A 109,163-nucleotide genomic window follows, 5' to 3' on the forward strand; every position below is an offset into this window, starting at 1 on the left:
CTTGTGGTGAAATATCCGGAGATTAAAGGTAGGCTGATTTAATCTAGTGTCATTTTTAACCTGAACTTTAAATGCTGTTGACTCCGTGAGGTTAAAAAAATCTTTTTTATCAGACTCGAAGATCAGAATAATGTTCACTGATATCCAGCTTCAGGACACCGACACTTTCAGGAAAGCCAAGCTCGAGCACCTCTCCACCGTGGCTGTGTTCATCCAGTTGCCCGGAGGAGGAGCTGCACACACAGCTGGATGAAGACGGGGAGTCCGGGCCAGCTGCGCTCCAAACCCAGACTTAAGAAATGCAGAGACTTTTAATCATCTCGGTCCTGTCCTCTCTGTGGACCTGTTGCTTTCAGATGATCGTGTTCTAAATTTTGATGACGTTCAGATTTCTAATTCTTGTTTTATTATACAACATATATAATGTAATACTCAACAAGATTCTTCTTCTTCTATTATTATTATTATTATTATTATTATTATTATATAAAGAAGTGCTTTACAGAGCGATTGAATAAAAAGGACAAACAACTAACAGGATAAAAGTGTGTGTGTGTGTGTGTGTGTGTGTGTGTGTGATGTTAGTGCAGTCGGAAAGGCAGGAAAGCAGCAGGACTGGGCTGGCTTTAGCTCTGGAATAAATGATTTCCAGGAAACCAGAGCTGTGACTTTAAACGAAAGTAAAACTGATTTGTCGCTACGTGGTTTGCGTGCCTGTTTATTTCAAAGGAAACATTCGGGGGCAAGTGTACTGGATACTAACTCAGGGGTGTAACAAGGAATTTCAATAGTCGTTTGTAAAACAACACAAAGCAAAACAAAACCCAGAGGAAATGGTTAGGGAAAGGTAAGGAAGTGGTTTTTTTTTACGCTTCTCATGAATGTAGAACAAGCGGCTAGAGATAATGAGATGAGATGAGATGAATCACATACAGAATATAATGCATAAATGTATACAGTACCACTCAAATGTTTGGACGCACCTTTTAATTAAATGCTTTTCTTTATTTTTATTAATTAAAAGTCATTTCATGTCAAAGTAATGATGGATGTCGTTTCTCTGAGTGGTTCTTGACATAATATGGATTACTACAGTTGTGGAATAGGGCTGTTTACTGTATTATTTATTATTTACTGTTTGACCTCAAACACATTAAGGAGGCAAGAAATTGCACTCATTCACTTTTGACGAGGCACCTCATTGAAAAGCATTCCAGGTGACTCCCTCATGAAGCTGGTTAAGATAATGCCAATAGTGTACAAAGCGTCATCAAGGTAAACAGTGGCTACTCTGAAGAATCTAAAATATGAAACATATGTTGCTTTTTTAACACTTTCTTGTTCACCACATAATTCCATATATGTTCCCTATGCTATTTCATAGTTTTGATGTCTTCAGTATTTGACTTTAGAAAATAGTCAAAATACAGAAAAACCTATGAATGAGTAGGGGTGTCCAAACTTCTGACTGGTGTATGATGTAACACAATAAGCATATCTATCTATCTATCTATCTATCTATCTATCTATCTATCTATCTATCTATCTATCTATAAACAAATAAATGAATTTCAATACATGCCAAATTTGGGGTTTGCATGGTTCAGGGTTTGGGTGTCCATTTAGTCTAATTCATATAAAGCCAAGAAGTTAACTTAACAAGTGTAAAAAATTAATTTATGTTGAAGTAACATGTTTCATTTGAGTGGAAGCGATGTACAGTGGTGCTTGAAAGTTTGTGAACTCTGTAGAATTTTCTATATTTATGCATAAATATAACCTAAAACATCATCAGATTTTCACACAAGTCCTAAAAGTAGATAAAGAGAGCCCAGTTAAACAAATGAGACAAAAATATTATACTTGATCATTTATTTATTGAGGAAAATGATCCAATATTACATATCTGTGAGTGGCAAAAGTATGTGAACCTTTAGGATTAACAGTTAATTTGAAGGTGAAATTCGAGTCAGGTGTTTTCAATCAATGGGATGACAATCAGGTGTGAGTGAGCACCCTGTTTTATTTAAAGAACAGGGATCTATCAAAATCTGATCTTAACAACACATGTTTGTGGAAGTGTATCATGGCATGAACAAAGGAGATTTCTGAGGACCTCAGAAAAAGCGTTGTTGATGCTCATCAGGCTGGAAAAGGTTACAAAACCATCTCTAAAGAGTTTGGACTCCACCAATCCACAGTCAGACAGATTGTGTACAAATGGAGGAAATTCAAGACCATTGTTACCCTCCCCAAGAGTGGTCGACCAACAAAGATCACTCCAAGAGCAAGGCGTGTAATCGTCAGCGAGGTCACAAAGGACCTCAGGGTAACTTCTAAGCAACTGAAGGCCTCTCTCACATTGGCTAATGTTAATGTTCATGAGTCCTGCATCAAGAGAACACTGAACAACAATAGTGTGCAAGGCAGGGTTTCAAGGAGAAAACCACTGCTCTCCAAAAAGAACATTGCTGCTCGTCTGCAGTTTGCTAAAGATCATGTGGACAAGCCACAAGGCTATTGGAAAAAAGTTTTGTGGATGAATGAGACCAAAATAGAACTTTTTGGTTTAAATGAGAAGCGCTATGTTTGGAGAAAGGAAAACACTGCATTTCAGCATAAGAACCTTATCCCATCTGTGAAACATGGTGGTGGTAGTATCATGGTTTGAGCCTGTTTTGCTGCATCTGGGCCAGGACGGCTTGCCATCATTGATGGAGCAATGAATTCTGAATTATACTTGCGAATTCTAAAGGAAAATGTCAGGACATCTGTCCATGAACTGAATCTCAAGAGAAGGTGGGTCGTGCAGAAAGACCCTAAGCACACAAGTTGTTCTACCAAAAAATGGTTAAAGAAGAATAAAGTTAATGTTTTGGAATCGCCAAGTCAAAGTCCTGACCTTAATCCAATCAAAATGTTGTGGAAGGACATGAAGCGAGCAGTTCATGTGAGGAAACCCACCAACATCCCAGAGCTGAAGGTGTTCTGTACAGAGGAATGGGTTAAAATTCCTCCAAGCCGGTGTGCAGGACTGATCAACAGTTACCGGAAATGTTTAGTTACAGTTATTGCTGCACAAGGGGGTCACACCAGATACTGAAAGCAAAGGTTCACATACTTTTGCCATTCACAGATATGTAATATTGGATCATATTCCTCAATAAATAAATGACCAAGTATAATATTTTTGCCTCATTTGTTTAACCAGGTTCTCTTTATCTACTTTTAAGACTTGTGTGAAAATCTGATGATGTTTTAGGTCATATTTATGCAGAAATATAGAAAATTCTAAAGGGTTCACAAACTTTCAAGCACCACTGTAGGCTGCACATTTCAATCCAGTAGCCGAAACTGAATTGAGTTTTGTCATGTCTGCACCTACTTACAGTACACTCAAGACTCCACTTCTCAGAATTCACAGCGGCTTTCAAATATGGCTGCCATGGACTACAACACCCATCCTGCACCTCAGCGCTCACAGTCTCCTGAGTTCTAATCATATGCACCTATTCATAATCACAGCACAACAGAACTCATAGTTCACACCCTCATTGCGAAGTATGCACTCAGTTCCTTGAATCTGACTTTACCAAACCTTGTGATTTATTGCTCTGCTTTGACTTGTTTTGTACTTTGGATTTTGCTCTTTCGTTATTATCTCCTGTCAAGCAAAGTTTGGTGGGAGATATAGAAATAGGTTCTGGCTGTCTGTCTATCAAGTCACGTTTTTGTTTCTGGACTATATCTTTAAAACTACTGAAGATATTTTCATGAAACTTTGTATACATATCAGGCAACATGTAGACTGGTGCCTTTTGCTATTTTGTATTTTTGGAAAAAAAAAGGATTTTTCAGATTTTTACATAAATTGATTTTGACTTAGTTTCTAAGAGCAATGTTCATTTCTGGAGCATATATCCAAAATGATATGAATTTGAAACTTGGTATACATGTTCACAAGGTACTGTAGATGTGCCTTTTCATACTAAGAAATTTGAGAAATTTAAATTTTTCATGTTTCCATGGAAACAATTTCAGATTTAATCTCTCAGGTTAGTCTTAGGGGTAGGTTTTGTTTCCAGAGCAGAACTTGAAAACTGAGTGGTATGGTCTTGAAAGTTGGTATATGTGTTGATTAAGTGATGTATATGTGCCTTTTGATACTAAGGAATGTGATAAATTTTAATTTTTAGCTCACCTGGACCAAAGGTCTGGTGGGCTTATGCCATGGGCTGCTGAGGTCAGTGTAAAGAGGTAGGGTTGGTTCAAGCAGAACTTGAAAACTGAGTGGTATGGTCTTGAAAGTTGGTATATGTGTTGATTAAGTGATGTATATGTGCCTTTTGATACTAAGGAATGTGATAAATTTTAATTTTTAGCTCACCTGGACCAAAGGTCTGGTGGGCTTATGCCATGGGCTGCTGAGGTCAGTGTAAAGAGGTAGGGTTGGTTTCCTGCAGCAGAACTTGAAAAATGTGACAATATCTTGAAACTTGGTATATAGTTGGTATATAGGGTGGGGAATATAGATGACTGTCTACTTGCTGCCTCTGATATATTGTTTGTGACTCATCTGACCATTGCCTGTTTTGTGATTCTGCCTGTTGCCTTATAATTTGGATTTTTCTGCTCGTTTATCTAAATAAACTCTCTTCCAACTTTTGCATTATGGTGTAAACGGAGTCCAACACCAAACAAAAAAATACTTTAAAAAACCTAACTTGACACAAGGAGTTGCAGGCATTTTATTTCATGAATGTAACATGCAGCTGAGCTAATCTGTAGAGAAGCTGGCTTTTCAATCTTAAATGTTCCTTATATACTTTCAACCAAATACAGAAACACCCTTTATGTAAATTGCCAACACTTTTGGCTGTCTCCTACTATTATCTGTATTCCCCAGGCTCAGACTAAAGATGTGGTATACATTCACATACATTCACCACCATTATTTCCAGATCTTCAGGGTGTAAATTAAAAATAAAAAAGTTTAATATATTTATTTTGTACCGTTCAGTGTTCATTAGATTTTTTTCTTTTCAAAGTGTGCTTTTGTGTTTCGTAAATCACAGCAGTGTACAGTAACATATAATTTCACATCGTGTTTTTCACTCAGATATGCATGAGGTAATACTGGTTACATACTCAAGTGCTCGTAGTACTTCAGGTGACATTAATCATACAGTTTAAGCACTATAACAGCCGGCTGTTGCCTGCATTCCTGACAAGTTTTGGTGTAGTTTTTGCTTGTTGTTCTGTATTTGAATGTAGGCTACTCCTCACATAAAACATAATTAATAAAACTAACAATTATTAATAATAAATCATTATCAGTCTATAATCCTATCAATTGGTGGCGCGGTGTTAGCACTGTCGCCTCACAGCAAGAAGGTTCTGGGTTTGAGCCCAGTGGACAACAGGAGCCTTTCTGTGTGGAGTTTTCGACCAAATACAGAATGTAAGTTACGAAGGTAACTATGGATCTGTGAGACCGAGGCGAGGGATGACCGTCACTATGGTCTAAAAAAGGAATGATCACCTTCATTCTGCCTATCACCGAGACCATATGTCAACAAAGTCATGTCCATGACCTCCGGAAGCAGAATGACTCGCGTTATAAATAGCAGAGATTGCTCCCAGTTCAGTCTCCTACCTTGAGTGCCTCAGGATGGTCCGAGCGACAAGGATAGTGACGGTCATCCCTCGGTCTCACAGATCCATAGTTACCTTCATACTGTAACTTACGATCTGTTTCGACCTCGCTCTGACCGTCACTACGGTCTAAAAAAGGGATGACACATACCAAAAGAGTCGCAAGGAACCCAGAATTAATCATTAGAACTTCGCTCGGTCACGGACATGAGGGCGGCGGCGCCGACCGGAGCTGGGCGAGTTACATCCACCCTGTAAAATCTGGTAAAAGTGCATGGCGTAGCCCATGAAGCCGCTGCACAGATATCGTCTGCTGCCACAGCCCTAAGGGCAGCCCAGGACGTAGCTACACTTCTGGTAGAGTGAGCCCTCATACCCGAAGGGACCGGTATCCCCTGAGCCCTGTAAGCGTGGGAGATAACCTCCACCAGCCAATGAGACAGCATCTGTTTGGAAAGCGGCAGCCTGCGCTTCACCGCCCCATAACAGACAAAAAGTTGAGAGTGCGTTCTCCTCAAGGACTGTGTATGGGCCAGATAAGCCCTCAAGGCCCTGACTGGGCATGAAGTGAGTAACTTGTCCTGATCTGCCTGTGAGGCAGAGGAAGGCTGGAATTGGGACACCTCCAGAACCTGCTTGATGGACTGCTGATTAAGAACCTTTGGCAGAAAAGCTGGATTTGGCCAAAGCGACATGCCAGTGCCTCCTGCCTGCCACCTTAGACAGTCGTCGCTAATGGAGAGAGCACACAGCTCTCCAACCCGCTTTGCTGAACAGAGTGCCAAGAGAAAAGCAGTCTTAAGGGACAAAGATCGCAAATCTGCGTCTGAAATAGACTCATATGGACCTTCAGTGAGCGATGTTAAGACTGTGGGCAGATCCCAGCTCGGCGCCCACAAGGTGCGACCTGGACACAACCGGCGGGCTCCCTTCAAGAACTGGCCAATCAAAGGATACCTACCCAGGGGTCTGTTGTCTGCGCCCTGGTGAAAGGCTGAAATGGCCGAAGCATAGACTTTATTGTACTGACTGCCTTGATCCAAATGGGACTGCAAGAAGCGTAAAACATGTGGCACAGGGCAAACTGCTGGCTCAAGACCCATGCCGGCACACCAATCTGAAAAGATTCTCCATCTGAGTGCATAGCAAGCTCTAGTAGATGGAGCCCTGGCATTATCAAGTGTCTCTTGAACAGACTCGTTTAGCCGCTCAGTGATGGACTCTGCAGGGGCCAAACCCATAGACGTAGGGCACCTGGGTTCGGATACCAGATCCGCCTGTCCGCCTGTGACAGAAGATCTGCTCTGCATGGTAACTGCCATGACTGACCCTGGAGCAGCTGGAGCAGGTCCAGGAACCAAGGCCTCAATGGCCACTGTGGGGCAACCAGCAGGACTGAGTGTTGGCCCTCTCCGATCCTCCGGAGGACCTGAGCTATGAGAGGGAGTGGAGGAAAAGCATATAACAAGCTTGTTGGCCACTCTTGTGACAGAGCATCCAGGCCCAGACTTCCCCCTGCCCTGTGAGGGAGTACCATTCCGGGCAGTGTGTTGTCTCTGCCGATGCAAAGAGATCCACTTGTGCAACACCATACCGCACCCAGATCTGGCTGATGGCATCCGTGTTCAGTCTCCATTCTCCCGGGAGTGGCCCCGTCCTGGAGAGAATGTCAGCCGCTCTGTTCTCCACACTCGGGATGTGCACTGCCCTCAGTGAAGAGAGTCGTGGCCATGCCCATGTCAGCAACTCCTCCGCCACCTGGAGGCACCGCCAGGACCTCGTGCCCCCTTGGTGATTCACATGATACACCTCTGAGGTGCTGTCTGTTCTCACAAGAACATGTTGGTATTGCAACACCGGCAGGAATCTTCGAAGAGCGAGATGGATGGCCTTCAGTTTGAGGATGTTTATGTGCTCCAACATCCACGGGGGTTGCCACATGCCCCTCACCGACCGTCCTTCCCAGACAGCTCCCCAGCATGTCAGGGACGCATCCATCGAGATGACCTGTCTCCTGTGGGGAAGGCCCCCCAGTGGGACACCTCAGAGAAGGAACTCCTGGTTCCTCCAAGGACATAGAGCTTGGATGCAAGCCCGAGACACACGCAGCCTCACCTGCCTGTCGTCTTTCAGATGGAGATGGAAAGCGTTGAACCAGCACTGCAGGGGGCGTGCCCTCAGCAGGCCAAGAGGAATTACTGCTGCTGCCACGGCCATCAAACCCAGCAACTTCTGGACTCTGTGAGCCGTAATAAGACTGCCCAAGCGGAAATACTTCAGCATTTCGATCAAACTGTCCACTCTCCGTGGAGTGAGAGACGCCGTCATGCCGACTGAGTCAAGGAAGATGGCAGGAATTCCACCTGTTGGCAGGGTTGCAGGTTGCTCTTCTTGTGGTTGACAGTGAAGCCCAAGGATTGGATGTGGGCCAGAACTGTGTCTGTGTCGCACACTACCTGCTCTCGGGAGGGTGCGCAGATGAGCCAATCGTCCAGGTAGGGTAGGATTTTCAGACCTCGAGCCTGGAGGGGGGACAGCGTGGCTGACACCACGCGAGTAAAAACCCTTGGGGCCAGGGAAAGGCCAAAAGGAAGGACCTGGAACTGGAACACCCTGCCCTGGAAGGCAAAGCACAGGAAGGGCCTGTGTTCTGGGCAGATTGGGACGTGGAAATACACGTCCTTTAGGTCCAGAGATGTGAACCACTCCCCCTGCCAGATGGACTGCATCACCACTCTTGTGTGGACCATCTTGAAAGGCAGCACCTTGAGATATCGATTCAAGGGTCTGAGGTCGAGAACAGGCTGATGACCGCCGTCTTTTTTGGGAACAATAAAATACTTGGAGTAGAACCCAGTGACCTGTGCGCTGGGCAGTACTTCTGAGACGGCCCCTTTTAGAAGTAACTCTTGAACCTCCTTGATGAGTACGGACATCAAAGCCGGGTCTTTTACGGATGTTGCCCTGACCCCTGAAAACGTAGGGAGTCACCGTCGAAATTGCCCGGAGGCTGGGTGGGCTGCCACAGCCTATACCTACCCATAGGCGCCCGGCTGGCAGTTGAAGCCGACTTATGGCACACATGCTGGACAGCTTCCCTAGATGCCGCAGTGCACTCAGCGCGATCAAGCACCTCCTGGGATCCTGGGTGAAAGACGTGCCCAGGCACCACGGGGAGGCTCAGCAGCTCCTGCTTGATGGCTTCCAGCAGGGAGGTTTGTGCCAGCCAAACCTGTCTGCGGCACAGCACCACAGAGGCCATAGCGTCCTCCTTGTCTTGTGTCAGCTGGGAGTGGGAAGAAAGAGCTGCGTCCACCAGGGCCCTGGCATCCTGATCGTCTGGGTTCAGTGTCTTCTGTAGAGCCGCCAGGGTGATGGCTAGTGCATTACCCATTCGGGCCGCTCGTGCCGATACATTAAAAGAGCGAGTGGCCAGGCGGTCCATCTTGGCGCACTCCTTACGAGGGCAACGTGGATTGGGGGATACGCAGGCAAGGCCCAGGGACGTCAATGCGGCCATTGATGGCTCAACTGGTCGCATGTCCCCCAGTCCAGTCTCAACTGGGTAACCAGCTGTTGCCAGCTGGTGGCAGCCTTCATGAAACCTGGGGCGTTGCGACGACTTACCCCATGTTGACTTGAGCATTGCTGCGTAATCATCTGCCACAGGTATAGGAGGTGGTGGGGTAGTGCGAGAGACGCCATCCCAAACTCCTCCCAAAGGAGCCGGGGCAGGTGCAGACGCCTGAAGGCCCAGGACCTTGGCAGCGCTCAGCACCCGTGACAGCAGGGAGCTGACAGGGGCCTCTTCCGTCCCCGTGGAGCCGTCTGCCGGCTCTGCAGAGCCAGAATGCAGGTCTCCCCCAAGGCCGTCCCTACCTGTTGTGTTGTCCGTTGCTGTGTGGGGAGCGTAGAGGGATAGCACATACACATCGCCCCGCCCATCCTCCTCACCATAGCTCTCAGGCCTGGATGAGAGGGTACCCCCCTGGCCCGGGGGCAGGGAAGTAGATGACAAGCCCTGGTGACCTTCCAGCCTGTCCATCCTCTGTGACAGAGCCTGGAGAACCGAAAGGATCTGGAGCGACTCCATGTTACCACTCTCCATCACCGTAACTGAGGCAGGATGCTTAGCAGGTCTGGGCACCTCTCCTTGGGCAGGCCTGTAGGGGCACTCCCGCTGTCGGTCATGTGAATGCTTGCATTTGTGCTTACTGGAGAGGGATGGCTGGTCGGGGGAGCATCGCCTCTCTCTCCAGCTCTCGCGCACATGGCCACCCACCTGGCTGGCCCGGCACTGTCTTTGCCCCCTGGAGAGGTTGCAGGCCCCGCTGCAGGGATTGTCCACGTCCTCCAGCACGTGGGCAGCTCCAAGGCACATTGGACACTCCCTGTGCCCATCTCTGGAACTCATTGAGGCCCTGCAAATCCTGCAGTAGTGGGAAGCCATCGTAGCCACACAGAGGCCTAGGCAGTCTGAAGTCTGGAGTCCTCCTCGAGTAGTCCACCAAGGTATTATGGTGGCCCGCACCAGCACGGGAATGCACTTAGCGGGTGCACACTAGCCCCACCGGCTACGAACAGCAGTATAGGGTATGCCACTGGATCATGATGGTGGCCCGCACCAGCGCATGAATGCACTTAGCGGGCGCACACTAGCCCCACCAGCTGCGAACAGGGGTATAGGGCATGGCAGAGGAGGGCGTTGCAGAGGAGCACCGTCGCAGCCTGCACCTGAATGCACCTGATGAAAATAGGAAAAGCACAGCCCATAGTATTATGATGGCCCACACCAGCACACGAATGCACTTAGCGGGTGCACACTAGCCCCACCAGCTGTGAACAGCGGTATAGGGTATGCCATAGGGTCACGGTGGTGGCCCGCACCAGCGCACGTATGTACTTAGCGGGCGCACACTAGTCCCACCAGCTGCGAATAGGGGTATAGGGCGTGGCAAAGAAGGGCGTCGCCGAGGAGCACTGTCGTGGCCTGCACCTGGATGCACCTGATGGAAACAGGAAAACACAGCACACAGTATTATGATGGCCCGCACCAGCGCACGAATGCACTTAGCGGGTGCACACTAGCCCCACCAGCTGCAGACAGGGGTATAGGGTGTGGCACGGGAACACTGCCGAGGCCTGCACAGCATGCAAACGCACCTAGCAGGCTACACCAGTGAACAACAACAACAAAAAAAGGCACAACACAATAGCAGGTGCACACCAAAACACAGTATGAAACTCAAATAACAAATCCACTTACCATGGCGATATAGGATAATTCAAACAAATAGAGCGCTTGGTGGCCTGTTACAGCAGTCTGACAGGCTCACACAATTTCCGGCTGCGACAACAGCAGTAAAAAGCACAGAACATAGGTATTACGACGGCCCACACCAGCACGCGAACGCACTTGGTGGGCTCGCACTAAGCCCACGGCTGCGAACAGCGGTATAGGCACACAGTGGTAACAAACTCAGATTACCCGGAAATCTAGCACATATAACGTCAAACAAAAAGGATACCTGAAAAAACAAGCTTACAGCCTCCCGGCAAATTAAGCTGAGCACATAGCTCAGAAATACACAAACCACAACAATCCTCGGGTAGGGATCGACCGATGTTTTTTTCAGGGCCGATACCGATACCGATTATTATGGAATTGGGATGCCGATAACCGATATGTGCAACCAATAAATGTAAACATTATAATTCACATGAAATTAAACATAGCACACACTGACACAGACCTTCATATCCATGAAATGTATGTTTAATTGTAAAATTGAACATGAAATTTTGTGCAGGGAGATGCCAGCAGCATTTGTACAATAAAGTCAAACATTAGTTAGAATAAAATGAGAAATAAAATAATAATAAAATAAATATTCACCAATAAAAAAATAAATCACTCCCTACTATATTACAGCTCACCATTTTCAGTGGAAAATAAATGAAAATACACTCTGGATTCTTCTACACTAAGAACTAAGTAAGACTTACCAACTTCAAGTAGTTTTTAAATAACAAAATCAAGTGTAGGGAGCTGCCTGCAGCATTTTTTAAAAAGTAAAATCAAACAAAGTAGGCTATCACTCCCTATTATGTAACAACAAGTAACCATCTACAGTACATTCTAATGCTTTTAATGCCCTCCCTACAGTATTACATAGCCTACTAGCACCATATCACACCTGGCTTGTTTAAATGTTCAAATAGCGCTTTATAAAGTTACCTAACATATACAAGTGCAATGCGCTTTTTGAGCACGAGTCACATTATGAAGTTTACTCATCACCATAACAAATAGCCAGTAGGCTTGCGCTAGCCTACAGAACACAAACACTACGTTTTATTTCGTCTTCCCTTGACCACCTCTCTGCATGGCTGTCATTCTACTGTTCGAGTAGAACTACTGACACATTCACAACGTTTCCAGACGGGGATTTAAAAATGACTGCAGCCTATGTTATGCTGGGGACTGCTTACTATGGACAACATTACATGTAGTTTCAGCGAGACTAGTTGGTTGTAGGCTAATTCAAGTGCTTCCTTCCGTAAGCTAAGTTTGCCTGGCTACACAGATGCAAATGGACAATTTTAACGAGTAGTAGATGAAGAATGTAAACATATAATGATGTTGTGCTTTTGCAACTTGTGTGTTTGTGACTTATTGCGTCAAAAGCAGCGTGTCCTTACCTTGAAGTGGGATCTGCTTCTGCCCGAGTGCCCATACGGCCGCCTTGAAACAGTTCACAGCGTTTAGCTACGCGTGTTGATTGGCTGTATCCCTTGTGCCGCTTCTGCCCGAGTGCCCGTACGGCCGCCTTGAAACAGTTCACAGCGTTTAGCTACACTTGTCGATTGGCTAGATCTCTTGTGCCAAACAAATCAGATGTTGTGGTGGGCAGGACCGTGTTCTTGAACTCAGAGAGGCAAGTGCAGGAAAGGATGTGCAGTGACAGTCACGTTAGGAATGAAATGGCTGCAAAAAGGCATGTTATCGGCATATCGGTGGAAATTATGGCCGATACCGATAACCCTAAAAATGCAGAATATCGGCCTGATATATTGGCCAGGCTGATTATCGGTCGACCCCTATCCTCAGGGACACAAGGCACCCATACCATGCAGGTAACGAATTAGTGGAATGTGAAGCAAAGAAATCAGGATTTCTTACCTTACGGGTCTCTTACTTACGGTCTCATACGAGGTGATCAAGGTGAGAGACTGAACCGGGAGCAATCTCTGCTATTTATAACGCGAGTTGTTCTGCTTCCAGAGGTCATGGATATGACTTTGTTGACATATGGTCTCGGTGATAAGCAGAACGAAGGTGAGCATTCCTTTTTTAGACCGTAGTGACGGTCAGAGCGAGGTTGAAACAGATACACCCTTTATGTAAATCGCCAACACCAAATCCTGTGTCTGTGTGGGTTTCCTCCAAGCGTTCCAGTTTCCCCCACAGTCCAAAGACTTGCGGTTAGGTTAACTGGCTATTTAAATTGCCCATAGGAGTGAATTTGTGTGAATGGTTGAAAAGAGAAAACCTCTATCAGTCATCCAGTAGAAAGCAATAGGAAGCCACTACAGTAATTCTTCCCTACTCAGACCTGCCATCAGGCAGAACTCTAGAAGAGGAGTCCTATCAATTATATTATAACTTTAACAATTAAGCTGAAATAGTGAGAACTCAAATACAATTCTACATGAAAAAAGAGATGATTGTTTCATCTGTGGACAAATGGTTTACTGTATGATCATTTATTAATTTGTTTGTTTAACAGTTATTCCACGAAATGAAGTTGTACATGAGCTAGTAGCCGACAAGGTGTGTAGCGCCAAGTTGGCTGTAAGCTATGTATGATGAGATTGAGTGGAATTATTGTTTTATTCTATCCACATTCACTGGATTTTGAGAAACAGGGCATTTTCTTAATTTCCCTGAGGGAACCCTCTCAAAGGGATCAATAAAGTTTAATCTAATCTAATCTAATCTAATCTAATCTAATCTAATCTAATCTAATCTAATCTAAATTTTTATTGTTTGCAAATTCAATCAATAAAAACTTTTTAAAAAAGTCTAACAAAACCATTTCCGCTTAACAGCTATGTGACAAATTGCGTACATGCGTAGTAAAATATTCAAATTTGACAAGATTTACAATCAACAATTGATCAATGAAAACACATTTTATTGAAAAATTAAGCTTCAAACTTTGAGTAGATTTTTTATTTCATCTTTGGTTGGTTCAGCAAAACACTGTCATTTTGTTTTTCTCGAGTCATGGTATATTAGCTGATTGCCTAGTAGTAGAATAGCCAATCAGAGTATATGATTGCTCATATCCAGTGAGTGTGGACATAATGTGTGTGTGTGTGTGTGTGTGTGTGTGTGTGTGTGTGTGTGTGTGTATAAAAAGTGTACACACCCCATTAAAATGACAGGTTTTTCTGATGTAAAAAAAAATGAGACCAGGATAAATAATTTAAAAACTTTTCCCACCTTTAATGTGACCTATAACCCATACAATTCAATTGAAAAACAAGCAAATTTGTAAGAGGGAAAACATAAAAGATAAAAAAACGTACAATAAGCTGGTTGTATAAGTGTGCACACCCTTAAACTAATACTTTGTTGAAGCACCTTTTGATTTAATTACAGCATTCAGTCTTTTTGGGTCACAGTCTATCAGCCTGCCACATCTAGACTTGGCAATATTTGCCCACTCTTCCTTGCAAAAGCGCTCCAAATCTGTCAAATTGCGAGGGCATCTCTTGACCGCTTCAGGTCACCCCACAGATTTTCAATTGGATTTAGGTCTGGGCTCTGGCTGGGCCATTCCAAAACTTTTTGGGGGTCATTGTCGTGCTGAAAGATGAAATTCCTCTTCATCTTCAGCTTTCTAGCAGACACCTGAAGGTTTTGGGCCAAAATTGACTGGTATTTAGAACTGTTCATAATTTCCTCCACCTTGACTAAAGCCCCTGTTCCAGCTGAAGAAAAACAACCCCAAAACATGATGCTGCCACCACCATGCTTCACCGTTGGAATGGTGTTCTTTTGGGGATGTGCAGTGTTGTTTTTGCGCCAAACAAACCTTTTGGAATTGTGGGCAAAAAGTTCAACCTTGGTTTCATCAGACCATAACACATTTTCCCACATGCTTTTGGGAGAATTTAGCCAGGCCTGGATGTTTTTCTCTGTAAGAAAAGCCTTCCGTCTTGTGACCCTACCCCATAGTCCAGAAATATGGAGAATACAGGAGATTGTTATCACATGTAGTACACAACCAGTACTTGCCAGAAATTCCTGCAGCTCCTTCAGTGTTGCTGTAGGCCTCTTGGCAGCCTCCCTGACCATTTTTGTTTGGTCTTGTCTTTTCATCAATTTTGGAGGGACATCCAGTTCTCGGTAGTGTCACTGTTGTCCTATATTTCTCCACTTCTTGATGACTGTCTTCACTGTGCTCCATGGTATATCTGATGCCATGGAGATTTTTTTGTCCCCTTCTCCTGACTGATACCTTTCAACACTGAGATCCCTTTGATGCTTTGTAAGCTCTCTGTGAACCCTGGCTTTTGCTGGAGGATGCAACTGAGTAAATGTCAGGAAAATCGTACTAGGACAGCTGAACTTTATTTGGGGTTAATCAGAGTCATTTTAATTGATGGCAGGTGTGAACCCAAAAAGACTGAATGCTGTAATTAAATCAAAATGTGCTTCAAAAAAAGTATTAGTTTAAGGGTGTCACACTTATACAACGAACTTATTGTATGTTTTTTTTTTTTTAATGTTTTTCCCCCAAATAGATTTGTTTGTTTTTCAATTGAATTGTACAGGTTATAGGTCACATTAAAGATGGGAAAAGTTTTGAAATTATTTATCGTGATCTTATTTTTGTACATCAGAAAAACCTAGCATTTTAATGGGGTGTGTACACTTTTTATATCCACTGTGTATATATACAGTAAGGGCGGCGCGGTGGTGTAGTGGTTAGCACTGTCACCTCACATCAAGAAAGTTCTGGGTTCGAGCCCAGTTACTGATGGGGCCTTTCTGTGTGGAGTTTGCATGTTCTCCCCGTGTCTGCATGAGTTTCCAAAGACATGCAGGTTAGGCTAATTGGTGGCTCTAAATTGACCGTAGGTGTGAAACGTGAGTGTGAATGCTTGTTTGTCTCTGTGTCAGCCCTGTGATAACATGGCGACTTGTCCAGGGTGTACCCCACCTCTCGCCCATAGTCAGCTGGGATAGGCTCCAGCTTTCCAGCGACCCTGTAGAACAGGATAAGCGGCGACAGATAATGAATGGATATATATATATATATATATATATATATATATATATATATATATATATATATATATATGTGTGTGTGTGTGTGTGCGCACATTTCTATCCATCCATTAACCACTTAGCCTGTGCAGGGTCACAGACAAGCTGGGGCCTATCCCAGCTTATGCTTTTATATATATATATATATATATATATATATATATATATATATATATATATATATATATATATATATATTTATATATATGCTGGGTGCGATTTGCTGGGGGGGATGGTGGGGATCATCCCCCCCTCTGGTTTTTATCTCTGCTGAAAAAAAATCCTCGGGGACAACCCCGTCAATAAAACAAACAAACCAAAAAAAAAAAAAAAGTTGACATGACAGGCATGTTGTGACACAGTTTTCTATGGTCTACATTGCACTCACTTTCAAAATGACCCGAAGTGGCAGCTTTGATGTTCACGAACGTCCCCAGCAAATAGATACATTGTAGATAATAACAATATCCAGAGTGTGAACGTGGATTTAGCGCCATGAATCGCATCCTTACTGATGAGCGCAACAGAATGAATGTATCCACACTGACAGCCTTCTTTTCCTCGCTGTCAGTGGGCCAGACATGCGTTCCTTCCCTGCTGAGAAATTTGCAGAAATGTGGATTAAAGAAGGGCGAAACGCGGCGGATAGCGCACCGACGGGAAAGCAGAAAAGGCCACATGAACTGCGCCATCAGAGCAAACTGTTCATTTAGTATTCATGTATTTTAGTGATTTTCGAGTCACTGTCCATTTAATCCGGAGGGAGAGAAACATCACAGCAACGCGACAAGCAATGCGAACTTTGTTGTGTTAGTGTTCGTGTATTTAGTCAGAGAGATAGGAAGATGAATTTACTATCTCTGGTTTAGTGTTCGTTTTCATTTAGTGTTATTCATTTGATGTCATCGGATGTTATTGAGCTGTTAGCCTATTGTTACCTTAATTTTGTGACGTTTCATGATTTAAAAAAAAAAAACCATCCCGCCTTCTGTTTTTTTGACAAATCGCACCCTATATATAAAGCTGGTGTAGGACTGTGGGGGAAACCGGAGCACCCAGAGGAAACCCACCCAGACATGGGGAGAACACGCAAACTCCACATAGAAAGGCCCCCATCAGTCACTGGGCTTGAACCCAGAACTTTCTTGCTGTGAGGCGACAGCGCTAACCACTACACCACCGTGCCACCCACCGACCAACCATAAGAAAAAAAATCTGGTGCCATACCTACACACACGCATATATGATTATCATGAAAAGCTAAATTAACTGTAAGTGTTCAAGTTGTGGGAGCTTTTGTGGTAACAGAAGCACTACATTTTTTATATGCATACCAAACTACTATGTATTGCTCCTCTGCACATGTGCAGTGCAGAAGTCATTCAGTTTACTTGGGTTTAAATTGTGTGGTTTACTCAGGTGTGTTAAGTATTGGATCTCTTTAATATAAAATGTGTACATTACTAAAATGATATGAGTTAAAACACTAGGTCAGCGTGAAATAAGTATACTAATGTTATTTAAGTAAGTAGTGGTGTTACCTTTTACAGTGCATAATAATGGAAAATATAATGGTTTTAACTGTGAGTGGGAATGGGATAGGAAAGAGATGACACAACTGCATACTTTTATATTTTTCACATTTCCCCTCTGATTTTACTCATTTCTAATTTACCCTTGTAGTAGGGTACTGTACAAAGTTAGAGGTGCACTATTTAATAGACTCCCCTGTTCCCTCTACCTCGGGCATCCGGTGTGAAGACCTGAGGTCAGCCTACCCTGCCCTTTCCCCATCTCATACTTGTGAGTGGGAGAGCTTCCCAGGTAGTAGCCTGCCTAACTCACAAACTAGAATTAGGTTTGACCCACATGGTGACATTACTGACGTGATGTGCAAATGAATGATAGAAAACTGATCATGCAGATTCCATGAGGTGAGCGAACTCAGATAAGCCAGGCTTATTACTGTCAATTTCAAGGTCCAGAAATGAAGCTAATCATAAGCATGTGTAAGTTACTTCGCAAAATTTATTTTTGGACAACCCTGTTATTTCAGGTTCACTGAATGTACAGTTGTGGTCAGAAGTTTACATACACTCATCATGGGCATGAATGATATGGTAATTTTGGGCTGTTAATGATTTCTTTGAACTTTTCTTTTTCCAGGGTGGAATGATTGTACAGCATACATCTTTAATGACTTCAAAAAACAAGAATTTGGTGCACAAGTTTGAATTTATTTTGGATTTTCTCTAATCCACAGGGTCAAAATTATACATATAGGCTCAAATATATACATACATTCACTAAAATCTGTTCATAAGTGCTGCTGAAGGTATTTTTCAATGTCTTTTTAAAAAAAGACATTGAAAAATAGGTCACATGAAGATGAAGAGACATGATAAGCGTGTGTGAGAGGAAGAGAATATGTGCAGTGGGCTAAGTCAATAACCCACTACACATATCCTCTTCCTCTCACACATGCTTATCATGTCTCTTCATCTTCATGTGACCTATTTTTTCCACATCCTGGATATACTGTACAGCATGGACTCCAACAAATCATGCACATACCCCATAAATATGTCCACTCTTCAAATTTGTATATTTCATATTCTTCTATTTCTTATTATATGTATAGCTACTTTTTGTCTTTGCTAAATTCTTCTATCTTAACTGTTCAAGCAACAATTACCAAAGCAAATTCCTTGTATGTGAGAATGTACTTGGCAGTAATATGTGTAGTGGGCTAAGTCAATAACTAATCCAGCCACTGGGGATGCATAAGTGTACTCTTGGTGCCGGTCCCAAGCCCGGATAAATTGGAGAGGGTTGCATCAGGAAGGGCATCTGGTGTAAAACTGTGCCAAATCTAACATGCGGAATGAAAAAAGAAATACCATACCGGATCGGTCGGGGCCCGGGTTAACAACGACCGCCTCTGGTACTGTTGGTCAACAGGGTGCCGGTGGAAAGTGTGCTACTGTTGCGCCAAAACGGAGCAGGAGAAAGAGAGGGGGAGGCGTGTTAGGAGAGAGTGTGAAAGATGGAAGGGAAGGAGTTTAGAATTGAGGGTAGGAACACTGAATGTGGGAACATTGACTGGCAGAGCGAGAGAGTTAGCAGGTATGATGGAAAGAAGGAAGTTGGACATTTTGTGTGTGCAGGAGATGGGGTGGAAAGGAAGCAAGGTCAAGAACATTGGAGATGGATGCAAGTTGTTTTATTATGGAGTCGATGGAAAGAGAAATGGTGTTGGTACTGTTTTGAGGGGAGAGTTGGTCAACAGTGTGATTGATGTGAAGAGGGTGTCAGATAGGGCAGCACGGTGGTGTAGTGGTTAGCACGGTCGCCTCACAGCAAGAAGGTTCCGGGTTCGAACCCAGCGGCTGGCCAGGGCCTTTCTGTGTGGAGTTTGCATGTTCTCCCCGTGTCTGCATGGGTTTCCTCCGGGTGCTCCGGTTTCCCCCACAATCCAAAGACATGCAGTTAGGTTGACATGGGGCGGCCTTGGGCTGAGGTGCCCTTGAGCAAGGTACCTGACCCCTGACTGCTCCCCGGGCGCTCTGGTGTGGCTGCCCACTGCTCTGAGTGTGTGTGTGTGTGTGTGTGTGTGTGTGTGTTCACTGCTTCAGATGGGTTAAATGCAGAGGATGAATTTCACTGTGCTTGAAGTGTGCATGTGATGAATAAAGGTTTCTTCTCTCTTATAGAGTGATAGGCATGAAGTTGGAGATTCAAGGAGTGGTAATCAGTGTTGTATGTGCGTATGCCCCACAGGTTGGATGCAAGAATGAAGAGAAAGAGTCTTTCTGGGAAAAGATGGATGAAGTGGTAGAAAGTATACCGAGGGAGGAGCATGTGCTGATAGGAGCAGATTTCAACGGACATGTTGGCGAGGGAAACAGAGGAGATGAGGACATGATGGGCAGATATGGTGTAAAAGAGAGAAATGTGGAAGGGCAAATGGTGGTTGATTTTTCAAAGAGGGTGAATTTGGCAATAGTCAATACATACTTCGAGAAGAAAGAGCAGCACAGGGTGACATTTAAGAGTGGTGGAAGATCTACACAGGTGGACTACATACTCTGCAGAAGGGGTAACCTGAAGGAGATTGGAGACTGTAAAGTGATGGCAGGGGAGAGTGTAGCTAGACAACATCAAGTGGTCGTGTGCAGGATGAGCTTGAAAGTGAAAAAGAGGAAGCGTGAAATAGTAGAGCCGAAGATTAAGTGGTGGAAACTAAAAGAGGTTGAACATCAGAAGGAGTTTAAGGAAGGAATGAGACAAGCATTGAGTGGTCATGGAAGTCTGCCAGAAGATTGGAATACTACTGCTGTACTAGTAAGAGAGGCAGCAAGGAAGGTGCTAGGGTGGTCATCGGGAAGGAGGAAGGAAGACAAGGAGACATGGTGGTGGAACAAAGAAGTGCAGGAAATTATAAAAGAGAAGAGGCTAGCAAAGAAGAATTGGGATGATCAGAGAGACGAGGAAAGCAGGCGGTTATACAGAGAGACGAGACAGAAGGCAAAAAGAGCAGTAGCAAAGGCGAAAGCAGATGCATACCAGGAGTTGTATGAAAGACTGGAGACCAAAGAAGGAGAGGAAGACCTGTACAGACTAGCTAGGCAGAGAAACAGGGAAGTGAGGGATGTACAGCAGGTAAGAGTGATGAAAGATGTAAATGGAAATGTGCTGGCAAATAAAGAGTGTGTATTAAGAAGGTGGAAAGAGTACTTTGAGGATTTATTAAATGAGGAGAATCCAAGACAGAAAAGGTCAGATTCATTGGAGACAGCAAATCAGGAAGCAGAGTTGGTTAGTAAGGATGAGGTGAGGGCAGCCATGAAAAGAATGAAGACTGGGAAAGCAGTCGGACCGGATGGTATCCCGATTGAGGCTTGGAGATGTTTGGGTGAGACGGCTGTGGAGTTCCTAACGAGATTGTTTAATAAGATCCTAGAGAATGAGAAGATGCCAAATGAATGGAGAAAGAGTGTGCTAGTCCCAATATACAAGAATAAGGGAGATGTACAGAGCTGCAGTAATTACAGAGGAATAAAACTGATGAGCCACACCAAGAAGCTATGGAAAAGGGTATTGGAGGTTAGACTGAGAAGAGAGGTAGCAATCTGTGAACAGCAGTACAGGTTTATGCCAAGGAAGAGTACATCGGATGCAATTTTTGCTTAAAGAATGTTAATGGAGAAGTACAGAAAAGGCCAGAGAAAGCTACATTGTGTGTTTGTAGACCTAGAGAAGGCATACGATAGAATGCCGAGAGAAGAGTTATGGTATTGTATGAGAAAGAGTGGAGTGAATGAGAAGTATATTAGAGTGGTGCAAGACATGTATGAGAACAGTGAAACAGCAGTGAGGTGTGCAGTTGGAACAACTGAATGGTTCAAGGTGAAGGTGGGACTTCATCAAGGATCTTCTTTGAGTCCTTTTTTGTTTGCCATAGTGATGGATAGCTTGACGGACGAAGTGAGGCAAGAGTCACCATGGAACATGATGTTTGTGGATGATATTGTGATATGTGGTGAAAGCAGAAAGGAGGTTGAGTTGGGTTTGGAGAGATGGAGGTATGCATTGGAATGAAGAGGAATGAAGGTGAGCCATAGCAAAACAGAATACATGTGCATCAATGAGAATGGGGATGAGAGTGTAGTGAAGATACAAGGAGTAGACATAAAGAAAGTTGGTGAATTCAAGTACCTGGGGTCAACTGTGCAGGAAAATGGGGTCTGCGATAGTGAGGTGAGAAAGAGAGTGCAGGCAGGGTGGAGCAGTTGGAGAAGGATTTCAGGAGTCATTTGTGATAGCAAAGTCCCTGCAAAAGTGAAAAGTAAGATGTATAAGACTGTAGTGAGACCAGCTGTGATGTACGGATTGGAGACCGTACCCTTAACAAAGAGACAGGAGGCAAAGTTGGAGGTGGCGGGGTTGAGGATGTTAAGGTTTGCGATGGGAGTGACAAGGTTGGAGAGGATAAGGAACGAGAACATCAGAGGGACAGCACATGTGGAGAGCTTGGGAATTAAGCTAAGAGAGATGAGACTGAGATGGTATGGGCACATCCTGAGAAGAGATGCAGTGCATGTGGGAAGGAGAATGTTGAGGATGGAGCTGCCAGGCAAACAAAAATGAGGAAGGCCAAAGAGGAGATACATGGATGTGGTGAGAGAGGACATGAAAGTGGCAGGTGTGGTAGAGAAGGATGCGGAAGACAGGGAGCAATGGAGACAAAAGATCCGCTGTGGCGACCCCTAATCAGAAGCAGCCAAAAGAAGAAGAAAGAGGGCTAAGTCAATAACCAAGCTGGGGTGGGTTTCCCAAAAGCCTCTTAACATGAAGAGCATCTTATCTAGGAGAGAGAATGTTCATTGTGCTGCTCACTCAACCATGATCTTTGTGCTATGATGGTTTTGGGGAAACTCTGCACTGTACAGTGTGAGTTGGAATGTGCAATAAAGGTTTACAGAACGGAGGTGTATGACATGACCTTGAAATGTGCAACATTGCAGTTCAGAGACAAAGGGTAATGTCACAGATTGGAAGTGTGAGGTTAGAGTCAGTGGGGGTGAAGCTGGGGAAACACGTCTGGGTAATGGTGACTTATTGGTAACTCAATGGTGAGTCTGTGTTTGTCACGTGAAATGTCTTTACAATGATAACAGTCTGTGGTGAAGAACTGAAGATAATTACACACAGGATCCTCTGAATAATTAAACTTATAAATTGTTCCTAGGCTCAGCTTCTTGGAGCTTCGTGTCAGAATACCTCCTAAGTATATTATCATAAGTTCATGCTAAATAATACAACATAATTTCACCATGATCTAAGAAAAATAATTGTCACAAACTAATGCAGTTGTGTGTATCAGGCCCATAAACTATTGAAATGAGAGAGTACTGTCTTTCTAGCTAACAAAGGTACATTCCACAGTCTGACCTACTGATCCTTGTAAATATAACTGTGGCTAGAAAACAGAAATCCTAACACATTCTGATGCTCTAAACAGCAAGTTTAAGATATAAACTGATCTTACACCCTCAGCAGGGAGTTCTTTGCAGTTTTTCTGACATGTTGCTCATTTTGAGTTCTAAGCTAGTTTGTAGTACTGACATAACTAGCAAGCAAACCAGCATGAGTGAAAAAAGTGATGGCAAAAACCAAGGCAGCTAATTTTCATAATAATTTATTGAGTGTATTACCTTAGATAGCACTCAGAATACCTTGGCAATGTTAGTCAGTCACTTCTCTTTAAGTAAATTGCACTGACAGGAGAAGTGAAGAATAAAAGAGCACTTAAATTACTGCAGGTGTCAGCCATAGTCAAAGCTGTGAGAATGGCAGTAATGTATTATATGTATTTTATTTTATTAATGTTTGTTTTATAAAAAAAACTGTACTGTATGTCTACATTCACTCCTATTTATTTTTGTCATTCATTCATTCATTCATTCATTCACCATTTCATCTATCTATCTATCTATCTATCTATCTATCTATCTATCTATCTATCTATCTATCTATCTATCTATCTATCTATCTGTCTGTCTGTCTGTCTGTCTGTCTGTCTGTCTGTCTGTCTGTCCATATAACAATGATACAATTGATATATCTGAACATCTTTAATTATTCAGATCTGCTGGATTGCGATACAATGGGTTGAAAAATCAGGGTGCAACCTGTTACCTGAACTCTGTACTGCAGTGTCTCTACATGACTGAAGATTTCCGCAGAGAAGTAGAAAAGTATTACTGTATTTTTACCCTCCTGTACTTTTTTCAGTGCATTCTCCTGACTTTATTTCTACTTTTTTAAAAATAAAATTTACACTGGCAATCTTTTTGAATTTTTTTTCAGAACAAAGTTAAATTATATTAATGGTAATAGATATTCATGCTGGCATGAGAGACTATCAGTTTTTGTCTGCTATTTGCTTGTTAGCTTTAGAAGAGATCCACTAAACCCTGATGAAGAAAGTGCTGATTTGATGCAAGAATTGCAAAAACTCTTTAAAAGCCTAAAAGAAGGTGCTGGGACAACTGAAGGGATAACTCGATGTTTGCGCATCAGTAATGGTGAGTTATTCCATCTATTTCGGGAAAAAATTTATTTTTTGTGCATCAGGAATAGCGAGTTAATATTTTTGGCTCCATGTTTGTTTTCTGTCTTGTTTATGTTGTCATATTTTCAGTCCGTGAACAGCAGGATGCAGTGGAATACTATCAGAAAACTCTAAAAGCAATTGGACCAGAAGTGTCCAAGGTGGGATTATTTTCTTCAAAGGTTACATCAGTTTTCATTCTTTTTTTCATGCCTTTATACTTTATATTTACATACTTTTTCATAGTATTCATGCTCAATCACATGCAATACAACACAATCATGGTTACAGATATTTAAAGGGGAAATGAGCAACAAAACTAGATGTCAAAATAACCACACATTTCAAGAGAAGTGTCCCTTTTTCCTGATCCCTTTATCCATAGAAGTTGAACCCAGTGAGCTGTTCAGTGTGGTATGTGTTTTTTGTTTTGTTTTTTATTTGTGGCATCTCCAGTTAATATTATTTTGTGTGAAATGAAAAACATCAGTTAGAAACTTTTTTAATTTTACAGAATAAGGGATTAGAGAACTTTTTTAAAAAGGTCAAGTTTGATGAAGACAACTTGGTGTACTGTGACCACTGTGACCAAAAAGCTGAAGCTGAGACCGTAAGTAGGCTACTTTACTGAATATCTTGTAAGACACATGTAACATACCTTGATCATTGGATTTACATAATTGATTGGGTGCTTTGTAGATTTTTTAAAAAATGCACTGATCATGTTACTTGTATTGGGCTGAGACTGAGTGTAGCAATGACGAACAGTGTATAATTATAGGTACATCTAGTCTACCACAGTATATTGGAATTCAAATTAAATATTGAAAATGAGTTCAAAGTGCAGATGTGCAGCTTTAATTTCAGGGTAATTATATCCAAATCAGTGAATGGTGTAGGAATTACAGCACTTTTTCCTTGGCTAGGTGTGGTTCTTCCCTCATTATTTCACATACAAGCAGTTAAAAGGTCTAGCATTAATTTCAAGTGGGGCATTTGCAATAGAAATCTGTTCCTGTTGATTCAGTATGAAATCCAAATAGCTGACATGACCAGTGAAGCAAGTGTCATTAAACTAAAATCAAAACAAACCCATCAGAGAGATTCTTTGCACAATTAGTATGTTGTGTTTACGTTAGTATATTATGTTTACATTTCCAACATTTTATTAATATATTGTTACATCTTTTGCATAACCTGCTACATCTGGCACATTATTCATAGAACTGTGACCTTGTTGGCACTGCACTGTCTTTTGCTGTGACTATCCTTGACTTGCAAGTGATGTCAAAGCAAAATAGAAACCCGGATGTCGGCCGTGTTCGTGAAAATACTAAACATAGTCCCACGTGCACAACTCACTTTGTTTTTCCACTACTTTAAGTGTTCTTTTAGCTATGCCATATCTTTGTGCTGGATATGGTTGTGGTCACAACATTACTCGTAACAGTGGCACGTTCCGATTTTTTAGAATTCCATCCATGAGTCGGAAAGAGGGCAAGGAATCTCTGAGGCTTAGTACCGAGAGGAGATGAGGGGATCAGGATACTTCATCCAATGACCATTTCATTCAATGGCATTTTGTCCAATAGTTAAGACAAATTGTCCAAAGTCTCTTTCATACGCACTATCAATTATTTTATATTTCAGGTATTCCTGTGTTCGCGAATGAAAGACCCCGAGAGCACTGCTCTGCGCCTAAAGATTTAATATGATCCAGCCGGCTTTAAAAATTAATAACTCGGCCAACGGAGCTTGCAGTGAAGCCAAATTTTACAGGCACCTCCCTCTAAGCCTCCCCCTTCGAATGAGCACAGTCTTGGGTCAGTAGGGCCATGCTTCAGCCCAGTGTTCGCGAACAAAGCCCCCACAAAAGCACTGCTCTGCGCCTGAAGATTTAATATGATCCAGCCAGAAACCTAGACATGCAGGCAAGCAGCCTGCAATGACAAGAGAGTTAACTCATCTCAGGGTCAGCAAGTGGCATGGGCCTACGTGGTTACCTCCCTCAGTATGCTCTTTAGTGTGGAAGTGCACATACTATGGCACTCGTTTGCTTTACAAAAATATGTTTTGCTTCGGTTAAATTCCATTGAGAATTCCTCCTTTTTTCAAACAAATACCTTAAATATAAAATAATTGATAATGTGTATGAAAAAGGCCTTGGATGAAATGTCTTAACTATTGGACAAAAAGGCATTGGACAAAATTACCTGTATTTGTACCTGATGGTCGGTAGAAGTGTCTTATCTTCAGAAAAGTCTGACTTTTTTAAATAGATTGGGTCAAAACCACACATATCTATCTTCTCTTTGTATCGAATCTTTGCTCGACCATTCAAATTGTGGTAATACTGAGAAAATTTAGCATTATTTACAGATACGCTTTCAGCAGCTGTCATCCTAGTTGCTTTGTATATCCACCATCATGGCGGATGCTCATGACTCAAAGATTCAAAGATTGAAAATGTTTATTTGTCATATACACAATAACAAACACAGCGGTTTATTATTGGGTAATGAAATTCTTATTTTGCAACTGCCCGACGAAACTATGCTTACCAATATAAAAAGAAATATATATATATATATATATATATATATATATATATATATATATATATATATATATATATAATATATAAAATATGAAATATAAAATATAAAGTGCATATGGAATGCAAAATATAAAAGTAGAATGAAAAACGAAGATAATATTTAAAAAAAAAAGAGGCAAACAAAATGTGCAAACATAGAGGTAGATATACTGTGCAATGTCTTGTGCAAAATTGCTAATATAGAGGTAGATGGTGATTATAATCCATGGTTCAAAAGCCTGATGGAAATATAGAGGTAGATGGTGATTATAATCTGTGGTTCAAAAGCCTGATGTCCTGGGGGTAAAAACTGTTTGTCAGTCTAGTAGTCCTCGCTTTCACACTCCTGTAGCATCTGCCAGATGGTAGGAGTGTGAATAGTCTGTGTTGTAGGTGTGTTTGGTCCCTGATGATGCTCTGTGCCCTTTTTGTGACCCGGGTGTTGTAAATGTCCTGTAGTGGGGGGAGGACAGCTCCACAGATGAACTGTGCCATTTTAATGACACGCTGGAGAGCCTTTCTGTCCTGAGTTGTGCAGTTCCCGTACCACACAGTGATGGAATTTGTCAGGACACTCTCCACTGTGCACCTGTAGAAGTTGCTGAGGAGTTTGATGGACAGTCCAAATTTCCTCAGCTTCCTCAGGAAGAAGAGTCTCTGTTGAGCCTTCTTGATGGTCTGCTGTGTGTTGTGTGTCCAGGTGAGATCCTCACTGATGTGAGTTCCAAGGAATTTAAATGTTTTCACCCTCTCCACCTGTGTCCCGTTGATGTGCAGCGAGGCGTGCTGGTCTCTCCTCCTCTTCCTCGGGTCAATAATCATCTCCTTGGTCTTCTCAGCATTCAAGGAGAGGTTATTTTCCCGGTACCAGGAGACCAGCTGAGCCACCTCCTCCCTGTAGGCTCTCTCATCTCCGCCCAATCAGCCCAATGACAATGGTGTCGTCAGCGAACTTGATAATGGAAGTGTTACTCTGGGTGGGGGTGCAGTCATAGGTGAAGAGGGTGTACAGGAGTGGACTGAGCACACAGCCTTGGGGGGTCCCTGTGCTCACTGTCTTGGTGCTGGATGTTCTGGTACCGACTATGACAGCCTGGGGTCTGTTTGTGAGAAAGTCCAGGACCCAGCAGCAGATGGAGGATGTCAGTCCAAGGGTGGAGAGCTTCTCAGTCAGTCTGCTGGGGATGACGGTGTTGAAGGCTGAACTGTAGTCCACAAACAGCATTCGAACATAGGTGTCCCTGTGTTCCAGGTGTGACAAGGCTGTGTGGATGGCTGCATTGATGGCATCATCAGTTGAACGGTTCTGATGATATGCAAATTGAAGGGGGTCTATTGTGTCTGGGATGTCCTTTTTGATGTATGACATGACTATCCTCTCAAAACACTTCATTACAACTGAAGTGAGTGCAATTGGGTGATAGTCATTCAGGCATGTTATATTGTTTTTCTTTGGGAGGGGCACTATGGTGGTGGTCTTGAAGCATGTGGGCACAGAAGACATGGGGAGGGACAGGTTGAAAATGTCTGTGAAGACCTCTGCTAACTGTGTGGAGCAGGCCCTCAAAGCACGGCTGGGGATGTTGTCAGGGCCGGCTGCCTTTTGGGGGTTAGTCCTCCTGAAGACCTTGCTCACCTCGGTTATGGTCACAGTAGGTGAAGAGCTCTGTGCTGCTTCTGTTGGTAGAATCCCTCTGTGTTGGTTGGTGTTGAGGGTGTCGAAGCAAGCATAGAACTCATTCAGCTCATCTGGCGATGTGTTGTGGTTGGCTGTGACCCTGCTGTTCTTCTGCTGGAAATTGGTGATGTGTTGCAGGCCCTGCCACATGCATCTGGAGTCTGAGATGTTGTAATATCCTTCCAGCTTCAGTCTGTACTGCCTCTTGGCTTCCCTAATGGATCTGCGTAGGTCATATCTGGCCTTTTTATATCCATCTGCGTCACCAGAGGCAAAAGCGGTGGAGCGTGCATGTAGCATGGAGCGTACTTCATTGTTAATCCAAGGTTTTTGGTTAGGCTATATTTTGCAGTGCTTGGTGGGGACAATGTCATTAATACATGTACTGATGTAGCTGGTGACCACAGATGCATATTCCTCTAAATCCACAGAACAGTCTTCTCTCAAAGCAGCAATCTTAAACACATCCCAGTTTGTAGAACTGAAGCAGTCCTGGAGCACCAGATCAGTCTCTTCATTCCAAACTTTAACAGTTTGACTCAGTGGGCAGGCTTGTTTGAGAAGGGCCTTGTAGGCTGGGTAGAGGAACACAGAGATGTGGTCAGACTGTCCAAAGTGGGGGCGGGGCACAGCCTTGTAGCCATTTCTCACATTGCTGTAAACATGGTCCAGGATGTTGTTGTCCCTTGTCGGAAAGCTCACGTGTTGATGGTACTTCGGTAGCACAGTCCTGAGGTTGCAATGATTAAAATCCCCGGCCACGATGAACACGGCATCTGGGTGTGTGGTCTCGTGTTTGCCGATGATGTCATGTAGTAGTCATAGCGCTGTAGTGCGGTCGGCCCGCGGCGGGATGTAAACAGCCAGCATAAACATAGCACTGAACTCCCTCGGTAGATAAAAGGGTCTGCACTTCACCATCAGCACTTCAATGTCTGCACAACAGTGTTTTTCAACCACCTGTACGTCTGTACACCATCTGTTGTTAACATAAATGCACACACCGCCACCTTTGTTTTTACCGGAAGCAGATGTGCGGTCTCCGCGGTGCATGGAGTGGGTCTGTAGTTCAATGGCCGGGTCTGGCAGGCTTGCAGTAGTCCAGGTTTCCGTAAAAATCAGGGTACAACACTCTCTGATCTCACGTTGAGGTTTATTTATTTATTTTTAAATTTCAGCCTCATTCTAATTTGCCCTCCTCAGACAAACTTTTTGTAGCCCCACACAGGATGACATTTTATGCCTTTTGTACAGCACTTTGGCTCAACACCTGTTGTTTTAAATTTGACTTGATTGGATATCAAATATGATTTGATTTTGACTTGATTTTGATATTTGGTATCAACCATGTGATCAAAATGACGTAGCACATTTTGATCACATGGTTCTAAGTCATCTATTGTCCTGTCTTTCTTGCACTTTCTTGCAATGTTTGCACCTGCGCTCTTTATGTTGTCCTGTCTAGGTCTGTGTAGTCTCATATCAAATCAAGTCAAATTTAAAACAACAGGTGTTGAGCCAAAGTGCTGTACAAAAGGCATAAAATGTCATCCTGTGTGGGGCTACAAAAAGTTTGTCTGAGGAGGGCAAATTAGAATGAGGCTGAAATTTAAAAATAAATAAATAACAAAAAATAAAATAAAATAAAATAAAATAAAAGCACAGATGGGAGTGGCCAGTTCTGCAGGTGATCTATGAACAATGCACAAATGAATGAACACAGACAGTTTATTTTAATAAAGACCAACACAATCTACCAAGAGCAGCAAAAATTTGTCAGGTCACAAACAGGTACAGAATAACATGCAGTGGCAGTCGATATATTCTGATAAGGTCTTCGTCTGGCATTCAAAAATAAATGAACATGAGTGGAGGAAAGTCTCTTCCTTCTGCCACGCGTGCTCTTTTTGTGCCTCATTCCTGAGTGTGCACTGGGACTTCATGTAAGTGTGATGCACATGACCCCAGGCTTCTAGTCACAACTTTTATTTCACACACAGTGGACTGAAATTGAGGAGATTCCTAATATCCTGACTCTGAACCTGAAGAGGTTTCATTTTGACTACTATCAGATGAAGCTTGTAAAGAATCACTGTCCCATTGTCATTCCCATGCAACTGCTGCTAAAGGTATGGTTGTGCCTTTTTCACCCTACATTTGAATTTATATATTCATGCAATAAAATCATTTTCAGTAAGAACTCAAGCCTTACTTGACGCAAACTTATGTGTACCACCTTATTCTTAGGGTTTTTTTTAAATGTCCACACTTATGTTTGCAGAATTATGAATATGAGCTTTATGCAGTTATTAACCACATAGGGGAACAAACTGGAGGGCACTACAATGCTGTCATCAGATCCTTTGATGACAATGAGTGGTACTGTTTTGATGACTCTTTTGTCCAGAAGGTACTAAAATGATATTATTATCTTGCTTTCTTTTTTTCTCTGCTGTGCAGTATTTTGATGTGGGCCAAATTTATGTTCTAACATTTACAGGTTTCAGAGAAGCCTATCCACCAGTAAGTACACTATAACCATGATCTCATGTCTTATTAAAATTATATTTAAAAATGTACTGAATACATCCTTCCATGTTGTTTTGTTATTTTCCTTAAATGACATTTGAGCTGTTTTTAATTTGCTCCACAGAATCAAGTCAGATCTGGCCTTTTTACTCATGTACAAAAAAAGTACGTATTTTCTTAGTCTTGCTCACCAGACAGCAAAAACTGTTCATTTATGAAATCAAATAACTTCTTAATAAATATCATAAATGGGTAGTGAGTTTACCCATTTATGTAGTTTATTTATGAGTTTACCCATTTATGAGTATACCAATGTAGTGAGTTTACCCATTTAGGTTTTTTCTTCAGATTATTCAGTTCATGTTTATCCATTTTCATCCCTCCATTATCCATCCATTATCTATATCATAAGGGTTGTGGGGTAGCTGGAGCCAATCCCAGCTAACTTCGGGTAAAAGGCTGGGGACACCCTGGATGGCTCATAAATCTTTCACAGGGGTAACACAGAGACAAACAACCATTCACGCTCGCATTCACACCTCTCATCTCATCTCATTATCTCTAGCCGCTTTATCCTTCTACAGGGTCGCAGGCAAGCTGGAGCCTATCCCAGCTGACTATGGGCGAAAGGCGGGGTACACCCTGGACAAGTCGCCAGGTCATCACAGGGCTGACACATAGACACAGACAACCATTCACACTCACATTCACACCTACGGTCAATTTAGAGTCACCAGTTAACCTAACCTGCATGTCTTTGGACTGTGGGGGAAACCGGAGCACCCGGAGGAAACCCACGCGGACACGGGGAGAACATGCAAACTCCACACAGAAAGGCCCTCGCCGGCCCCGGGGCTCGAACCCAGGACCTTCTTGCTGTGAGGCGACAGCACTAATCACTACACCACCGTGCCGCCCGCATTCACACCTATGGGCAATTTTAGAGTAGACAGTTGAGCTAATCCACATATCTTTGGACTCTGGGAGGAAACCAGAGCACTAGGAGGAAACCCACGCAGGCACAAGGAGAACATGCAAACTCCACACAGAAGTCAGTCTGTCGGTCTGAAACACTGAGAACGCCTAGTTAAAACCCTGATCTATCTATCTATCTATCTATCTATCTATCTATCTATCTATCTATCTATCTATCTATCTATCTATCTATCTATCTATCTATCTATCAGGGTTTTAACTAGGGAAAATAATTATTTGATCCCCTGCTGATTTCGTAAGTTTGCCCGGTTACAAAGAAATGAGCAGTCTATAATTTTTATGGTGCTTTTATTTTAGCAGATAGAGACAGAATATCAACAAAAAAGTCCAGAAAAAACACATAAAGGTTATAAATTAATTTGCGTTTGATCAAACAAAATAAGTACTTGATCCCCGACAAACCAGCAAGAATTCTGGCTCCCACTGACTGGTTACTGTCAGTGGGAGCCAGAATTCAGAGTCTGTCACTTTAAGAAAGTACTCCCTGCCCAAATGAAGTTTGGTGGGGGATATAGAAACAGGTTCCGTCTGGCTGTCCATCCAGTCATGTTTTCGTTTCCGGGCCATATCTTTAAAACTACTGAAGATATCTTCATGAAACTTTGTATACATATCAAGCAACATGTGAACTGGTGCCTTTTGCTATTTTGGATTTTTGAGAAAAAAAAAGGGGCGGCACGGTGGTGTAGTGGTTAGCACTGTCGCCTCACAGCAAGAAGGTCCAGGTTTGAGCCCCGTGGCCCGCGAGGGCCTTTCTGTGCGGAGTTTGCATGTTCTCCCCGTGTCCGCGTGGGTTTCCTCCGGGTGCTCCGGTATCCCCCACAGTCCAAAGACATGCAGGTTAGGTTAACTGGTGACTCTAAATTGACCATAGGTGTGAATGTGAGTGTGAATGATTGTCTGTGTCTATGTGTCAGCCCTGTGATGACCTGGCGACTTGTCCAGGGTGTACCCCGCCTTTTGCCCATAGTCAGCTGGGATAGGCTCCAGCTTGCCTGTGACCCTGTAGAACAGGATAAAGCGGCTAGAGATAATGAGATGAGATGAGATGAAAAAAAGGGGCGGCACGGTGGCGTAGTGGTTAGCGCTGTCACTTCACAGCAAGAAGGTCCGGGTTTGAGCCCTGTGGCCGGTGAGGGCCTTTCTGTGCGGAGTTTGCATGTTCTCCCCGTGTCCGCGTGGGTTTCCTCCGGGTGCTCCGGTTTCCCCCACAGTCCAAAGACATGCAGGTTAGGTTAACTGGTGACTCTAAATTGACTGTAGGTGTGAATGGTTGTCTGTGTCTATGTGTCAGCCCTGTGATGACTTGGCGACTTGTCCAGGGTGTACCCCGCCTTTCGCCCATAGTCAGCTGGGATTTTTCAGATTTTTACATAAATTTATTTTGACTTAGTTTCGAAGAGCAATGTTCATTTCTGGGGCATATATCCGAAACTATTCATCTCATTCATCTCATCTCATTATCTCCAGCCGCTTTATCCTGTTCTACAGGGTCGCAGGCAAGCTGGAGCCTATCCCAGCTGACTACGGGCGAAAGGCGGGGTACACCCTGGACAAGTCGCCAGGTCATCACAGGGCTGACACATAGACACAGACAACCATTCACACTCACATTCACACCTACGGTCAATTTAGAGTCACCAGGTAACCTAACCTGCATGTCTTTGGACTGTGGGGGAAACCGGAGCACCCGGAGGAAACCCACGCGGACACGGGGAGAACATGCAAACTCCGCACAGAAAGGCCCTCGCCAGCCACGGGGAATGAACCCAGACCTTCTTGCTGTGAGGTGACAGCACTAACCACTACACCACCGTGCCGCCCCCCGAAACTATTCATGATACAGATTTGAAACTTGGTATACATGTTAACAAGGTGATGTAGATGTGCCTTTTCATACTAAGAAATTTGAGAAATTTAAATTTTTCATGTTTCCATGGAAACAATTTCAGACTTAGTCTCTCAGTTTAGTCTTAGGGGTAGGTTTTGTTTCCAGAGCAGAACTTGAAAACTATGAGTGGTATGGTCTTGAAAGTTGGTATATGTGTTGATTAAGTAATGTATATGTGCCTTTTGATACTAAGAAATGTGAGGAATTTTAATTTTTAGCTCACCTGGACCAAATGTCTGGTGGGCTTATGCCATGGGCTGCTGAGGTCAGTGTAAAGAGGTAGGGTTGGTTTCCTGCAGCAGAACTTGAAAAATGTGACAAATAATATCTTGAAACTTGATATATAGTTCATTGTAGTAATCCCTGATGTGGGTGGAGCACAGAAGCACGGCAGGCGAGAGTTCATGTTCACACACACGCACTTTATCAAGCTTTTCAGCTTTCTTTCTTTCACTCATTCATTCATTCACGCACGCACACGTGTTGTGGTCGGGGAGCGAAATCCTCTTCTCTCCTCTCCCCCTCCCTTTACACACACACACACACACACACACACACACACACAAATTGACATCAGGTGTAATGACCTAGCCACTTACCTTCCCTGACCCCGCCCTCCATTCACAGACTGCTGCTTGGCCACGCCCCCGCTGCCACATACCCCCACCGCCCGACTCAGGCCAGGGAGCCATCCGGCCTGAAGCTGACTCCCCCCCCAACGGGACAGGAAGTCTGCCACCACCATCTGCGCCCCCGGCCTGTGGATCACCTCGAACTTAAATGGCTGGAGAGCAAGATACCAACGGGTGATCCGCGCATTGGCATCCTTCATGCGGTGGAGCCATTGGAGGGGCGCGTGGTCCGAACAGAGAGTGAAAGGCCGTCCCAGCAGGTAGTATCGGAGGGCAAGGACCACCCTTGATGGCGAGACACTCCTTTTCAATTGTGCTGTACTTGCTTTCGTGCACCGACAGCTTTCGGCTGATGTACAGCACCGGGCGCTCCTCACCCTCCACCTCCTGGGACAGAATGGCCCCCAGCCCCCTGTCTGATGCATCAGTCTGCAAAATAAAGGGGAGAGAGAAGTCAGGGGAGTGTAAAAGTGGCCCCCCACACAGTGCAGCTTTTACCTCAGAGAAGGCCTGTTGGCATTGCTCCATCCACTGGACCGGATCTGGAGCCCCCTTTTTAGTGAGGTCGGTTAGCGGGCTGGTGACGTCCGAATAGTTAGGTATAAACCTACGATAATAGCCAGCCAGCCCCAAGAACCGCCTCACCTCCTTTTTGGTCTTGGGCCTCGGGCAGGCCGCAATCGCTGCAGTCTTGTTAATTTGGGGACGCACCTGCCCATGACCCAAGTGGAACCCCAGATACCGTACTTCCACCCACCCAATTGCACACTTTTTCGGGTTAGCTGTGAGGCCCGCTCGCCTCAGCGACTTTAGAACAGCCCTCAGGTGTTCCAAGTGCCATGGCCAATCATGACTGTAGATTATTATGTCATCTAGATAGGCGGCCGCGTAGGCAGCATGAGGGCGGAGCACCCTGTCCGTAAGCCACTGGAACGTAGCGGGCGCCCCAAATAACCCAAAGGGGAGCGTGACAAATTGGTGCAAACCAAACGGTGTGGAAAAGGCCGTTTTCTCTTGGGATAGAGGAGTCAAGGGGATCTGCCAATATCCCTTGGTTAGATCCAATGTTGAATAAAAGCGAGCAGCGCCTAACTGATCAAGCAACTCATCAATGCAAGGCATTGGGTACACATCAAATTTAGACACCACGTTGACCTTTCTATAGTCCACACAGAACCGGACCGACCCATCAGTCTTGGGAACCAGGACCACTGGGCTGCTCCAGTCACTGTGGGACTCCTCAATTATGCCCATTTCAAGCATGGCCTTGAGTTCATCCCAAACCACCTTTTTCTTGTGTTCGGGCAAGCGGTAAGGGCGGCTACGCACTACCACCCCCAGGGGCATTTCGATGTGGTGTTCTATGAGGTGGGTACGACCCGGAAGGGGTGAGAACAAGTCGGAAAATTCCTTCTGCAACTTGGCTACCTCCGTGAGTTGGGTTGGCGAGAGGTGGTCTCCACAAGGGACCGGAGTGGCCTGAGATGTTATCTTTTTTACCTCCAGCCCCAGCTCCGCCTTCTCTGGGACTACCGACGCCAACGCCACGGGGACCCCCTCATTCCAGCGTTTTAAAAGGTTGAGGTGGTAGACTTGCAGTGCCCCGCCCCTATCCGTTTGCTTTACCTCATAGTCAACGTCCCCGACTCGCCGTGTGACCTCGAAGGGCCCTTGCCACTTGGCGACTAATTTAGAACTCGACGTGGGCAATAATACGAGTACTTTGTCTCCCGGCGTGAATTCTCTAAGGCACTTGCCCCTGTCATACAGCCGGCTTTGACGTTCTTGTGCCTGCCGTAAATTCTCCTGGGTTAATTGCGTGAGGGTGTGGAGTTTTGCGTGCAGGTCAAGAATGTACTGGATTTCATTTTTACTCGATGAAGGTCCCTCCTCCCAGTTTTCCCGCAGCACATCCAGAATGCCACGCGGCTTACACCCATATAATAATTCAAAGGGAGAAAACCCTGTGGAGGCTTGCAGGACCTCTCATACTGCGAACAACAGGGGTCCGAGCCACTTATCCCAATTATGCACATCTTCACTCACGAATTTCCGGATTATGTTTTTGAGTGTCTGGTTGAATCGCTCTACTAATCCATCCGTTTGTGGGTGATAGACACTGGTGCAGATAGACTTAATCCCCAGTAACCCATACAGCTCGCGCAGTGTGCGTGACATAAATAAGGTGCCTTGGTCTGTCAGGATTTCTTTCGGAATCCCGACCCGGGAGATAATGCGGAAGATCACTTCCGCAATACTGCGTGCTGAGATATTGCGGAGAGGCACTGCCCCCGGATATCGCGTTGCATAGTCCACTAGAACTAAAATAAAGCGATATCCCTGTGCTGACCGATCTAATGGCCCGACAAGGTCCATCCCAATTCGCTCAAACGGGGTCTCGATTAGAGGAAGAGGGCGCAACGGCACTTTTGGAGTGGCCACGGGATTTACTAATTGGCATTCGTGGCATGCCGCACACCACCGACAGACATCCCCGCGAATCCCTGGCCAATAGAACCGGGCCATTATTCGGGCTAGTGTTTTGTCTTGCCCCAAGTGTCCGGCCATGGGATTAAAGTGAGCCCCATGGAATACGAGTTCCCTACAGCTCTTTGGGATTAACAACTGGGTTACTCGTTCCTTAGTTTGAGTGTCCTGCGTCACTCAGTACAATCTATCTTTAATAATGGCAAAATAGGCGAAGGTTGGTGCCACGCTTGGCTGAAGAGTTTGACCATCGATTACTCTCACTTGGTCAAACGCATGCCGCAGAGTCTCGTCTCATGACTGCTCTAACGGGAAATCCCCAAGGGACTCCCCAAGAGAGGGAGGAGGAGCGGGGTGCTCCTCACTCTGATGCGGTGTTGACACAGACGGCTCTGTGACAGCTTCTCCAGCCAATGCCACACCAGGATCTTCCCGTGACCTACTAGGGCAGGACCCACTACGTGTTAAATACTCCATTAATTCTTTAAATCCCAGCCAATCAGTACCCAAGATCAACGAGTGGGTAAGGCAAGGATTAACCGCCGCCTTCATTTTATGCGTTTGGCCCCGGAATAGAATCTGGACCGACACTAGAGGGTAATGGTGAACATCCCCGTGCACACACAACACCTTCACCACTTGTGCTCTCCCCAATGCCTCACCTTGCACCAGGCGTTGGTGAATTGAGGTCTGATTGCAACCGGAATCCACCAAAGCGTGATATGTAGCCCCCTGAATACTCACCGGTACGCGATACGTTCCGGCCCAATTGGGGGTGGTTTCTGGTGCGTCGGGAATCCGGATGACAGCCCCCACCTCCCTTGCAGGGCTCTGACTCTGGAGACGCTCCAATTCCCCGCTGCGCCAGCACACCGGCCCAGGCTTTCCCTCTGCACTGGTGTTATGGGTGTCACTCACCTGAGGGGGAGACAACACAGACACAGAAGAGGGAGACAGGAGGACACCACGGGTGCAACAGGCTGGCTGGGGAGGAGCCAGCCGCCACCTCCGTGGCAGGGGAACAGGGTGGGGAGGCGGACAAGAGACGGGGGGAAGAGAGAGAAGACAATTGAGGGGAGCCGCCTCGTCTGCCTGCCGTTGGAGCCGCCTCCAGATGGTCCTCCGCCAGCTCGATGGCTCGTTCCAGCTACGCCAGGCGGTGACACTGGACCCATTCCACCGTTCCTTCCGGAAGTTGAGAGATGAACTGCTCCAGTGCCACCAGATCGATGATCTCCTCGGCATCGTGGTCTTCCACCCTCAGCCACCGCCGGCAGGCGTCCTGGAGTTGCTGGCCGAATGCAAACGGCCGGCCGACCTCCTCCAGTGTCAGCGTCCGGAAGTGCTGACGGTGTTGCTCTGGGGACCGGCCGAGCCGCTGCAGGATGGCTTTCCTCAGGTCCGCATAGACCAGCCGGCTGTCAGCAGGGAGCTGCTGTGCTGCGCTGCGACCTGCGCCTCGCCAGTCAGGAGCGGGCCACCCTCACGCCTCGGCTGCTTGCTCAAAGAGAGCGAGGAATGCTTCCGGATCGTCCTGCGGTCCCATCTTCGTGAGGGTGGCGGCTGCGGTGGCCGGTGGCCCTGCTGACGTGAGCCAGTGCCGGAAAGCCTGGCGATCTTCCTGCTGGGCCAGCATCAAGGCTTCGAAGCGCTGCTGCTGCTCCTCCTTCCGGAGGGTGATCAGCTCTTGATGCTGGTTCTGCTGGGCGGTAGCGAGGGCAAGGATGAGCTCTTTGAACGGGGAGGACTCCATGGGGTGGTTCCCTTCTGTGCGTCCCGGGTTTCAGCACCACTGTAGTAATCCCCGATGTGGGTGGAGCATAGAAGCACGGCAGGCGAGAGTTCGTGTTCACACACACGCACTTTATTGAGCATTTCAGCTTTCTTTCTTTCACTCATTCATTCATTCATGCACGCACACGTGTTGTGGTCGGGGAGCGAAATCCTCTTCTCTCCTCTCCCCCTCCCTTTATACTCCATCCCTGCAACAAACACACACACACGCGCACACACACACACAAATTGACATCAGGTGTAATGACCTAGCCACTTACCTTCCCTGACCCCGCCCTCCATTCACAGACTGCTGCTTGGCCACGCCCCCGCTGCCACATTCATATATAGGGTGGGGGATATAGATGACTCTGTCTTCTTGTTTCTACTTTTTATGGTTATAAAAGACACCTGTCAACAGAATCAACCTCTTCCAACCTCTCCACCACCATGGGCAAGACCAAAGAATTTTCAAAGGACATCAGGGACAATATTGTAGACCTGCACAAGGCTGGAATGGGCTACATGACTATCAGCAAGAACCTTGGTGAGAAGGAGACAACTGTTGGTACAATTATTAGAAAATGGAAGAAATACAAAATTACCATCAATCGCTCTTGGTCTGGAGCTCCATGCAAGCTCTTGCCTCATGGGGTAAGGATGATCATGAGAAGGGTGAGGGATCAGCCCAGAACTACACGGGAGGAGCTTGTTAATGATCTCAAGGCAGCGGGGACCATAGTTACCAAGAAAACCATTGGTAACATACTACACCGTATCAGATTGAAATCCTGCAGTGCAAGGTTCCCCTGTTCAAGAAGGCACATGTACAGGCCCATCTGAAGTTTGCCAGTGAGCACCTAAATGATTCAAAGAAGGCTTGGGAGAAGGTGATGTGGTCAGATGAGACCAAAATTTAACTCTTTGCCATCAACTCAACTTGTCATGTTTGGAGGGAGAGAAATGCTGAATATAATCCCAAGAACACCATCGCCACCATCAAGCACGAAGGTGGAAACATTATGCTTTGGGGCTGTTTCTCTGCTAAGGGTACAGGACGACTTCACTGCATTGCGGGGCTGATGGATGGGGCCATGTACTAAAAGATCTTGGAAGATCTTGATCAAGATCTTGGAAAGATCTTGGGGGTTGCCTCCTTCCCTCAGTCAGAGCACTGAAGATGGGTCGTGGATGGGTCTTCCAGCATAACAACAACCCAAAGCATACAGTCAAGACAACAAAGGAGTGGCTCAAGAAGAAGCACATTAAGGTCATGGAGTGGCCTAGCCAGTCTCCAAAGCTTAATCCTATCGAAAATTTGTGGAGGGAGCTGGAACTTTGAGTTGCCAAGCAACAGCCTCAAAACTTTCAGAATTTAGAGAATCTATTTGTTAAAATAAAAGTACTTTCAGAATTTAGAGAATCTCTGTTTGTTAAAATAAAAGTACCATAAAAATTATAGACCGCTCATTTCTTTGTAAGGGCCCTGTCACACTATAGCGTTTTGTTCGACGTTTGGTTGCGTTTTTAAAAATTTGAGAAACGCCGGGGAACGTCGACGTTCTTCAAATTAAGTTTCTAGGTCAACGATGTTGTAACGTTCTTGTAACGCTTGGGTAACGCTCAGCCAACGTTCCCTCAGTGTCAGGCGACGTTTGTGGTCCAAAATAGCAGCAAAACCTAGCGTTCTCATAGCGTCCACAGCGCTTTGATAGCGTTATCATAGCATTTGGGTAGCGTCTGCCTTGCGTCCAGGTAATGTTCTGGACGTTACACAGACGCTGGAAAAATTCAGAACGCTGACAGACGTTAGAAAGATGTTGAAAGAGCGTTACATGAGCGTTAAGAACGCTCGGCGAACGCTGACGAACGCTGAAAAACGTTGGCGACACGCTGGACAGACGTTCGATGGACGTTACACAGGCGTTAGGCAAGCGTTACCCAAGCGCTAGGCACGCGCTGGACACTCGACCCTGATGGGCCGGCGTCCGCCTAGCGTCCAGGGAACGTCCTGACTTTCGAGTAACGTTCGAGTAACGCCCGCAAACTTTTGTGTAACGTTCCTCTAACGTGTAAGTAGCGTTTTGATAGAACGTCCTGAATTTTTGTGCACACCCAAAACTATTTTTCACCCTCAGCGTTCGCCGACGTCCCTCGACGTTCCCCAACGTTTGCCGACGCTCGTCTAACTTTCTTGTAACTTTTTTCTAACGTTCTCGACGTTCCTCTGCGTTTCGCAACACGTTACTCGAACGCTGGTGAGAACGTCGTAGTGTGACAGGGCCCTAACTGGGCAAACTTACAAAATCAGCAGGGAATCAAATAATTATTTTCCCCACTCTCTCTCTCTCTCTCTCTCTCTCTCTCTCTGAAATTGAGTCATACATAGCCGACGAGGCGCATAGCACACAGTTGGCTATAAGACATGGACTATGAGATTGTGGACAGAATAAAACAATTATTCTGCTCATTCACTGGATTTTGAGAAACAGAGCATTTTTATTTTTACAAATTCGATAAATATAAACTCTGTACAAAACGTCTGACAAAATCATTTCTGCTTAGAATGTAAATAAACCGGCAAAATGACTGTAGCAATTTGTGAAATTCTGTAATAGTAATTCTTGAAAAATAAAAAGATATTTTCTCAGCATCAAATATTTTCATTCCATATTTTGTTGCTTTTTTTAATTGGGGGGGGGGGTTGTTTTCGAGTCGAGTTTTTATTTTGTTCTTGGTTAGTTCAGTAAAACGCTCCACCATTTTGTTTCCCTCTACTCACAGTATATGAGCCTAGTAGTAGCGCAGTCAGTCAGAGCATGCGATTGCACATATCCAGTGAATGTGGAATGAATGAATGAATATTCCAACACACTTTTTAAGACTACAATCTGAATATTTGAATTTAAATGTTACAATGAAGTGTACAAAGATCCATGTGCAGTTTAATCATGATTTATATTTGATATTTGTGATTATTTTACACTCTAGTGTTTAATTAATTCAGGGTGTTGTTTTTATTTCTTCTTGATTCATAGAAGTGGATGTGCCTCATGCTAATGAGTCTACCAAATCTACTAATGTGAGTCTCTTTTAAGTCCAGAAAGATCAAATTATTCCTCATTTAGTTGTAATCAAATAAGCAAAAATCATAAAGTCAGAATGATTGAGTTCACAAACATGCTCTGTCCATTTGCTTGGCCCAAATCACACATGTAAGGAATAAAACATGATGGGGCATGTTGCTATTGGACAATAATGAACAAAAAGGGGTGCTCTGATGCAATACCTCCCCAGGTATTATTTTTTAATTATAGCATACTTCAAAGTGTTTTATTCCACTTATACCACAGCAGTGTGCCAGTGGTCACATTTTCATTATCAATTAATACAATTTACACAGCGTCCCAACATTTTTGGAATTGGGGTTGTACGTCATTAAGGGCTGGGATGTGGTCAAATCACTTTCGCACTATTAAATTAAGTGTGCGCAATGCAAACAGCATGTCTCGCAAGCAGTGCCTTGGCAAATATTTGCAAATATTTTGTGCGGCATCAGTGATGAGGCACTTCACCTTTGTGTCCCACTCCTCCATTAGTTTTGCTTTTGCTAGAGCCATATTTTCTGCTTTGTGACTATTTGGAAAATGTTCTGCTCCAAGCAAAATTGTTCCAATATTGTTAGGGTTTTTTTTTTCTTTTTTATCAGACATCTAATTTTTTAGGTTTGTTTACCTGACATGTTTCGACGTACGACTGTCGTCTTCCTCAGAGTGTCACCGGATGTCATTGGTGACGCATCTTTTATCAGCTGATGTTTCCGAAGGCGTGGCCTTCCTGTCTGGATTGACAGGTCGGTCACGCCTTCTACTGTCAGTTCGTCCCCTGCAAGATGGCACTCCAGGTATGGGAGAGCATGTATGCTCCCTCATCTCAGTTGATGGTCCTCGGGCTTCGCTTACGGATCTCTATGGCCTCCCTGATCCAGCGCTGATGTTTATTATCTTCTGTGCGGATGACTCTGGCATTCCCCCAGTCCATAACATGATTTTCCCTTTTGCAATGATCTGTTATGGCTGACTTATAATTTTCCTGTTGTGCCTTTTCTTTTATTGTTCGGGTTTGTCTTGTAGCTGTCTCCTTTTCGCACTCTTTCTTATGTTCATTTTTTCTTGTGTTGAAACTCCTTCCTGTCTCCCCGATGTAAGTTTTATTGCATAATTGGCATGGAATCTCATATATGGTGTTGCATCTGTTGTCCGGATGTATTCTGTCTTTGGGATGAACCAGGATCTGACGGAGAGTTGTGTGTGGTTTGACAGGTGTGTTAATGTTGTATTTCCTCATTGCTCTTTGAATGCGTTCCGTTATTCCTCTGATGTATGGTAATGTCACTACTCCCCTGTGTTCTTGTTTGTTGGTTTGTTTTTTCTCTTTCTTCTGTGTTTTATTGTTTTTGACCTGTTCCTCCCCTTTGGATATTGCCCATTGTGGATATTGACATGCCTTCAGTGCGTGTTGTATATGTTGTTCTTCCTGTTCTTTGTCCTGTGCATCTGTAATTATTGCTGCGCGTTCATGCAATGTTCTAACTACTGATATTTTGTGCATTATGGGGTGTTCGGAAGTCCAGTTTAAATATTGGTCGGTGTGTGTGGGTTTCCTGTGTACTTTTATTTTGATATCCCCCTCTTCTGTGTGATGTATTTTTAAGTCCAAAAATGCTATTGACTGCTCCGTTTCCTCTTCATGTGTAAATTTTATATTGCCGGTATTGTCTATAGTATTGAGATGGTCGGTGAGTTGTTGAGTGTGTCCCCTCTTTACTTTTTCCAATATGTCGTCCACATACCGTTTCCAGAGTGTTGGCCTGTATTCCACTGGTATTGTAGTAAGTGCTTTCTGCTCCAGGTCTTCCATGAAAAAGCCACACATGATGGCTGATAGTGGGTCTTCCATGGCAAACCCTTCCTTTTGTCTGTAAATTGTGTTCCTGAACTGAAAGTATGTGGATGTGGCGATGAATTGAAGGAGCTGAGTGATGTCTTGTACAGTGAGGTTTGTGCGTTTCTTGAGCGTCCTATCTGTTTTTAATTTGTCTTGTACTATCTGTATGGTGGCTTCCGTGGGTGTTCTGGTGAAAAGAGATATGACATCATGTGAAATGAAAACTTCATCTTGTTGCATTTTTATGTTTTTTAGTTCTTCTGCCAGTTGTTTTGAGTTTTTGCAGTGTTGGTCTGTGAGTCCTAGTAATGGTTTAATTATTTCGGTGAGTGCTTTTGATAAGTTGTATGTAACTGAACCAATGCTATCTACTATGGGGCGTAATGGTGTTCCTGGTTTGTGTATTTTTGGTGTGCCGTAAATCCTGGGGATGACATTGGCTGTGGGTACTAAATGATTATATGCCTGTTTATCTATTTTATTTTCATCGAGTAGTGGTTTGAGTAATGCTTTTAGTTTCTTTTTCTTGTCTTCTGTTGGGTCTTTTCTTAATATCTCGAAGGCATTGTCACTGAGTAATTCCCTCATTTTGTATTCATATTCTTCGGTGTCCATGATAACTACTGTTCTGCCTTTATCTGCTGGGAGGATTGTGATGTCTTTATTTTTTGCTAACGTTTTCATGGCTTTGGCTTCCTGTTTGGTGATGTTACTGGGTGGTGGTTTGGCTGTTTTCAATATACCAGCTATTACGTTTCTTAGTGCTGCTTTTTGTCCCTGATCCTGTATTTTCTCACATGCTAATTCAGTTGCCAGAATGAATTCGTCGTGTGGTATGTTGTTCGGTGTGACAGCGTAGTTGAGTCCTTTTGCTAACATACTGCGTTCTGCTTGTGAGAGTTTGTACCTTGATATGTTGTGAATCCATTTTTCGTTGATGTGTGCGTGCTCCGGTTCTGCCTTCTTTTCCTGTGCAATGAGTCTGTCCAGTTTTCGGATTTGTCAGGTTTTTGTCTCTGTGAATTCCTGCTCGTGTATGTCTACCAAATGTCCGTGTATTGCTATTTCCATTTCCTTGTTTTGGGGAAACCGGCGTTTGAAAGTTTCCGTCTCCCTATGTAGTTCTCTATTGATATTCTTGAGTTTGTCAGTTGTGCACCGTATCCGTTCTTTTACCAGAGTCATCCGCACTTTCCTGATCACCTTTTCTGCGTTTCTGGTTGGAATCGGGTTCTTGATGTTCAGGCTGGCCGGTACGACTTCCTCATCCCGGCAGCGCAGATTGAACCTCAGGTGATTCCTGTAGCGTGCCCGTTTCCGTGTCAAACTTTCAAGGCGGCGAAACTCCCTGATGCTTTCATCTCCATAACTTATTCTTAATCTTTCGATTACGTTCATTATGTCTTATATTGAATATTGTTAGGTTTTTTTTTCTTTTTTTTTTCTTTTTTATCAGACATCTAATTTTTTAGGTTTGTTTACCTGACATGTTTCGACGTACGACTGTCGTCTTCCTCAGAGTGTCACCGGATGTTATTGGTGACGCATCTTTTATCAGCTGATGTTTCCGAAGGCGTGGCCTTCCTGTCTGGATTGACAGGTCGGTCACGCCTTCTACTTTTTCATGGAAGACCTGGAGCAGAAAGCACTCACTACAATACCAGTGGAATACAGGCCAACACTCTGGAAACGGTATGTGGACGACATATTGGAAAAAGTAAAGAGGGGACACACTCAACAACTCACCGACCATCTCAATACTATAGACAATACCGGCAATATAAAATTTACACATGAAGAGGAAACGGAGCAGTCAATAGCATTTTTGGACTTAAAAATACATCACACAGAAGAGGGGGATATCAAAATAAAAGTACACAGGAAACCCACACACACCGACCAATATTTAAACTGGACTTCCGAACACCCCATAATGCACAAAATATCAGTAGTTAGAACATTGCATGAACGCGCAGCAATAATTACAGATGCACAGGACAAAGAACAGGAAGAACAACATATACAACACGCACTGAAGGCATGTCAATATCCACAATGGGCAATATCCAAAGGGGAGGAACAGGTCAAAAACAATAAAACACAGAAGAAAGAGAAAAAACAAACCAACAAACAAGAACACAGGGGAGTAGTGACATTACCATACATCAGAGGAATAACGGAACGCATTCAAAGAGCAATGAGGAAATACAACATTAACACACCTGTCAAACCACACACAACTCTCCGTCAGATCCTGGTTCATCCCAAAGACAGAATACATCCGGACAACAAATGCAACACCATATATGAGATTCCATGCCAATTATGCAATAAAACTTACATCGGGGAGACAGGAAGGAGTTTCAACACAAGAAAAAATGAACATAAGGAAGAGTGCGAAAAGGAGACAGCTACAAGACAAACCCGAACAATAAAAGAAAAGGTACAACAGGAAAATTATAAGTCAGCCATAACAGATCATTGCAAAAGGGAAAATCATGTTATGGACTGGGGGAATGCCAGAGTCATCCGCACAGAAGATAATAAACATCAGCGCTGGATCAGGGAGGCCATAGAGATCCATAAGCGAAGCCCGAGGACCATCAACCGAGATGAGGGAGCATACATGCTCTCCCATACCTGGAGTGCCATCTTGCAGGGGACGAACTGACAGTAGAAGGCGTGACCAACCTGTCAATCCAGACAGGAAGGCCACGCCTTCGGAAACATCAGCTGATAAAAGATGCGTCACCAATAACATCCGGTGACACTCTGAGGAAGACGACAGTCGTACGTCGAAACATGTCAGGTAAACAAACCTAAAAAATTAGATGTCTGATAAAAAAGAAAAAAAACCTAACAATATTCAATATAAGACATAATGAACGTAATCGAAAAATTGTTCCAAGTTTGCCATTGTCATCAGTGAATAAAGTGGTAGGTTACTACAAGGTAAGCCTCCATATTCATGGAGGTCCACATATCCAAGGTGAGGCTTACTGCCACTACATTCTGCAGTGTTGCTCAGGCTTCTTGACATTTCTCATCTACCATGGCCTTTAATGCCTAATGATGTGGAAATAAATTGTTAAATATTTATATTGATTACTTTTTGCAAATTAATTAACTACTTTACTAAAAACACACCTTTCCTAGTAGGGAGAACATATGGGTTAAAATATGTGCATGAGCTCCCGATAGCCTACAGCCCCGATTCCAAAAAAGTTGGGACAAAGAACAAACTGTAAATAAAAACGGAATGCAATAATTTACAAATCTCAAACTGATATTGTATTCACAATAGAACATAGACAACATATCAAATGTCGAAAGTGAGACATTTTGAAATTTCATGCCAAATATTGGCTCATTTGAAATTTCATGACAGCAACACATCTCAAAAAAGTTGGGACAGGGGCAATAAGAGGCTGGAAAAGTTAAAGGTACAAAAAAGGAACAGCTGGAGGACCAAATTGCAACTCATTAGGTCAATTGGCAATAGGTCATTAACATGACTGGGTATAAAAAGAGCATCTTGGAGTGGCAGCGGCTCTCAGAAGTAAAGGTGGGAAGAGGATCACCAATCCCCCTAATTCTGCGCCAACAAATAGTGGAGCAATATCAGAAAGGAGTTCGACAGTGTAAAATTGCAAAGAGTTTGAACATATCATCATCTACAGTGCATAATATCATCAAAAGATTCAGAGAATCTGGAAGAATCTCTGTGCGTAAGGGTCAAGGCCGGAAAACCATACTAGGTGCCCGTGATCTTCGGGCCCTTAGATGACACTGCATCACATACAGGCATGCTTCTGTATTGGAAATCACAAAATGGGCTCAGGAATATTTCCAGAGAACATTATCTGTGAACACAATTCACCGTGCCATCCACCATTGCCAGCTAAAACTCTATATAGTTCAAAGAAGAAGCCGTATGTAAACACGATCCAGAAGCGCAGACGTCTTCTCTGGGCCAAGGCTCATTTAAAATGGACTGTGGCAAAGTGGAAAACTGTTCTGTGGTCAGACAAATCAGAATTTGAAGTTCTTTATGGAAATCGGGGACGCCGTGTCATTCGGACTAAAGAGGAGAAGGACGACCCAAGTTGTTATCAGCGCTCAGTTCAGAAGCCTGCATCTCTGATAGTATGGGGTTGCATTAGTGTGTGTGGCATGGGCAGTTTACACATCTGGAAAGACACCATCAATGCTGAAAGGTATATCCAGGTTCTAGAGCAACATATGCTCCCATCCAGACGACGTCTCTTTCAGGGAAGACCTTGCATTTTCCAACATGACAATGCCAAACCACATACTGCATCAATTACAGCATCATGGCTGCATAGAAGAAGGGTCCGCGTACTGAACTGGCCAGCCTGCAGTCCAGATCTTTCACCCATAGAAAACATTTGGCGCATCATAAAACGGAAGATACGACAAAAAAGACCCAAGACAGTTGAGCAACTAGAATCCTACATTAGACAAGAATGGGTTAACATTCCTATCTCTAAACTTGAGCAACTTGTCTCCTCAGTCCCCAGACGTTTACAGACTGTTGTAAAGAGAAAAGGGGATGTCTCACAGTGGTAAACATGGCCTTGTCCCAACTTTTTTGAGATGTGTTGTTGTCATGAAATTTAAAATCACCTAATTTTTCTCTTTAAATTATACATTTTCTCAGTTTAAACATTTGATATGTCATCTATGTTCTATTCTGAATAAAATATGGAATTTTGAAACTTCCACATCATTGCATTCCGTTTTTATTGACAATTTGTACTTTGTCCCAACTTTTTTGGAATCAGGGTTGTACGGTACATCTTCCACAATTGACAATGGCTGGGTGTCTTTTAATAATCATGTTAAACAAGGCCTCATCTGTCATTGTTTTTCTGGAATCTATAAAACAAAGATGATGTCTTTTAGGTACTGTTTGATTTTGATGACACAATTAAAACAGAAAAAAAAATTCTTATTCTTATTTCTTATTTTCGCTTGTGCCTGGTCTGAAGGCAGGCTGTGCATTCTCATGAAAAGCTCTGTAATGCCTAAGCATTGATGTATTCTTGTTATACACTAGTTCCTTCTGGCACAGCAAGCACTTTACCTTAAACTATAAATATCTCATTCATTCTCATTATCTCTAGCCGCTTTATCCTTCTACAGGGTCGCAGGCAAGCTGGAGCCTATCCCAGCTGACTACGGGCGAAAGGCGGGGTACACCCTGGACAAGTCGCCAGGTCATCACAGGGCTGACACATAGACACAGACAACCATTCACACTCACATTCACACCTACGGTCAATTTAGAGTCACCAGTTAACCTAACCTGCATGTCTTTGGACTGTGGGGGAAACCGGAGCACCCGGAGGAAACCCACGCGGACACGGGGAGAACATGCAAACTCCACACAGAAAGGTCCTCGCCGGCCCCGGGGCTCGAACCCAGGACCTTCTTGCTGTGAGGCGACAGCGCTAACCACTACACCACCGTGCCGCCCTAAACTATAAATATGCAATATGAATATAATTATGCATGATGATGATGATGATAAAAACTTGTTCTAGTAAAATATGACAAAAATAACTTCCAGCTACAAACCTTATTGAAAGGAACCATTTCAAAATGTTCCAACATAGGTGAATATTTCCTCTTGTGCGCAGGCTCCATTTTGGAATAAAGACAAGAAAAAGGGAAAAAAAAGTGTGTGCGTGCGTGCGGGGTATTACCACTACTACAATCAGTACACAAATATTATTTGATAACACAATCACTATGACTTAATAATACAAATTGCAAATGTTGGAATGATATATAACTTTAATAAAAAAAACTATTTTTGTTTGTGTGTACCTCATAAACGCTAATGGTGTTTATGAGGTAAAGGAGTAGATCTGGAGGGTCCTCAGACATAGAGTGTTTTGGTAAACTGGGATGTATGGATGTTGTCAGTCCCCCACTCGCTTGCTCACTCGAGTTTGTTGACGGTGTAGTGGCTGCTACTTTATGTCCCGGGGCTCCCTCATGCCTGTGTTACCTTCTGGTGCTTTTTAGTTATGCTGTCATAGTTAGTTTTGCCGGAGTCCCTGCTTATAATCAGTGCAATATGTATACTGTACCTACTTATTCAGGTGACATTGGGCATACCTAACAACCTGTGTTTTCTTTCTCCCCCCCTAATCTGTCCCTCTGAGTTACATGTCTGTCTTGGGATCGAGATGCTGACCTCTTCTGCTCCTTGGACCTGCCTGATCCATCCTGGTGCCCTGTGTCTGGTTGGAGTCTCATCACATCGCTCCTGTGGAGGACGGCCCCATATGGACAGTTGAAAGTCACACCTGGAGGACGCTCTGGACTCTTACAGTAACGCTTTTATGGCTGAGGACTACAGTTGACTTGCTAACTTTAGGACTGCAGTTGTCATGAACAGTTTTGCACTCAAGTTTCCATCAATGAAGAGTTTATAACATCAACAAAACTGACTTCATGTTAAAACTGTTAATGTCATCGTCATGTTGTCTGTTGTTGCCCAAATGAGGATGGGTTCCCTTTTGAGTCTGGGTCCTCTCAAGGTTTCTTCCTCATGTTGTCTGAGGGAGTTTTTCCTTGCCACCGTCACCACAGGCTTGCTCATTGGGGATAGATTAAGAATAAAATTAGCTCATGTTTTAAGTCATTCAAATTCTGTAAAGCTGCTTTGCGACAATGTTTATTGTTAAAAGCGCTATACAAATAAACTTGATTTGGCTATTTTTAAAAAATGAAAAGAGATATTCTCTCTAACCAAACAACCCACAAAGTGCCAGCTGTTTTGCCCACTTTTATCCAGAAAACAACTTTTATCCAGAAAACAATCCAGAAAACTCAGGATGAAACGCTGATGCGTATGAAACAAACCGAGGCCTCATTTATGATCGATCACATGTTTTTTTGCTAAACGATACAACTGCCACACCCCCCCTTATACTCAATGCGTGCTTCCTAGCCTTGGCTTCAGACAGCCCATCACTACCCACTTGCTTTTGCCCCCTCATTGCTGCTTGCAGCTATATTTTTTTAAAATATCCTTTCTTTACATATTAATTATTTAAAACTGTTGTTTGCACTACTTGCTATACATGGTGCTGTTACTATTTTTGCACATCTACATTTTCCAAAGTCCATTCTAATAAATAAAATAAAACTGAAAAATAAAACAATGGAGGTAACTTGTTTTATGCACTAACCTCACTTGTTTTATGCACTAACTTGCATGATCCTAACCAGTTGAATTCATCTGCCCTTGCATTAAAGGATGAGCCCCTTCAAGGCTCTGAGCTACAGGAGCCAGAGTCACTTGTAGAGCATCAATCTGAGAAGTCTGACACTGCACAACAAGAGATAAAGACCAAGGAACTTGCATCCCAAGATGCTGTGGTAACCCTTGATGAGGTGGGTGGTAAAGATGGAGATTTTAATGAGGAAGAGCTTCTGAAATGCCAGGCTGGTAAGGATCCTGAAGCACTATTAACTGTCGATCAGGTGGGAAGTAATGAAGTGAAAGCTGTGGAGGAACAGCTGGAGAAAGCACATCAGGGCCTGAACACTCTTGATGAAATTGTTGAGAAGGAAGATGAGGATGATGTAGGCTCTATTAACCCTAAGGTCAGTATTTATATCTTGCTCAGACTCTTGTTTTAGTTGGTTTGGAATCATCAGTGTGACATGATTAAATGCTGATAGTGAGAGATTCGTTTGCTTTCTACAGACTCTTGCTATAACAGTGAATGAAGTGGGTGAGGAAGAGGAGGAAAAGAAAGAGCAGTTGCTAGAACAGAAGGTGGAGGAGGAGAAACCCGTCACCAGGAGGGGTGGAAGGGCTAAGAGGAGATCTCGGCGGGCAACAGGTCAGTGCTTACTCGACATCTAAAGTCTATTTATTGGTTTTCAAAACATTACAATATTGGGCAGCTTAATTAGTTGATGAAAAGAGACATTTCTATTGCTTTTATTATGTTGGTATATGCATGAGGTGGTAATTAATCTCTCAGTATTCTCTCTGATTTTGTCTGTAGTGAGGAAGTCTACTCGAGGGAAGAAGGGGAAGTCTAGTAACCAGGGAGCGCAGGTGGCCAAGTGGTTAGAGTGCTTGACCGCTAAGCGAATGGTCCCTGGTTCGAGCCTCGGCTCGACGGGGATCTGGGGCTCGCTCCCTGTCCACCCAGCAGTGAATGGGGACCTGGTGGAAACACTGGGGAAGTTAAAGGTGGCGAGGAAAGGAAATGGCCACCCTACCTCACTATGCCGATGGCCCAGGACAAATGCGCTCTCTAACAGGCACTCCCCCAATGTACGAATCGTATATGGGACCCCCCTTTGCTTTGCTAGTAACCAGGTAGAAGAACTCCCTGAGAACACCCCAGGGGAAGAACCAACTTCTGCTGAAAATATGCCACCCTCAGTCACAAATCCAGTAGACATAACCATCAAACCAGAAGAAGAAAATTTGAAAGCAGAGGTAACTTCAGCCTCACCAATCACCGAGATTGCTAGAACGGAGGAAGAGAAGCCTAATATCAAACAGGAAGATGAAGTCACAGTCAAGGAGAGTACTGCTGCTGGAGCTACAGCTGAAAAAAGAGCAGCAATAAAGGGTATTTAAGATGCATTTCCTTTTGCTTAATCTTTGTGTTTAAAGTTGGTGCAAGATTTTAATTATAATACCAGTCTTTCCCACCTTTTTTCTACACACACACATTTTGTCGATTTCAGAATCTAAACGGAGGCATGAGGATGAGCTAAATCATGAGACAGAAACTAATAAGCCTTGTCCAGAGCCCTCCACAACTGACACTCTTCCTCCCTTTAGCCCAAATAACCCTATTGGTAAGATACTGCAAACACAATTTGTGCAGATGATGTGTATTCTGAGAAGTCTTGACAGGGAATTGTATAGGAAATACAACCCCGATTCCAAAAAAGTTGGGACAAAGTACAAATTGTAAATAAAAACGGAATGCAATAATTTACAAATCTCAAAAACTGATATTGTATTCACAATAGAACATAGACAACATATAAAATGTCAAAAGTGAGACATTTTGAAATTTCATGCCAAATATTGGCTCATTTGAAATTTCATGACAGCAACACATCTCAAAAAAGTTGGGGCAGGGGCAATAAGAGGCTGGAAAAGTTAAAGGTACAAAAAAGGAACAGCTGGAGGGCCAAATTGCAACTCATTAGGTCAATTGGCAATAGGTCATTAACATGACTGGGTATAAAAAGAGCATCTTGGAGTGGCAGCGGCTCTCAGAAGTAAAGATGGGAAGAGGATCACCAATCCCCCTAATTCTGCGCCGACAAATAGTGGAGCAATATCAGAAAGGAGTTCAACAGTGTAAAATTGCAAAGAGTTTGAACATATCATCTACAGTGCATAATATCATCAAAAGATTCAGAGAATCTGGAAGAATCTCTGTGCTTGAGGGTCAAGGCCGGAAAACCATACTGGGTGCCCGTGATCTTCGGGCCCTTAGACGCACGGGCAATTGCTCTAAGACAACGAGGGAGGCTCAGCCTCCTCTAAAAATGACGAACATCGTGTAGGATGAATTGCGCTAGGCTTATGTTATAGCCGACCTTATAACATTGCTATTTCAGATCCAGAATCATAGAAATATATGTGCTCAACCCAACTACAGTGCGAAATCATTCCATTATAACTTTCCCCAGTTCGCCTAATGTGTGCGTGAGTTTTTCCCCCTTGTGACAGCACGATGCAGCCCAGCCTCAGTGGACTTCAATGGCATTTGGGAGCTATGCGCTTTTCAGTCTCAAAATGCAAGACGATTATTGGACAAATACTGCGAAAACGCCCGCCCACAGAGTCCCACAGACTCCCAGCCTCAGTGGACTTCAATGGCATTTGGGAGCTATGCGCTTGTCAATCTAAAAATGCAAGACGGTTACTGGACAAATACTGCGAAAACGCCTGCCCCACAGACTCCCAGCCTCACAGTGGGAGGGACATGGCAGTTTCCTCGAGGAGACTGGTGATTGGTGAAAGCGGCCGGGTATTTTCTTTGATTGACAGCTCGTTTCAAATATAGACAGGCAGCGGTGAATTTCAGTTCAGTCCCATGCGGATTCGCAAGTGGTGTGGTGTATTGTAAGAGATCAGCTTACATTTCGATTTCATTCATTACATACGGTTTCTACCAGCTTTTTTAGTTTGTATATATTTTCATTGTAAATAAAGTGTAAATATAGTGTTGTCAAGTTTGCTATCTTAGTTCCAGAAATTTCGTTTATTTGAGTGATTGAATTTGAACTTGAGGGGGCTAGTCAGCTAGCAAGAAAGCTGCGCACGGATGCCAAGCATTGCTGATTTAATTTTGGTGAAGCCATTTGCCAGTCTTCCTTTCGAGGAAAAAATTAAAATTAAAGAGCAGGGTAGACCAATGCCTCAAATTGACTTGGTGAAAAAGGTAGGGAATAATACTCGTTCCTTTCAGCTCTCCTGGTACGAGAAAGTGAATTGGCTAACAGCAAGTGACCCACAGCAACAACAGCAAATAGGCTACTTTAGTAATATGTCATGGATGGACCAAAAATATAGAATCTATTTAAAATGTTTATGCTGAGTATATTATATTGGAATATATATTTTTCTGGATATGAATTAAACACAGCTACAATTTGGAAAACATTTTTAAACAAAAACACAGCCGAGAACATTTCACACTACAGACCTGGATTAAAAGTGAAGCGTTATCAAAATTGTCAGTAAAACATTTCTCAGTCAAAATAAGTAAAATATAGGGAAAGTGTCATTCAATGAAATGTGTGGCACCCAGCTCTATGTTTGGCTCCCCAAGGTCAGTGCTTGTTCCTATTCCAGAACACTCTGCTGTTACTGCTGAGGTTCCTGACAAAGAGCTGCTTTCAATAATGATCAATTTTTAAACAACATGCCACATGCCACAATTTTAAAATATAAAATGTTAAAATATACCCCCCCAACACCACCATCATGTATATTGGACAGTAGGCCACAGGCTTGAGAAATGTATCACAGGCTTGCTCATTGGGGATAGATTAGGGATAAAATTAGCTCATGTTTTAAGTCGTTCAAATTCTGTAAAGCTGCTTTGCGACAATGTTTATTGTTAAAAGCGCTGTACAAATAAACTTGATTTGAAACTTGATTTAGGCTAATGGGCCAAAAGAACCTGTTATTTCACAGTTTGTGACCCTGCCAACAATCAGCCAGATCAGAGGCAAGAGTATGGGCAAAATTGATGTGTTTTTTCTTTTAAAATCTGGAAATATCGTAACCGACCAGCCTCCCCTGTTTGAAAGACTACCAGCCGCCACTGCTTAGACGGCACTGCATCACATACAGGCATGCTTCTGTATTGGAAATCACAAAATGGGCTCAGGAATATTTCCAGAGAACATTATCTGTGAACACAATTCACCGTGCCATCCGCCGTTGCCAGCTAAAACTCTATAGTTCAAAGAAGAAGCCGTATCTAAACATGATCCAGAAGCGCAGACGTCTTCTCTGGGCCAAGGCTCATTTAAAATGGACTGTGGCAAAGTGGAAAACTGTTCTGTGGTCAGACGAATCAGAATTTGAAGTTCTTTATGGAAATCAGGGACGCCGTGTCATTCAGACTAAAGAGGAGAAGGACGACCCAAGTTGTTATCAGCGCTCAGTTCAGAAGCCTGCATCTCTGATGGTATGGGGTTGCATTAGTGCATGTGGCATGGGCAGCTTACACATCTGGAAAGACACCATCGATGCTGAAAGGTATATCCAGGTTCTAGAGCAACATATGCTCCCATCCAGACGATGTCTCTTTCAGGGAAGACCTTGCATTTTCCAACATGACAATGCCAAACCAATTACAGCATCAATTACAGCATCATGGCTGCGTCAAAGAAGGGTCCGGGTACTGAACTGGCCAGCCTGCAGTCCAGATCTTTCACCCATAGAAAACATTTGGCGCATCATAAAACGGAAGATACGACAAAAAAGACCTAAGACAGTTGAACAACTAGAATCCTACATTAGACAAGAATGGGTTAACATTCCTATCCCTAAACTTGAGCAACTTGTCTCCTCAGTCCCCAGACGTTTACAGACTGTTGTAAAGAGAAAAGGGGATGTCTCACAGTGGTAAACATGGCCTTGTCCCAACTTTTTTGAGATGTGTTGTTGTCATGAAATTTAAAATCACCTAATTTTTCTCTTTAAATGATACATTTTCTCAGTTTAAACATTTGATATGTCATCTATGTTCTATTCTGAATAAAATATGAAATTTTGAAACTTCCACATCATTGCATTCCATTTTTATTTACAATTTGTACTTTGTCCCAACTTTTTTGGAATCAGGGTTGTATGTAATTAAGCATTAAGGTAGGTAAAATAAACAATAGAGCACAGCATTCATATGGGATATTCGCACTACAATGGGACAATTTTTTGTTTGTTTGTTTGTTTTCTTAACACAGTATGCCTTGGAAACAGGCTGAACTTGCTCTTGTTTCATATCTCTAAATAAGAAGGCTAACAAAATATAGCTCATGCTCAAAAGACAAACATTGAGATGCACAAACCATTTCTTGAAATTTATTTATCAAGGAATAAACCCTGACTGGTTGATGCAGGAACCCTACATGAAGTCTTTTTTAGGACTGGGACTGTTTTGGCCTCTAGAGGCCGCTGTTATTTCCTTTTCTTATCATGTTTGTTTTGGCCTCTAGAGGCTGCCACTGTTCCTGTGTTTTGTGTTGATTACCTGTTTGTCTTCATTATCGTCACCTGTGTTCAATTTATTTTGTGTATAAATACTCCTCTGTTTGTTCCCTAGTCACGGAGTCTTTATGCTATGCTGTCTAGTGCTAGTTTCCTCTGTCCCATGTACCTTGCCTGTGCCCTTGTGTTTTTGATATTTTTTGCTTTCTTTGAACTTTGTACTTTTGGATCTTCTGAGCATTTTGCATTTTTGCCTTTTCCTTTTTTTTTGGACTTTGAATTGCTGGAGTTTTTATTTTTCCCTTTGTCTTCTCAGCGTTGGATTATACTTTTTGTTTTTTTGCCCTGGATTGTATATAGTGTCTCATCTCATCTCATTATCTCTAGCCGCTTTATCCTTCTACAGGGTCGCAAGCAAGCTGGAGCCTATCCCAGCTGACTACGGGCGAAAGGTGGGGTACACCCTGGACAAGTCGCCAGGTCATCACAGGGCTGTATATAGTGTATATAGTGTAAATAAACTGTTTTTTTTTGATACTCTACTTTCGCCTCACGCCTCTGCACTTGAGTCATTCCCCTGGTGGCCTAGTGGGGGTTTGCTGGATCACTACACCAGCGACCCGGGTTTGATTCCCAGCAAAACCCTAACAGTCTTGAATCACCCTGAAGGGGTTTATTTCATAGTAATGATCAGTTTGCTGTACACTTTTCAGACTTATTACATAGCTGCTTGCCAAAGAAACAAAAAAATTGACAATGTTGAGTACAAATTATTTTATTGACTTAAAAATATTCATTTCTCCCTGTAATGATGTGGTCCATAAGGACAGTCTATTATATGTAGCAACTGTCTCTTGTTCACAATTAACACACCATAGGATGCCATAATTGGCCAATCAGAATCAAGTATTCAACCAAGCCATGTAATAACAGCTTATAAATGTAGTACTGCATTTAACATTGAGATTAAAGGAGTGTATATATGGGTCCCTTCATTAATGCATAGAATTCATAGAATATGGATTATAAGTTGGCTCTTACATTGACCAAACATTGACTTTGGTACATTATGTAAAGGCCAGGCTTTCAGCCATTTGCTGATTGTCGAGTTCAAAGGGAATTCAGAAGAATTTTAAGCTTTGGCAAGCAGAAATCACCAAATAGTGAATAAATTTAAATAAAGTTCTTGCCACAGTCATCCTCAACAAAGATATTACTCCTGTTTGGACACTGAAATAGTGGGAGTTAAAATGCTTAGTACTTACATTGATTTAATTTGGGTTTTGTCTTACACTTCAGAAAGTGAAAGAAATATTGCCTGTCCTTACTGAATAAACACTTGATAACACCGCCCTGCATCAGTTTTACTGACTAAAAGGTGAAGGGTGTTTTACACTAATTTTTGGGTGCTGATTTCAGGAACAATGTCAGTTTGTTTCTAGCACGTCACATCCATCCATCCATTATCTGTAGCTGCTTATCCTGTGCAGGGTCACAGGTAAGCTGGAGCCGATCCCAGCTGACTATGGATGAGAGGCGGGGTACACCCTGGACAAGTCGCCAGGTTATTGCAGGGCTGACACATAGAGACAAACAACCATTCACACTCACACCTACGGTCAATTTAGAGCCACCAATTAGCCTAACCTGTATGTCTTTGGACTGTGGGGGAAACCGGAGCACCCGGAGGAAACCCACACAGACACAGGGAGAACATGCAAACTCCACACAGAAAGGCATTCGTCGGCCGCTGGGCTCGAATGCAGGAACTTCTTGCTGTGAGGCGACAGTGCTAACCACTACACCACCGTAGCACATTACATTTAGTGACAAAATGTGTTATCTATGTGACTGATTTAAAGGCATTTTTAGTGAGCAAGGTGACAGTCACAATAAAGAAAGATCTATGAGAAAGTCTTAATCTGTCATAGTTTAGCCAAGCCTTGTGCATATAAGGGTAGGGTTAGGGTTAACCCTAACCCTGATTATAATCATCTATTGTAGCTCAAGACCTGCAGAGAGACTATCCCAGTGCAACCCACTCACAGAAGTCCAAGAAGAGGAAATTCACCTCTTAATTGTTTAATGTCACTGATGTGAAGATCATGGTGCCATAATATTTAATGAAATATATGTATTGTACATGTATCAGATTTGTGTTTCATATTGCATATATTTTTGTATGTAATATCCCATTTAACTATTTACTATGCTATTATACCTAAGTTCTGCCTTATTTTAATCAATATTTCATATTCTGTATGAATAATTAAATAAATATTATTTTAGAAGGGAATATCTGTAATTTTCTGTATGTTGTAGAAAGCTGACATTTAGAAATACAGCTTATACGGTATATATATATATATATATATATATATATATATATATATATATACAGTTGAACTCAAAATTATTAGCCCCCCTTAAATTTTGGAACATTTTCCCAAATATCCTCCAAATGTTTAAAGCATTGATAAAAATTGATATACACAAACAATCACCAGTACTATTCAGATGTTTGTGGTGCATTTTGGAATATGAAATTAGTTTTAGGCTGTCTTTATATGAAATATGGTAAAAATGAGTTGGTCAAAAATATTAGCCCCCATGTAGATTCTTGCTTTTAAAACACAGTTAATTAACCAATCAGCTTTTAAACAACACCTGTGCAATCAATTGGCTTCCTAGCAACACCTGTAGTCAATTGGCTCCATTCAACAGTTTAAAAGGACTCCAAGGAACAGGGCATTTGAATGAATGAGGAGGATTACTATTTGTCACAATGCCGAAGACTAAAGAAATAAGTCTTGAACTCCGACAAAAGATTGTGGAGGCTCATGACAAGGGCCAAGGCTACACTGCCATTTCGAAGAGGTTTACAGTCTCCAGAACTGCAGTTCGGTGCATCATTGCCAAGTACAAGGAGACAAATTCGGTCAAGAACAAACCTGGTCGTGGACGCAAGTGTAAGATCTCAAGAACTCTGGAAAGAAAAATTGTCAGAGATGTCCGTAAAGAGCCCCGTACATCTGCAAAGGAAATTGTTGCTGACCTGGCCTCTTCTGGAGTTTGTGTGTCAAGGCACACTGTTGTGAGGGCTCTTCATCGGAATGGGCTTCGGGGCTATCGTCCCAGAAGAACCCCCTTACTAAAACATCGTCACATCAAAGCCCGACTAAAGTTTGCCCGTGAGTACTTGAAGAAGAAAGATGAGTTTTGGAAGTCTGTGCTTTGGTCAGATGAGATGAAATTGGAGCTGTTTGGGCATATGGACATTGCCTATGTATGGCGAAGAAAGGGAGAGGCCTTCAACCCTGTGAACACAGTTCCCACAGTTAAACATGGTGGTGGCAGCATCATGCTGTGGGGCTGTTTTGCAGCCTCCGGTACAGGCAGTCTGGTTCGGGTGCATGGCACCATGAAAAAGGAAGATTACCTAAAAATACTGAAGGAAAACATGCAGAAGTCTGCTCTCACTTTGCGCTTAGGTCATCGTTGGGTCTTCCAGCAAGATAACGACCCAAAGCATACATCTAAAATAGTCCAGCAATACTTCAAGGATACCAAGACCAACGTCATACAGTGGCCTGCACAGAACCCAGATCTCAATCCAATAGAAAACCTGTGGCAAGTGCTGAAAAAGAACGTCCATGCACGAAAACCATCCAATTTGGGCCAGTTGGAACAGTTTGCAATGGAGGAATGGGCCAAAATTCCTCAGGAGACCTGTGCCAACCTAGTGAAAAACTATTCCAAGAGGTTGTTGTCAGTTGTGGGTCAAAAAGGGTACACAATTGACTACTAATGGTCAGGGGGCTAATAATTTTGAACATCTCACTTTTGCTGTTTTTGGTTGAAACTCAGTGTGATAATAAGATATCGTAATGAAACTTGTTGGACAATGTCTTCATAGTGCATTTATTTCAAGAATAAAAACATTTGTTGTCAATGGTCATTTTCATGGAGAAATCAAGAATTATGTTCAATTCCACAAGGGGGGCTAATAATTTTGAGTTCAACTGTATATGTATTTCTGTATACGTATCTGTTAGAAAATAGATATTCCCAGACATTGGGCTCATTATTACACTGCTGTTATTTACATTCAGGAAAGCAATTCTGATTTTGCTGTTTTCCTCTTGCAGAAATACTATGAGAAGCTCAAGGCTCAGCAGACTCAAAGTGGCTCAGCTCAGACACCATCCGCTAACAATTCATCTGATTAAATGGATCAATTGGTTATATATTTTACTTTGTGCTAATTCTGGGTCCAATGTTTTGTTGTCAAGAAATATAGATTTGTTTTTGTTTGCTGAATGCTTAGGTTCATACTGAAAACTTGATTCAACCTGAGAAGTAATTAATTCATTTAGACGTTACACAAAACAAATAAGCATTTTAGTAAATGCATTATTTCACTTAATTCACACTTTAAGTCAATTAGCAAATGTGAGAGAGGCCTTCAGTTGCTTAGAAGTTACCCTGGGGTCCTTTGTGACCTCGCCGACTATTACATGCCTTGGTCTTGGAGTGATCTTTGTTGGTCGACCACTCCTGGGAAGAGTAACAATGGTTTTGAATTTCTTCCATTTGTACACAATCTGTCTGACTGTGGTGTTGGTGGAGTGGAGTCCAAACTCTTTAGAAATGGTTTTGTAACCTTTTCCAGCCTGATGAGCATCAACAACGCTTTTTCTGAGGTCCTCAGAAATCTCCTTTGTTTGTGCCATGATACACTTCCACAAACGTGTTGTGAAGATCAGACTTTGATAGATCCCTTTTCTTTAAATTAAACAGGGTACCCACCCACACCTGATTGTCATCCCACTGACTGAAAACACCTGACTCTAATTTCACCTTCAAATAAACTGCTAATCCTAGATGTTCACATACTTTTGCCACTCACAGATATGTAATATTGGATCATTTTCCTCAATAAATAAATGACCAAGTATAATATTTTTGTCTCATTTGTTTAACTGGGTTCTCTTTATCTACTCTGAGGACTTGTGTGAAAATCTGATGGTGTTTTAGGTCATATTTGTGCAGAAATATAGAAAATTCTAAAGGGTTCACAATCTTTCAAGCACCACTGTATGCCATCATGTGTCGTCCGTCGTTCACATTTCATGAAAAAAGCTTCTTCTCTCTCAATTCTTCACCGATATTTATTCTTTTTGGCAGGAAGGTAGGTCTGCCTGGGGTGCATATAGCTTCTACCCAAATTTGCATAATTGCAATTAATAATGAAGATATGGAGTAATTAAACCCTAATGAGCAGATTCCACACAAATCACTTCTTCTCCCTCTATTTTTCACTGATTTTGATTCTTTCTGGCATGAAAGTAGGGGTACCTAGGGTGCATATAACTTTTACCCACTCTGGCCCTGTCTAGTCCAGAAGGAACAACCTAAAGTGGGCCACCTTGCACAGTTCTATTCTCAAATATTTGAGCTGGACTGGCTGAGAGTAGAACTCCGCAAGGTGGCCCACTTCAGATCATTCCTTCTGGACTAGACGGGGCCAGAGTGAGCTACGCTGTCATTGACGGTCTTGTTAAAATTTCTTTAAATTAGAAAATGAGCTGGCTACTGGCAGAGAATGATAGTCACATCCAGTGATTTAATCATTCAATACTTTTGAAAACTTGATCACACCCATTTGTGCTTGTTGACCGTCCCATTCCAAATTTAGTCCCCCCCTTGCTCCTATAACTCGAAGGGCACTCGGTAGAGTGCATACCTCCACCAAACCACATATTACTAACATCAAAATCAAATCACTTGAACCTGGGATAATACTAAAGATGTACACTAAATTTCATCAAAATCTGTTCACTACTTTTTGAGTTATGTTTGAAACAGACAAAAAAAAATCCTGGATTTGCAGAAATATCCTGATTTGCATCAAAATCTAATCAATTGTTCCTTGGACCATGGCGCACCTTTCCTCAAAATTTCATCAAAATCTGTTCACTACTTTCTGAGTTACATTGGGAAAAAACAAACAAACGCAGGTGAAAACATATGCTCCTCAAACAAAGTGGCCAGTGGTAATATCCTCCACTCTTCTGGGAAGGCTTTCCACTAAATTTTGGAGTGTCGCTGTGGGGATTTGTCCTTTCAGCCCTAAAAGCATGAGTGAGGTCAGGCACTGATGTTGGACAAGGAGGCCTGGCACGTAGTCTGCATTCCAGTTCAACACAAAGGTGTTCAGTGGAGTTGAGGTCAGGACTCTGTGCAAGACATTCAAGTTCTTCCACACCAACCTTAGCAAACCATGTCTTCATGTAGCTTCATGACTTCATGGAGATTGATTTGTGCACAGGAGGACTGTCATGCTGTAACATGTTTAGGACCCTTAGTTCCGGTGAAGGGAAATGAAGTAATGCTACAACACACAAAGGTATTCTAGATAATTGTATGCTTCTAACTTCGAATTTTGTGTCAATAATTTGGGGAAGGCCCACATATGGGTGTGATTGTCAGGTGTCCACAAACTCTTGATATAGTAGTGTATATACAGTGCCCTCCACAATTATTGGTAGACCTTGGAAAGATTAATAAAAAGGGGTTAGAACCCACCCACCCTTGGTGAAGTAGCTTCTTCTCACACTGAAAAAATGAGAAAAATCCAACCTTAAATTGAAATAAATTTATTCAGATAAAAACAAGTCCCTCATCAAGAAATAATAATTTTCAACAAAAACATGTCACAATTATTGGCACTCCTGTATTTAATACTTTGTACAGGTTCCCTTTGCCAGTAAAACAGCACTGAGTTTTCTCCTATAATATTTTATAAGGTTGGAGATACAGAGCAGGGCATCTGAGACCATTCCTCTTTACACAATCTCTCCACATTATCCAGGGTCCTCAAGCCTCTCTTGTGCTCTCTTCTCTTCAGCTCAACCCACAGGTTTTCAATGGGGTTCAGGTCAGGGGACTGAGATGGTCATGGCAGAAGCTTGATTCTGTGGTCAGCGAACCATTTTTGTGTTGATTTGGACAAATGCTTCGGATCATTGTCCTGCTGGAAGATCCAGTGATGACTCAGTTTTAGTTTCCTGCCAGAGACAGCCAGACTCTGATTTAAAATGTTCTGGTGTTTCATGGAGTCCATGATGCCATGTACCCTAACAAGGTTTCCAGGGACTTTGGAGGAAAAACAGCCCCAAAACATCACAGAACTTCCACCATATTGTACAGTTGGGATCAGGTTCTTTTCATTATAGCCATCCTTCTTTTTACACAAAACCCACCTTGAGTGTTTATTGCCAGAAAGCTCCATTTTTGTTACATCAGACCATAGAACACAGTTTTAGTCACAGCTGTATGAGCCTTTCGTAAACTTCAGGCACTTATGTTTGTAGTTAACTGACAGAAAAGGCTTTTTTTCTGAGATACTTTCCAAATAATCTGTTGGCATGGAGGTGGAGTCTGATGGTGGTTTTGGAGACTTGGAAACCCCAAGAGTTTACGTTTTCCTTGTAATTCACCAACAGTGATTCTTGGGGATTTTGTTTTTGCCTTTCTTGCTATCCTCCTGACTGTATGTGGGGGCAAAATAAACTCGCATCCTCTTCCAGATGAGTTTGTAACAGTTCCAGTTGGTGCCCACTTTTTTTTTTATTGCCCTAACAGTAGAAATGGACATTTTCAGATGAGGGGCTAATTTTTTTTGAATGACCATTCCCTGACTTATCAGTGGCGGTGGCAGAGGGGGGCTGCCCCCCAAATATTATGGCTGTGCCCCCCCAAGTTACGATGGGAGTCCTTTGACTGTTTACAAGGAAGAAAAGGAGAGAGTGGTGTGAATAAACAGCCCGCTGCACACCTTTGTTTTCCCTTATTAAATTCTGCTGCATCCCTTCATCCTGGTGCCCCGGCGGCATCCCTTTGTACTGCAGGTTGGTAGCACCCATTCGCACCAAAACCGATGCAAATTAGCCTGGCCCTGACATCACCGATTGCCTCTGCTTTCCAGGATTTTCCTTATACGGTATAGCTTATGCAGAACTGCAAAACCGATCACTTTTAGTAGACAAGCTGATTTATGAATATCCTGTGGACTAATTAACCCTTTGCTGTGACAACTGTCTAGACATATCTGGTCTCCTTGGGTGCTTGCGCAGGGATCCTGTGACAGCAAGGCTATGGCAGTGTCGCTACATTGGTATCTGACTGATAACTCGTGTCCTGTCCGGATGGCTAGATAGTGTTCACGAGGCGTACAAGCAGTTTTGGGTGCCCAAAAACTTGATGCTGCTCTAGATCTACATGAATTCACTTGCTGCCCTGACCACTCACTGAAAATCAGTATGAAGAGAAGTTTCAGACAAATATCCATTGCAAACTTTTTGGGCTCAACAAAGGCACCCAAGTTGCTTGATGATAATGAGGTAAGTTTTCAGTATAATTTTTTTTAACATTCCAAGTCAAATTTCGCAAACCAAGAAATGAATGACTATTTACTCTCACTGAAGACTACAGGAAAGACAGTTATTCGTGCTCTTGCTTTTTCCACGTAGCTGAGCAAGTATATAAATCTATTAGCACTTTAATTCAACAAGGACATTGAGGACAAATTTTCTCACATTATTTTGTGTGTGTGTGTGGGGGGGGGGGGGGAGTGGATCCATGAGAAAACTAAGGAAATGTAGTTTTTCCAATTTACCGGTACAGCCCCAGTGGAGACATTAAACTTAGCTTTACTCCACCAAAATTTGCCTCTCAAAATGCAGAAAATAGCATTTTAGAGGGTTAGAAATTCCAAAATTTCCAAGGGAGGCATGCCCCTGGATTCCCCTAGATTTGGCATGCCTGCCTCAGGTTTTATTTAACTGATCGCTATCAGTATGTTGATGTAAATGGTGATTTTTCTAGACATACTGAGGTAAAGTTTGGTGTTCCACAAGGTTCTGTCTTGGGTCCACTGCTTTTTTCTTTATATATGTTAGCTCTGGGTGATATTATTTGTAATCATTCTATTAGTTTCCACTGTTATGCTAATGACACACAGTTGTATGTTTTTGCAAAACCTGATGAGAGACACCAGCTTAATAGAATTGAGGAATGTGTAAAGGACATTAGACACTGGATGCTTATTAACTTCCTTCTGCTTAACTCTGACAAGACTGAAGTACTTGTACTAGGACCACATGCAGCTAGAAGAAAGTTTTCTGATGACACAGTAACTCTGGATGGCCTTTCTGTTTCTTCACATGCAGCAGTAAAAGACCTCGGAGTGATTATTGACCCCAGTCTTTCATTCAAAACTCACATTGATAACATCACCCGGATAGCTTTCTTTCATCTCAGAAATATTGCTAAGATAAGAAATTTAATGTCACTACATGACGCAAAAAAACTAGTTCATGCTTTCGTTACCTCCAGGTTGGATTATTGTAATGCCTTACTGTCTGGATGTTCCAATAAGTGCATAAACAAGATCCAGTTAGTTCAAAATGCAGCAGCAAGAGTCCTTACTAGAATTAGAAAATATGACATCACCCCTGTCTTATCCACACTGCATTGGCTCCCAATCAAATTTCGTATTGATTATAAAATACTACTATTGACCTTTAAAGCACTGAATGGTCTCGCACCACAGTACCTGAGTGAACTTCTGGTCCTCTATGACCCGCCACGCCTACTTAGATCAAAAGGTGCAGGCTATCTGCTGGTACCTCGTATAGTGAAGGCTACATCAGGGGGCAGAGCCTTTTCTTACAAAGCCCCACAGTTATGGAACAGCCTTCCAATTAATGTTTGGGAATCAGACACAGTCTCAGCATTTAAGTCTAGGCTGAAAACATCTGTTTAGTCAAGCTTTTTGTTAATGGTGTTTATGAGGTAAAGGAGTAGATCTGGAGGGTCTTCAGACATAGAATGTTCTGGTAAACTGGGATGTATGGATGCTGTCAGTCCCCCACTTGCTTGCTCACTCGAGTTTGTTGACAGTGTAGTGGCTGGCTGCTTTATGTCCCGGGGCTCCCTCATGCCTGTGTTACCTTCTGGTTCTAGTTATGCTGTCATAGTAAGTTGCTGGAGTCCCTGCTTGTACTCAGTGCAATATGTATACTGTTCCTACTTATTCAGGTGACATTGGGCATACCTAACAACCTGTGTTTTTTTCTCACCCCCCCCCCCCCCCAAAAAAAAAAAAATCTGTCCCTCTGAGTTACATATCGGTCCTGGGATCGAGATGCTGACCTCTTCTGCTCCTTAGACCTGCCTGATCCATCCTGGTGCCCTGTGTCTGGTTGGAGTCTCATCGCATTGCTCCTGTGGAGGACGGCCCCATGTAGACAGTTGAAAGTCACACCTGGAGGACGCTCTGGACACTTACAGCAATGCTTTTATGGCTGAGGACTACAGTTGACTTGCTAACTTTAGGACTGCAGTTGTCATGAACAGTTTTGCACTCAAGTTTCCATCAATGAAGAGTTTATAACATCAACAAAACTGACTTCATGTTAAAACTGTCATGTTGTCTGTTGTTGCCCAAATGAGGATGGGTTCCCTTTTGAGTCTGGTTCCTCTCGAGGTTTCTTCCTCATGTCATCTGAGGGAGTTTTTCCTTGCTACCGTTGCCACAGGCTTGCTCATTGGGGATACATTAGGAATAAAATTAGCTCATATTTTAAGCCATTCAAATTCTGTAAAGCTGCTTTGCAACAATGTTTATTGTTAAAAGCGCTATACAGATAAACTTGACTTGACTTGACTTCGATACGCAACATGTTGCCCCCCCCATCCAAAACTTCCTGTCACCACCTTTGCTTATGAAGGTCAACACTCATTTGATTTGTGTGTTCTTTTATCTTTCCTATATTGATGGATGACTAAGAGAATTCGGCCTCTGTGTCACCTCATATTTGTACCCCAGTTAATCAGGAAGTCATGGATTACAGCTTGAAAGTTCCTACACACTTCAGTCAACTCAAAAATGTACAATTTTGGACACTGAGTACTTTAAACTTCTTTTCCACAGAGTTGTCTGAGAAGTGCAAGTCACTTGGTTGATTCATGTGAAAGAAATGGAAGCACTTTTGGATGAGGATGAAAAGAAATTGGATGTAGTGCGGGAAAATCCCGATAAGTACTTTTCTCCACAATGAAACATCTATAAATTTACCTCTTTATCTGCTTTCAGGACTTGTGTGAAAATCTGATTATGTTTTAAGTCATATTTATGCAGAAATATAGAAAATTCTAAAGGTTAACAAACTTTCAAGCACCACTGTAAAAAGGCTGTTTGGTTAAGGAACACCGCCACAGCTGATGACAGAAAAATTCTCATCATAATGAACAAAAATCTCTACACACCTGTCTGACAGCTCAGAAACACTCTTCAGGAGGCAAGTGTGACATTTTGGACTACAATTAGTCCAATTACAAAAAAAAAATCCTCAGTTATGATACTTATAATACATTATTTATACTTAGATATAAAGTAGGCATACATAATCATATATTTTATATTATTTATGAACTGCTTTTAATTATATGTTATTATACATTATGTCAGTGGGTGCAGGCACTTACAGACACAGTTGCAATTCATAAACAGAGTGCCAAAGGAATATAACTAGCTCAGAGACCGAATGTAAACAAAAGCAGGGTGAATGTAACTAAAGTCATCATGAGAAACAAATGGCTTGGCATGATCAGGTACAGGGACACAGAACAATACTTCACACTCAGGGTATGTGGTTGTAGTGCTTAAGTAATGTGCACTGATTGATTGTGATGTGGAATAGGTGCGGTGGTAATCAGAATTCAGGAGAGGGAGGGAGCTGTGGTGCTTGAGAATTGTAGTCTGTGGTGGCCATTTTTGAAGCTGCCAAGAACTCAGATTACTAGTGCTACTAGTGACAGAACAACCCCCACCCCTGGCACTCACTCTGGGAGCGCTTTCCTTTCTGGGACGTAGACACTTTCTGGGTGCTGACTTTTCAGGATGTTGGCCGTGTAATTCTTGAGTCAGGACTGGATCTAAAATGTCTTTGGCAGGTACCCAACTGTGCTCCTCTGGGCCATACCCCTCCCAGTCCACCAGATATTCTAGGTTGCCTTGCCTGTGATGGGAATTGAGGATTTTGTGCGCCTGGTACACCGGCTGTCCTTCCAATTCAAGAGGTAACGGTTGTTCTGTGGCTGATGTATTCTTGGCAAGAGGTCCAGGAATAGCAGGCTTCAGACATGATACATGGATTATGAGTGATAGGTGGCAGTGTTATGGGAGTTCCAGTCTGTATGAGAACTCACTGATCTGGCGTAGGACTCTGAAGGGGCCGATGTATAGGGCACTGAGCTTTTTACATATGCTGGGATCCCGTAGGTCCTTAGTGGGCACCCAAACTCTATCTCCAGGTGCATACATGGGTGTTTCCTCACTGTGCTTGTCAGCATAGAACTTGGACCTATGAGACACTTGCTGAAGTCACTGGTGAATGCTCTCCTATACCTGTGTGCTTCTCCAAAACCATGAGTCCTCTGCCAAGATGTGTGTGGGTAAGTTGTCCCATGGGAACAAGGGGGGTTGGTATCCCAGGATACATTGGAAAGGAGTGAGTTCTGTGCATATGCCACCCATGGAAGAAACTTTAACCAGTCCTTGGTGTTTTCCATGCAGAACACTCTCAGGAAGCACCCAATCTCCTGGTTGGCATGCTCTACTTGGCCAGTGGACTGCAGATGATGCTCAGAAGTTAGACTCACTGATACTCCTAGTTTGTCCATGAACTTGGCCCATAATCTGGATGAGAATTGAAGTCTCCAATCACTCACTATGTCTTCAGGGATCCCTTAGTACCTAAAGACATGGTTAAAGATGAGTTCAGTGGTTTGAAGGGCTGTGGGTAAGCCAGGCAAGGGAATGAGTTTCAGAGCTTTGGAAAAATGATCAATGACTACCATGATTAGTGTGTTGTCCTGTGATTTGGGTAGATCAGTGATGAAGTCAAGTGCCAGATGGGACCATGGTCTCTGAGGTGTGGACAGTGGCATGAGCTTACCCCCAGGCAGAGCTCAGGGCACCTTGGCTTCAGCACAGGCAGAACAGGAAGAGACAACTGGTTGATGTCTGACCTCATGTTCTCCCACCAATACTTTGACCTGATGAGTTGGTATGTGCATTGACTATTGGGGTGTCCAGTGGCAGGAGACAAGTGCACCCAAATGATGAGGCGACACCTGTATTGTGGTGGTGTCGAGAATGTGAGACTGGGTGGACAAGCTCCAGGAGGATTGCAAGGTTGGACTTATGCCAGTTCCTTGTTGATGTCCCAGGAGAGCGCATTCACAAAGCACTTGGGTGGCAGGATAAGTGTGCACTCTTGATTTAAGGTAGTAGAGGCATGAATTCTGGACAATGCAGCAGCTTTTGTGTTTCTGGAGCCAGGACAGTATGAGATGGTGAATTGGAACCATGTAAAGAAGAGATCCCAATGTGCCTGATGTGGTTTCAACCATTTAGCTGTCTTGAGGTATTTGAGATTCTTATGGTCTGTGAGAATGATGAATGGGTGTGCAGCACCCTTGAGCCAGTGCCTCCATTCCTCTAGGGCCAGTTTAATTGCAAGAAGTTCTTTATTCCCTATGTTATAATTCTGCTCAGCTAGTGTGAGTTTCTTTGAGAAGAATGCTATGGGGTGCAGTTTCAGCTTCTCCCCAAAGCACTGAGACAGGACACCTCCAACTCCAGTCTCAGATGCATCTACTGTGACGATGAAGGGCTTAGTGGGATCTGGGTCCTTTAGGATGGGTGCTGTGGTGAAGGCGGACTTGAGCTGAATAAACACATCCTCTACCCCTTGGTTTCATTGCAGAGATTGGGCCCCTTTTTGAGTAGAGCAGTGAGAGGAGCTGCAATAGTACTGAATCCTCTAATGAATCGTCAGTAAAAGTTGGCAAACCAGAGGAAACCTTGGAGTTCCTTGATTGAAGTGGGAGTTGGCCAAGTGGTGACTGCGGTAACCTTGTTTGAGTCCATACTAACCCCTCTGGCACTGATTATGTACCCCAGGAACAAGATTTGGGAGGCATGAAACATACACTTCTCAGCCTTCACATACCGTATAGCTGGTTCTCCAGGAGCCTGGTGAGTACTGATTTGAGGTGTTCTTGGTGACTAGCTTTGTCTTGGGAATAGATCAGAATGTCATCAATATAAGTGCGCATCCCAGCATGTCCTGGAGCATGTTGCTAATCAGGCATTGGAACACACTGGGTGTGCAAAAGAGCCCATGTGGCATGACAAGGTATTTGAAGTGCCCAGAGATGGCACTGAACGCTATCTTCCACCCGTCCTCCTCTCAAACCCACACCAGGTTGTAGGCACTTCTGAGGTCTAGCTTGGTGAAAATACAAATGAATCATAGTTGTTTCATGGCAGAGGGTACTAGTGGTAGCGGATAAGGGTGCTTAACAGTGATCTGGTTCAGTCCTCTGATAATCTATACAAGGTCTGAGGCTTCCTCCTTTCTTTTCTACAAAAAAGATTCCTGTGGATGCTAGAGACATGGAAGGATAAATATACCCTTGTTGTAGTGCTTCTTGAACATACTCTTCCATAGCAGATTGCTCAGTGGTTGGAAGTGGGTAGATTCAACAGCGTGGAGGGGTAGTGCCCAGGAGGTCGATGGTGCAGTCATAGGGTCTGTGAGGAGGTAATTCACTGGCTTTTCCTTTACTGAATACTTCTTTGAGTTCATGGTAGCAAATTGGAACATGTTCATTGTCCCCAGGTGAGGGACTCTCCACAGAGGTGGAAGCCAGGGTGAGTTGGGACAGTTGCATTGAAATACAATGAACACTGTAGAAGGAAACCTTTGCACTTGGATACATCCGCAGAGAACTTATCTGGTCAAGGAACAATTGTAGAGGAGTTCTCAGCCGGTGCTGGACGTGTCAGGAGGGCCTGTGAAACAGCAGCTGTGAGCTGTGGATGTTCAAATCGCTCAACATTTGCTGGTATGCTGGCAGCCTAACAGTCATCCTTGCACTGAAAGAGCAGTTTGCTTTGCCACTTCTGCTGCATCCATAGTGGTGAAGTATCCTGTCAGTGGGTACAGGCACTTTCAGATGCAGTTGCAGGGGAGAGCGGGTGCATCGCAAACTAGCATCCAAATCCAAATCGTAAGATGAGAAACAGAGTCACGTTCAGGCAAAGGGTCAGACAATTCACAAACAGAGTGTCAGAGAAATATATCCAGCTCATATATATATATATATATATATATATATATATATATATATATATATATATATATTTGAGCTTCCCACAGAAAACCTTTGGCCAATTGTAGGATTTGTACGGGTTAGCCCTGGCCCACACTGCCCACAAATTGCCCATAAATGGCCAACATGGGCATGTTTGGGTATGTTTTATTTATTAATTTGTATTTATTTATTATTTAGTATTAACATTTCTCTAATTTTGTGGATCAGGTGGCAGCCAAAGGCGGAGGCCCTGGCGTACTGATCCCTAGCTGACAAAACTGGCTTTTGGGACATGGAATGTCACCTCTCTGGTGGGAAAGGAGCCTGAGCTTGTGCATGACCTTGAGCGGTACCGACTAGATATAGTTGGGCTCACCTCAACGCATAGCTTGGGCTCTGGAACCAATTTCTTGGAGAGGGGTTGGACTCTTTTCTATGCTGGAGTTGCCAAGGGTGAGTGGTGCCAGGCAGGGGTGGGGCTATTGGTAGCCCCCCAGTTTGGCACGCTAACATTGGAGTTCTCCCCACTGAATGAGAGGGTTGTTTCCCTGCACCTTTGGGTCGGGGAACGGTCGCTGACTATCATTTGCACTTATGCGCCAAATGGTAGTTCGGAGTACCCGGCCTTCTTGGAGTCCTTGAGTGGGGTGCTAGACAGTGCACCACAAGGGGACTCCATTGTTTTACTGGGGGACTTCAATGCTCACATGAGCAATGACAGTGAGACCTGGAGGGGTGTGATTGGGAGGAACGGCCTGCCTGATCTGAACCCGAGTGGTGTTCAGTTGTTGGACTTTTGTGCCATGCACGGTTTGGCCATAATGAACACCATGTTCAGGCATAAGGGTGTCCATAAGTGCACGTGGTACGAGGACACCCTTGGCCAAAGATCGATGATTGACTTTGTCGTCGTTTCATCTGATCTACGACCATATGTCTTGGACACTCGGGTGAAGAGAGGAGCAGAGCTGTCAACTGATCACTACCTGGTGACGAGCTGGATCAGATGGTGGGGGAGGAGGCCGGACAGACTGGGCAGGCCCAAACGAGTAGTGAGGGTATGCTGGGAACATCTGGCGGAGGCTCCTGTCCATCAGATCTTCAACTGTCACATCCGGCAGAGCTTCAACTGCATACTGGGGGAGGATGGGGACATTGAGTCCGAGTGGACCATGTTCCGCACCTCCAGTGCTGAGGCAGCCGTGCAGAGCTGTGGCTGCAAGGTTGTTGGTGCCTGTCGTGGTGGTAATCCCCAAACATGCTGAGGGGAGCCGTCAAGCTGAAAAAGGAGTCCTATCAGGCTTGGTTAGCCTGTGGGTCTCCAGAGGCAGCTGACAGATACCGAAGGGCCAAGCGGAATTCGGCTCTGGCAGTCACTGAAGCAAAAACTCGGGTGTGGGAGGAGTTTGGAGAGGCCATGGAAAGTGACTTTTGGTTGGCCTTGAAGAGATTCTGGCAAACCGTCTGGCGGCTCAGGAAAGGAAAACAGTGCTCTGTCCCTACTGTTTACAGTGAGGATGGAGTGCTGTTGACCTCAACTGGGGACATCACCCAATGGTGGAAGGAATACTTTGAGGATCTCCTCAATCCCACCTTCATGTTGTCCGAGGAGGACACAGAGTCTGAGGGTGCTTGGGAGGACTTGCCTATCACAGGGGCTGAGGTTGCCGAGGTGGTTAAAAAGCTCCTCGGTGGCCGGACTCTGGGGGTGGATGAGATTCATCCTGAGTTTCTGAAGATACTGGATGTTGTTGGGCTGTCTTGGCTGACACGCCTCTTCAACATTGCGTGGAGGTCGGGGACAGTGCCTCTGGATTGGCAGACGGGGTGGTGGTCCCCATTTTTAAAAAGGGGGACCGGAGAGTGTGTTCCAACTATAGGGGGATCACACTTCTCAGCCTCCCTGGGAAAGCCTATGCTGGGGTGCTGGAGAGGAGAGTCCAGTTGATAGTCGTGCCTCGGATTCTGGAGGAACAATGTGTTTTTTGTCCTGGTCGTGGAACACTGGACCAGCTCTTTACCCTCGCAAGGGTACTGGAGGGTGCATGGGAGTTTGCCCAATCAGTCTACATGTGTTTTGTGGGCCTGGAGAAGGCTTACGACCATGTCCCTCATGGTGCCCTGTGGGGGGTGCTTCAGGAGTATGGGGTTCAGGGCCCACTACTGCAGGCCATTCAGTCCCTGTATGACCGGAGCAGGAGTTTGGTTCGCATTGCCGGCAGTAAGTCAGACTCATTCCTAGTGCATGTTGGACTCCGCCAGGGCTGTCCTTTGTCACCAGTTCTGTTCATAACTTTTATGGACAGAATTTCTAGGTGCAGCCAAGGGTCGGAGGGTGTCTGGTTTGGTGGTATCAGGATCACGTCTCTGCTTTTTGCGGATGATGTGGTCCTGTTGGCTTCATCAATCTGTGACTTACAGCATGCGCTGGGAAGGTTTGCAGCCGAGTGTGAAGCGGCTGGGATGAGGATCAGCACCTCCAAGTCCGTGGCCATGGCACTCAGCTGGAAACAGGTGGAGTGCCTACTCCAGGTCAGGGGGGAGTTGCTACCTAAAGTGGAGGAGTTTAAGTATCTTGGGTTTTTGTTCACAAGTGAGGGTAAGGGGGAGCGGGAGATGGACAGAAGGTTCGGGGCAGCGTCAGCAGTGATGCGGACGCTAAACCGGTCTGTTGTGGTAAAGAGAGAGCTGAGCCAAAAGGCAAAGCTCTCAATTTACTGGTCCATCTACGTTCCCACTCTCACCTATGGTCACAAGCTATGGGTAGTGACCAAAAGAATGAGATTGCTGATACAAGCAGTAGAAATGAGTTTTCTCCGCAGGGTGGCTGGGCTCTCCCTTAGAGACAGGGTGAGAAGCTTGGTCATTCGGGAGAGACTCGGAGTAGAACCGCTGCTCCTCCACATCGAAAGGAGTCAGTTGAGGTGGTTTGGGCACCTTGTTAGGATGCCCCCTGGACACCAAGGAAGGTTTTCTGGGCATGCCCCACCAGGAAGAGATCCCGGGGCAGACCCAGGACACGCTGGAGAGATTATATCTCTCGGCTGGCCTGGGAACACCTTGGTATTCCCCCGGAAGAGCTGGTGGAGGTGGCCGGGGAGAGGGATGTCTGGGCTGCTCTGCTTAGGCTGCTACCCCCGCGACCCGGATCTGGATAAGCGGTAGAAGATGGATGGATGGATTTCTCTAATTTCCCCTTAGGATCAATAAAGTGCTATCTTATTTCATTAGTTAAGTGTTTACCCAGTAAACAGGATTGTTTCATTCTGTTTATCACAAAATGAAATAAAAATATATCACAATAAATGAAAATCTTTTTCCGCCCTTTACTTTCTTACAAACTCTATATGCAGGTTAGTTCCTTAATTGTGGTTTCAAAATACCACACCCCTGCATATTTTGATGGGGTTTTTTCTGCTCTAAACTCATCTGATCTAATTTGGCTAATAATCTATGTTAACCAAAATGTGGGTTCAAAGGATGAAATCAAATATCAAATATTTGAATACTAAACACAAAAGGACTAAAGCTGCGCATTTGCTTTAATGCACTTTTCTTAACCTGATCTAACAAGAAATATAAGTTCTCTCAAACACACACACACGCACACACAGAGAGAGCATGTAAAAAATGAGTGCAACCCTGTTGAATATCACTAAAATTTAAGAAAATTATTATTATTATTATTATTATTATGGTGTGATACAGCTTTATTTGTTTGTATTTAAAGAACAACATTCAATCCATCCATTATCTATACCACTTGTCAGGGTCTTGGGGAAGCTGGAGCCAATCCCATGAGGCACGGTTCACCCCAGGCAAGTCACCAATCTATCGCAAGGCTAACACAGAGACGAACAACCACACTCACACATATGGGCAATTTAAAGTAGTAAGTTGACAATCCGCATGTTTTTGGACTGTTGGAGGAAACTGGACCACCTGGAGGAAACCCACACAGGCACAGGGAAAACACTGAGTAATACTGAGCAGAGTTGTACTCACTTTTGTTTTAACTGTAGTTCAGTGGTTCTCAAAGTGGGGTTTGTGAAGCATACCCATGGTGTTCATTACTTTTTTATTTTTATTTTTTTATTTTATTTTGTTACAGTGGTGGAAATCACAATGTCATATTATCAAAGTTAGTATATTGAGGGGTCCATGCACAAAAGTTAACTCAGACCTAGCATGTTCTGTCAGTGGAATTTCCAGGAATAGAAAGTTCTATGACTTCAAAAAAATATTGTTTAAAAAGTTAAACAATATTTGCATTACTGTTGTATCTGCTGCTATTGCTCATTTGCACTACTGTTCATATACACCTCATACGCTGCTCTTCTCAGCACCTTCTCCGTTATTGTACTGTATTTGCACTACTGCTATTTTGTACATTGTTTTATTTTAGTGTATTTTTATCTATATTATCTATATTTATAAATATTTATATATATTGTTTTCCTTAATATAATTTTTTTTTGTGTGTGTAATCTTTATCTGTATTTACAAGGTGAGAAAGAAACGGCATTTCGATTCTCCTATATGTCCTGGATACGTATAGTGAATTGACAATAAAAAAAATCTTTGAATTGAATTAAATCATTTTCATGAAATAAGTCTGTACTGTGGGGGTCTGTGGAATTGTCAAGTCAAGCCATCCCACTTCTGACACCATCTGTAGTTAAGCAAGAAAATAATCACCTTAGCCTGCCTTGAACCCAGGTCTATAAGGTGCCAAACCTGCACCCTGACCACAACACCAAAGAGCCTGGCTCATTGGTAATGACAGTCAGAGCACATACTCAACTACAGTGATGGGCACTCCATCGCAATTTGCATTAGAAATCCATTGCTGTTGACTCACTATGAAATCCAAAGAGCTGACATGACCAGTGAAGCAAGCGTCATTAATTTAAAATCAAAACAAACCCATCAGAGAGATTCTCTGCAAAATCAATTGATGAATGATAATTAAGTATGCTGTGTTTACATTAGTATGTTATGTTTAAAGTTACAGCATTTTATTAATATACTGTTACATCTTTTGCAGAATCTGCTACACCTGGCACCTTATTCATAGAACTGTGCACTTGTTGGCACTGCACTGTCTTTTGCTGTGCCTACACAGTAAAAGACAGTGCAGTCCTGTGTAGTCTCATGTATTCCTGTGTAGGTCTGTGTAATCTCATCTAGTCCTATGTAGTCTCATGTAGTCCTGTGTCGATCTGTGTAATCAAATTCCAGTTACATAACAAAGTCCATGAAATGTCATTGGAGTTGACAGCATAAATCTGATCTAATCTTAACTCTAACTTTAATCTAAGTAAGTACTGTTAATACTTCTGTGTGAGTGGAAGTTTCAGAAAGAAAAAAGGCTCCTTATAATCACGTCTTATATAAATTAATATGAAGCTAAAACATGTCTGTGGCAGCGGGGGCGTGGTCAAGCATCGGTCTGTGACAGGAGGGTGGAGCCGGGGAAGGTGAGTGGCAGATTCGCTACACCTGACTGTAATTAACCTGTGTTTTGTGTGTGTTTTCCCAGTAAACCGCTCCCTATTTTAGGAGGCTGAGAGAGAGCAGAGGGAGCGCGACCCGGGATTGGAGGCTGAGTGTGTGTCTGTGTGCTGCGATTATTAAGACTGAAAAGTTTATTAATAAATACGCTGTCACTACCTCCAAACGTTGTCCTGCCGTCCTCTGTGCTCCACCCACTCATTGTCCGCGCTACAGTGGTGCCGAAACCCGGGAAAAGGTGGAGCACCAGTGCTGCAGCTCCATGGAATCCTCCCCGTTCGCGGACTTGGTCCACGCCCTCGCCACGGCTCAGCAGAGCCAGCACCAGGCACTCGTCACGCTCCGAAAGGAGCAGGAGCGCCACTTCGAAGCCCTGGTGCTGGCTCAACAGGAAGATCGAGAGGCGTTCCGGTGGCTCCTCGCGTCGGCGGGGTCCACCAGCGCCCCGGCCGCGGGCCCGTCTCCCCTCACTGTGACCAAGATGGGCCCGCAGGACGACCCCGAGGCTTTCATCACCGTGTTCGAGCAGGTCGCCGAAGCCTCGGGGTGGCCGATGGAGCAGCGCGCGGCGCGCCTCCTCCCCCTCCTGGCTGGAGAGGCGCAGCTGGCCGCATTACAGCTCCCCGCCGACCGCCGGCTGGCCTACGCTGACCTTCGCCGGGCCGTCCTCCAGCGCGTGGGGCGCACGCCGGAGCAGCAGCGCCAGCGCTTCCGCGCGCTGCGGATGGAGGAAGTCGGCAGCCCGTTCGCGTTCGGCCAGCAGCTCCGGGACGCCTGCTGGCGGTGGCTGAGGGCCGAAGATCGCAACGCCGAGGGAATCATCGACCAGGTGGCGCTGGAACAGTTCGGTGCCCGCTTACCAGCCGGAACCGCGGAGTGGGTCCAGTGCCACCGCCCGGCGTCGCTGGATCAGGCCGTAGGACTGGCGGAGGATCATCTGGCGGCTGTTCCGGCGGCAGGACAACAGATGACATCGTCTTCTGTCTCCTCTTCTCTCTCTCTGTCTTCCCCCCCCTCCTCCTGTGTCCCGTCCTCGCCCCATTCCCCCACCACGGAGGCGGGGGCCGGCTCCAACCCAGCCGGCCCGCCGCACCCGTGGTGCCCTCCCGTTTCTCCCTTCTGTGTCTGTCTCTCCCCCCCCCTCAGGTGAGTGAGCCCCAGAACACAGCTGCAGAGGGAAGGCCCGGGCCGGTTTGCTGGCGCTGCGGGGAACCGGGCCACCTGCAGCAACAATGTGCAGCGATGGAGGTGGGGGCGGTGGTGCGGATCCCCGACGCGCCAGAGGCTGCCCTCGATCGGGCCGGAGCGTATCGCATACCGGTAAGTGTACAAGGGGCTACATATCAGGCGTTGGTGGATTCAGGCTGCAATCAGACCTCGATCCGCCAAAGCCTGGTGCAAGACGAGGCATTGGGGGGAGCACAAGGGGTGAAGGTGTTGTGTGTGCACGGGGATATTCACAGCTACCCGTTGGTGTCGGTCCACATATATTTTAGAGGGGAAAAATCTATAGTGAAGGCGGCGGTTAATCCTCGCCTTACCCACTCTTTGATCTTGGGGACCGATTGGCCGGGATTTCGGGGTTTAATGGCACGCCTAGTAAAGAGTGGGTCCTGCCGGTTGACGGGGGAGGGTCCCGGTGTCGCTTTGGCTGGAGCGGCGGTCGCAGAGCCGTCTACGTCATCTCTGCGACAGGGGGAGGAGCCGCCGGCCCCTCCTCTTTCTATTGGGGAATCCCTCGTGGATTTCCCACTGGAACAATCGCGAGACGAGACTCTGCGACACGCGTTTGACCAAGTGAGAGTAATCGATGGTCAAACGCTCCAGCCGAACGCCACCCCGTCCTTCCCCTATTTTTCCATTTTGAAGGATAGATTATACCGAGTGACGCAGGACACTCAGACGAAAGAGCGAGTCACCCAGTTATTAATTCCAAAGAGCCGCCGGGAATTGGTATTCCAGGCGGCCCACTTTAATCCCATGGCTGGACACCTCAGGCAGGATAAGACACTCGCCCGGATAATGGCCCGATTCTATTGGCCGGGGATTCGCGGCGACGTCCGTAAGTGGTGTACGGCGTGCCGCGAATGCCAGTTAGTAAATCCAGCGGCCATTCCAAAAGCGCCCTTGCGCCCCCTACCATTAATCGAGACCCCGTTCGAAAGAATTGGGATGGATCTTGTCGGGCCATTAGATCGGTCAACACGAGGGTACCGCTTTATATTAGTTCTGGTGGACTATGCAACGCGATACCCGGAAGCGGTGCCTCTTCGCAATATCTCAGCACGCAGTATTGCAGAGGCCCTCTTCCACGTCATCTCCCAGGTTGGAATCCCGAAAGAGATTCTGACTGACCAAGGCACCTCGTTTATGTCACGGACACTGAGCGAACTGTATGGGCTACTAGGTATTAAGCCGATCCGCACCAGCGTGTATCACCCACAGACGGACGGTTTAGTTGAACGGTTCAATCGCACCCTCAAGAATATTATTAAAAAATTCGTAAGTGAGGACGCACGTAACTGGGATAAGTGGCTCGAACCCTTGTTGTTTGCAGTGCGAGAGGTCCCCCAAGCCTCCACGGGGTTCTCCCCGTTTGAATTATTATACGGGCGTAAGCCGCGCGGCATCTTAGATGTACTGCGGGAAAATTGGGAGGAGGGACCTTCACAGAGCAAAAACGAAATTCAGTACGTTATGGATCTGCGCGCAAAACTCCACACGCTCACCCACCTAACTCAGGAGAATTTGCGGCAGGCTCAGGAACGGCAAGCCCGCCTGTACAACAAGGGCACGCGCCTTAGAGAGTTCACTCCGGGAGATAAGGTACTCGTCCTGTTGCCCACGTCGAGCTCCAAATTAATCGCCAAGTGGCAAGGACCCTTTGAGGTCACACGGCGAGTCGGGGACGTCGACTATGAGGTTAGGCGAACGGACAGGGAGGGGGCGCTACAGATCTACCACCTCAATCTGCTGAAACTCTGGAATGAGCAGGTCCCCGTGGCGTTGGTGTCGGTAGTTCCGGAGAAGGCGGAGCTGGGGCCGGAGGTCCCTAAAGGGTCATTGGCATCACGTACCTCTCCGGTCCCCTGTGGAGACCACCTCTCCCCGACCCAACTCGCGGAGGTCGCCCAGTTGCAGGCCGAGTTTTCGGATGTGTTCTCGCCCCTGCCCGGTCGCACTAACCTCATAGAACACCACATAGAGACGCCCCCGGGGGTGGTAGTGCATAGCCGCCCTTATAGATTACCCGAACACAAAAAAAAGGTGGTCCGGGAAGAACTTCAGGCCATGCTCGAAATGGGCATCGTCGAGGAGTCCCACAGTGACTGGAGCAGCCCGGTGGTCTTGGTTCCCAAGGCCGACGGGTCGGTCCGGTTCTGTGTGGACTATAGAAAAGTCAATGCGGTGTCTAAATTCGACGCGTACCCAATGCCTCGTATTGATGAGCTGCTCGATCGACTAGGCACGGCTCGCTTTTACTCGACACTGGATTTGACGAAGGGATATTGGCAGATCCCCTTGACTCCATTATCCCGAGAGAAAACGGCCTTTTCCACACCGTTCGGCTTACACCAGTTCGTCACACTTCCGTTTGGGCTGTTTGGGGCGCCCGCTACGTTTCAGCGGCTGATGGACCGGGTCCTCCGGCCGCACGCCACCTATGCGGCCGCGTACCTAGACGACATCATCATTTATAGCAATGACTGGCAGCAGCACCTGCAACACCTGAGGGCCGTCCTTAGGTTGCTGAGGCGGGCGGGACTCACTGCCAACCCGAAGAAGTGTGCGATTGGGCGGGTGGAAGTACGGTATCTGGGCTTCCACTTGGGCAACGGGCAGGTGCGTCCCTAAATTAATAAGACGGCAGCGATTGCGGCCTGCCCGAGGCCCAAGACCAAAAAGGGGGTGAGACAGTTCCTGGGGCTGGCTGGCTACTATCGTAGGTTTATACCTAATTATTCGGACGTCACCAGCCCGCTGACTGATCTCACTAAAAAGGGGGCGCCAGATCCGGTCCAGTGGACGGAGCAGTGCCAGCGGGCTTTCTCTGAGGTAAAGGCTGCACTGTGTGGGGGGCCACTCTTACACTCCCCTGACTTCTCTCTCCCTTTTTTGTTGCAGACGGATGCGTCGGACAGAGGGCTGGGGGCCGTTTTGTCCCAGCAGGTGGAGGGGGAGGACCGCCCAGTCCTATACATCAGCCGCAAGCTGTCAGTGCGTGAGGGGCGCTACAGCACCATTGAGAGAGTGCCTGGCGATCAAGTGGGCGGTCCTCGCCCTCCGTTACTACCTGCTGGGGCGCTCTTTCACCCTCTGTTCGGACCACGCGCCCCTCCAGTGGCTCCACCGCATGAAGGATGCCAACGCGCGGATCACCCGTTGGTATCTGGCACTCCAACCCTTCAACTTCAAGGTGGTCCACAGGCCGGGGGCGCAGGTGGTCGTGGCGGACTTCCTCTCCCGTCAAGGGGGGGGGGGGGAGTCGGCTGCGGGCCGGACGGGCGCCCGGCCTGAGTCGGGCGGTGGGGGTATGTGGCAGCGGGGGCGTGGTCAAGCATCGGTCTGTGACAGGAGGGTGGAGCCGGGGAAGGTGAGTGGCAGATTCGCTACACCTGACTGTAATTAACCTGTGTTTTGTGTGTGTTTTCCCAGTAAACCGCTCCCTATTTTAGGAGGCTGAGAGAGAGCAGAGGGAGCGCGACCCGGGATTGGAGGCTGAGTGTGTGTCTGTGTGCTGCGATTATTAAGACTGAAAAGTTTATTAATAAATACGCTGTCACTACCTCCAAACGTTGTCCTGCCGTCCTCTGTGCTCCACCCACTCATTGTCCGCGCTACAATGTCCTGTTATTAGAAATTAGAAGAACTTTATTTATCATATGTATACTTAAGCACAGTGAAATTCTTCTCTGCATTTAACCCATCTGAAGCAGTGAACACACACATGCACGCACACAATGAGTACACACACATACCTAGAGCAGTGGGCAGCTATGCTACAGTGCCCGGGGAGCAGTTGGGGGTTAGGTGCCTTGCTCAAGGGCACTTCAGCCCAAGGCTGCTGCATGTTAACCTAACCTGCATGTCTTTGGAATGTGGGGGAAACCAGAGCACCCGGAGGAAACCCACACAGACACGGGAAGAACATGCAAACTCCACACAGAAAGGCCCCCCCATCGGCCACTGGGCTCGAATCTAGAACCTTCTTGCTGTGAGGCAAAAGTGCTAACCACTACACCATCGTGCTGTACTGTGAGCATAAGGGGTCCATGGACATCCTTTTAGTCTGGAAGGGGTCCCTGGCTGTAAAACATTTGTCTTCGGGTCAGATTTACTAAGCAGGACAAATTAGCGTGAAGCTGCAATAAAAAAAAGAGCAGCTGGGAGTGGCCCAAGGGAGATGGGAGTGACCAGTTCTGTGGGTGATCTACTAACAATGCACAAATTAATGAACATGGACAGTTTATTTTAAAAATAATCAACGCAATCTGCCAAGAGCAGCACAAATTAGGTACAGAATAACATGCAGTGGCTATCCATATGTTCTGATAAGGTCTTCCTCTGGCATTCAAAAATAAATGAACATGAGTGGAGAAAAGTCTCTTCCTTCGAACATATGCACTCTTTTTGTGCCTCATTCCTCAGCATGCACTGGGACTTTCGCAAACACAAACTGTATTTTGAAGAGAAAATTTTAATCTGAGTGTATGTGATGCAGTGCCGTCTAAGGGCCCAAAGATCACGGGCACCCAGTATGGTTTTCTGGCCTTGACCCTTACGCACAGAGATTCTTCCAGATTCTCTAAATCTTTTGATGATATTATGCACTGTAGATGATGTGTTCAAACTCTTTGCAATTTTACACTGTCGAACTCCTTTCTGATATTGCTCCACTATTTGTCGGCGCAGAATTAGGGGGATTGGTGATCCTCTTCCCATCTTTACTTCTGAGAGCTGCTGCCACTCCAAGATGCTCTTTTTATACCCAGTCATGTTAATGACCTATTGCCAATTGACCTAATGAGTTGCAATTTGGTCCTCCAGCTGTTCCTTTTTTGTACCTTTAACTTTTCCAGCCTCTTATTGCCCCTGTCCCAACTTTTCTGAGATGTGTTGCTGTCATGAAATTTCAAATGAGCCAATATTTGGCATGAAACCTTGGATTCTGTGCCTCTCCACTCTTCCTCCAGACTCTAGAACCGTGATTTCCAAATTAAATGCAAAATGTACTTTCATCTGAAAAGAGGACTTTGGACCACTGAGCAGCAGTCCATTTCTTTCTCTCCTTAGCCCAGATAAGACACTTCTGACATTGTCTCTGGCTCAGGAGTAGCTTGATATTAGGAATGCGAAAGTTGTATCCCCTTTCTTGAAGATGTCTGTTCGTGATGGGTCTTGATACACTGACACCAGCCTCAGTCCACTCCTTGTGAAGCTCTCCCAAGTTCTTGAATCAACTTTTCTTGACAATCCTCTCAAGATTGCGGCCATCCCTGTTGCTTGTGCACCTTTTCCAGCCACCCTTTTCAGCAATGACCTTTTGTGGCTTACCCTCCTTGTAGAGGGCATCAGTGATCATCTTCTGGACAATGGTCAAGTCAGTAGTCTTCCCCATGATTGTGGTTGTGTGTACTGAACTAGACCGAGAGATACACTGTGTTCATACTGTTTTACTCAAACTTGAAATGAAATATTCTAATATTTTGAGATGGGTTTTTTTTATGTTTTTGTACTGTATGCCATACTGATTAAAATTAAAATAGAAAAATGCTTGAAACATTTTAGTTTATGTGTAATGAGTCTATAATGTATAACATTTTCACTTTCTTAAATAACTGATGGAAAATATTGAACTTTTTCACAATATTCAAATTTTTTTAGATGCACTAGTATACGTATATACACAAGAAGGTTCTGGGTTTGAGCCCAGTAGCCAACAGGGGCCTTTCTGTGTGGAATTTGTATGTTCTCCCCTTGTCTGCGTGGGTTTCCTCCAGATGCTCCAGTTTCCCCCACAGGCCAAAGACATGCGGTTAAGTTAACATGGGGTGGCTTTGGGCTGAAATGCCCTTGAGCAAGGCACCCAACCCCCAACTGCTCCCTGGGTGCTGTAGCATGGCTGCCCACTGCTCTGGGTGTGTGTGTGTGTGTGTGTGTGTGTGTGTGTGTGTGTGTGTGTGTGTGTGTGTGTGTGTGTGTGTGTGCTCATTATTCACATGTGTGTATGTGTGTGCGTGTCTTTACTATTTCAGATGGGTTAAATGCAGAGGACGAATTTCACTGTGCTTGAGTGTGCATGTGGCAAATAAAGGCTTTTTCTTCTTCTTCTTCTTCTAATCACTAAAAATATTAGCGAAAATTAAGGGCACAAAAATAATCCACTTAGTTGCAGATGTTGACACAAGGAGAATTTTTACCAATTCTCACCCCCTTCCTATGCATTGTGTTTTCTAATTTTTTACTGTAAACCATTGCAATGCTCTAATTTCATAATTGTTTACAGGACAAGCCCATAAATATAAGAACAGTATCCATCCACCCATTATCTGTAGCCACTTATCTTGTACAGGATCGCAGGCAAGCTGGATCCTATCCCATTTGACTATGGGCGAGAGGCGGGGTACACCCTGGACAAGTCGCCAGGTTATCACAGGGCTGACACATAGAGACAAACAACTATTCACACTCATATTCACACCTACGGTCAATTTAGAGCCACCAATTAACCTAACCTGCATGTCTTTGAACTGTGGGGGAACCCGGAGCACTCGGAGGAAACCCACAGAGACACGGGGAGAACATGCAAACTCCACACAGAAAGGCCCCCCATCGGCCACTGGACTTAAACCCAGAACCTTCTTGCTGTGAGGCAACAGTGCTAACTACTACATCACCGTGCCACCTAAGAACAGTATTTTTGCTGTAAAATAAATACTGTAAATCTACAACCTGTGGTAGGTCTAGTAAGTGAACAGATCATCCAAAAAGCCATACAGTCTGTGCATTAAAAGTGCGTTGCATTATTCATAACTCCAACGTCAAATCAGAAAAATTTGGGATGATATGGAAAATGCAAATAAAAAAATAGTGATTTATAGATTTACTTTGACTTGTCTTTTATTGCAGACAGTATGAACCCAAGATATTTAATGTTTTGTCTGGTCAACTTCATTTCATTTATTAAGAGACATCCATTCCTGCATCTGAATTGGAATGTCACACTGAAGTAAATAAAGTGCAGTTTAATCATGATTTACATTTAATTTTTTTCATTATTTTACACTCTAGTGTTTAATTAATCCAGGGTGTTGTTTTTATTTCTCCTCGGTTAGTCGAAGTGGATGTGCCTCACTGATGAGAAGTCTACCAAATCTATCAATGTGAGTCTCTTTTTAATGCAGAAAGATCAAATTATTCCTAATTTAGTTGTAATCAAATAAGCAAAAATTATAGTGTCATGATGATTGAGTTCACAAACATGCTGTTTCATGTCCATTCACTTGACCCAAATCACACATCTCATCTCATCTCATTATCTGTAGCCGCTTTATCCTGTTCTACAGGGTCGCAGGCAAGCTGGAGCCTATCCCAGCTGACTACGGGTGAAAGGCGGGGTACACCCTGGACAAGTCGCCAGGTCATCACAGGGCTGACACATAGACACAGACAACCATTCACACTCACATTCACACCTACGGTCAATTTAGAGTCACCAGTTAACCTAACCTGCATGTCTTTGGACTGTGGGGGAAACCGGAGCACCCGGAGGAAACCCACACGGACACGGGGAGAACATGCAAACTCCGCACAGAAAGGCCCTCGCCGGCCACGGGGCTCGAACCCGGACCTTCTTGCTGTGAGGTGACAGCGCTAACCACTACACCACCGTGCCGCCCAAATCACACATGTAAGGAATAAAACATGATGGGGCATACTGTTATAGGCCAATAATGAACAGTAAGGGGTGCTATAATGAAATACCTCCCCAGGTATTATTTTTTAAGAACAGCATATTTCAAAGTGTTTTATTCTACTTATACCACAGCAGTGTGCCAGTGGTTACATTTTCATGATCAATTAAAGAACAATACAAACAATACATTTGGTCCATTTATGGTTACATTTAATGTTACATCCATGAAACAAGATATTTCTGTTATCACTCACATTATAGCATTAAAAATTAATCAACACCATCTTACTGATCAAAATTCAAAGTCAAAGTCAACTTTATTGTCAATCAGACCATGTAACAGAATTACACAGAGGATTGAAATTGCGTTTCCCCAAACTCCAAATGTGCAGTATTAAAAAATTGTCACACAACTAAACATAAAAGTGCACACAGACATCAACAGATAAGCAAATTAACACAACATATAGACAGACGGGAGATCACGTGACGCGCTGATGGAGCTCCTGACATCAGGCCCTATTTTCAGTATTTATCCGGCTTATATCCGAATACACCACTTAATTTTCGTCTGTTAACGTTTCTAAATGTCCGTGGCGCGCAAGCAGTTGACTTTAACTCCGTCTTCCACCTCTCAAAAGAGGAAAGCAAAGCCAGCGGACGGTCGGGCTAAGCCAGCAAGTGCTAGCATGGAGGACGCTATGGAAAGACTGGAGTGTATTCTGAAATGCGAAATGGCTACGATGAGAAGTGAGCTATCGACACATATGGCGACTATGTGCTCGAAAATCGACGCGCTGTCTGGTGAGCAAAGAGACCAGAAAAAACTTCTGCACAGTCATGATAAGCGTCTAGAAACTGTTGAGCGACAACTTGTTGAGCTGCAAGACCGTAGCCGACGCAACAATCTCCGTTTAATTGGTCTACCCGAAGGCTTGGAAAAAGACGATCCAGTGGGCTTTCTCAAGCGGTCGTTGCCAGTCTGGTTTCCTTCTTTGAAGGACAAAAACATTGAAATCGAAAGAGCCCATCGCATTTATTCAAATCCTCCTAAACGCAACTCTAAAACACCGCAGATTAAGAGACCTGAGAGACCCCGAGTGTTCATCTTCAAACTTCTCCGCTACACTGATCGAGACATGATTCTCCGAGCAGCTAGGGACCAAGGGACCATTCAGATGGACGATGGTGAGACGACCCTCAGTATTTTCCCTGACTACTCGCCCGCTACTGCGAAGAAACGGTCTGCATTCACCACAGTGAAGAGGGAGCTTAAGAGAAAGGGGTGCCAAATTTTCCTCCAGTATCCGGCAACTCTCAAGGTGACTTTGAAAGGAGGGGAAACGAAATTTTTCCAAACGCCAGAGGAGGCCAGTGCTTTTTGCGACTCACTGGCAGAATTCCAGCCCATTGTTGAGAGCGACACGGAATGATGTGAGATTGTCTTATATGGGACACTGTAAGTTTCGTGCACGCATTTGTGTGTATATCTACATACTACCCTGGCTTACAGTCAAAACGATTGACTCGTTGGTTATGGCGATGTTGTAGGATGTAACACACCAACAGAGCCTAATTATATTTGGGACAGTGTCTTTTCTTTATCACTTCCTCCAGTAAAATAGGAGAATAGGTGAATTTTGTTTACATTCTTATGAACCCTCATTTAATTCCACTACGCACAATATATGCTTAAGACTTTGCTATTAAGCTATTTAGTTTTTGGTTTTCATTATAAGGGCTTGTGTCGGCACCTAGCGTGCGATCCATTACTGATGTCACGGATTTAAGGGAACATGGCAGACGTGGGCTTGTTCTATACCCAGTCTGCGTTGGGTTGAGGGACCCTGTTAGATATGGGGTTATGTTCTTTGACCCAGGGGTGGGAGGGGGGTGGGATAGTGGTGAGCATCATGAAGGAAATTTACATTGTTTGTCTTTATTTTTTGCTTCATTGCAAGTATTTGACAGTTATCCAGTGATGGGAATAACGGCGTTAGAAATAAACGGCGTTACTAACGGCGTTACTTTTTTTAGTAACGAGTAATTTAACTAATTACTCTTTACATCGTTATAACGCCGTTCCCGTTACTTACAATAAAATACTATGCGTTACTTTATTAAAGCTGTTCTCATTTGGCACGCTGCTCGTTCAGCCTTTCTTTACTCTGCTTTCGTGTGGGGCGGGGAGACGCGAGACAACGGCACAGTAAGCCAATCAGAGTAGATTTGGACAACATACGTAGGTAGGCCACGCCTACTGCGCGCTCTTTCAATCGGAAGACACAGCGATGGCGAGCGGTCAGCCCAGCACTGCGCTTTCACATTGGAAATACAGCCATTACTTTTCATTACTTGAAATAAAAGACAAGAGTGTTTACGTGCAATGCACATTATGTCGAGGAACAAAGCGTTTGTCCTCGTCAGTGGCCAGTAATTAGTAACATAATTTTAATAACTACAAAAATATATTACATTTGATAGATGTCTTATCTCACATTGTCCCACAAAAATATTAATATAGTGTAGATAACGTTACTAATTGGTTCTGTTAAGTGTCCATTTCAGTCATTAAACAAATTTAACATTCACTTTTATTATGATTACACTAATTGAATTTGATTTTTTTTGAGGGGGAACAAAATGTAATGGAATAATTACTTTCCCTGGTAATTAGTTACTTTTATGACAAAGTAACTCCGTTACTAACTCAGTTACTTTTTGGTAAAAGTAACTAGTAACTATAACTAATTACTTTTTGAAAGTAACGTGCCCAACACTGGTTATGACTAACCTAAATATTTTGAGTTGGAATGTGGATGGTTTGAATGGACCTCATAAACGTGCATGTTGTTTAGAACTGTTAAAAAGGAGAAAGATAGATTTAGCTTTGATTCAGGAAACCCATCTCAGAAAAGATGATGTTCATAGATGTAACAATAAATTTTACAAAGTAATTTCTGCTTCTAGTGCCACTGATAAAACTAAAGGTGTTATGATACTACTACAAAGGAATTTGGGTATAGATATTATTGAGCATGACAATGATACTGATGGCAGAGTGACTCATGTTAAGGCTTGGGTGGGAAACAGGAAGTTGGCCTTTCTATCTGTTTATGCTCCTTCCACATATGATCCTGCATTCTTCTCAAAGCTCACAAACTATCTTCTCAATATGGCGGGCTATGAGATTGTGATGGGGGCAGATATGAATGCGGTCATGTCTCATAATGAGGACAGGTCAGGAGAAAGTGAAACTCATTTACAAGCAGCATGCACTGATAAACTCAGAAGCTGTATTTCTGCACTGTCTCTGGTAGATTCATGGCGTTTTCTTAATGCCACTGCCAAGGCATATACATTCTATTCTTCAAGGCACAAATCGTATTCCAGGATCAACTTCATATTTGTGTCCTGTTCTCTTTCCTCATCCTGTCTTTGCTCAGATATTTGCCCCATGTCTCTATCTGACCATGATAGCAATGTCATCAACCTCAAATTAGTTAATCAACCTCCACGTGCTTCATGATGGCGGTTTAATTCGACGCTACTTCGTGATGAAAACTTTTGTAAGTCTTTTAAAAATGGGCTATTGGAGTTTATTAGCATTAATCAAGGGACAGTGGCGGATCCCCGCATACTCTGGGATGCAGTCAAGGGCTTCATCCGTAGTTTCTCTATTTCCTTTGTGTCACATCTTAAAAAATCCAGAATGAAGAGAATAGCTGATCTAGAATCTCAGCTAATAATACTAGAGGCAGCAAATCAGGCTTCATTCTCCAACCAAACAGCCACTAAAATTAAAATATTAAAAACTGAATTAAACCAATTACTTAAAGTGAAAGCAGAGTTTCTTATTCAAAGGACCAGACAAAATTACTACTTTAACGGGAGCAGGCCAAGCCATCTTCTAGCCCTGCAATTGCGTAATAATGAAAAGTTTGCAAATATACCTGCGATACGGCTGTCTTCTGGTAAGCTTACTACTGACCCACAAAATATCAATGACACTTTCCAATCTTTCTATTCTACTCTATATACTTCTGAATCTACATGTGACAATGCAACTCTGTCTTCTTTTCTTTCTTCCCTTAATTTATCTACTTTATCTACCAAGGAGTCAGAGTCCTTAGGTCAACCAATTACTCTTCAAGAACTGAAAGAATCACTGAAATGTATGAATAAAGGTAAATCGCCAGGACTGGATGGCATTCCAACAGAATTATATTCAACCTTCTGGACAGAGCTTGGTCCTCTATTATTAGATATGATAAATCATTCAATTAAACATGGATCTTTCAGACAGGACATTAACAGATCTATTATATCTCTGCTGTTGAAAAAAGATAAGGACCCAACCTCTTGTGCTAATTATCGCCCAATCTCTCTGATTGGAGCAGATATTAAACTCTATGCCAAAGTATTGTCACGACGCTTGGAGTTGGTGATTACCAAGTTGGTTCATGAAGATCAGACTGGTTTTATTAGATCACGTTCAGCATCTGACAACATCCGCCGTCTTTTACACATCATTTATTCTGCTGATCAATCAGTTAGTCCTTGTGCAGTGTTCTCTCTAGATGCAATGAAAGCATTTGATCGTTTGGAATTTAATTATTTATGGTCTGTTCTGGAGCATATGGGCTTAGGCCCTGACTTTATTAACATGATCAAAGTACTATATTGTAATCCTAAAGCATCTGTGTTAACTGGACAATTATGCTCACGTTCTTTTTCTTTGGGAAGGGGTACGCGTCAGGGCTGCCCACTTTCACCATTGTTATTTGCTTTGTCATTAGAACCTTTAGCTCAGGCTGTCCGTCAATCAGAGCAAATTCTACCGATTAATGTAAGAAATACATCTCATCATATCTCTTTGTATGCTGATGATATTCTTTTGTTTGTAAATGACCCTGTTTCGTCAGTGCCTCATATTCTGTCATTGTTTAATCATTTCAGTGATCTTTCAGGTTATAAGATAGATTGGGACAAATCTTGTTTTCTTCCCTTAAATTTTGACCCTGTCTCCTTGCTTCTTCCTAGCACAGCACCTACCGTAACATCATTTAAATATTTAGGGATAGACATATACCCCTCATTGCATGATATTGCAAGCAAAAACTTCAAAAAAATTCTTTCTGAAGTCAGTACAGATTTATCAAACTGGTCATGTTTGCCTAAGTCATTATATGCACGAATTTCTGTAGTTAAAATGAACGTTTTGCCACGGGTTAATTTTTATAGTGCAGTGATACCCTTACCACCCCCTGCACACTTTTGGGACCATCTCAACTCCATTCTAAGGAAATATATCTGGAATGGGAAACGTGCTAGGATTAGGCTGTCCACTATGCAACGCTCTAGGCAGGATGGAGGTTTATCTTTTCCTGACTTTAAAGTTTATGCCCAAGCATTTGTGTTGCGCCCCATATCAGTCTGGTTTAATTTAAATAAAAATGTGGCATGGAGAGCTATTGAAGAGTCAGTGGTCACCCCCTATAATTTAAGAGATTTGGTTTTTTGCAATGTTCCTACTCGGCAATGCGCCCTTCGTTTTGGTCCAATCATAACTCATTTGTTATCCACTTGGAAGGCTGTAGAAAGACAAACAGGATCTATATCAAAATGGCATCATCACTTTCCACCTTTTAATAATAATGGGTTTCTGTCTGGGAGTACCCCATTTAGATCTTCTCAATGGTCAGAGTGCAACATCACAATTCTTGGAGACCTGTATGATGACAAAGGATTAAGAACGTTTCAGGACCTGAAGTCGAAATACAATATGGACCCTTTTCACGTGACGTCACGACAAACGCGGCCGCCATTTTGGACATGTACTACCAGTAGTTTACCACAGCCAGCATTGAGGAATGGCAGCAAAGAAAGTGTTTATTTTCAGCAAGACTTCCATCATGCCACTATATTGTTGTGCACCTGGATGTAGTAACCATCAACAAACAAGGCAAGGTTTATCATTTTATCGGATCCCGACGGAGAAGATGGATAGCGGCCATAAACAGATTGGCAGCCCTCGGCATACCAACGCTTGTGCAGTGACCACTTTGTTGGAGGTAAGACGAATAAAATTAGCCAGAAAAGGCATTACATTGCTGTTAACATTCTGTGGCGGCGAGTGTGTAACCAAATAGGCTAAAATAACCCATTGTAACCTCTTTGTTCTTCTGTAGTAGCTATTAGCTAACAACATTAGCTAGCGTTGTGTTCCTTTGCTGTTGGTAGACTGTAGGACAGATCAGAGGCAGTGTCCTACAAACAGCGCTTAATTTGAGGGGGAGCAAGCCGGAGCGCGCTCCGGAACCTCGGGCGTTGGCTCCGGCAGCTATTTACACTGGATCCAGTGATCCGACACCTTTCTTGACTATGTAACAAAAAAAAAAAAAAACGATTGTCTTTAGGCTTGCCATCCTTCCAGTTGCGAGTGGTAAGTGATCTGCGCTGGGATCACACACACAGCGGCTCAGTCCCGAATCGTGGCTCGTGCACTTCACTCGCGCGCTGTGTGAGCTGCGCAGGGGCGGAGTGCGCACCCTCCAGAGGGCACTCGCTGTTCAGGGCGGAGTGATTTGGAGCGCAGGATGCCTGCAGAGCCGAGCGTATCCGTGTATTGGTGTTGCTGTGTGCAGACGAATCGTGTATTGGTGTTGCTGTGTGCACACTAATCGCTTTTAAAAACGTTAATCTGATGATCCGCTGATACGGTATAATGTAAACATGGGTTTAGTGTTCAAAACAAGAGGAACATGTATTTGTCTCTTAAATCCAGGCCGTTCCCTGTAATCTGTAACACTGGGTTGGAGAAAGTGATGGCAAATAGTGAGTGCACAAACCATAGAAGGTAAACTGTACACAGCGCCAGGGCAGTGTGATGGTATGTCTACTTTTAGATTGTGTTAGCTTATCAATGAACACACTCGTCACTCGACGAGTTTCACGTCTTTACGACGGATACTTATATGTGTGTTAGGTATTATTGTTGCAGTCTAAGCAGTCATTGTAGCAGCTAGATGAGCGAGAACCGAAAGGGTCTGTGCCATAAACCGTTATTTCTGTACGGCGTTGCTAATGTGTCGTTACAGTTGTTATTTCTCCCTCTGCTCGCCCTGTAAATGCCCTACGTCGCTGGATAGCGAAGGTGTTTTCTGCATCTCACTCCTTTTTCTTGCATGTTCTCCGTTTGTCGCCTTCCTCGCATTCAAACCAATTCGAGCCGAAGTCCGCTACATGTCCAAAATGGTGGTCGCGTTTACGAAGGTCACGTGACTGAAAAGGGTCTATACCGGCCTCTACTTTCTACTTATACTTACGCATCAGATCAGCTCTTAATGCTCTTGGTGTTCCTCTTGACACAAAATTACCAGTGCATAGTATTCGCAATGTTATATATTTCAATGACTTCATCCCTTCTTCTGCTTCATCTATTTACTCCTTTCTGATGAAGAAGCTATACAAGCCTCTTGGAGTTGTAGCAGTTTGGTCAAAAGATTTAGAATGTGACCTGAAAGATATCTTTTCTGATCAGACATGGGAGACAATCATTATGTCATCTAAGAATCCTAATCATCAAATGATTCATTGGAAACTAGCACACAGAGTATATTTAACACCACTTAAGCGATTTCATATGCGTCTCACTACCTCACCTAATTGTACTTTGTGTTCAGATGGAAAAACTGGAACGTTTTTACATTTTTTGGGGGAATGCTCAGCACTGGTACCTTTCTGGCAATGGCTATCTGTTGATATTTCAACTCTGATAGACACAGATATTATTATAACTCCAAGTCTATTTTTTCTAAATGATTATTCCAACCTCTCACTGACGCTTTTCCAGAGCAGCCTACTTTTGGCTGCTTTTACCGCAGCCAAAAAACTGTTAGTCAGCCGATGGAACCCCCCACATGTTATGTGTAGACGTCTATGGGCTCTAAGTTTACTTGATATTATATCTGTGGAACTCTCAACAGCCCGTATACATGGTGCCAGATTGCAAACTCTAAAGAGGTGGAACCGTGCTTTTGATGAGGTCAAAACCTTTATTTCTGATACTCATGTTTAAGGTGCTGTGTACAGTTGCTCTGTAACTTTTTTTTCCCCTTTCTCTTCTTTTTTTTTAAATTTATTTATTTTTTTGCTGGAAAATATGTTGTTTCGTTTCTATACACTTGTATACCAATGTACTTTAAATGTTTATATAACATGTAAGATTACAGATGCTCACCACTGGGTTGGGGTGGGGTGGGTGTGAAGTGTTATACCTCTGTATTTGTGTTGATTATGAATATGTGCATCATTATAAAATAAAAAACAATTGGTCAAAAAACATATAGACAGACAATGGGCATACAGTTCCCAGAATAATCACCGTGATCCAGAAATGTTGTCAAGTTTGAGGTAATGTAGTCCAGAATTGTAGTTCCAGAAATGTAGTCAAGTTGTGGTCATGTAGTCCAGAATAGTAGTTCCAGAAATGTAGTCCAGAAATGTAGTCTGGTGCAGTATGTAGTCCAGAAATGTAATACAAGGTGCAGTATGGTCAAGTGCAAAGTGCAGAATAGCAGCATGGAGATAAATAAGTATTGTAAACTTCTAAACAGAATATCAGCATGGAGATAAATAAGTATTGTAAACTTGTATGTTCTTTGTGCAAAAAAGAATACTGGCATATGTGCATATAAAGAGCATTGTATAGACATTGAGTATACTGTTTGACAGTTTGCTGGTCTTTTGTGTGTGGGGTGGTTATGTTCTTGGAGTTTTCATGAGTGAGTTGAGCAGTCTGATGGCCTGTGAGAAAAAGCTGTTGCTGAGTCTGGTAGTCCTGCAGCGCATGCTGCTGTAGCGCTTGCCAGATGGTAGGAGGGTAAACAGTTTGTGTGCAGGGTGGGTGGGGTCTTTGATGATGTTGATGGCTCTTTTGTGACATGCACATATGCCAATATTCTTTTTTGCACAAAGAACATACAAGTTTACAATACTTATTTATCTCCATGCTGATAACCCTTTCTGCTCCTCCTACTCAAGCAAGTAGGACGTTTCTTTGCTTTGCTCCTGCTTTCTTGATGTTTATTTCTATACTTTACTTTCTCATTGAATTTCCACTATTTTTTTCTCATTTTATTTTTCATCTTTATAAGCTTTTAATTTAATTTTAATTTAATTTCCACTTTTTTTTATTCATCTTTATAAGAAGTTAGTTTTTAATACAAAATGCCAAGAAGCAAAAAATCCTGCAGAAAATGCATGGAACTAGAACAGAGGATTTTTATTCTGGAATCAAAGATTAATGCTCTGCCAAAGACAGACGAATTAAAAGCAATATCTCAGGAAAGGAGTACAGAAACAGTGGCTGAGAATGCAGAGATTGCACTCCGACAGACCGAGGACATTGTGGATGAATTCACCAATCAAGCTGGGCAAAATGTGAGTACAGAAAACTGGCAAATGATGGGTGGTAAGCCCAAAAATAAAAACAGAAGAGTGATTACTTCAACACCAGCTCGTTCTACAAATTACAATAGGATCTACCATCCTATGGAAAATCCACAGCCCATAAGGATTCAGAACAAATTTGAATGCCTCAGGGATGTGGAAGAGGATTTTTCAAGCGGACAAACACATAGTAAAAAGAGATCGCACCAAGATCGAAGAGCTGTGAGAAGAGGCAAAAAGCAGCTCATAACACCACCTGATCCCACAACCCTTGTTCTTGGTGATTCCACTGTAAGACAATTAAAAGGTTATGGGATGATTATTTGTTGTCTTCCAAATGCATCCATCTCTGACACCAAAGACAGCATTTTGAAGCTCATGTCCGAGCATAAAACTATTAAACGTATTGTTGTGCATGTGGGAGCAAATGATGTTTTCAGAGAACAGCTGTTTGTCCAAGATGATTTCAGAAAACTTTTTTCTGAGCTCTATAAGACTGGAATTCAATCTTTTATCAGTGGCCCACTCCCAGCGAGAGGAAGTTTTGCTTTTTCTTGACTCTTCAGTCTTAACACCTGGCTTGGAAAAACTTGTTCTTCATTTGGTATGAACTTCATAGACAATTTTAACCTTTTCTGGAATCGCAGAGAATTTTACAAGCCAAATAGCACTGAACTCAGCTGGATTGGAGCCAAAGTCTTAGTAGACCATTACAAACTTGCAATCTTTTCTCAGCCAGCACTGAGGAAAACAGTTGATAAGATGTCGCAGACTGACATAGTTACAAAGCCTAAACAATCATCTTTGCAAGTCGTCATCAAGGACACACAAACATCTGACTTGCAAGACTCCCAACATTCAAGGACAGACGACTCCACTTCCCCTCGGATGGATTTCCCAAATAGCATGAAAAAATTGCTCCCAATGGCTACACTCTCTTTTTCCAGCCCAAATCTGTCGCGACAAGCAGTGTACCCAGTTCGCCCAGGACTTTCAGCTGGCTACAAATCTTTTTCACCATCCAAAAGATTCATGTCATCTCCAATCCTTTCACCCTCAAACCAAATGGAACATTTAGAAAGTCTTGTTTGATGTACTCTGGGTCCCTGCAAATGGGTGTAGTGTTGAAAACCAGCTGGGACCCAATGTGCCTATGCCACTCTCTATTCCTGTGTTGATAAGAAACAGAAAACATAGAGCACATTTAACCCTGGGGGTGAACCAATCTAATCTCCTTCCTGTTTTAAAACAACATCAGAGTGCAAAAGCAGATACTACTTCTAGACTTTCTGTAAAGCTAGCTCTTCTGAATGTTAGATCACTTTTAAACAAGTCATTTTTAATTAATGATCTTATTTGCAAACACAATCTTGATTTTTTGCTTCTAACTGAAACCTGGCTGGATCAAGCAAATAGTGCTTCCACCCTTATTGAAGTAGCTCCCCCAAATTTAAATTTTTTGAATGTTACCCGACAAGGGAAAGGTGGAGGGATCGCAAATATATTCAAAATCTCTATTCAATGTAAACAATCCTCACTTGGTGATTTTATGTCCTTTGAACACTTATGTGCACTTGTTACATGCTCTCCTAACATATTATAATTAACTATTTATAGGCCTCCGAGACATTCAGCCAAAGTCTTTCTTGAAGAGTTTGGTGAACTGTTATCAGTCATTTGCTTAGAGTTTGATTGTCTTATTATATCTGGGGATTTTAACTTGCATGTAGATAATACTGATAACATTTATGCCAAAGAACTACTTGCAATTATTGACAACTTCAACCTAGTACAACATGTACAGGGGCCGACCCACTCTCGTGGTCATACTCTTGACCTCGTCATCACAAAGGGTCTTACTGTTTCTAATACTGTTGTTGACCTGACCTTATCCGATCATTTCTGTGTTTTCTTTGATGTTTCTATGTCTCCTCACATTCAGAATAGCTCAATGACTATAGGTAGGAGAGTCATAAAAGACAACACGTGTGCTCTCTTTGAGCAAGCTCTCTCTCAGAACTCAACCAAAATGTCAGACTCTGTAGATGATTTACTGGAATTTTTTAATTTAAATATGACCCAAATTATGGATGATATTGCTCCATTCAAAATCAAAAGAGTCAATGATAAGCAGAAAGCACCATGGAAGCAGTACCCGGCTGTTAAACTGCTAAAGAGAGAATGTAGAAAGACTGAAAGAAAATAGCGCAAATCTAAACTTCACATTCATTATCAAATCCATAAAGAGATGCTTTGTAATTATAATTATGAAATTCGTAAAGCAAGACAGTCTTTCTTCTCCAACATCATCAGCAGGAATATGAACAATGCCCGTGTGCTATTTTCAACAGTAGAGAAGCTAACTAATCCCCCACCACAATTAGCACCTGAACTTCTCTCAGTTAATAAATGCAATGAGTTTGCATCCTTTTTCAAAGGTAAAATTGATAAAATACGGCAGAATATTCCTCATAATATATCTCAGTTGCAAAAAATTGAAAAACTGCAATCACCAATGACACAGACAGATAACTTCAACACAATGTCAGAATTTTGTTTAATTGATTATGAGACTCTTGAAAAAACTGTACAAAATCTCAGTTCCTCAACATCTGAATTGGACATTCTGCCCACCAACTTTTTTAAGTCTGTTATTCATCTTATAATTACAGATGTGCTTCAAATTATAAATACATCCCTGGAGACTGGCGTTGTTCCTGTGTCCCTAAAAAAAGCCGTTGTAAAGCCCCTTCTTAAAAAAAATAATCTGGATCCTTCAGTATTAAATAACTACAGGCCAATATCAAATTTACCATTCATTGGGAAAATCCTTGAAAAAATTGTCTTCAATCAATTAACTGCCTTCTTGATAGCAAACAGCCGTTTTGATAATTTTCAGTCAGGATTTCGTGCCAATCATAGCACTGAAACAGCGCTGATTAAAGTTATAAATGACATACGTCTTAATACTGATGCAGGCAAAACATCGGTCCTGGTATTACTGGACCTCAGTGCAGCTTTTGATACTATTGATCACAACATACTGCTATATCGACTTGAACACTGGGTTGGATTGACTGGTAAAGTTATCAATTGGTTAAATTCATACTTAAAAGATAAGCTTCTCTGTTACCCTGGGAAATTGTTCCTCAACGTCAATGTCCTTGACCTGTGGTGTCCCCCAGGGGTCGATTCTTGGACCATTACTTTTCAACCTTTATATGCTCCCACTTGGGCAAATTATCAATAAAAATTCAATTTTGTATCACTGCTATGCAGATGACACCCAAATTTATTTTGCTCTATCACCTAATGATTATGCCCCCCTTGAATGTCTCTACCAGTGTATCGACCAAATCAATAGCTGGATGTCACAAAATTTTCTTCAGCTGAACACAGATAAAACAGAAGTAATTCTATTTGGAAAAAAAGATGAAAGACTCAGGATTACCAGTATTCTTGACACAAAAGGGATGAAAACTAAAGAAATGGTTAAAAATCTTGGTGTTTTCATTGACAGCGAGCTAAACTTTGACAGTCACATGAAAGCAATCACTAAAACGGCATTTTATCACCTAAAAAACATTTCCAAACTAAGAGGACTTATGTCAAAAAATGATCTGGAAAAACTTATACATGCCTTCATCTCTAGTAGGGTTGATTACTGCAATGGCCTTTTCACAGGCCTGCCAAAAAAGACCATCAAACGACTTCAGCTGGTTCAAAATGCAGCGGCTAGGGTTCTCACACGAACAAAAAGAACAGAGCACATTACTCCAATTCTAAGGTCCCTTCACTGGCTTCCAGTAAGCTACAGAATTGACTTTAAAGTATTGCTGCTGGTATACAAATCTCTAAATGGTACAGGGCCCAATTACCTCTCTGATATGTTGCAGGGGCCTAACCCAATCAGATCTACCAGATCAAAACAGAAAAATTTACTATTAAAACCAGTTGTTAAAACAAAGTATGGTGAAGCAGCTTTTAGCTACTATGCAGTACAGCTATGGAACCAACTGCCAGAGGACATTAAAAATGCTCCTGCTGTTGGCAGTTTTAAATCTAGGTTAAAGACCAAGCTGTTTTCAGATGCTTTCTGTTAAATAATTAATATTGTCTTCTTTTTTTATAATCTTTACTTTCTCTGCATGTTTTAAATTTACTTTAATTTTAACTTTATTCTATTTTATTCTTTATTCTATTCTGCTGGTTTCTTTTTTTCTCCTCCTATTTCTACTTCATTTTATTATTTTATTTCTACTATTGTTTAATTCTTATTTTCTTTTAATTCTTTTAATTCTTTAATTCTTTTAATTAATTGTTTTAGAATAAAAATAAAATTATTTTATGTAATTTTATTTCTCTATTGTTTACTGTTTTTGTTTTTACTTCTGTAAAGCACATTGAACTGCCATTGTGTATGAAATGTGCTATATAAATAAACTTGCCTTGCCTTGCCTTGCGACAGCGGGATGAGTATAGATCCTGGATGGATGGTTGGGCTGATCTGGTGATCTTCTCTGCTGTCCTCACCACCCTCTGTAGGGCCTTCTGGTCAGCAACAGGGCAGCTGCCGTACCAGACTGAGAGACTGCTGGTGAGGATGCTCTCAATGGCACCCCTGTAGAAGGTGGTGAGTGCAGAAGGGGGGAGGTCGGCTCTTCTCATCCTGCATAGGAAGTGGGGGCGTTGCTGTGCTTTCTTGACAAGGGAGGTGGTGTTAGTTGTCCATGTCAGGTCATCTGTGATGTGCACCCCCAGGAACTTGGTGCTTTTCACTGATTCCACAGCACTGCCATTGATGGTGAGGGGTGTGTGTGACGTGATTTTTCCTGAAGTCCACAGTTATTTCCTTTGTTTAATTGACATTGAGGTGTAGATTGTTGATGTCACACCAGTTGATGAGTTACTGTACCTCCTCTCTGTAGGCTGAGTCGTCATCATTGCTGATGAGGCCCACCACTGTTGTGTCATCTGCAAACTTGATGATGTGGTTTGAGTTGTGTCTGGCACAACAGTCATGGGTCATCAGTGTGAACAGCAGAGGGCTCCGCACACATCCCTGGGGGACCCCAGTGTTCATGATGGTGGTCTCTGAGGAGTTTTTGCCAACTCTTACTGTCTGTGATCTGTTGGTGAGAAAGTCCAGTAGCCAGTTGCATAGCGGGGTGCTGATGCCTATAGCACTGAGTTTATTCACCAGGTGTTGTGGGATGACTGTGTTGAAGGCGGAGCTGAAGTCGATGAACAGCATCCGCACGTAACTGTTTTTGTTTTCCAGATGAGCCAGGCTGATGTGAAGTGCTGTTGCTATGGCATCATCAGTGGAGCATTTGGGACGGTATGCAAACTGGAATGGGTCAAATGTGGTGGGTAGGCTGGATGTTATATGGGCCAGCACTTCATTATGATGGGAGTGAGTGCTATGGGCCGGTAGTCGTTCAGTGTTGTGGCTGGGAATTTCTTGGGTAGCGGTATGATGGTGGTGGCTTTGAAGCATGCTGGTAAGATGGCTTGGCTCAGAGAGGTGTTGAAGATATCTGTGAGAACATCTGTAAGTGAGTCAGCACAGTCTCTAAGCACACGCCCAGGTATATTGTCAGGACCAGCAGCTTTCCTGGGGTTCACCTTTTGAAGGGTCCTCCGCACGTCAGCAGGGTCCAAGTGAAATGTTACATTGTCCAAGCAGTGAGGGGTTTTTGTTGGTGTGGTGGTGGTGTTTTCTTCAAACCGGCTGAAGAAGGTGTTAAGTGAGTTTAGGAAGTCTGTGCTGTCCTCACACGGTGGGGGTATTGGCCTGTAATCGGTTACTGACTGGATGCCTTGCCATAGGCATCTGGGGTCTTTTGTGTCAGTGAAGTGTGATTGGATTTTCTGTCCATAGGCACGCTTGGCTGCTCTCACACCCCGGTTCAAGTTGGCCCTAGCAGTTCTAAGAGCTACTTTGTCCCCGGACTTGAAAGCAGTATTCTGTGCTCTCAGGAGCTCACGTACCTCCCTGGTGAACCAGGGTTTTTCGTTGGCCCTTGTGGTGATGTGTTTGATGACGGTCACATCAGCAGCACTGTCGTATAACTATATTGTATATGATAGTATATGTCGTACCGTATACAGTATATCATATAAAATCTAACCATTTTGACGTGTTATATAAAGTTAATCTTTTTGTGTTTTGGAATAGGAGCTACAGCTACACTGGCAGGAGTACTATGAACTGGTCATAAATCTGCTAAACTGGATCAGATACCATATCACTGTGTTTGAGAAGAGAAATTTGCCCACCTCATATGAAGACATTGAGGTCTCTTAACAGCTTAATAAGACACAAGCATGCACATGACATATTGCGTAAAAATGTTCAATTGTTTTTGTATTATTATACAATTAGAAGTTGCAATTCATTATGTGCCAGGTCATTTTATATTACAAGCTTTTAAAAAAAAAAGATAAAATAAAATCAACCTTGGGCGGCACAGTGGTGTAGCGGTTAGCGCTGTCGCCTCACAGCAAGAAGGTCCGGGTTCGAGCCCTGTGGCCGGCGAGGGCCTTTCTGTGCGGAGTTTGCATGTTCTCCCCGTGTCCGCGTGGGTTTCCTCCGGGTGCTCCGGTTTCCCCTACAGTCCAAAGACATGCAGGTTAGGTTAACTGGTGACTCTAAATTGACCGTAGGTGTGAATGTGAGTGTGAATGGTTGTCTGTGTCTATGTGTCAGCCCTGTGATGACCTGCTGACTTGTCCAGGGTGTACCCCGCCTTTCGCCTGTAGTCAGCTGAGATAGGCTCCAGCTTGCCTGCGACCCTGTAGAACAGGATAAAGCGGCTAGAGGTAATGAGATGAGATAATGAAAATCAACCTTCTACCTTGAAATTCCAGGTCTTGTTCCACCTTTTCAAGACAGAGTTGCCAGAAAAGGAGAAAGAAAAATGGCTCCAAAAATGCTTACAAGCATTTTGAGGAAAATATCACACTGGATAACATTTACAGTAAAATTTACAGAAATTTACTAGCAGCAGATTTGCCAGTAATGTACTCAAAATTTACACTAAATAACTGTAAAACATTTACAGTAAAGTACTGTAATATTTTACATAGTATAAAATAACAGATAATCAAGTAAATTTGCGAATTTGGCTGATGCCTTTAAAAAAAAAAACTTTCAGTTGAGGCAGGATTGAACTGTGCTGAAATTTAAGGATCTAAAAACCCAAACATGGCAGCATAGCGATGCAGGGATATGAAGGCATGATCTTCTGATCTGTAACTCTAAACCTTAATGACTGCGCCCCCACAACTAGGGTAAATTTTAATTTCCCTGAGGGAACCCTCCCAAAGGGATCAATAAAGTTCTAGCTATCATCAACCACCTCCGCCCCTAAATTAACTTTCACTAAAAGATGAATTTCTGTGCTTTACTAAAACAATGTTTTTACTAGCATATAAAATTACATTCAAACAGGGCATGGGCAGTATGGTGATGTAGTGGTTAGCACTGTTGCCTCACAGCAAGAAGGTTCTGGGTTTGAGCCCAGTGGCTGATGGGGGCCTTCCTGTGTGGAGTTTGCATGTTCTCTCCGTGTCTGCATGGGTTTCCTCCAGGTGCTCCGGCTTCCCCCACAGTTCAAAGACATGCGGTTAGGTTAACATGGGATGGCTTTGGGCTGAAGTGCCCTTGAGCAAGGCACCCAACCCCCAATTGCTCTCCGGGTGCTGTAGCATGGCTGCTCTGGGGTAGGGTTTACATTAGACCGTATCAGCGGATCATCAGATTAACGTTTTTAAAACGATTACAATACACGATTCGCGTGCACACAGCAACACCAATACACGGATACGCTCGGCTCCGCAGGCATCCTGCGCTCCAAATCACTCCGCCCTGAACAGCGAGTGCCCTCTGGAGGGTGTGCACTCCGGCCCTGCGCAGCTCACAGAGCGCGCGAGTGAAGTGCACAAGCAGTGATTTGGGACTGAGCTGCTGTGTGTGTGATCCCAGTGCATATCACTTACCACTTGCAAGTGGAAGGATGGCAAGCCTAAAGACAATTATAACTACACAATGGGCAGTATTTGCATCAGTATTTGCAGTATTTTCATACTTTTATACTCTTTAATGAAAGGTGATACAAGGCGGAAGTCCGCGCCGTTTTTCAGCAGTCGCGTCACATGACCAACGCCAGCGAATCAGGAAGGTGGATGTCACAGTGACGTTGTCCAATGACGATGCCAGCTAGAGCTCAGCACAGCGTATCCGTGTATTCTCAATGTTTACACAGCACCGGACCAGACACGATCTGGATTGAATACGTGGACCCTGGCGGATTCCCGTTTCCCGGCATTTCCAGGAGGTTTAATGTAAACAGACAGTGCATCCGCGAAGAAAACGAGACAGATACGGTCTAATGTAAACTTGGCCTGGGTGTGTTCTCATTATTCACTTGTGTGTGTGTGTGTGTGTGTGTGTGTTCACTACTTCAGATGGGTTAAATGCAGAGGACTAATTTCACTGTGCTTGAGTGTGCATGTGGTAAATAAAGGCTTCTTATTATTCTTTTCTTCTTATTATTATTATTCTAATCACTTAAAATATTAGCTAAAATTAAGGGCACAAAAATAATCCACTTAGAGCAAATGTCGCAGCGCAGCAGCTCCCTGCTGACAGCCGTCTGGTCTATGCGGACCTAAAGAAAGCCATCCTGCAGCGGCTCGGCTGCTCCCCGGAGCAACACCGTCAGCGCTTCCGGACACTGACACTGGAGGAGGTCGGCCGGCCGTTTGCATTCGGCCAGCAACTCCGGGATGCCTGCCGGTGGTGGCTGAGGGCGGAAGACCACGACGCCGAGGAGATCATCGATCTGGTGGCACTGGAGCAGTTTATCTTTCAACTTCCGGAAGGAACGGCAGAATGAGTCCAGTGTCACCGCCCGGCGTCGCTGGAACGAGCCATCGAGCTGGCGGAGGACCATCTGGAGGCGGCTCTGATGGCAGGGAGACGAGGCGTCTCCACTCGCTTCTCTTCTCTCTCTCTCTCTCTCTCTCTCTCTCCTGTCTCTTGTCCCCCTCTCCACCCCGTTCCCCTGCCACGAAGGTAGCGGCTGGCTCCTCCCCAGCTGGCCCGTCGCCCCCGTGGTGTCCTCCCATCTCCTTCTGTGTTTGTGTTGTCTCCCCCTCAGGTGAGTGACACCCATAACACCAGTGCAGAGGGAAAGCCTGGGCCGGTGTGCTGGTGCGGCGGGGAATCAGAGCGTCTCCAGAGTCAGAGCTCTGCAAGGGAGGTGGGGGCTGTCATCTGGATCCCCGACGTGCCAGAAACCGCCCCTGATCGGGCCGGAACGTATCGCGTACCGGTGAGTATTCAAGGGGATACATATCACGCTTTGGTGGATTCCGGTTGTAATCAGACCTCAATTCACCAACGCCTGGTGCAAGGTGAGGCATTGGGGGGGAGCACAAGTGGTGTGTGTGTGTGTGTGTGTGTGTGTGTGTGTGTGTGTGTGTGTGTGTGTGTGTGTGCGCACGCACGCGCACGGGGATGTTCACCATTACCCTCTAATGTCTGTCCATATTCTATTCCGGGGCCAAACACATAGAATGAAGGTGGCGGTTAGTCCTCGTCTTACCCACTCATTGATCTTGGGTACTGATTGGCTGGGATTTACAGAACTAATGGAGTATTTAATACATAGTAGGTCACGGGAAGATCCTGATGTGGCACTGGCTGGAGAAGCTGTCACAGAGCCATCTGCGTCAACACCGCGTCAGAGGGAGGAGCACCCCGCTCCTCCTCCCTCTCTTGGGGATTCTCTTGGGGATTTCCCATTAGAGCAGTCACGAGACGAGACTCTGCGGCATGCGTTTGACCAAGTGAGAGTAATCGATGGTCAAACTCTTCAGCCAAGCGTGGCACCAACCTTCCCCTATTTTGCCATTATTAAAGAGAGATTGTACCGAGTGACACAGGACACTCAAACTAAGGAACGAGTAACCCAGTTGTTAATCCCAAAGAGCCGTAGGAAACTCGTATTCCAAGCGGCTCACTTTAATCCCATGGCTGGACACTTGGGGCAAGACGAAACACTAGCCCAAATAATGGCCCGGTTCTATTGGCCAGGGATTCATGGGGATGTCCGTCGGTGGTGTGCGGCGTGCCGTGAATGCCAATTAGTAAATCCCATGGCCACTCCAAAAGCGCCGTTGCGTCCTCTTCCTCTAATCGAGACCCCGTTTGAGCGAATTGGGATGGATCTCATCAGGCCATTAGATCGGTCAGCACAGGGATATCGCTTTATTTTAGTTCTAGTGGACTATGCAACACGATATCTGGAGGCAGTGCCTCTCCGTAATATCTCAGCACGCAGTATTGCAGAAGTGCTCTTCCGCGTTATCTCCCAGGTAGGGATTCCGAAAGAAATCCTGACAGACCAAGGCACCTCGTTTATGTCACAGACACTGCACGAGCTGTATGGGTTACTGGGGATTAAGTCTATCCACACCAGTGTATATCACCCACAAATGGATGGATTAGTAGAGCGATTCAACCAGACACTCAAACATTATCCGGAAATTCGTTAGTGAAGATGCGCGTAATTGGGATAAGTGGTTCGAACCCCTGTTGTTTGCAGTACGAGAGGTCCCGCAAGCCTCCACAGGGTTTTCTCCCTTTGAATTATTATATGGGCGTAAGCCGCGTGGCATTCTGGATGTGCTGCGGGAAAATTGGGAGGAGGGACCTTCACCGAGTAAAAATGAAATCCAGTACGTTCTTGACCTGCGCGCAAAACTCCACACCCTCACGCAACTAACCCAGGAGAATCTATGGCAGGCACAAGAACATCAAAGCTGGCTGTATGACAGGGGCACGCGCCTTAGAGAATTCACGCCAGGAGACAAAGTACTCGTATTATTGCCCACGTCGAGTTCTAAATTAGTCGCCAAGTGGCAAGGGCCCTTCGAGGTCACACAACGAGTCGGGGACGTAGACTATGAGGTAAAGCAAACGGACAGGGGCGGGGCACTGCAAGTCTACCACCTCAACCTTTTAAAATGCTGGAATGAGGGGGTCCCCGTGGCATTGGTGTCGGTAGTCCCAGAGAAGGCAGAGCTTGGGCCGGAGTTAAAAAAAGATAACATCTCAGACCACTCCGGTCCCCTGTGGAGACCACCTCTCGCCGACCTAACTCACGGAGGTAGCCAAGTTGCAGAAGGAATTTTCCGACGTGTTCTTGCCCCTTCCGGGTCGTACCCACCTCATACAACACCACATTGAAACGCCCCCGGGGGTGGTAGTGTGTAGCCGCCCTTACCGCTTGCCCGAACACAAGAAAAAGGTGGTTCGGGATGAACTCAAGGCCATGCTCAAAATGGGCATAATCAAGGAGTCCCACAGTGACTGGAGCAGCCCAGTGGTCCTGGTTCCCAAGACTGATGGGTTGGTCCGGTTCTGTGTGGACTATAGAAAGGTCAACGTGGTGTCTAAATTTAACGCGTACCCAATGCCTCGCATTGATGAGTTGCTTGATCGGTTAGGCGCTGCTCGCTTTTATTCGACACTGGATCTAACCAAGGGATATTGGCAGATCCCCTTGACTCCTCTATCCTGAGAGAAAACGGCCTTTTCCACACTGTTTGGTTTACACCAATTTGTCACGCTCCCCTTTGGGTTGTTTGGGGCACCCGCTATGTTCCAGCGGCTTATGGACAGGGTCCTCCGCCCTCATGCTGCATACGCGGCCGCCTATCTAGATGACATAATAATCTACAGCATGGGCACCGCCAGGGGGGGAAAGGTTAGAACAATTCTAGGGGCCCAGCACTGCCATGGGGCCCTTTAAGGGGCTGATAATATGCTTTTGATGATTTTAATAAGACTTTTGAAATAACAACAATGCAATATTCCATCTGGTAAAATGAGCTAATTGAACAAGGTTGTCTATTTCTTGAGTTCTTCAACATATTGTCATTTAACCCTCCCCCTTTTGCGAAATGGCACGGTCCAGTTCTGGTAGAAGCGCGATGCGTTAAATCTGTGTGCTGATCAGTGCAACGCTACTTGCTGCTGTGTCGCGGTGCAGCAGCCAGCCAGCCAGCAGTGGAGTGCGTACAGTCTATGATCACTAAATATGAAGAGTAGCTGTCAAAAACGTAAAGAAAGGCAGCTGAAAGCTGAGAGGGACCGGAGAGGCAGGCAACTGGTCACTCAGTTTTTCCCAAAGAAAGGTAGCTATCGCTCATGTGTGTTCAAAATATTGGCGAATGGTAAATGAACAGTATGAACGTGGTTGGATTAGCCTATCAAGAGAACACTTTTACAGTTTGTACAGTGACTTTTTTTTCCATTTTAATAACTGAACTGACTTGTGTGATAAACAAGATGAAATATTACGTTATGCTGGTGCTAATAACTAGTGCTAATAACCAGTTTCATAACCAATGGGGTGCCCTAAATATGCACAGATTCAGCCTCAGGGGGACCTCCGCTCTACCAAACCACTGAACCCCCCTTTGAAGAAGGAGGTAAGCAGCAATACAACCCATAAATGCTTTAGGATTGAAGTTTTTAATGAGCGAGCGCCATATACAGTTTGGTAGATTAAAGTGTTGCTAATGTAACAGATGTTGCGTTGTGTTGTTCACCAGTCTTTTTATTCTGAAGAAATGAGACACAAATACACTACTGAGGACAGGCTGCAAACGTCCAGTGGCATTGGCGCTTACATTTCCAAAATGAACTGAAAGAGGCCAGCGCCTCGTTCCCATAACTACCTGCGCTCTTAAAGGGCCAGCACAGAATTTCCCCACCACTACACACAATGGCAAGTGGAAAAAAAATAAACCCGTTACACTAATAACGGACACCAGTCAAGTGTTTGACATGGTTACGTGTGTGGAATGTTCACACGTTCTAAACCATTGGTTTCAACCATTGGTTAATACATAAAATGTAATAACAAAGTCACAAACTCAAGGTCCATGGGCTATCAAAAGTCAAATAATGACAATAGTGCAATTGTGACGAGGGTAGGCAAAGTTGGGGGGCCCAAAATTCTAATCTTTCATGGGGCCCAAAATTTCTGGCAGCGCCCCGATCTATAGTCATGATTGGCCGCAGCACTTGGAACATCTGAGGGCTGTTCTAAAGTCGCTGAGGCGAGCGGGCCTCACAGCTAACCCGAAAAAGTGTGCGATTGGGCGGGTGGAAGTACGGTATCTGGGGTTCCACTTGGGTCATGGGCAGGTGCGTCCCCAAATTAACAAGACTGCAGTGATTGCGGCCTGCCCAAGGCCCAAGACCAAAAAGGAGGTGAGGCGGTTCTTGGGGCTGGATGGCTATTATCATAGGTTTATACCTAACTATTCGGACATCACCAGCCCGCTAACCGACCTCACTAAAAAGGGGGCTCCAGATCCGGTCCAGTGGACGGAGCAATGCCAACAGGCCTTCTCTGAGGTAAAAGCTGCACTGTGTAGGGGGCCACTTTTACACTCCCCTGACTTCTCTCTCCCCTTTATTTTGCAGACTGATGCATCGGACAGGGGGCTGGGGGCCGTTTTGTCCCAGGAGGTGGAGGGTGAGGAGTGCCCGGTGCTGTACATCAGCCGAAAGCTGTCGATGCGCAAAAGCAAGTACAGCACAATTGAAAAGGAGTGTCTCGCCATCAAGTGGG

General features: G+C 44.1%; 1 protein-coding gene across 6 annotated transcripts; it reads left to right on the forward strand.

The window, feature by feature from the left end:
• Positions 1-450: 450 nt before the first annotated feature.
• Positions 451-61,352, forward strand: LOC132873589 (ubiquitin carboxyl-terminal hydrolase 48-like). 6 transcript variants are annotated; one of them, XM_060911205.1, is made up of 17 exons: positions 452-847; positions 23,647-23,757; positions 23,954-24,087; positions 24,204-24,295; positions 24,405-24,527; positions 24,628-24,723; positions 30,388-30,516; positions 30,669-30,797; positions 30,888-30,910; positions 31,041-31,081; positions 41,734-41,777; positions 50,936-51,073; positions 51,164-51,286; positions 51,390-51,528; positions 51,697-52,275; positions 52,394-52,507; positions 60,539-61,352. In XM_060911205.1, the coding sequence occupies exons 1-17, from the start codon at positions 834-836 to the stop codon at positions 60,547-60,549; spliced, it is 2,040 nt and encodes a 679-aa protein (XP_060767188.1). In that variant the 5' UTR covers positions 452-833; the 3' UTR covers positions 60,550-61,352. The 6 variants fall into 6 exon arrangements, with proteins under 6 accessions (XP_060767952.1, XP_060767188.1, XP_060765656.1 ...); XM_060909673.1 differs by having other exon boundaries at positions 50,936-51,286; XM_060910435.1 differs by having other exon boundaries at positions 24,204-24,274; positions 50,936-51,286.
• The last annotated feature ends 47,811 nt before the right edge of the window (positions 61,353-109,163 follow it).

Source organism: Neoarius graeffei, chromosome 1 (assembly GCF_027579695.1).
Source record: "Neoarius graeffei isolate fNeoGra1 chromosome 1, fNeoGra1.pri, whole genome shotgun sequence".
In the NCBI taxonomy this organism is placed as follows: Eukaryota; Metazoa; Chordata; class Actinopteri; order Siluriformes; family Ariidae; genus Neoarius; species Neoarius graeffei.

Bases quoted from the DNA above. Each gene is read 5' to 3' on its own strand.
- LOC132873589 (XM_060909673.1), top strand. The intron at 30,798-30,887 runs GTACTAAAATGA...TAACATTTACAG, and splicing joins ATGACTCTTTTGTCCAGAAG to GTTTCAGAGAAGCCTATCCA. The intron at 51,287-51,389 runs GTCAGTATTTAT...TGCTTTCTACAG, and splicing joins TAGGCTCTATTAACCCTAAG to ACTCTTGCTATAACAGTGAA.